Raw genomic sequence first — 144,179 nt, forward strand, 5'->3', positions numbered from 1 at the left:
CCAAAGAGGCTTGTTGCTGGGGTTTTTTTCCTGCACTGAGCCACGCAGTGATATCAACCCTATAACCGTATAAGCAGAATGGCACCTAACATTCAAACCAGATCCTCTAAATTGAGCACGAAGGACCATGTCACTCCGATACAAAAGAACAGTTCAAAAGTTACTCCTGCCCAAGTACCAGCACAACAGACTGCTATTGACAGAATGTTGCTCAAGGCCATTGGTGAAGTATCTAATGAGATTGAGCGCACAGAAAGACGGCTCTCACTAACTCCCCATTTGAGTCAACTTGTTTCGCCTGTTACTAATACCCCCCCGATCACCTTTGACTCGCCCCTGGAGGCCCTGCTGACTAATACTTCCCCGTTACAAATAACCCCTATTGGTGATACACGTGTCAATGGCAAAGGGGGAAAGATGCGAGCGACCAAGAAAAAGGGGAGTAGTAAGAGGCTATTTGGACCCAAAAAGCCTAGAACCCGTATGGCCTCCAGCTATCCAGACGCCCCAATCGGTGAAGCCATTCTTGACCAAGCACTGGACATACAGGCTCCCCCTGGGTGGGTGTCCCAGATTATTAACGATCTACAGTCACACTTTGAGCTACTGATTAACACTCAGATGAAACAAATCCTGAGCAGGCTGGATAAAATTGTCTCCCTAGTGAAGATAAGGGGTGGAGGGACAGGCAACACCTTATTACCTCTACTGAGCAATAATCCGGCCACTGAGTCATCGACCGCTCAAATAATTAAACCTGGAGTCAAAGATCAGCCTAATAAAAATATGCCTATCATCCCACCTGATAACACCGCAGCAGGGCCCTCTAATGTTACTACAAGATCCTCACTATTGCTAAACACGACTCATTTACAAACGGACAGGACACATACAGGCCTCTCTGCGAACACAGCCCACACGAACTCGGCACTGCCGCAAAACCTGCTTTAATTGCCACACCGCCCAGAATTACCCCCATTCAAACCTACTCCCATTGGGCCTTGTATACATTTTCCCCCCGGATGCAGCCCCGTATGTTATCATACTTACAGGGGTCCCAGAGTTAAAATCTGGGCACATAGAATCGCACGATGAGCTCAAGAATAAAGTCACACATTGGCTAAATAAGAACAGGCCATTGCCGAGGGACGCACAGGGGGAAATCCTACATGTAAGAAGGGTGAGATGGTTGGGGAATAGGCAAAAGAATGTAGTTGGTGATTGTGTGGTGGTGAATTTCAGGGATTATAGGATAGTTGATCACATATTAAGCTGGGGTCCGACGGCTCAAAGCAGTAACATAAGTTCCCTACCACTGGGGTTCTTTTACGCTACTGTCAGAAGCACATACCGCCGGAATGGGGCCAACTATGATAAAGATGAATGTTTGTGGGATGGCATGGATCACCACGAAACGAAGTCATATGGCCCTCCGGGGAGCCAAGGCAGAATTGCCTTAAGGAACAGATTCGATCCCCTTATGTCTCTGGAGGAGGTGGATTGACTGAACGGGGTTAAAGATTATGCTGAGCAAAAACCGGCATAACTAAATACTGTTCAAATTATTCCCGTCACTATGACCCCCTGCCACCCTAAGAGGAGCAAAATTTGCACTCATCATCTAACTAGAGGGAGGTCTCCAGAGAAAACTACTGTAAACAAACACATAACAGTTAATAGGTTGGATTGCCTAGGTCAAAGACAAGAGGAGGATGAGACTAATGAGGAACCAGCTCATGTGGCCTTACTCATACAGCACCCACAAGTTATCCAGACCTCACTAGTGCCTAACACAGATGGAAATTCAGGAGAGTCTGACCACAATACCCCCAATAAATCCGTCCTAATAGGGAGAAAATTGCAGGAGGGGACCGAAATGGTCTCATGGAATGTAGCTGGGCTGTCCTCCAAATTTCATAATCAGGAGTGGAGGCAATACATCTCCAGATTCCATATAATTTGCCTGCAAGAAACTTGGGTGGTGGATCATAATCCCTATCATTTAGCTGGATATAAATGCTTCGCTGTTCCTGCAAAAAAACTGGCCCCGGGAAGAGCAATGGGAGGGTTAATCACCTATGTGTACCTACAGTTAGAAGGATCATGGACTGATTTAAATTGGAACTCATCTAATATACAAGCTATCGGGTTCAAAGCAAGCAGGCTAAATGTTGTCCTGATTATTGTATACAATGCTATAGCAGGGAGTGGGAAGGGGCAAATAACACACGACCTGGATACCTACCTGACCCGTGAATTGAGCCAAAGGAAGATAGGTAGGGAGCCATGTGTGGTTTTAGCAGGAGACCTAAACTGTCATTTGTGTCCAAATCTAAGTCCATCGAAGGGTGCCTGGACCGGTTGCACACTGGCAAAAGGGGCGCACTTCGAGCACACACCGGGAGGGCGGGAGTTACAGAGGGTCCTGGAAAACCACATGTTGAGGCATATATTAGACCTGGTGGGCTTTAAAGATAGCTGTGAGGTCATACCTACATTCAAGGGAAGAGGGCAATGCTCCATCATAGACTACATAGTTGTCTCTCACCAATTTAGGGATTGGATAAATGAAGTAGGAATTGAATGGAGCATATTCAGTGATCACAACCCACTAGTACTGAATATTAAGAACTGGTTCGCCCGAAACGTGAAGAAAAGGACCGAGGTTATCAGCACAGTGAGGGCAACTGACCAAGGGAGACGCCTCAGATGGGCAAAAGTGGATGGGGAGGCCTTTTATAAATCCCTAATAGAGAAAGGCAAAGAGATGTTTGGGGTGTGTTTAGATCCATCACTTAAAGGTCCTGTTGTGGTCAAAGCGTTCGAGTCTATGGCACACCTTATAGATGGTTTACTTAAATCATCTTCGAACCCGGTAGTCAAGACTTTCCCTAGATGGTTTGACAAAAACTGTTCTCGGGCCCATAAAGAGCTAAAAGAATGTTTAAAAATAGTTCCAAAAAACAAGAGGGATATTGCACAGTGTAGGATTGCATATAAAAAGGCCATCAAACAAAGGAAATTGGCATTGCAAACACAGGTATGGGAAGACTTGCGGGATGCAGCTGATAGAAGAGATTCAAGTGCATTCTGGAAAATAATTAATAAACCCTGTTTCCAGGACACCGCTGCCCCAGTAATTGGCACATCTATTCTCCCAGAGCAAAGGTCCAAACACTTTGAACAACTGCACAATCACTCGAATGCGAACTCGAGGGGCGATGGAAATCATTGCCCATGGGCATCTAATATCGAATTTACATTGGAGGAAATAGTAGAGGGCATTGAAGGTCTTACAAAAAATAAAGCCCCTGGCCCGGATGGAATCCCTCCTGACCTCTATCTAAGTAGGGTTGAGCTCTGGGCCCCAATCCTCACAAGAGTAATAAATACAGGAATAGCAACCGGTTTGCCACGATCTTGGTCCGAGGCGAAAATAGTTCCAATTTTTAAAAAAGGGAAAAAGGACGACCCGCAGTGTTACCGGCCTATATCCCTAATTGATGTGACAGCTAAAGTCTTGGGGCGTGTAGTTTTGAATCGCCTATTAGACTGGGCCACTGAACATCAGATAATCACGGATTTGCAATATGGGTTCAGGAGCGGAAAATCAACAACAGACCAATGCCTGAACCTCTATTTAATAGTGGCCAAATATACTATTGCAAGTGATCAGGCGGTGTATCTGGGGTTTATGGACCTTTCAGCCGCTTTCGACCATGTTAACAGGGAAAAGCTCTGGGTTCTGATGATTAGATTAGGGGTAGAGCAGGGTCTAGTGGATATTCTAAGAGCACTTCACTGGAACACTTCTGCTAAAGTGCGTTTTAACTTGGAGGGTGATACGACAGCATCCTTCCCTTGTACAAGTGGGGTGAGACAGGGATGCATCTTGGCCCCGTTCTTGTTCTCGCTGTACATAAATGAGTTAGATCGGGCACTGTGTGAATTGAATGTGGACACCCCTAGACTAGGTTACCGACCAGTTCCCGTGCTATTGTATGCCGATGATACGGTACTTTTAGCCCGCACACCCAAAGGTCTTCAAAGCCTGTTAGATGGGTTTGTTAGCTTCATGGCCAGCTTAGATCTATCGGCCAACCTAACCAAGTCTTATGTGATGCTGGCTGGGTCCAAACCCTGGAAAAGATTTTCATATAAAATAGGCACACATAAAATGAAAAAGGTTGAAACCTTCTCTTATCTGGGTATACTTTTTGATGGGCTTTTAAATTTTAATCTTTTAACTGAAGAGCGGAGGTCAAAGTTAGCGATATCTACAGGGTCCATAATGAGTTATGGGCGCAGGCTGGGCAGGTGGTCCCCTGAGCAGGTTATGCACCTATATGGCTCAATCTGTTGCCCCAAAGCATTATACGGGGCAGAAGTGTGGGGTTTCGTAGGTACCCAGCAAATACAGATTGAGGAGAACAAATTTCTGAGAAAGATTCTCCAAACCTCACAAAGTACATCGGCCCATATTTGTCATGACGAATTGGGTAGAGCATATATGGAAGATCTGATCAAAATCAGACCTATTATGGCCTGGTTAAAAATTTGGACCAATCCAGAGGCGGGACTGAGTAGACAAATAGTCACTGACTGCATGGATAGGGATAAGGGAATGTGCATACCATGGCTGAATTATGTTAGGGTCACCCTGGAGAGTTTAGGGTGTAAGGGTCTTTTCTATAACCCACTAACAATAACTCCCGAGGACAAAATCAGAATTAAAAGAATGTTCTTCTCAAGAATTCCTGTCATACAAGGGAAACACGCCCTTATGTAAACAGGAGAGCTGTTACATAACTCAAGGGAAACACGCCCTTATGTAAACAGGAGAGCTGTTACATAACTCAAGAGAAACACGCCCTTATGTAAACAGGAGAGCTGTTACATAACTCAAGGGAAACACGCCCTTATGTAAACAGGAGAGCTGTTACATAACTCAAGGAAAACACGCCCTATAAAGGGAGGAACCGGGAGGTACAAGGCTGTCGGATATTGTGTTTACACCGACGTACCTGCTTCGTGAAGAGCAGTGTTCCGGAGTGGTGCTCCAGTAAGGCAAGAACGGAGGTAGGTCGAGTCGTTACTCCCTGGGCCGTGTCTTGCCCCATCGTCACCTGTGAAGGACCCGGAAGCTCTACCGGTCAACCATTGAGCTTCGCTTTTTGACTCGGCTGAGTCCAAGCGCAGTGGCGCTTTTGCTGGTTGGAGTCGTAACTCCCAGCCCGACCAGAGACACAGGGACTGCCAGCTGTAACGCACACCAGGAGGTGTTTGCCGCGTTACAGACTCGGAAGTCCACAGGATCGATCGAGCGGCTGCTCTCGGTTCAGTCTTCTTGCTTGTGATTGGGGTATCGGTGACGCATCACCAGGAGGTGACTCCGCGTCCCGGTGCAGTCTGAGGAAGAGGTTGAGCGGCTGCTCCCTTCAGGTAGAGACCCCGGCTGGGTGTTTCCCTGACTCCTCGATTCTCCCCAACACTCTTCGTGCCCCTCACAGCCTACCGATTGGCATTGTCGGCCATTTCATTTCTGCCCTCTGTTGGCATACGCCGGGATCGGCGTATATGCAGAGGACGGTTAGGACCATCCGTGCTGTGGGCTGGTAACGTACTTAGCCTGGAGGATTCCAGTGACTATAACTTTTGTTTGTTCTTTGTAATTTATTTGCCTTCATTAAAAGAACTAACCCTTCACAAGTGGTTGCGTCCTCATTGTCGTATCTGTTAAACGATCCTGAGACGTTCAGGGCGTTACAAAATATCCGACCTTAATAACACTAACTGTCTCCCGGTCGATAACAGACATGGCAACACTTGATGATGTGCTGGCTGCTTTAGCGGCCATGCAAGTTGAAGTGGCTGCCTCTAGGCAAGAAACAGCCGATGTAAAAGCCAGACTGGATGCTATCCAATTGGACCCGCTCACGCCCAGCACCTCCCTCACGAACCAGACCCCTGCGGTAGTAGTGGAAATGCCGGTAGCCATCCCCTTGGCAACACCAGAGAGGTACAGTGGGGATCCTAACACAGTGCAGGTATTCCTCACACAAGTGGCGCTACATTTATCCTGCAAACCAAAGGCGTTCCCCACGAGTCAGGCTCGTGTGGCTTTCCTTATATCCTATTTGGCTGGAAACGCGGCACAATGGGCCGTACCTCTGGTGAGCAGGGACGACCCCCTCTTATGTGATTGGGGTGCTTTTCGCGAGGAATTCCTGAAGGTATTCGACAGAAGGGCTGACTCGTACACGGCGGACCGTGAAATGCTTGAGTTGAGACAGGGATCCAACGACCTGGTGCAGTATCTCAACGCGTTCCGAAGGCTGGTTGCGGAAACCAAGTGGCCTGTTGCTAAACAGACGGCGCTCTTCCATCAAGGGCTGTGCGATGAGCTCAAGGACGCCGTGGCTCATATTGACCCTCAACCCAAGACATGTGAGGGCCTTATCAACCTGGTATTACGGCTGGAACATAGGCTAAGTGAAAGAAAGGGGGATCATGGGAGAAAAGGAAAATCCCTTCCATCCTATGTGACGGTGGGAAGTCCTGAAACTTCCACCGCATCCAAGGGAGAACCCATGGACATCAGTGCAATACGAGCGAGCCTCACAGCCACGGAGAAAGAGTCACGCCGTAAACAAGGATTGTGCCTATATTGTGGCAAAAAAGGCCACTACGTACGTGAATGCCCTGCCAAACCGAAGACGTCACATTATCGGGCCAACCGGTCGGTAACAGCCATGGTGGACATACCGGTGGAAAACTAGAGGACTCCAAGACCAGAGAAGGGGCATCTCGGAGTCACTCATCCATCCCTTCACTTTCCAACTCGGTCACTAAGGGACAACGACACCTGTTTATCACGGTGCACGTGGGAGTGCATGACCAGTGGATACCCGTTGTGGCCATGGTGGATTCAGGGGCCACTGGCATGTTTATGGACCACAACGAGGCATGCAGGCTAGGGCTAGTGCTTCTTCCCAAAGCAGTACCCGAAGACGTCTATGCGGTAGACGGAAGGCGATTGGTGACGGGGCCCATCGGACAGCACACGGGGGTCCTTCCGATGAGATATGGGAGGAACCATTTGGAACAAATCGATTTTAACATCATCCGAGCGCCCCAATATGGCGTCATATTGGGATTGCCGTGGCTACAGAAACACAACCCCTTTGTGGATTGGCCAACACATCGCATCGAAATGACGTCACCGTATTGCATCCTGCATTGTGGAATAAGAACGGAATCCCTTGACGCAGATGAGAGCGGGAGTCAGACGGTGGCTACAGCGGCAGAAAAAGATGTGGCTCTCCCCCAGGCTTATCACAGTTTTGAGGATGTATTTGATGAGGTGAAGGCGGAAGTGCTACCACCACATAGACAGTTTGACTGCCAGATCGACTTGGTGCCAGGGGCCAGCGTTCCCAGCGGCAGGCTGTATGCCCTGACGGAGCCTGAAAACGTGCATCTCCGGGGGTACCTGGATAAACTCCTCAAGCTAGGATTCATCCGCCCGTCCAAGTCTCCGGCCGCCTCGCCACTCTTCTTCATCCCGAAGGCTAATGGGGAGCTGAGAGCCTGTGTGGACTTTAGGGCATTGAATGCGATAACCGTAAAGAATCGGTACCCCTTGCCTCTCATCAGTGTACTTCTGGAACAGGTCAAGAAAGCTCGTATCTACACCAAGTTGGATTTGAAAGGGGCATACCATCTGGTGTGCATGAGGGACGGAGACGAGTGGAAGACCGCCTTTAAGACCAGGTTCGGCCTTTTTGAGTACCTCGTCATGCCGTTCGGTCTGTGCAACGCCCCGGCAGCCTTTCAGTACTTTTTGAATGAGGTATTCAGAGAGGAGTTGGATATCTACGTGGTCGTATATATCGACGACATCCTCATCTATTCGTCCAGTGTGGAGGAGCACGTACACCACGTCAAAGCTGTGCTCCAAAAGCTGAGGGAAAACATGCTGTTTTGTAAACTCAGCAAGTGTGACTTCCACGTCACATCCGTGGAATTCCTCGGAGTGATGCTGAGTCCAGAGGGACAGGAGATGGCAGAACGAAAGATCAAGGCGGTGAAAGAATGGCCGGTGCCCCAAAGCGTGAAGGACGTCCAGAGTTTCATTGGCTTCGCCAACTTTTACAGGCGGTTTATAGATGGATTTTCAGGAGTGGTGGCCCCAATCACACAGCTACTGAGGAAGTCCAAGGAGTTTGTCTGGTCCCCTGAAGCGAACAAAGCCTTTGAGGCCCTGAAAAGTGCCTTTGGTAAGGCGCCGGTGTTGGCTCACCCCGATCCGGATCTCCCCTACGAGGTGGAAGCGGACGCGTCAGATGTGGCGCTGGGAGCTATCTTGTCCCAACGCAACCACGACACAGGGGTGCTTCATCCCGTTGCGTACATGTCCCGCAAACTCAACGACGCCGAACGCAACTACCATATTGCGGAGAAGGAGCTTCTCGCAATCAAGGACGCCTTCACCGAATGGAGGCATTGGTTGATGGGGGCAAGACATGTGGTATCGGTGTACACGGACCATCGGAACCTACAGTTCATGACGGCCACTAGACACCTTTCTCCCAGGCAGCTGCGGTGGATGATCTTCTTTGCGGGGTTCAACTTCCGCATCACATATCGGCCGGGGACGGAAAACCGGAAGGCGGACGCCCTGTCCCGTCAATCTGCAGTTAAGGAACCATTGCCTGCAACCGAGCGTTCCATCATTTCCCCGAGGATGGTATTGGGGGTTATCCAACCGGATACTTTCCTGAGGGGAATAAAGAGAGGGATCAGGTCATTCGCATGGCGGAGGTGGCTCCTCAGTCACAGAGAATGGCAGCTGAAGGACGGGATACCCCTGAAGGGCAGGTGCCTATTGATACCCACGCCTAGGCTAAGGAAACAAGCATTCATCTGGTGCCATGACTCTCCATGCGCAGGTCATTTGGGCTTTGAAAAAACGGTGGCTAGCATGGGACGGCATTTCTGGTGGCCAACCATGAGAGTGGATGTCAGGAGGTGGGGACAGGAGTGTCCTACGTGTGCTACCATGAAGGCCGACCATGGCCGAACCCAAGGGCTCTTACATCCACTTCCGACCCCGGATAGACCATGGGATAGCATATCACTGGACTTCGTGGTGGGCCTACCGGTAGACCAGGGGATGACGGCAATACTGGTGGTGGTGGATTACTTGACGAAAATGGGGCACTTCATCCCCTGCAAGAGAGTCCCTACGGCCGGGGAATTGGCGTCACTACTCCTAAAGAATGTGGTACGACTGCATGGATTACCTGGGGTGATCGTGTCGGACCGGGGGTCGCAGTTTACTGCGCAATTCTGGAAGACTTGGTGCACTGCGCTGCATGTTAAGACCGCCCTGTCCACCAGCTACCACCCTCAAACGGACGGCCAAACCGAGCGCCTGAACCAAACGCTCAAACAGTATCTGCGATGTTTTGTGGACCAGGGCAGGGAAGAATGGGTCGACTTGCTATGGGTTGCGGAGATAGCCTATAACAACGCCACTCACAGCTCCACACAGTCATCTCCGTTCTATAGCAACTATGGCCAACATCCCAGGTTCTTGCCATTTCTACATCCGTTCAGAGAGGACAGGATTCCCGCCACAGCGGACAGGGTGGCACACATAAAAGACACGTTGATGCGCTCAAGGGCTGTCCTAATAGAGGCCAAGAGAAGATACAAGGCTGCGGCAGATAGGAAGAGAAGGCCCGGGCCACTGTACCGCACTGGAGACTACGTCTGGATATCCACAAGAAACATGAGGTTTCGAAAGAACAGTGTGTTCCATCCCAAGTACATGGGCCCCTATCGAATTACCAAGTGTATGGGTCCCGTGAACGTGAAGGTGTGCTTGCCCCAGTCATTGCGGATACACCCTGTCTTTCATGTATCATTGCTCAAACCAGCACCCTCCAAGCCGTCTGGGACACCTAGGCCGGTATGCGTGGAGTCGGAGGTGGAGTATGAAGTGTCGGGCATACGGGCGTCCAAATGGCGCAGGGGGAAGCTGTGGTACCTGGTTGCGTGGAAAGGCTATGGCCCGGAGGAGCATTCATGGGAACCGGCTGAAGGGGTTCATGCTCCGCGCTTGGTCTCCTTGTTCCATCGGCGTTTTCCTGCCAGCGCTGGACCCGTGGGGAGCCGCTGAGAGGGAGGATGTACTGTCAAGAATTCCTGTCATACAAGGGAAACACGCCCTTATGTAAACAGGAGAGCTGTTACATAACTCAAGGGAAACACGCCCTTATGTAAACAGGAGAGCTGTTACATAACTCAAGGGAAACACGCCCTTATGTAAACAGGAGAGCTGTTACATAACTCAAGGAAAACACGCCCTATAAAGGGAGGAACCGGGAGGTACAAGGCTGTCGGATATTGTGTTTACACCGACGTACCTGCTTCGTGAAGAGCAGTGTTCCGGAGTGGTGCTCCAGTAAGGCAAGAACGGAGGTAGGTCGAGTCGTTACTCCCTGGGCCGTGTCTTGCCCCATCGTCACCTGTGAAGGACCCGGAAGCTCTACCGGTCAACCATTGAGCTTCGCTTTTTGACTCGGCTGAGTCCAAGCGCAGTGGCGCTTTTGCTGGTTGGAGTCGTAACTCCCAGCCCGACCAGAGACACAGGGACTGCCAGCTGTAACGCACACCAGGAGGTGTTTGCCGCGTTACAGACTCGGAAGTCCACAGGATCGATCGAGCGGCTGCTCTCGGTTCAGTCTTCTTGCTTGTGATTGGGGTATCGGTGACGCATCACCAGGAGGTGACTCCGCGTCCCGGTGCAGTCTGAGGAAGAGGTTGAGCGGCTGCTCCCTTCAGGTAGAGACCCCGGCTGGGTGTTTCCCTGACTCCTCGATTCTCCCCAACACTCTTCGTGCCCCTCACAGCCTACCGATTGGCATTGTCGGCCATTTCATTTCTGCCCTCTGTTGGCATACGCCGGGATCGGCGTATATGCAGAGGACGGTTAGGACCATCCGTGCTGTGGGCTGGTAACGTACTTAGCCTGGAGGATTCCAGTGACTATAACTTTTGTTTGTTCTTTGTAATTTATTTGCCTTCATTAAAAGAACTAACCCTTCACAAGTGGTTGCGTCCTCATTGTCGTATCTGTTAAACGATCCTGAGACGTTCAGGGCGTTACAGTTCTTCGAAAAAGAGACTACACGAAGAGCGGTCCTTGAGGAAAGCAAGCCCACAGTCCGCGCCCATATAATGGTAAAGACAGTAGAAGGTATGGAACCATACCTTGCCCTCATACATAATGCACAGGATAGGTTCCTAATCACACGATTTAGGTTCAACCTTCTACATCACCTACTGGCTGACCCGCTTGGTTTTACTGTCACAGTCGAACAGAAGGGTACCTGCGGCTGCGACAATAGGTCTCCGCAGGATACCCTTCATTTCGTTTTACTATGCCCTTTTTATTTGATACCTAGACGTAAATACCTAGTAAGGATTCTTAAACAAATGAAGTTTAGACATGCTAAGGTCGCTCTTTTATATTTACAAAGATCGGAGAACCCACTAGCACTGGCTTGTACTTTAAATTTTATCAAAGTTGCAATAAGACTTAGGAACACCAGGGGACTTCCTTGAATGAACTGTGAATTTGGAACGAATTGATGTTAATGGTCTCTGTGCAGTTACTGGATTTGTAATGAACTGAATGTTGTTTTTTAATTGTATATTTGTACTTTTATGATATTTTTTTAAAATATCGAATAAAGGAATTGAAACAAACAAACAAAGACTTCTCTCTCAGAAATGACAATATGCTCTTCAAGGGACAATTTAAAGCAGAAACAGCACAGTATGAAAGTCAGGAGACTGAAGGTACTCACAGGAACTCAAGCGAGGAACCACTTTGTGACCATTGTAAAGTTGACCGACACTGACATGAAGTGCAATTAAACTGAAACACACATTTCGTATCTTTTTGCTGAGATCATCACTCTTCTGGTCTGAATGCTGATAGCATAGCTTGGCAGGAACGTGTCAGGGTAGCGCCTGCACTGCTTCCAGACGCTTTCATCTCTGAGCGAAGAGCATGCTCCTCCCCCTTACTCCAGATGAGTGCACATGTATGTGCATCAGAGAGCTCAAGGTTTTGAGATTCTTAGGCGCCAAAATAAACTATCCTATTGATGACCTCACAGGAAGTGATGTCACATAACATTTGACTTTGATAATGTCAGAGGAAGAGACATTAGTGAAATTATAGGAATGATGAGTACACATGTAACATCCAAATCATTAACACAGACATCCAAATTAACCTTACACCGAAAGTATAATCTGTGCAGCCGTCAAGGTGAAAGTGTGTTTGCTGAACTCTATGAAATAAATAGTATCTCTCTCTTTGGCTGTAGAAGGCTTCTCTGCACACAGTAGAAGTGCGGGCAAAGTCACATATGGAGCTCTAGCCCTCCCCCATCACAGAGTTACAAGATTCAGCTAGGTGTGAGTGAGACTGCTGCACCGTTCTCTAAATGTGTGAGTGTCACTCATGATGAGTGAGACTTGAATGCTCTGATGTTTGTGCATGTCGGATCTGCTGTCACTGCCAAGGCAAGAAAAGCAACTAGCCTGACAGTGCTACGAAGCCCTCCCGCACTCGCACATCGATGGTGTGCGTGGACGAGGAGTGTCTTATGATAGGAGAGAGGGTTACCACCCAGCCGGTCTTTTACCGGCATGACAAGTGTTTTAATGTCTAATCAGTGCGAACTTAAAATATCAAATATAAACAGAAATCACTTGACGTGTTCTAGAGCTGCCTTAATGAATCATGACTGATAGTTAAAGTAAACAAAGAGATCAAAGCCATGTTAAAAATTAATGCCAACAATTTTACACAAAGTCTTATTGAAGAATAATATCCGGGCCGTTGCAAAATCTTAAAACATGACCCAAAGGTGGTAACTCTAATAAGAGCCTGTATGAAGGAGTCCGACATTTGTTAGTGCTGGAATACCCCTCAGTCCTTCAGACCCAGAACCGTTCACTCGTTGCCATGGTACCCTCCACTGAGAGAGAAATCTGTGTGAGTCAAACCTGATTGTTCTGTCTTATGGATTTATTGAGACTGCAATCTACTTCTTTCTTTATTTTATAAGTGAAACTTTGAAGGGAGTGAGGTGGTGAACAATGCAGACAAATGCAGCTCTGCCAAGTAATACGCATCATGCGTTAGACTAATGCATTTCAGTGTGGTGGTACACGTCACTGCGCTAAAATGGAAAGTCACGCATTTTAAGCATAGCGCCTGCCCCGGCTGTCAAACCATACTAGTGCTGCTATGCTACTAAACCTAAGCAGGAGTGGCAGCGCGCCATGGCATGTGCGCTGCACCCCAGGCTGGGGCTGACTGAGCTAGCGTCGCTAACTGGCTCCAAATAACAAAGTATAAATAGGAAGGATTTCCACGGCTCAGCATAACTTGATTCTGACTGACGTCACAAGCAGCGCCCAATGGCTACTACCCAGACATCAGCCCGACTAAGGAGAGTGACACATTGACTTTAAAAGGCACTGCAGGATGTTGCGTCTTACTGCCGCAGGCTGTTTTGAAAGTTTGTAGGAGGCTAAGTTCAGCAGTAAATTAAAAACATGATGATCCCCACAACTCCTGACCCAGCCAACCCCACGGGGTTGTGGTGGTCGCTGGAGCCCAGAGTACACACTGTGCAGCTCGACTGAGTCAATCTGAATGGGGGCAGCGCATTTGTGAGGGAGTTCTTGCAGCAAGGTCAGTCTCAGAGTATGAGGAGGTGGCGGTCAGGTCAGTCTCAGAGTATGAGGAGGTGGCGGCCAGGTCAGCCTCAGAGTATGAGGAGGTGGCGGCCAGGTCTGACTCAGAGTATGAGGAGGTGGCGGTCAGGTCAGTATCAGAGTATAAGGAGGTGGCGGCCAGGTCAGCCACAGAGTATGAGGAGGTGGCGGCCAGGTCTGACTCAGAGTATGAGGAGGTGGCGGCCAGGTCTGACTCAGAGTATGAGGAGGTGGCGTTCAGGTCAGTCTCAGAGTATGAGGAGGTGGCAGCCAGGTCAGCCTCAGAGTATGAGGAGGTGGCGGCCAGGTCTGACTCAGAGTATGAGGAGGTGGCGGTCAGGTCAGTATCAGAGTATGAGGAGGTGGCGGCCAGGTCAGCCTCAGAGTATGAGGAGGTGGCGGCCAGGTCTGACTCAGAGTATGAGGAGGTGGCGGTCAGGTCAGTTTCAGAGTATGAGGAGGTGGCGGCCTGGCATAAACTGATTGCCATCACCTTGGCTCGCCTTGCAAAGTAAGTTAGGCTCACTTTGTTAATCTAGCTCCCAATGATACTTTTGCTTTTTGGCACTTAGTGCACAGTAAGCTACTCACTGAGGCTGCCTTGCCTGGTGCATGCTGCTGTCTGCTGCAGCGGCTGTCCGTCGAGTGAATCCACTAGTACAGTGTGTGTTGACTGACTCCTCCAACACTATACACCTCTTCTTTTTCTTTGCCACCGTGGTTAGTTTTTGCCATGAACACGATGCCAGGAACCCCCTCATAGCCAGTGCCCAGCAACACACAACAACAGGCATACATAATTTTCCTTTAACACAGGCACTTGACAAAAGCTAAAGAGAACTTCAGTAACGCAACGGACTTGGCACTGATATCTATAAAACATGCGAAACAATGAATAATTTAGCTGGGTGGTTCAGTCAGTGATCTGACGGGAACTAGCAGATCTCAATAGTAGCAGACATACATTAATTGAGACATCTAACCAGTTAGACCACAGGAACTCGACCACATGATGTGCGGGACAGGTAAGACTACCACCTGGGTTCGAAGTGCGAACAATGGTTATTTGTGGAGGATAGGTATAGAGGTAGGCTGAGAAGAGAATGGCAAAAACAGAGAAAGAAACAAGAGAAAAAGAGAAAGGGGAAAAGGCATACCACACTCTGTTACAGGCTTCCCTCCTTTTCGTATTGCAGGTTCCATCCTTTTTCTCCTGCAGCATTTACCTTGCTGCAAGTTTACATTCTGGTATACATTTCCATCCTTTCCCTAGCAGGTTTCCACACTCTTTCTGGTAGAGGTCTCAATCTGCAACCGGTTTCATTCCTACTCACCTGAGAACTTCAACTAAAGAAGTAAGTGCCTGAAAGAGTGTCACTGAGCCGGTATATGAATCGAAAGTAAACCCTTGTGCAATCAACCAGCAGATATAATAATCAAAGTCTTTGAATGTCACAAAATGCTTGTTTCCTGGCTGCGTATTTTTCTGGAGCATTGCAGCAGTTAATTTCTTAGAGTTTGTCGTTGCTCAAATAGAAATAATTTCTGATATTTATATGTTTCCCTCCTGTTCATTGCTTGATTTTGCTTATGAGAGAGTGCCCCTCAAAGTTGTTGAAATGTCATTCATAATTACACTGAAATTATGAAACTGTGACACATAAGCAATCTAAAACGTTGGCAGTTATGCAAAACTTAATTTGGGGCAAAGCGTCGGAATTACCCACAGAAACAGGAAAGTTAAAAAAACGCTGTCCAGTTTAATGCTAGCAATTTCTTACATTTTCATATATTGAATGAAATACAGGCTGTCATTTCCAATTCACTCTTAAAGGCTGGAGGCGGCAGTTCCATCAGCAGCCACCAGAGGGCGCTCCTCGCCTGCTGATGAAATCCAATGAGTTGCACATTTTATGAATGAAGAGTTTCCTTTTCCGGGTCAGCGGAGGCAGAGACAGCAGCAGCAGCGGATGCTGACATCACTTCCGGCCTCTCCTCATGTGTCACTGTCCAGCCTGTTGCAGAGGAGGAAGGACTCCTGTCTGGTGGGCAGTTACCTTCATCTTCAGACCCTCACAGACCCCCCTCAGACCCAGATCTGCCCCCGCCACCCCCCGCCCCAGGAGGAGGAGGGAGCCTGGACATGTCTGCACAGGTCTCTGCTCAGGTAGGAGATTGTCAGCACCTTCTGCTGTGTTTGTAGACTGAATAATCCTGGAGGGAATCTCTGCCAGGAGCTGGGCTGAGCCGGGCTCTTCTATCCAGGGGCCTCTGGGGGGCTTTCCTTCCGGCCCTGGGGGTGTTTGTTATCATCATGTGTGTTACAGAGGGGATCTGTGCACTGCACTGCAACTTACTGCGTTGTGAGGAATGTTCACACTACTCTGAATTTTACTGCGCTATGAGGAATCTGTATTTTCTGCACTGCATCTTACTGCTCTACGAGGAGTTTGCACATTGCACTGCATCTCACTGCACTATGAGCAGTCTGTGGCTGTGCGCAACACTGTATCTCACTTCTGTGTGAAAAATCTGTGCACGCTGCACTGCACCATACTGCTCTCTAAGGAATCTATGTCACTGCACTGCATCTTACTGCACCATGAGAAATCATTGCCAGGAGCTGGTTTAAGCTGGGCTATTCTATCCAGGGACCTCTGGGAGGGAAAGGGACTTTCCTTCCCGCCATGGTGGTCTTTGTGGTCATCATTTGTGTTTAAAGGGGAATCTGTGCAAACTACGCTGCATATTACGGCTCTATGGGGAATCTGTGCACACCACTGCAACTTACTGCACTATGAGAAACCTGTCTCACTGTACTGCTTTTTATTGCACTATGAAACATCTGTGCTCGCAGCACTGTATCTTACTGCACTATAAGGAAACCGTGCCACTGCACAGCATCTTACTGCACTATCTGCACACTGCACTGTTTCTTACTGCTCTCTAAGGAATTTGTGCACACTGCACTGCATTTTACTGCACAATGAGGAATCTGTGAACCCTGCCATGCATCGTATCTCACTATGAGGAAACTGTACACATTACACATCTTTTCACTATACTTTGTGGGACATTGACTGCAGAGGGTGTCTTTGAAAATGGCACTGCTTTTTGCTACTTTGTGAGAAATCTGGCTTCTTCTTTCTACTAATCTCTGTCAATCGTTTTCAGAGAAAATCTGAATATTGCATTGCTTTACCCTACTCTGAGGGCTGTTGACAGGAAAGCTAATGTGTGCACACCTCACTGCTTTCTACTACACTATGAGGGGGATTTAAAATAAAAGAGGAAATGTGTGCAGACTCCTCTGCCTTTGACTATTCTGTGAAGGGTGTTTAGTGCACATCTGTGGTCTGCAAACGGAATCACTTTTTACTACAGTTCGAGGGGTGTTTAAAAAGGAGAAAATCTGGGCACGCTCCACTGCTCTTTACTCTTTAGTGTGATAAATCTGTCAATTTTGCAGTGCTTTTTACCACACAGGGGCAGATTTATTAAAATATCACGCAGCGCAAGTCACCTTGCTGCGCTGCATGATGGGGAAAGGTCAGGAATGCGCCGTATCTAGCATTCTCTGGTGCATTCCAGTCTTTTCCCTGCACTGGTGCACAATGTGCTGCCCAGCTCCAAAGCAGACACCCCTGCACCATGGTGCAAGGGTGCCTGCTATGTAAACAGGAAAGAATACCTTCCTGCACAAAAACAATCCCCTGAGGCATTTTCCTATTCCTTTATGTGCTACAGAATCCAGCACAAGTAGAAAGACGAACTACCAAGGAGAAATAAAGATATTTCTCCTTGCTACGCCTCCCATGGGGATGCATAGCATATTGACGCATTCCAAGGTCTACCTGTGTTGGCTAATCTAGGAATGCACCAGAATCCATGGGTGGATGCATGGGAACAACCACACTCCACCCATGGAATGCCTCCCTGGGGCTGAGTCACGCAATGCAGCGATTTACGCTGCATATGACGCCATGCAGGGCCATGCAAGGTGGGCTTGCGTTTCTTGATAAATCTAACTTAAGAGTTGCGTTGCTCTTGCGCTTCATTGTGTGGCTCAAGGGCGACGCAACTCTTTGATATGCCCCTAAGTGTGGTATTTTCAGAAGAGATGATCTGTGCACGTTGCTTTGTTCTTTACTACACCACGAAGGGCGTTTACAGAGGAAATCTGAGCACTGCACTATTTTCTAACTGCACTAGAAGCAGTGTTAGGACTACAGGAGGAAATCTGTTTTACAACAGAATGAGGTTACAAAAGAGAAAATGTGTACATGCTGCACTGCTGTTTACTGATACTAAGATATTCCTTTACAGAGAGAATCTGTCAACACTGTACTGCTTTTACCTATACTGTGAGGGGCAGTAACAGGAGGAAATCTGTGTGCAGTGCATTGCTGTTTATTACACTAGCGGACATTTACAGATGAAAACTGAACACTGCACTGTCTTTTCCCAACACAATGACAAGTGTTTACAATAATGGAAATCTGCGTACAAAGTCCTGCTTTTTACTCACATTATAAGGGGCATTTACTAGGAGCCTTTTATAAACTGCACCTCTTATTACTGACACTGTGAGGGGTTTTAATTAAATAGGGGAATCTATGCACTTTTCTCTGCATTTACTCACACTGTAATGTCAGATACTGATTTATTCTGATATCTAGTCTTCCTGTTACACAGACCTACATCTCGTTATTACCAAACTGCTAGTTTCTGGAGATTGACTTTGTATATCTTTCTTCCATAAACACAAGGCTGGTTCACTATATTCCCACCAAAGGTTTCCAGAATCACCGGTGCTGAATGCATCACCCTGTGTGACTCAGAACCTCATTTATCTTGTGAACGTCTGAGGGGAAGAGTAAGTTGCATTAGTACCTACATTAGGGTCAGTCCCTGTATCCGTGGCCTGCTTCAGAAAGCAACCCCTGGTAGCTTCCTTACGGAACACCTTGTTATTTACTAGATGTCTGACATATGGCGTGGAATACGCATTCTGCCTCCTGTAGGCTGTTCCATCCCATTTGCGTCAGAGCAGGAAGCGTGGCAGAGGTTGGTTGGAGGCCGTTGAAAGGCAAATTCAAGAAAGATCCTCTGGTTTAGCTTATTGGTTTAGCTTATTGTAGACTCCTGCCTGTTGTACTGGGGTGACAGTGGAAGAAGGTGTGACAAACATAATTTCACAGAAGTGCTCAGATCGGAAATTCCAGTGCTTGGTATCCAAAGAACTCATTTAGGCCCTGAGCAGTGGCATCCTTTTTGACCTGTTTATGATATATCTGCCCATTGAACTAGTGCCATGTCTTGCCTTATACCCGTCACAATTGAGTCCGTAAGACCTACAGTCTATTGGAGCACAAAACTTGTTGGCTTAAACTATGGAAAGATACCATGACTTAGTTTGAATCTGTTTGTCAAAACCTAGGCACACATCCAGGTAAATCAACAGTATGTATGTTCACTACAAAAGTTCAACATAATCAAAACAATGATCCGTAAACATATAGGTGCGATGTTGCTTTATCTTTAATTCAGTTTTCATTAAGCCAAACAGAACCAGCCGGCACGTGTTTCGTCGCATGTGGAAATATGGCACTCACAAACACGTTTCATTTTTAGGCATTGATGTGACCCAACCCAACATAAGGGGTGGGAACAGAGAACTCAAACTTAGACGCACAGAAGCCCTTTTGATCATGCGCCTTCGTTCAGTAGAACATGGTCTCAACTGCGATCATGAAATGCAATATTTCCTAGGTGATGACGAATGAATGGATATACATATTTCCACATTGAATCAACGAGTCTGTCTCTGACATACCTAATCATGTGCAGTGTTGCTAGTACGGTGTAAAGGTGGCTTTATTGCCAATGATCAACACTGATCTCTATGTACAGTCTTTAAGCAATTAGACACCCTTCTCCAGCTACGTGCAATGTAACCAGCACTGTCTTTCACTATTGTCCATTCATAATAATGCTGAACCATATTAATGTTCTACCTAGAGGGCATCTAAGCTTTGGTCTTGACGAGCACTTTGTGATATGTGTGCTTGCAACATTACTAATGCAAATGTATATTTTAACTGTTCAGAGTAGAGACTTACTGTGACCAATACTGTCGTTCGATTTTGTGATATATTCAGTAAAGTCTCGTTCTGGGTTTTTTCTTCAAATACATTGGTATCAAATGATCACGTTTTTTGCTAATGAGCACCTGTCAAAAGAGTATTAGAAATGTGTTTTCCAACTATCTCTGGCTTGCCATTTTATTCTAAAATAATTTATGTGGACATCAGCATAACGACTCTGCAGGATGTGCTTCCCGACATGCAGCATTTGATCGAAACATAATGTGGCGTTTGTACATAGGATCTCAATTACCGGTTGTCGAGTGTGCTCCTGAGAACTTTACATATTTATCCCGCTAATTTGGTTTGTTTAACATATTCGATACGACTTAGCCTTAACGTACTGTTTATGCATTTATGTATCGTTTGTACGTAGGATTACAATTACTGTTTATCGATTGTAATCAGAAGAACTTTACATATATATTCCACAAATTTGGTTTCTGTAGCACACAACATACGACGTAGGCTTAACGTACTGTTTAGACATGTCAGTGCATTTGCCGGTCAGGATCACCATATGAGATATATATATATTTATGTAGAAAGCAGCTTTTAACGAGCTATGCTAGCATCTTCTGTTGATGTCTGAGACTCCCTACACATAGTAATGTTTATCTATATATTACCACCAGGGCTTAATGTATTTGCTTGACCTTTTTACTGTCCTCTCTATCTCTCCTTCTCGTCCTTTTACACACTTTTCTGTTATTTCACAAGGGGACTACGATCTTTAGAAATATTCACTGGCAGTTTTTATTATTTTGGCTTTGAGACGCAATACTGTCTGTATACATTGACTTTCTAGTTACACTCTATAAGACCACCAAACATTCCTCTTTCCACCATACAAGTTTTTGAGACATAATAATGTCATTACACATTGTCAATAAAGCTACACTTCAAACGCGCACTTGCCATCCCTCTAGCTCCACTGGAGCACACTCACTACCGTTCTGTTGCAGGGATTCTGCTTATGCACAGAACTATGCGCAGGAAACCAGGACCTCAGAGAATTGCGGTGTACCAGAAACTCCCCTCAGAACCAAGAACCTCATATCCGACTAGCTTAGTGTCCCATTCGTTAGCCTAGATCTAGCTAGGCGGTCCCAATGTATAGACAACCCAGAACATGCGACTTAGATATTTCTCAGGACTGGTGGGAATCCGAAATACCTGTTTGTACTTATTTAGCAGTCCACAACAGAATAATACAGACACGGTAAAGTTTAAAGAGTTTATTTTATAAACCTCGCGTCCTAAGATGCAGTACTTTGGCTAACACTAGCAGACAAATGGTTAAGATCAGAACCATCAGCATTGTTACAATACCATACCCAATGAAAGGAGCAATCATAATAATAATGACAGTGGTAAACAGCCACACTCCTTTCTCTAGTAACTAATAGGTTTATTATACTAATAGAAGGTCTCTTAGGCTAACAGGGGGAACCCCATACCGTATAGATCAGCTTAGTAGAATCACATCACAGGATCAGCTAGGCTCTCTCATGCATCAGCTCTTCTGTTCGAATGAATCTAAAACATTCTGTCCTGCAATATTAAAAGCACTTGTCCTTCAGATATTGGCAGCTGCATGTATGATATGTCTAAAAAGTGGTACGATCAATCTGAACACAACACTCTGCACCGTCTAGTGTCCTAGACTTGTTCTTTACATGATGTACAGACGAAGGTCGCAGCACACTGTTAAGAATGTTAAACAACAAACTGTTATCCTGTGAGGCAAAGTCGAGTAAGCAGTTCTAAAATGAATAACATATAACAACAGTGTCGCGTGCAAGGCAGCAGAAACGGCAAGCTGGCTTTCTAACAGTTGGCGCGGTTATGCTAACTTAGTGTTGTAAATAGGGAGTGGCTAACCCATCCTACACCCCCCCCCTTGATCGGACTACTAACCACTAGGGGCGCACTTATCAAGAACGCAGAGTTCAAGTGATATAGAACAGAACCAAGTGCATGAACTATAAGTCCATGTAAGGTAAGTGTAAAGTTCGATTAAAAAAAGAAGAAGAAAAAATTCGTGTAAAAAAGTAAAAACGATGTCCTAGAGAAAAAACCATTAAAAATTTTGATAAAAAAATTGACATCTATGGATGCATCCTGTCTTGACTACGTGAAACAGTCAATCCATCAAGGTATATGCACCGTAAGTTGCAACAGCTTCCAAGAGGAAATCATTGGAGCGTTCCGCAAAAGTATATGCCATCCAATTTAGCAAGGGAAAGGAACACACGTGTTCTTCAATTATCGGAGCATCCAGCACCATAACAGGACAACTGTCAGCATCCTCGAGATAACTTCGTTCAAGGAATTCAATAGCGGCCTCTCCGATATCCCAGTTACCAAGGACTCCTTGTGTAGCACCCAAAGCCATAAACCCAATTCCAGAACAGGCAAACTCATGATCCAGTAATGGACACATTAGTTCATCAAAATCCGGGTCAGGTGACACCAAGTTTGATAGACACAAGTCCAGAGCCCATTGGAAGGGACAATCTAGGCAATGAAAGACAGGCTGCACACAGGTAAAATAAGGAAACCGGAATGACAATCCATACTTGACGCTTAAGGTCGCCAGAGGTAAAGTGCCGTAGTAATCAAGCATCCGGCTACGAAGATGGAGCAGGCGGAGCATTCTGTCTTGTAACCCCAGGCGTGCAGCCATAACGAAATGCGCAGATCAACAAGAGGATCCCGGCCCCAAGAGCGAGGAGCAAGGGAAACCCTCCGAAGACACTTGAAAAAATAGAATGTAAAAACGCGGGGATCACACCAAAAATAGTTTGGAAAGATGTCACGAGGCCTGAGCCCACAATTTAAAAAAAATGAACAAGGCCAGTCGTAGACGAAGCATTAAAGATAGTCTGTATCAACGTTCCAAAATGAAGTGGGAGGTCAGTATTTAAAAAGAGCTTGTACTTTAGTGCGTGTGTTTGCTATGTGAAGAAGAAATGTTTCACGGGACGAAGTCAAAGAAACTTCTTGCTGAGACAAAAGAGCTCTTATTCTACTCAATCAATCAATCAATCAAAGTATGCTTTATTCGAAGGATATTCATAAAAGCAAAGTACAACATACATAACAATTCATTAAATACATTAAAAATACTATTAAATACAATACATTCCGATACTAGATACTTTGAGAAAATCTAGTTAATTACACCGTAGGGAGACATTAATTCATTTGGCGTGGGTACTATTCAAATCACATACGGGTTGACATGTCTGGAGCCCTGGATTGGACATTCCGTGATAATAACAGTGGATGCTACTATTAAAACAAAATCTCATCCTGTTGAACTCTGCGTTCAAGGTTGGAATCGCCGGCCAGATGGATATATCGAGCCTGCCGTGCGGGGGTGGGAAAAGGACATTATTACAGCAAATCACCCTTTGTGAAACGGTGACTATGTAAGGAATACCCACTAGCATCCCACAGCAAGCTTCATTATTTAAAAGCAAATAACTACCGTTGGCAAGCAGCTTAAAAGAAGACGTTATAACTGGCATTGGAATACCTTTTAGGACACAAGCTAAATTAGGAGCGTGTATATTGCAAGCGCCATGTAATTGTATATGTCTACAAACCACAGAATGATCAGGAGCGGAAGTGCATTCTTCACCTTTCAAGTAAACTTCCTTGCCATCCCTCACGCATCTATATGTGAAAGGAAGTGACCAAACTTCGTGCAGGAAGGCAGTACCAATCTGTTCATATCTGCCTATGGCATAATGCTTCATGCACGAACTGAACTTAAACCGAGAAAAAGGCAACGTGATCAATCCGTGTACAAGCCACACAGCCGAATTCAACTCAGCAATAGAAAAAGGTAAAGGTTCTAGTTTTTCAATGTGCAGTAATGCGTAAGTTGAGTCTTTCATGGACATGAACTGCTGTTTATCGGTCAAATTAAAAGGAAGGAATAACGAAGACGTATTCATGTAATCCCAAGGGACTTTCCCTGCTTTTAACGTTTGCAAGGTCCATGCAAACTGCATAATTGAACGCAACTGATTTTGACCATGATATAACACAGACACATCATCTTGCACAATGTCTACGACAGATGAAACAATATTATCTAATGTATAAATTCTAGAAGACAAGGTGTTAACACTATTATCTATAACAGCCAATACTTTCTCCATATTGGCCTGGTCAATAGCACGTAGCCTGGAAGCAGCTTCAAATTGCGATAACTTCCAAACTTGATTGTAAATAGCATAAACCCATCTCTTGGACCTGCCAGTCGCAGGACCATTAATAAAATCATTTAAATCTATTTTGTCATTTAACCGTGATAAATGAAGCTTAACTGAAGCTAATGTGGAATGTTGCAACCATGACTGGCATAACTTACTTGGAAAACGAGGGTCTACTCTAAGTTGTGTATACCCTGCTGTCAAATCCAGAAACCGACGTTGACAGGAATCTGAACCCGTCTGCCATACCAACCATCCTTCGGGATCTATTGCTGAAATATTGAAGGTGGTGTTGGAGACGAGGGACTGCAACATAGTAAGGGACAGATCTGTGTGATCGCCCAATTAGGATAAGCACCCAGATCCGGGATTGTGGGGGAATTCAATTTTTTAGATATAGCCAATCCAAAACAGGTGGTCTGAAAAATAGTTGAATTCAAAAATAACATATGATTTGGGATAAGACTGGCACGATGCAAAGCTTCTGTTCCTTGTACCTGCCACGGTTTAGTTCCCCAAACCGATTTAAGATCGACAGTAGCTTTCCATAGGTCATAGCCTCCAATAGCCAATTCATCCATGAAGGATTTGGAATATAATAATTTGGTGTGTGTCAGTCTAACCTTAGAAGCTGGTTCTACCGCCACCTTAAAATAAAAAGAGGCAGGGTGAGACACACTAAAATCCGAAAAGTATGTGAATTTTTTCACTAAAGTGGCAGAACTGCCAGGCATAGGGACCGGACAATGTTCCCACTGAGTGAAATTAACAAAATTCCGAAAGGTATTTGCCCTGTGTAGGAAATGTGTGCCATAATGTTGATAGCAAAACTGTTCATCGTAATTTGCATTATTTAAATACAAATCTTCAGCATCAAATGCAGCATAATATTTCAAATCAGAAAACAGTGCTTCTATCGCTTGCACATCCCAATCATCTGATCGGATGTTCTGTTTAACTACATCACCCATAGAAACACGAAAAACAGTTGGTACATTAATCACTTCGGTGGGACCATGAATTTGAAAGTTCACAGCATCCTAAGCAATTCCATCACGTACAGGCCAGGCGGTGATGTTCACAAAAGTCTGGTCCCTTTTCATGATGTGTGATGAGGAATGGGGGGCTAAAGTTCCATCAATTAATCGAATTGTAGATCGTTCATTCAGGTAATGTCCATTGATCAATTTAAAAAACACTACCACAAAGCCAATGGACATGAATAAAAAAATACTTATTAGCACCAGCCAGATGTAAGTCCAAGGTGCAACCAAAAAATGTCTCTTGAACCAGGCAAAAAATTTAGAAATTTTGGAAGGGGCAGTGGAAGTCAATGATTCAGTTTCAAAGGAAGAATGTGACTGGGCAATTGTTGTTGAATGTAATAGAGGCAAAGGTACTTCTGTTGGATAAGCATACTCAGGATCATCAGGTAAACCACCAGCATTAGATGGCATAGAAGGACCAGTAACTGCAAGCATCTCAATGAAAACTTCAGGCAAGATGTTAGAGGGTGGCACCACAACCGAGTTTCTCAGCATTGAAGGGCAAGAAACTGAAGGTGTCATACTATGGAGAATCGGCCACCGCTGTAGCTTGACATTGTCAATCGAGATGTACCTGTTATCCTTGCGACCAGGAAGTGGAGGTAAAACAACTGTACGCGTACCCAGGACTCCAAGCACCGGGACCGGTGCACGATAAGAGGGGCCGAACTCCTTCTTGTTCTCCACCTTCTCACGGACCAGGTCACCAACTCGAGGTAGCCAGCCGACTACCGGAATCTGTAGCGCAGCTTCGGATGTAGAGGGTACGTGTCCTTTCGCTAGAGTGTCTCTGGCTTCTTGTAGATTCTGCAATACAACACAGTGGTCATCTAGGTCAAAAGGGGCGGCTGCTGCCGCCATGTCTAGACCATCAAGGTCCGGGACAAACATTCTTACTCCAAAGAGCATCATGTACGGGGTCCTCCCACCCATAGACCTTCTAGGGAGATTATTAAGTGCACGTTGCACGTCATACAAGTGGGACAGCCAGTTCCGGCCTGTACCTAATACCCTCGCTGTCAAAGATTGCTTTAGGTCACGGTTCATCCGCTCCACAACACTACTGCCCTCAGGCCGGTATGGAGACGAAAATTTGACTTGGACCCCCAGTTCTCTCATGGCCTCCTTGTACGCCCTTGAGGCGAACGCAGGACCCTGATCAGAATGAAGGGTACCACATGCAAAACTCCCTATAAAGACACGCAAATCCTTGATGACAGTTCTGGCATCAGCACTCCTTTGTGGCCATACCCACAGGAAACGTGTGCACGAATCAACTGCAACCAAGATATATTTGTACGCAGTATCAGAGGTAATAGGACCGCAGTGATCTAAATAAACGCACGCAAGTGGTTGATTAGATATATGCAACTGTGTTTGTGGTGGACGCGCTGCAGAAGAAGGTTTAATCTGTTGGCAAATGTCACAATTAAGAACGTATGCCCGCGATTGTTTGTACAAACCGTACCACCAGTAATGTTGCTGCAAAAGAGATATAGTAGCCGACACTCCGGCATGCGCATACGCAACACCCTCGTGGGCAGCTGATATCAAAGATGGTCTGCAGTCCGCGTTGGGAATCAATCTGTCACCAACGTCATTAATCCTCACTAACGGGACGTTATCAGGACTTAAGCGATAATGGTAGCGAGAAGGAAAACCCTTCGGAAAGTTTTTCCCGGTCTCGGAAGCAGCAATAGCCGCCAAGATTTCATCATCGATCTTACTTTTTGATCTTGTAACTGCTGCTACTAGATATGTCGCCACTGCTGTTTTTGCTGCCTCGTCAGCCAAACTGTTACCGACAGCATGGACGCCAACTCGTTGGTGACCAAGAGTGTGAATTACACTCACGAGTGGCAGCAGTTCTTTAAGTGCTGCCACTCGAACCCAAAGCGTTTTATGCTTTATCGTGCTACCTTTGGAATCATGAAAATCATTCTGAATCCAAAAATGTAGATTGTCATTGTAAGATTGAACACAATAGAACGAGTCACACACCACGAGAGTGGGGACTCGAAGATCAGCAAACTCCAGTGCAAGCACTAGAGCACGAACTTCAGCCAACTGCGCGGTACAATCACCCAATGTCTGTGTATGCACAGCTTCAGATTGGAACTCTCCATTCACAAAAGTACCCACAACAATTGCGCAGGCAGCTGAATAGGCGTGCTTCGATCCAGTAGCGGGTTGCGCAGACCCATCAGTGTAAATGACACAACGGTACTCCTCAAGTGGGCGCAACGTCGAAGGAGTCGGATGAACGAATTCATAATCCAAGAACTCCTGAGACTGCAACGCCGCGTCAAAGATATATGTGACGTCTTGCGAAGCTAAGGAAGTTGCCCATTGTATCCACCTTGGATGCAAAGCCTTAGAATTTGGTACACTAGCTTTAGTGACTGCCTCGAGGGCAGGGTACGGTGTTACCACCAGCATGTGCTTTCCTTGTGATAGCGCTCGTTCTTTCAGGATCGCCATCTGAACTGCTGTCAGTACTTTTTCGACAGCGGAAAAGCGCAGCTCAGCTGAAGTGTACAGATGAGATTTGTAAGCAATGGGAACGGTGTCGCCCTCATTGAACGTTAAGTACGTGAAACCCACTGCGCCTGGTACAATTCTAATGACCAGGTTAGTGTGGTTATCACGAGTTTGTAAGTATTTTGAAGCAAGAAGATCAGATTGCAAAGTTTGCCATGCAGCTGTATGCTCTGGCAGCCAGCATGATTTGGTAAAAGTAGGTTGTACCAAGGCATAAAGCGTCTTGATACGCTGGGCATAATCAGGAATGTAGGTACGACCGAAATTCAGAAAACCCAGCAATGATTGCAATTTTTTCAGCGTTGTAGGAGTACAAAGGCGTGCGCACTTCTCAAGGAAGTGCGGAGCCAAGCCGCGACCCTCACTGTTGAGTTCGTACCCCAAGAACAACACTGTGAACTCTGCAATGTGGCACTTCGCAAAATTGAATTTGTAACCGAAGTCTGCAAACATAGTTATTATGTTATCCACGCGAGCAAGGTGTGGAAGCAACTCGTCGTCCGTTAGATAGATGTCATCAACATACGAGTATGCATCCGGGTCCATATATTCTAGGAGCAAGACCACTCGAGCAGCAAAGACCCCAGGGCTGTTCTTAAAGCCCATAGGTAGCCTTTTAAACTTTCTTTGTTTACCGCCCGAGGTAAAAGCCGTCCACTCACTACTCTGAGGGGACAGGTTCTGGCTGTAAAAGCCATTGGAAATGTCAAGTGTGGTTTTAAACCGTTTTCTCACAAGACTATCGACAAGAGCCGAACTGTGAGTATTCTGTACCGCGCAAGTCCGGCAGTGCGAGTTTAAATGCCGGTAATCCAAAACTAGGCGGTGTTGGAGCCGGCCTCGTGGCGTGGTCCTGTTCCCCCTCGCTAAGCCGCACGAGGTCCCATGCACCTCGGGGCTCCTCCATTTTGGATTATACGTCACTCCACGTGACCACCTACGTGACCCTGCTCTACCCGGCCTCGGTCCCAGCGAGGCCCGACATCGAGGCGCCAACCCCTGGCCCGGGGGATACCACGTGAGCCCTTCCCACTCCCGGCGGAGGGCAGTATCGATGGGACCCCCAACCGTCCTTCCACACCTAGGTGCGATCGCCCCACAGCTCTCTGGGGCCTGGCGCCCCTCGTGCTGGGCGTCTGGCCGCGCCCTACCCGGCCTCTCCGCCCTCCTGGGTGCAAGGGTCCGGACATCAAAGGGCTCCAGACCTATATCTGGGGCGACCCGGCAACAAGACGACAGTTGTATCCCGGAGTCAAGAGCCCTGCTGATCGGATCGCGGCTGACCCTACGAAGAAAGACTCTTCCTGAAACCTCACTCTGAGCCCTGCTGACGACGTCGCGGCTCCATCGTGCTTACAAGACCTTCACGAACCTTTGGGGCCCTGCTGACGCTGTCGCGGCCCGACCTTGCTGAAACGTACCAGCAGAGCCCAGCTGACCTCGTCGCGGCTCGACCGAAGCGGACCTACCACCGGAGCCCTGCTGACTGTGTCGCGGCTCGACCCTAGCGGAACTACCACCCGAGCCCTGCTGACACCGTCGCGGCTCTCCACGTCCGAGCCGCTCTGAGACCAGCACCCAAGGTCTGGCGCAGAGCCTTCCCGTACCTTGCTGGTACTAAGACTGTCCCGCTACCCTATCCCTCCAAGGACATTGAGACTCTTACTGGATCACTCGATCCCACTGTAAATATTGAACGTGCTCCTTTTTATATAAAGAACCAAGATAAGCAACTGATACGGAGTCCTGTGTGGTGGTGTTGCTAGGCCTAGTACGATCATAGGAGAAGGACCTCTCCTAGGAGGCTTCTCAGCGGCGCTCGGCTATAACTTTGCGGTAGGAAGGTGCCCCGGAGTAGTCCCCCCGACTCCCCGGTGGTCCTCCCTCCAACATTTGGTGGCCAGCGACGGGATCCGAGCCAGACGCAATCGTACAGGCAAGTAACGCACCCACTACCTAACCAGACGGAAAAAGAAAAAAGGGAACCATGGACGGCCAAGAAGCAACCGTGGCCGCAACCTTCCAGCTGGAAAAACTGGAAGAATACACCCACAAAGAACTAAAACAATTCTGCAAGGACAAAAGGGATCCCAACCACAGGATTGGGCACCAAGGAAGAAATGCAGAAAGCCCTGAAAGCCTGGGCAGAAGCCGAGGCCACTCCACCCCGCACCGAAGGGACCTCGGCCCGGGACGAAAACCTGCCGACCACAACCCCGACAGATGGGGGGCGAGGCATCCCCGAAGCCAGCCTATCCCACGAAGAAATACGAGAACGGGAGAGGGTCCGGGCACACGAAATGGACCTCGCACGACTCCGGCTGGACGGCGAGCTCCAACTGGCGGAGAAGAAAATAGCCTTGGAGCAACTACGGCTGCAAGAGGAGATCGAAGAAAAGAAACGGCATCGGGAACTCGAGGAGAGACGGCTAACCCTCGAGCACGAGAGGAGCCTCAAAGAACTCAAACTGAAATCCAAAACGGGGGAGACCAGCACCCCCGGGACCCGGGACGCTCTGCCACTGACCGAGCCAAAGGTTCATATCCCCAAGGATGTCGTCAAGGAATACTACAAGAACGACGACATCCAGCAGTGGTTCCGAGCCTACGAGGTAGCCATGACCTCCCATCGGGTACCCCGGAAGGATTGGGGTGCCGGCCTATGGGGGAGGTTCCTCAGCGAGGGCCGTGATACCTTGCTGCAACTCCCCGACGCAGTGATGACCTCCTACGACCACATGAAAGAAGCCCTACTCACCCGCTACGGACTATCAGCCGAGATGTACCGGCAGCGCTTCCGGGACTGCAAGAAGCTCCCCGGTACCACATGGGTCGAGTACGTGGACTTCTTCAGCCGGGCCTTTGAAGGGCGGATAAAACGGAGCAAGGTCACCTCTTACAATGAACTGTTCGACCTCATTGTCTGGGAGCACCTCGCCAACAACTGCTTTGTGGAACTAAGGCAACACCTCCTGGACAGTAAGCTGACCGAGCCCCGGAAGCTCGCCGCCGAAGCAGACCGATGGGTCAACACCCGGGTCCCCCAGAACCCCGTGGGGGACTACCAACGGAGTACCACAGGACCTCCTCGCCAGCGGGGCGGAGGAGGGGGGTCCCACCGCAGTCGAGAATTCCCGGCCGGACCACCCAGAAGCCCGCCACGAGGCCAAGCCGCCAATCACACGTCCCCGACCCTGGGCCGAAGGGGGACCCCCATCGCCCGGCCTGGACCCCGACCACCAGTGACCTGCTTCGGCTGCCAGCAGACCGGCCACTATGCGATTGACCCGGCCTGCCCCGTGAACCGACGGAACGGGACCGCTGGGCCCCCTCCCCGACAAATAGCCGCCGCAGCCCTGGGGGAAGGAGAGGACGGGGAGGAAGACCGCGACGACGAATCCCCCGAGTGGGAACCAGCTGCCATGTCGCTCGTATGCCTGGGCTCCCGAGAAATGGTGCCCCGAGCGGCCATCCCCAGCAACACCCAGAAGTACCAGCAGTGGGTCACCATCAATGGACGACGGGCCGAAGCCCTCCGGGACACTGGGGCCAGCGTGACCACTGTCCGCTGCCACCTAGTGACCCCCGAACAAATCCTGCCGCATGTCCTATGCCCTGTCCGGACCGCGGACAACACCGAAAGCATGTGCCGGATGGCCAGGATCCCCTTCGAGTGGAGAGGAGTGTCCGGCACCCTAAAAGTGACTGTCCCCGTGGACTGCCTCCTGGGGAATAACCTGGAGAGCTCCCCCTGGGCCCAGGTGGAGCGCCGAGAGCATCTGGGGATGCTAGGGCTGCCCGAGTGGGCCTGCGCCACTACCCGGTCCATGACCGCCCAACCAGCCGCTGCCGCGGCCACCGACAAGCCTACGGGCCCAGAACTATCACCCTCCTCCGGCACGGAGGAACCCGACGATGAGGCCGGGTCATCCGAACTTTCTCCCGACGAGGCCGCCTCCCTCAGCGAGATCCCCGAGCTGGCCCAGTGGCGCCACGATGGGGGCCCCACCCGCGAACAATTCCAGCAAGAACAGAAGTCCTGCCCGTCCCTCGAGGGGACCCGACAGCAAGCGGCCGCCCAGGCCTCGGAGGACCCCACGGGAACCCACTGGGTCTATTGGGACAATGACTTACTATATAGCGAGCAGAAAGTCGCCGAACTGGGAGCCGGCCGGGTGTTGGTGGTTCCCCTCCGGTTCCGGGAGTTCCTCCTGAACCTGGCACACGACGTGCCCCTCGCCGGACACCTCGGGCGGGACAAGACTTACAGCCACCTAGTGACCCATTTCTATTGGCCCCGAATGCGAAGAGACGTGGACCACCACTGCCGGTCCTGCCAGACCTGCCAGGCTAGCGGGAAGACTGGGGGTCGAGTTAAAGCCCCCCTCCAACCATTTCCAGCCGTCCACACCCCGTTCGAACGAGTGGGGATCGACATCGTGGGGCCCCTCGACCCCCGAACTGCCCTGGGACACCGCTTCATCCTGGTACTGGTCAACCACGCCACCCGATACCCCGAGGCCATCCCACTCCGCACTGTGACAGCTCCAGTGGTGGGCCGGGCCCTGATGGGCATCTTCTCCAGGGTGGGGTTCCCCCGAGAAGTGGTGAGCGACAGGGGTACGAACTTTATTTCAAAGTACATGAGATCCCTCTGGCAACAATGTGGGGTCACCTACAGATTCACCACCCCTTACCACCCCCAGGGGAACGGACTGGTCGAGCGGTTCAACAGAACCCTAAAAGGGATGATCAAGGGCCTGGAAGAGCCCCTGAGGAGGAGGTGGGATGTCCTGCTGCCCTGCCTCCCGTTCGCCTATCGAGAGGTACCACAGAAATACCTGGGCTTCAGCCCCTTCGAACTGTTGTATGGGCACCCCGTCCGAGGGCCCCTCAGCCTGGTCAAGGAGGGCTGGGAGGCGAACGTCCAAGATGCCCCCCCGACGTCTACCGGTACCTCCTGACCCTGCGGAACCAGACTCGGAAGTTCCGGGCCCTGGCAGAAGCCAACCTCGAAGCCAGCCAAGAAGACATGAAGCGCTGGTATGACGCAAATGCCTCGACCATCGAGTTCGAGCCGGGCCAGCAAGTCTGGGTCATGTCACCCGTGGACCCCTGCGCCCTGCAGGACAAGTGGACCGGGCCCTTCAAGGTGGTTGAGAGGAAGAGCCCCGTCACCTACCTGGTCGACATGGAGCTGATCGACCGCTTAGGGGCCGCCCGCTACCTAAGCACCTTTGATCTAACCGCTGGGTACTGGCAGATCAAGCTCACTCCCGGCGCCCAGGAACGATCCGCCTTTTCCACCCCCGATGGGCACTACCACTTTCGGGTGATGCCCTTCGGTATGAAGAACGCCCCAGCAACCTTTCAGAGGCTGGTGAACAAGGTCCTGGCCGGGCTAGAAGCCTTCAGCGCGGCCTACCTCGACGGCATTGCAGTCTTCAGCGACCATTGGGTCGCGCACCTAGGACACCTCGGAGAAGTCCTGGCCGCTCTCCAAAGGGCCGGGCTCACAATTAAGGCCAGCAAGTGCCAGATCGGTCAAGGATCTGTGACCTATCTGGGCCACCAGGTGGGGAGTGGCCAGGTAGCGCCCCTCCAGTTAAAGGTCGATGCCATCCAGGCGTGGGAGCCCCCCGCAACCCAAACCGCTGTCCGGGCCTTCTTAGGCCTCACAGGCTACTACCGGCGATTTATTAAAGATTATGGCAGCATCGTGGGCCCCCTTACGGAGCTCACTTCCAAGAAACAGCCCAAGGTGGTGCACTGGACGCCCCGCTGTCAGACCTCTTTTGAAGCCCTCAAGGCGGCCATGTGTGCTGCCCCGATGCTCCAGGCCCCTGACTACAGCAAGGGATTTGTGGTGCAGACCGACGCATCAGAGTACGGGGTTGGGCGGTCCTCTCCCAGATGGACGCCGAGGGCCTCGACCGACCTGTGGCCTTTATCAGCCGCCGGCTGCTGCACCGAGAACAGAGGTGGAGCACCATCGAGCGGGAGGCCTTCGCTGTGGTATGGGCTCTCAAGAAGCTCCGGCCCTACCTTTTCGGCACCCACTTCAGGGTCCAGACTGACCACCGGCCCTTGCGGTGGCTCATGCAAATGCGGGGCGAGAACCCCAAGTTGTTGCGATGGTCCATCTCGCTGCAAGGGATGGACTTCACCGTGGAACACCGGCCCGGCAACGACCACGCCAATGCTGACGGCCTGTCCAGATTCTTCCGCCTCGGCGAGGAGAACCCCCAAGGAGATGGGTGACTCGCCCTGCCTTCAGCTGGGGGGGACGCGTGTTGGAGCCGGCCTCGTGGCGTGGTCCTGTTCCCCCTCGCTAAGCCGCACGAGGTCCCATGCACCTCGGGGCTCCTCCATTTTGGATTATACGTCACTCCACGTGACCACCTACGTGACCCTGCTCTACCCGGCCTCGGTCCCAGCGAGGCCCGACATCGAGGCGCCAACCCCTGGCCCGGGGGATACCACGTGAGCCCTTCCCACTCCCGGCGGAGGGCAGTATCGATGGGACCCCCAACCGTCCTTCCACACCTAGGTGCGATCGCCCCACAGCTCTCTGGGGCCTGGCGCCTCTCCTGCTGGGCTCTGGCCGCGCCCTACCCGGCCTCTCCGCCTTCCTGGGCGCAAGGGTCCGGACATCAAAGGGCTCCAGACCTATATCTGGGGCGACCCGGCAACAAGACGACAGTTGTATCCCGGAGTCAAGAGCCCTGCTGATCGGATCGCGGCTGACCCTACGGAGAAAGACTCTTCCTGAAACCTCACTCTGAGCCCTGCTGACGACGTCGCGGCTCCATCGTGCTTACAAGACCTTCACGAACCTTTGGGGCCCTGCTGACGCTGTCGCGGCCCGACCTTGCTGAAACGTACCATCAGAGCCCAGCTGACCTCGTCGCGGCTCGACCGAAGCGGACCTACCACCGGAGCCCTGCTGACTGTGTCGCGGCTCGACCCTAGCGGAACTACCACCCGAGCCCTGCTGACACCGTCGCGGCTCTCCACGTCCGAGCCGCTCTGATACCTGCACCCAAGGTCTGGCGCAGAGCCTTCCCGTACCTTGCTGGTACTAAGACTGTCCCGCTACCCTATCCCTCCAAGGACATTGAGACTCTTACTGGATCACTCGATCCCACTGTAAATATTGAACGTGCTCCTTTTTATATAAAGAACCAAGATAAGCAACTGATACGGAGTCCTGTGTGGTGGTGTTGCTAGGCCTAGTACGATCATAGGAGAAGGACCTCTCCTAGGAGGCTTCTCAGCGGCGCTCGGCTATAACTTTGCGGTAGGAAGGTGCCCCGGAGTAGTCCCCCCGACTCCCCGTTGGTCCTCCCTCCAACAGGCGGTACGACCCGTCAGGCTTCGTCACAGTGAATAAAGGATTATTCATAGGTGACACACAAGTTTCAATTACTCCCTGATATTCCAATTGTTCAAGGATAGTCGCGACGTGAGATCTTGCCTCGCGACGCATGGGATGTTGAGGCTGGGGATCGGACCGCAACGGAATCGTATGGTCGGGAGAAATTTTATCCCAGCCCACTTGATTGCGATACAACGCAGGCGCTTGCACCTGCGCCCACTCCCCGGCCAACCTGTTAGAATGTTCCATCGGCACTGTGTGCCCAAAGGAGGGGAGGATCACCACCTCCCCTCTAGGAGCATCTAAAATGAAAGCCGGAGGCCAATCCTCCTCCGCTAACAGAATGTCATAAGTGGAAGACAAATTATCCCAAAAAATTACTCTAATTCTACGATGTATGTCACCCTCTATTTTAAGGATAATGTCAAACATCTGTTCAGGGGGAGCTACGCGAGTATCAGCAGTTTCAACACTCACATTTGTATCAGTTGCTGTCACCTCCAGATACGGACGCAGTGCTTGCCGCACTACTCGAACTTCCGCCGCGCTGTCTAACACCGTTAGAGCCCATGTCCGGTTCTGAAGCAGTGTCCGAACCATCTGAGGCATATCTCGCTGTTAGAGCAGCAACCTTCTTTTTCTGAAACGGAGGTCTTTGACGCGCAGAGTCGTCCTGCTTGCCTTTTACATCAGTCTGGCGGGGTTGCTCACGACCTTGGGCACCCCTTCCTCTTCCACGGTCTCGGTCTCCACCACCGGATTGTGAAGCCGATGTTTCCTGTGAAGAACGAGGAGAGCGTTCAGAAACCTGAAATCTATCAGGTGACTTAATATTCGAACGATCGCGCAAATCATATTTACGTTCAGTAGACGACTGAACTGGCGAAGCAGAACGCGACCTACGCTTCTGTTGCTTTTTCCCTTGTTTTTTGGTGCGCCAACTTTCCTTCGGAAACTTGGGCTTCTCGTCTTTTGTAGACGAACTCACCTTAGTCTGCTGTACTACATCAGGATTCTTAACGGTGGGTTTCACGCCTAGGGCGCTACGTCCCACCATTCTGTAGGCTTTTGCAATAATTTTTGCAAATTCCCTGGGCCTGTCGGCAGGATCCACAAGTTCCAGCATATTGCCTACTTGGAACTGCATGGCATCTCCTTTTAGGTTCCCCATCACCATGGAACCAACCACATCGAAGCTGTCGACAAGCCTCATTCCCAATTCAATGGCCGCCTCTGCACCATGATTTTCCTGAAATTTCTTGATGACAGAGGGTAGTACAGACATAGACGGAGTGCCATAGCACTTCGAATAGGTCGCAGCAAAGACCTTGCCCCAATTGTTACAATCGACAATATCAGGTACTAGATCTTTTGGCAAAGTAATGGTGAGTATCCTGTGTTTATCCACAGGAGAAGTGTTTGGAAACACGGCTTCCAGTTGATCAAACTTTTCAGCAAGCCAGTAAGGAAATTCATCCTTACTTTGGGGGCGCTTGCCTACAACCGCATTAACCATCACGGAACGAATGACCACGGCTCGGTGTTCATTCGTGTGACCCGCAACAGCAGGTACCCCCACCTGCATGTTGCGAGACACGTACTGTACTAAAGCCCTATGAACCGTAATCAGGGCAGTGTGTAGTACCCGTAAGTCTGCCACCCCAACCGTCAAGTAGTTGGGATGGGGTGTAAAACCGGCCAGCACCGGCCAATCAGCCCCTGCAATTGACAAAGGGCCCAGTCTTGGCGGTGCCACCGTATGGGGAAGGGCGCCATTAAACCAAATGGTATGCTGCCAGGCAGAAATAGGTATTTCTAGTGTCCTATACGGAGCATAAGCTGCAGGTACTTGTGTGGCAGTGTAGGTGTGGAACGTACCATCGTCCGCATTCACCTCTGGAAAAGTCACCCAAGAGTAAAACAACTCATAAGGGTGCGCTGCGTCAGCAGCTACCACAAAGACCACAGCCAGCCCGTCATCAGGTACCCCATACGTCCTCAAATGCTGACGTGGAGGAACCCGACTATGCGCGGCTATATCGACCGCCATTAGGACACACTAAAGAATAACAACAAGTTCTACAGTAGCACTTGGGTTCAGTAAAAACTAATCTTTTTAATTATCAAGCTTGAACGAACCTTTAGTCGAAACTTAGGTAGATTAAGCCGTCACTCCTGTTATCCGGAAACCAGAGTGAGGGCGTTGTGGACTAATAAAAGTACTAGTAAGGCGTATCAGATCATAACCACGTTGGGCGCCATGTTGCAGGGATTCTGCTTATGCACAGAACTATGCGCAGGAAACCAGGACCTCAGAGAATTGTGGTGTACCAGAAACTCCCCTCAGAACCAAGAACCCCATATCCGACTAGATTAGTGTCCCATTCGTTAGCCTAGATCTAGCTAGGCGGTCCCAATGTATAGACAACCCAGAACATGCAACTTAGATATTTCTCAGGAGTGGTGGGAATCCGAAATACCTGTTTGTACTTATTTAGCAGTCCACAACAGAATAATACAGACACGGTAAAGTTTAAAGAGTTTATTTTATAAACCTCGTGTCCTAAGATGCAGTACTTTGGCTAACACTAGCAGACAAATGGTTAAGATCAGAACCATCAGCATTGTTACAATACCATACACAATGAAAGGAGCAATCATAATAATAATGACAGTGGTAAACAGCCACACTCCTTTCTCTAGTAACTAATAGGTTTATTATACTAATAGAAGGTCTCTTAGGCTAACAGGGGGAACCCCATACCGTATCGATCAGCTTAGTAGAATCACATCACAGGATCAGCTAGGCTCTCTCATGCATCAGCTCTTCTGTTCGAATGAATCTAAAACATTCTGTCCTGCAATATTAAAAGCACTTGTCCTTCAGATATTGGCAGCTGCATGTATGATATGTCTAAAAAGTGGTACGATCAATCTGAACACAACACTCTGCACCGTCTAGTGTCCTAGACTTGTTCTTTACATGATGTACAGACGAAGGTCGCAGCACACTGTTAAGAATGTTAAACAACAAACTGTTATCCTGTGAGGCAAAGTCGAGTAAGCATTTCTAAAATGAATAACATATAACAACAGTGTCGCGTGCAAAGCAGCAAAAACGCAAGCTGGCTTTCTAACAGTTGGCGCGGTTATGCTAACTTAGTGTTGTAAATAGGGAGTGGCTAACCCATCCTACAGTTCTAGTCTTCCATCCTTCACATCAGTGGCTTTAAAACGGCTTCCGGCATCACGCATCACGTGTCCATACCTGTAACGCAGTGAACTGCCGCGAGGAGGTCCGTAGTACACACGCAGCAGGTGAGATCCCAACCGGACCCTTTCCCTTAGTTTTACGTATAGACCTCTTTCAGATCTGACGCTGATCACCCTCCCGGCGCCCTCATCAGGATTCCTAATCATTTACGCGGTAACTGTGACACGCAATACCTATTTATATTCTGTCCGACTATCCATCTAATATTTAGAGTAACACTCTCTCGTGCCTTTTATTGTTTATAGAAATGTTCGCATCTGGCGAGTCCTACACTTCAGGATCTCGCCTGGCCGACAGGAGATTATCTTCTCCATCAGCGCGGTAAGCACTTGTTCACTATTTGTCAGGTTTTGAGGTCACTTACCCCCATGTGATACCATTAATGGCGTCTTACACATCACCACATATATTATGGTATCATTCACTTGTGAATCTTTAATCAAAGGTACACTCCCAATATAATCGGTCATTTCTTGCCACAGGTCTCACTATCTCTTTTGTCCCATCAATCACGATACATTTAGCTTAACCTCGCTTTGCTGCCGAAAATCCTTTATTTATTCAGCAATATCCCTGTCCCTTTGACACAAGCCTTCTTTAAGACCCTCCGGACACTCCTCATCTCCATTGTGTGGGGAGGGGGACAAGCCCGTATCTCGTGGGAACTGTTGACGCTCCTGCTCTGCCAGGGGGGTGTGGGCGCTCCAGACATGCAGTTATACGCTTGGTGTCTGCAAGCCCAATTCCTCTACTACTAGGTGCACCTGACCCCTTTCCAGCCTCACGTGGCGGTGGAAACAGACGCGGCGGCTCCGTTCCCATTGTAAGTAGCCCTCTATCAACCATACAAGAGACCCAGGAATGGTATAGAGACTGTGGAAACCGTGCGGTGGGCCTGGAACAAATTAAGAAAAAGAGCAAGGGCCACCATGTTATATGCCCCCTCCATTCCATTTGCGCACAACCCCATGCTGCCCAATGTAGGTGATATAGGTAGGAGCATGGCACAGAAAATTAACCTGCTCACGTTTACAGACCTGTACCCTGAAAATACGTTCCGACCCTCCGCCCCCACCCCCCAGTAGCAGACGGGGACCAGCCAGTGCCCTTTACTGATCGGTTTTTATACCACAGATTGCGAGCTGCGTGCCGGTCTCTTCATGAGTCCTTCCTAGAGCCTCCACCGACAATATCTGTGCTGGAGAATATACTACACTCTAATTCGCCCCGCAGGCTTATAACGAGGATCTACAGGCACATACAGAGCTCAACACCCGTCACGGAGCCTCGGGCTTTCCAAGCATGGAACATGGAACTCGACTGTCCTCTTACACAATCACAATGGGCATACTGTTGCAGACAATTCTCAGCCCTCTCCCCAAGCTACAAACTCCGCCTGATACATTTAAAATGTTTACACAGGTTTTATAGGACACCGGTGGAGCTCCATCGCATGGGACTTAGGGAGGACGATGGTTGTTGGCGCTGTGGGTTCAGACCAGCCACATTCCTACACATGGCGTGGGATTGCCCACGTCTGGCAAATTTCTGGGCATCAAATAATAGGCACACTTGAGGATCCCTCTCCAATATTGGGTCTCCTGGGGTATGTTAAGGATACACCAGTTAAGACGCGCAAGCTCCACGCCATGCTATTGTTTGCTAAACGCAGGTGGCTGTACACTGGGGCAGAGGGAGGGCTCCATCGATAAAAGAGTGGTTTCATGACATAACCTATGGGCACGCACAATTGTCAACATTTTGGAAGTTAATGTCATCAACCTCGCGACCCGGAGACATATGGGAACCGTTCCTAAACTGGGCCCCCAAGAGGCGGGCGATGGAGGGTAATGATGTGGAGGCAACCGGGTAGAGAGTGATGGAGGAAGGAATACATGGCAGGGCGTGCCACCTTGTAGCAGACTAGGATGTGCAAGAACTGGGGAGGGGCGAATAATTGTACGTAATTGGACACACACTGTGGGAATGCACTCTCAATGTTCCTACTTGTTACTTAATTTGTGGACAACTCGGTAAGGAGTGGAGCGACAAAATCTGCAATGTAATAAATATGGGTTTTGTGGTGAGCTATGTGGAGCTGCATACTGGCGACTGGTTTTCAAATGTTTGTAGCATTGTTTTATTTTTATATGTTGTTGTGAAATGCCAATAAACAAAATAAAAAAAAATAACCTTGCTTTGCTGAACGGAGATCATCTTCACCTACAGCGCGATATGCACTTTTTCATTTTTTGTCGGGATTTGAAGTTACCTACCCCCATGTGACACCAGTAGTTGCGTCTCACATATCACCACACATATTGTGGTAACATTCACTGGTGAATCTTTTATTAAAAGTTCCACTCCCAATATAATCTGTCATTTGTTGCCAGGGGTTTCACCCTCAACTCTGTTCCAGTAGTCACTAAATATTCCGCTTAGGCGTGTACTTGTGATTCTCTTTTCGGATGGTAACCCATATTCACTCTTTTCATACCATAGATATTGCAGATTGAGTCCATTACTCAAGGACCACGTTGGGGCTAGCCGGTGAGCGCACTTTTTGTCATATTATGCGAGTTTAGATATTCCACCGCGCACTATGTTACACCGTTCTCTATACACGGTTGTGTATTTATTTATTGTTCTCATTTTATCCTCAGACGTTTTTTATTTACCAAGATTCCAACTACTCTCAGTAACTAGCCCAGCCGGGGTGGAATTATCACCGGCAGCGCGGTAAGCACTTCTTTTTTCTTCCGTCGCCTTTTTTCTCAACCAATATCTAACTACAAATATTTTCTATTGGCTCTAACGCTTTAGAGCCAGGATGCTCATGGTTCTTCCTTTTTCTCCTCCGTTTTCTCTCTTTTACTTACACTCTTTGGATTGCAAAGACGTTATCGTCACCATTCAGGTATCCAGCAATCTCTTCTCTGCTTTAAGGTTGTATTCTTGCGACTTGTACAGTACACTATATCATATATTAGCAAGTTGACTTTCATGTAGTGATAATTTGTAGAACATTTGTACATACATTGTATTACATAGGAACCATTCACTATGTCACTTTTAAGGGTCTGTGATCTCTAATGAAACACAGTTAATTGCAATTGTCAATCTTTGGGAAAAAAAAAACATTTTTGTAATGTTCTCGCACTCTCTCTCGGTGAGTAGGGTTTCCACTGGTAGCATAATGTCACAAACAAATGTGGACACGTCCGTTTATCTCTCTTGTACATCGCACTAGAAATATATATCATACATATCCTTTGTATCTTTCCCAGCCCTGAGGAAGTTGCGGAACTATTTCCACATGCGACGAAATACGTGTCGGCTGGTTCTGTTTGGCTTAATGAAAACTGAATTAAAGATAAAGCAACATCGCACTTATATGTTTATGGATCATTGTTTTGATTATGTTGAACTTTTGTAGTGAATATACATACTGTTAGTTTACCTGGATGTGTGCCCAGGTTTTGACAAACATTTAGTAAGTGTGAGGGCCTCTTCCCACACAACATTGAGGGCTTACAGGGCTTATCCCCTCTCCTAGTAGCACCATCTGATAGTTTTTGCAAAGCAATAATTTACGTTACACAGCTGAGCGCCTACAATCCCTGGCCGTTAAAAACCCTTCATTATAGATTCATTAGTTTGAATCTGTACCTATAATATTCAGAGCTAGCTTCTGCCCCTGAATTTACGTTGTTCGCGTCTGATCCTCCTAGTGCCTGGGCTGTGTTATTGCATTGTTTGCGTCAGAATCTCCTAGTACCTGGTCTGTGTTATTGCATTGTTGGCATCAGATTCTCCTGGTACATGGCCTGTGTCATTGCATTGTTTGCGTCAGATTAACCTAGGGCCTGACCTGTGTTATTGCATTGTTTGCGAAAGATTCTCCTAGTAGCTGGTTTGTTTTATTGCATTGTTTGCATCAGATTCTCCTAGTAGCTGGTCTGTTGTATTGCATTGTTTGCGTCAGATTCTCCTAGTGCCTGGCCTGTGTTATTGCATTGTTTGCATCTGATTGTCCCAGTGCCTGGTCTGTGTTATTGCATTGTTTGCATCAGAAACCGTACATAGCTCAGTAGGTATGATGGAAAACAAACTGGTGAGTGGGGTTTCAAATGAAGATACTGCTGTGAGAGACGGCAAAACATCCATGTGGAAACAACAGCAGTAAGACAATGGTACATGGAATGAGAGTGGTAGATTTATATACAGTTCTGTGCAGTGTGTGTCATTTATTGTTCTTTTCTTCCAGTCTCATGAGATGGGTTCACAAGGTAACTTTGAGCACACTGATTGTGGAGCATCAACGAATCTCAGAGACAGGCAGTTAAAAAACAGATGGTAACATAGAAGGTTGAAAGATTTGAGTCTGGTAGATGGTTTAAAAGATTGGTATCTGGATTGGACTACCAAATTCTGGTAGACGGATTGGTAATCCCTCGAGGGTTTGTAGTTAGTTTGTGTTTTGTCACAGCTGTTTAGGGGTTGTAAGAAAATGCAAGCAATTTGTAGAGGCCCTACTGTTGGGCTAAAACCACCCAGTTTCATGCAGTACGGACTTGAGTGCGTCTGGGCAGGAATCATTAAATTCTGGTAGCAAAATGGGGACCTTGTCCAAAGAGGATAGATGTTACCAAGGATTAACATCTTCAGTTACAACTGATAGGGAAAGTCAGTGTATCTCGATAGAAAGTCAATGTACCTCGAGGTTCTTGAATAACTTTCTGCACTGTGCGGGTACAGTCGGTAGGTTTTTTCACTCATTTCCATTTGCCAGGGGATGTTCAGATAGAGTAGCTGAATTAATTCTTGGAACTGTATTTCTGGCATCAGCTCTTGGAGTCTTGTAGTATGTGGTGGATACAGTAGAACTGTCTCAATTTTCCACGGAGCTCAGAAAATCCAGATTGCCCTTCATCTCACATCTTGAGCCCTGTGGGTTGACCAGTAGAATTGCAATAAAGGAGACCTAGACCAGTTGTACCTCACCCGACCTTTGAACTGATCATTGACGAAAGAAGCCCCTGCCTGGTAGAAAGATCTGCACAAGGCACAGCTGACAGAAGTCCTGCCTGGAAGTAAGATCCACACAAGGTTTTGCACAATTTCAGCGCTTCCAGGTGTCATGTGCAGATCGGGTGGCTCTAGTCAATGACAGTGTCACCAGAACTGCTGTGCATGGTGAGGAGTGCTGGAGGTGGCCGCAAAGAGCGACACGCTAGTGATGCAAGGGAGAGGATGACGATTCTTCAGTGGACGTCTCAGCAGATGCGCGCAGTGCACGGGAAGGGACACACACTGTGTGTCTCTCTTTCTTGTAACTTTACTCAACAACAGGGGTATCAATGGCATGGGTCGCAGTGTATTTCCATGTGCAGCACTTCCGGAACGGATTCCCTCCACGGAAGCAGTTGGTGGTAAAGTTTCAAGACCAAAGGATAGCTGCTACTTGCTGCCTGATTGGTTGACCTGTGTGTTAAGGCAAGGGAGAAACCGGTTCTTCTGATTTACGGCCCTCTACTCTTCAGTTATCTATAAGAGCATGGCGTGCAAATGGTATGACCTTGCCAAAAGGATTTGATTTGAATGGTAATGGTAATGGTAAAAGTATTTCTAAAGCGCTAACATTCATCCCAAAAGGATATCATGGCGCTAAAATTAAACAAACAATGGATGGATGCTTCTAGGATCCTCCTTTTGTCGAGCGGTGCGAGGAAGTTGCGGAATAGCCCCTGGACTTTAAGCAGATGCATGAATGAACGAGATGGAAAGCACAAACCGCCCCAAATCTGCAACCCCAGCAGCTGCCTCTTACCTCTCAGCACTTCCCTTGAAGGAATCGGCATTTGTCTCCAAGGAACACCTTATAGGTTCACTATTGGCAATCTCCGAACATCTTGTTATCAGTATCGCGCTTAGTGTACAGAAGTACAGTCCTATTCGACTTGCTGGAACCAAAGATGCGCAGCCATATTTAAGACGAAGATATGGTGACTCTGCTGTCCCTGCTGCTGCGAGGAGAGCTGGGGGTATTTTCATCGTATGCCTTTGCTCCACTCACACTTATTGTTCCTCTAACGGCTGTGCCTGCTAAGGCCAGCTCAATAATAGGAATTATATTTATTATGGAAAATGGAAGCCAAAGGAGTTTTTTAGACGGTTTATTTTCTTTCTTAGGTTGTGGCCTTGCGAGTGACTGGGACTTACCTGCTCATAACCTTCAGAGCAAATAGCCATCATGAAAAGATGGCAGGAGAAAGCATTGTCAAGCATTGCGCTAGTTGGCCTTTTCTTTTGTACATGTTGGTGGAGTTTGTCTTATGTTTCCTGCTCATGACTACAAAGAGAAGAATGCGTCCTTATTCTGCTTCTGGGGGCGTTAGGTTCTGTGTCAGCAGTGGCTGTCGCAGCGTTAGCTGGAATGATTATAGTTTCTATACAGGGAATCCTACAGCTGGGATTCCTCATCTTCTATATCATGTGTGTGAGCATGGTGGCCACAGCCGCGTTTCAAGCAACATTTTTGACTGAGGCGTCACAACTGCTTGATTCCTCCCTGATTGCTGTCTACGACGATTGCTGTTACAGCAGCAGCGCTCTTTCACATGGACGTCCAAGATGCAGAAGTTGTTCATAAATGTTTATTTGCGCTGGGGTACCTCATTGCTTATTTTCGTGTTTTCCCTATTACAAGAGTCAGGAAGAAGTCCAGAGCTTTCGAACCCCATGTTTCATTGGATACTGTGCCCAATGTTCCCCTATTACAAGAATCAGGAAGAAGTCCAGAGCTTTCGAACCCCATGTTTCATTGGATACTGTGCCCAATGTTCCCCTATTACAAGAATCAGGAAGAAGTCCAGAGCTTTCGAACCCCATGTTTCATTGGATACTGTGCCCAATGTTCCCCTATTCCAAGAGTCAGGAAGAAGTCCAGAGCTTTCAAACCCCATGTTTCATTGGATACTGTGCCCAATGTTCCCCTATTACAAGAATCAGGAAGAAGTCCAGAGCTTTCAAACCCCATGTTTCATTGGATACTGTGCCCAATGTTGCCCTATTACAAGAATCAGGAAGAAGTCCAGAGCTTTCGAACCCCATGTTTCATTGGATACTGTGCCCAATGTTCCCCTATTACAAGAATCAGGAAGAAGTCCAGAGCTTTCGAACCCCTTGTTTCATTGGATACTGTGCCCAATGTTCCCCTATTACAAGAATCAGGAAGAAGTCCAGAGCTTTCGAACCCCATGTTTCATTGGATACTGTGCCCAATGTTCCCCTATTCCAAGAGTCAGGAAGAAGTCCAGAGCTTTCGAACCCCATGTTTCATTGGATACTGTGCCCAATGTTCCCCTATTCCAAGAGTCAGGAAGAAGTCCAGAGCTTTCGAACCCCATGTTTCATTGGATACTGTGCCCAATGTTCCCCTATTACAAGAATCAGGAAGAAGTCCAGAGCTTTCGAACCCCATGTTTCATTGGATACTGTGCCCAATGTTCCCCTATTACAAGAATCAGGAAGAAGTCCAGAGCTTTCGAACCCCATGTTTCATTGGATACTGTGCCCAATGTTCCCCTATTACAAGAATCAGGAAGAAGTCCAGAGCTTTCGAACCCCATGTTTCATTGGATACTGTGCCCAATGTTCCCCTATTCCAAGAGTCAGGAAGAAGTCCAGAGCTTTCGAACCCCATGTTTCATTGGATACTGTGCCCAATGTTCCCCTATTCCAAGAGTCAGGAAGAAGTCCAGAGCTTTCGAACCCCATGTTTCATTGGATACTGTGCCCAATGTTCCCCTATTCCAAGAGTCAGGAAGAAGTCCAGAGCTTTCGAACCCCATGTTTCATTGGATACTGTGCCCTATGTTCCCCTATTACAAGAATCAGGAAGAAGTCCAGAGCTTTCGAACCCCATGTTTCATTGGATACTGTGCCCTATGTTCCCCTATTCCAAGAGTCAGGAAGAAGTCCAGAGCTTTCGAACCCCATGTTTCATTGGATACTGTGCCCAATGTTCCCCTATTACAAGAATCAGGAAGAAGTCCAGAGCTTTCGAACCCCATGTTTCATTGGATACTGTGCCCAATGTTCCCCTATTACAAGAATCAGGAAGAAGTCCAGAGCTTTCGAACCCCATGTTTCATTGGATACTGTGCCCAATGTTCCCCTATTACAAGAATCAGGAAGAAGTCCAGAGCTTTCGAACCCCATGTTTCATTGGATACTGTGCCCAATGTTCCCCTATTCCAAGAGTCAGGAAGAAGTCCAGAGCTTTCGAACCCCATGTTTCATTGGATACTGTGCCCAATGTTCCCCTATTACAAGAATCAGGAAGAAGTCCAGAGCTTTCGAACCCCATGTTTCATTGGATACTGTGCCCAATGTTCCCCTATTACAAGAATCAGGAAGAAGTCCAGAGCTTTCGAACCCCATGTTTCATTGGATACTGTGCCCAATGTTCCCCTATTCCAAGAGTCAGGAAGAAGTCCAGAGCTTTCGAACCCCATGTTTCATTGGATACTGTGCCCAATGTTCCCCTATTACAAGAATCAGGAAGAAGTCCAGAGCTTTCGAACCCCATGTTTCATTGGATACTGTGCCCAATGTTCCCCTATTCCAAGAGTCAGGAAGAAGTCCAGAGCTTTCGAACCCCATGTTTCATTGGATACTGTGCCCAATGTTCCCCTATTACAAGAATCAGGAAGAAGTCCAGAGCTTTCGAACCCCATGTTTCATTGGATACTGTGCCCAATGTTCCCCTATTCCAAGAGTCAGGAAGAAGTCCAGAGCTTTCGAACCCCATGTTTCATTGGATACTGTGCCCAATATTCCCCTATTACAAGAATCAGGAAGAAGTCCAGAGCTTTCGAACCCCATGTTTCATTGGATACTGTGCCCAATGTTCCCCTATTCCAAGAGTCAGGAAGAAGTCCAGAGCTTTCGAACCCCATGTTTCATTGGATACTGTGCCCAATGTTCCCCTATTGCAAGAATCAGGAAGAAGTCCAGAGCTTTCGAACCCCATGTTTCATTGGATACTGTGCCTAATGTTCCCCTATTCCAAGAGTCAGGAAGAAGTCCAGAGCTTTCGAACCCCATGTTTCATTGGATACTGTGCCCAATGTTCCCCTATTACAAGAATCAGGAAGAAGTCCAGAGCTTTCGAACCCCATGTTTCATTGGATACTGTGCCCAGTGTGAATAGTGTGCGCGGCACTGGGAGTGCATTCAGCCAGACCTCAGCGGCTACTTTTCCTACGGTGCCTTCCAAACAATGACAGTTTCTCTGAAATGTGCGCAATTGCTACACTGCCAGTCATGCAGGAGCAACACCATGCCACAGCACCTTCAGGCACTCTTCAGCATGACTTAAAGCATAATAAAAAGGAAACATACTGTATAGGAATTTACTTTTGTTATAAAAACTTATTGATTTGCAATTTTCCTTGCCATGTTTCTTTAATTAAACCAGGCGTTAAGTAATATATAGATTTGGCATAAAATACCAAAGCCTCTATACAAATGAATGTATTAAACAGTTGAGAGCATTTGTACCTCACCCGACCTTGGAACTGATCATTGACGAAAGAAGCCCCTGCCTGGAAGGAAGATCGGCACAAGGCACAGCTGACAGACATCCTGCCTGGAAGGAAGATCGGCACAAGGCGCAGCTGACAGACATCCTGCCTGGAAGGAAGATACGCACAAGGCGCAGCTGACAGACATCCTGCCTGGAAGGAAGATCGGCACAAGGCGCAGCTGACAGACATCCTGCCTGGAAGGAAGATACGCACAAGGCGCAGCTGACAGACATCCTGCCTGGAAGGAAGATCCGCACAAGGCACAGCTGACAGACATCCTGCCTGGAAGGAAGAGCGGCACAAGGTGCCACTGACAGAAGCCTCTGCCTGGAAGGAAGATCTTCACAAGGCACAGCTGACGAAGTCCTGCCTGGAAAAATGGTCTGCACGAGGCACAGCTGACAGAAGTCCTTGCTGGCGGTGGCCTCAAAGCAGTGAGTGGCCCACAAACCACAAGATCCTTCAAGCCCAGCTGGCCACAGTCACCAAAGCAACAACAAGCTTGATTCAGGGCCCTGGAGCTGTAGTAACACGTTACCAGCAGAGCGTACCTTTGCCACAGTGGTCATGGCCCTGGGGGACCAAGAATAGACTGAAAGAATTAAAACAGGCAGACAAAGTACAAGCTAACAGAACATCACATCAGCGGAATAAATATGTTGTCAAGTCGTTCCTGAAGCAACTATGACTTTAATGAGGGAAGGGTTGAGTCGAGGGACAAGAAATAGAACATTTAGTTTGTGATACTTGCACTCAGTCACGGAAGGTCCTCCACCCTCATCCAGCCCTCTGGAAGCGAGGAATAGGAGTTAGGACCCAGGCGATGGGTCGTAGAAGTCATGTAGGAGTAGTGTGCGGGCACTAACACATCAGGGCAGGAGGTTGGACCACTGCTGCCGGTTATCATGCTGCCCCTCGCGTTTGCTCTATACTGATTATACACTGCAATCTAAACCATCCGCTACTTGTGTCTGGAATTATACTCTGTGGTTGCACTACCGTTTTCGCCACCCAGATTTTGGAGTTATTATTTACACGTCGGGTTAATTATAGATTTAATTTCTGATGTGCTATTCATGCACACCCATCTGAGTATTACACAGAAGTCAATACTAGGATATTTTGGACTCCTTATATTTGTTGTTCCAATATTCTCCAAACCAAGTGACTCTGAGCCCTGAAGAAGTTCCTTTTGGCAATAAGCACATTTAGATCTGGGAAAAGAAAAAGTATAATTGATTATGTTTTATTGGCTTTAAAGGCCAAGGAAGCTGGTAATCAACATGACCATGGAACAAAGATTAGAGAAGGTTCATGAGCCACTCCAACTTGCAATGTTATTGACATTTCCTCGCTCACCTTACCAGGGAAATAAAATCCACCTGGATCTCAAATATAATTTGGACATGGAAGTCTCCAAAACCACTTAATCATTTATTAAACAAAGAGGGGAGGCATCTATATTCGACTCTCATAAACATTCAGGATACATTAGACAGAAGCGCGAAACACACTCTTGAAATGCTCCTTTAAACAACTTGCAGGCTCTGGCAGCTTCGCAAGGGCCAGAAATGCGTACGTAGGTCATTCTGGCTCGATTGGTTCGATTATAAATGTCTTAAGCTTAAATGAGCTCCTGCTTTGAAAAATAGAGTTCAATTCAGAAGGGGAAGAGTGCCTACTAAACCCGGAAAGGAATACAAGTGCTTAATCGGCTATAAAAAGGGACAACGATGACATAAAGCTAGAGAAACCCTTCAGGGACCGCAAAAAAGAAAAGAATGCTCAAATGTTTTGGGACTTGGTAAGGTGGGACTGTGAGGAGCCAGCCAACAATCCAGTGGCGTGGATACAGCATTGTTCTATTATGTACCAGGAGGCCCCTCAGTTAGACCTGATAGAGGAGTCTCCGTTGAATCAAGGCTCATACACCTAACCTTCACACTGCCTTCCATCTACAACTTCACAGTCGGGGACGACCGACCCTGGTCCCCAAGAATTTAATGAGGAGGAGGTCTACAAGGTAATGTATAACCGAAAAACCTTGAAAGCTCCAGGCCAGGGCAGGGTACCTTCAGGTGTTCACCAGGACAATTGCTCTCATTGGAAGCCAGCTCTAGCATTTGCAGTTAATGCAATTTGGGCTCATGAGGAAGTGCCTTTTTCATGGAGATCAGCCATCATTGTGCTCATACAGAAGAAAGGGCAAAGAAATGATCCTGCACCTACCGCCCAAATTCACTATTGGATAGAGGTGTAAAATCTTTTGGGAAATGGCTCTTAACATGGACGGAAACATGGAGGACACTGGCCAGATCCTAACACGTGCACAAGCAGGCGCCAGCAAAGGACAAAATACTATCGACCAGGTCATGAGGTTGCAGCTCCTCTGCTATAAATTCAACTTATTGACAAATACATCACTGCACATAATATTCATTGATCTGAAGACTGCTTTTGATTCTGTTGATAGATCAATCCTTTGGAGGACGTTGGAGAAGGATGGCTTACCAGAAAACTTGCTTAACATCTTGGTAAAACTCCACAGTGATAACAGAGCGAGGGCAAGAGGTGGCTCAAAAGGTGAATGAACACGTGACTTTGGCATAAATACTGGGCAAGACTGTGTACATGCTGCATCGTTGTTTATCTTATTTCCAAACGCAGTGAGCAAAACTGTCTTCTCTAAATTTGGGCGTTCCATCTCTTAGTGGAGACCAAATACCTATTTTATTATTTGCAGATTACGCGGTCTTACCTAGCAAGACAGACATTGCAATGCTCTGACAACTAAACAGCTGTGAAACATTTTGTAATTGAAAACGTTATCATTATTACTACCAAAACAAAGTTAATTATTTGCAAATTCTGGTCACGTTGAAATTACATTTACAATCTATGGTACCAGGATTGAGAGAGTCCTTTTTTATGATTACCAGGGAATACGACCGGATACCAATCTCGCATGGACTGAGCAAATAACTAAAAGTCATTTCATTTTAGGCCATTGTGCTGGAGCTGTACTCAACTTTTCGAACATATGCTGTAACAGACTAGTCGAACCAGCAGAAAACCTGGACGCTTCTTTTCTGTGTGCTTTGGGCGAGTCCACCCGGACCCATTCTCCTTCTTTGAACATTTGGTTTTTGACATGTTTGGTCTGGTCATATCTGACCTTGTATTTGACTTGATGTTCGTCAACTCTTCTTGAAATTTCACTGCGGTTTACCACATGTGTTATTCCTTAGCAATACTGGTGAGGAAAGTTTTGTTTATGGGATCCTCCCTTTGAGAGAGGTGAACGGGGAATAACCCCTCACACTATTGGGAGTGGTGCGATAAGCCCAAATTGTCTCCATTAAAGCTGAACTTGCTGGTGTGCCCATTACTTCTGCCCTCTGCAGACACTCTTTGAACATGCGGTTGATCCGCTCCACTAATTCTTTGGCACGGGAACAATACAAGGCAGATTTGTGATGAGTGATGCCCCTGTGAGAGAGAAACTCTTTCATACTGTCCGAATTGAACTGCACTCCGTTGTCTGTTATGAGGGTGTCGGGTATGCCCTCCTCAAAGAACACGCTTTCTAAGAACTGTGTGAGAACTCTTGTGTCTATTTGATGAACACATTTGTAAACTACCCATCGTGTGTGATAGTCCACTAGTACTAGAATAAAGCATTCATTCAATGTTTTCAGGTTGAGGGGACCTATTATGTCCAGGGCTAACTTTGACCATGGCCGATCAAGAACCTAAACAGGAGAAAGTGGGGGCTTCCGGGTGAATTTTGTCACTGCGGCTACAGTCTAAACTATTTTTCACTACATTCTCCGTCATAGCATCCATGCCTGGCCACCAGTAGTCCAATCGGATTTTGTTCTTAGTAAGGCTGCACCCTAAGTGTCCCATGTGTGCTAATTCAACAATTTTCTCTCTTAAGTTCTCTGGTGGAATCACTTTTTCCCCCCTGCAAACCAAGCCTTCTTGTATGTTTAATTCAAGTCTTATGTCCCAGAACTTACACAAGGTTGTTGGAACGTCACTTTTATTATCAGGCCAACCACTTATGATGAGTTCTTTGATGGAACTCATTTCTGCATCTGCTTGCATACTATTGTCCCATTCTTCCTTGTTCAAACAAGTAAGTTGCAGTATCACATCGTCACAATCACAAGAGACAGAACTGCTTTCCACCACAGATGGAGACCGTGATAAAAAATCTGCAACAGTGTTTTGAGAACCTGGCACATACTTTACGCTGAAATTGTACCCTTCAAGTCCCAAGATCCACCTGGCGATCCTGGGGGTGGTTTTATTTGCTCCTTAAGTGGTGAATACAGACATTAGTGGTTTGTGGTCAGTCTGTACCGTAAATGGAATGCCCCACAGAAAACAACGAAAGTGTTTGATTGCCCAAAAGCAAGCAAGTGCCTCTTTCTCTACCACTGAATAGTTGAATTCGGCACCCTTTAGAGCTCGGGAGGCAAATGCAACAATCTGTTCTTTTCCCTCTACAATTTGGGTGAGACTGGCTCCCAGACCTTTATTGCTGGCATCAGTGCAAAGGATCATAGGTTTGCTGGGGTCTAATCTACCCAGGGATGGGGCAGCAATGATACTTTCTTTTATCGTTTGAAAGGCATCCTGACAGTCATCAGACCACACAAAAGGAGTTTTGGATTTGAGCAAATTCCGTAGGGGTTCATCTTTGGAGGCATAATTTCTGACAAACTTGGAATAAGATTCAGATAGGCCCAAAAAGGATTTAAGATCTTGAACGCACTTAGGGGCCACAGTGTTGCGAATCGCCTCCACTGGGTCCAGTTTGGGTTTAATACCGTCTTGTGAAATGGTGTGCCCAAGGTACTCAACCGATCCCACTCCAATATGACATTTCTCCGTTTTGAGAGTGAGACCAGCTTTTCCCAAGTTGGTCAACACCATTCTGAGGTTGGTATTATGTTCCTCCAGAACATTCCCGTAGATGAGTATGTCATCTTGAAAACGGAGGGTTCTAGGAAGGTCTTCTAGAACATGCTGCATGATTCTCTGGAATGGAGCAGCAGCAGATGCCAACCCAAATGGCATGCAAAGGAATTGGAATGCTCCCAGAGGTGTCACAAATGAGGTGAGATGACGTGAGTTTGGGTGGAGCTCTACCTGGTGGTAGGCTGAGGATAGGTCAAGAACGCTGAAACAACTCGCACCTTTGATAAGGGTAAGGACCTCGTGAATGCGTGGAAGAGGGTGCCTGTCCACCCAGATGTTCTCATTGAGGTTCCTGAGGTCCACACATAGCCTGATATCTTTACTAGATGCTTTTGTGGTGAGAACGATGGGGGCCAGCCATTGTGAGCACTCAGAGGATTCAATCACCCCCAAAGACAGTAATTTGTCTAACTCCATGCTAAGGGGAGCATGCATCAAATGGTGTATGGGTCTAGCTTTGTGTGCCACCGGCTTAGCGTTAGGTTTTAACTTAATGAAGTGTTGGTCATCAGAAAATACTTTAGGGAAATCGTTGCACACCTCCATCCCCCCAATTGAGGGATCTACCAAAAGAACCTGATCTGGACTGTTTGGATCTAACTTGATTCCAAGTTCCCTTTGGTGTTTCCACCCTAGCAAATTGGATCCTTTCCGGGTGATGTAAATCTTGCCTACTGTATTCCTTCCTTTAAATTCTATCTCCTTGGTGGTCATGCCCAATAAGGGTATGGGATCCCCATTGTAACCACCAGGTTGAATGGCAGGGGGAAGTAAGTCATCTTGCCATAAGGGAAACAGTTGGGCAAATACTTTGGCGTCAACTAAGGTGAATGGCGAGCAGGAGTCGCCAATAACGGTTACAGGTTTATTGTCTAAGGTGATATTGCAAGAAGTAAATTTAGCGAAATCATCTAAATCTTTTAATTGGAAGATTAACTTTGTGTCAGAAGAGGATTCCTGCTCAATAGACAACACTGGTTTGGGACGCTGTTCCCTGCAAACCCTGGTCAAGTGTCCCCTTTTTCCGCATTTATAGCATGTGACTGAGCGGGCTTGGCACACAGGATTGTTAGCTAGATGGCTCGGGCTCCCACACCTATAACACTTAAGTTTGGTACCGGTAAAGGACGTATTGGGGGTTTTACTCTTGGTGTACTTTCCCACCTCTTGTTTGCTTATAACGTTTACCTCAGCGGATTTGTCACCCTCACATTTCACAGCCACCATGCAATCCGCGGTGTGCTCAAACACCACTGCTATGTCAATGGCTTCTTTCAGATTGGGATTTGCTAACAGCTATCTCTCCTGAATCTTAGGGTTGTTGGTGCATCCTAACCAACTGATCCCTGATGAGAGACTCTTGTAAAGACTCCAATTTGCATGTTTTCACTAACCCCTTTAAAGCCGCAATAAATGGTTTAACTTTTTCACTTTTCCCTTGTACCCTGGAAAAGAATTTATGCCTCTCTAACACCACATTAATTTTCTTTGAATTAGTGCAAGACTGTATACAGTAAAAACCAAATTACATGACAAACCCACCCAGCATAAAAACAACACTGTCCGCTCTGCAATTGTAGATGAACAGTACGGTGAAGTCAGAGAAATTGTGAAGAGCTGAGCCTGTCAGCGTGAAAAGACAGGCAGGAACTACGGTGAAACTAACTGTGCCCCTCAGTGTGACATTACTAATGTAAGGCTGTGCCCGTCAGCATGAAATGACAGGCAGGACTGTGGTGCCATCAGCTGTGCCCATCAGCGAAACCACAAAGATGAAAGGAAATAGTGAGACTCCCTTTGAGTGAAAAGCACACCGAACAGCTGTGCTCATCAGCATGAGGCGAGAAGCCTGAGGAGGGTTGAGGCAATAAAACTGGCAGGCTAAATAGATTAGAAGTGAAGGAAACCAGTTGGCAAGCTGTGCCTGTCAGCGTCAACGAGGTGAATAAAGCGGGCAGGCTGGGTTGATTAGCATTGAAGGAGACCATGCAGGAAGAATCATATGGAGTGCTTGTTTTACCATGGAAAGCTGTGCCTGTCCGCGTTAATGAAGGTTGGCAGGCAGGAAAGGAAACAACTTCTCCTTCAAGAAAAAGCTCCCAACTTAAGGTCTCACAATGAAAAGTACAGTCATAGATTTGTGTGCCATAGATCAATGTGCTTGAGTTCACTGAGGACGGAACGGTGCTAACAACACTTCTCACGCTTTAAGGGAGAGAAAATCAACGTACCAAATAGCTCAGCAACAGCTTAGGCCCAGGCAGTCGTCTGCTTCGTCGTGGCACCACAGATATCCGGCAGGCAGCTGGGATGGACAGGCTCGCTCCCCCGTCTGCGGATTTACGGCCGCGGGCCGCAGGCCTCCACAGCAGACCGGGACCCCTCCAAGAGAACTGCCGCTTCTTATACTCCGGGTGCCCCAGCCTCAAGGAGGTCCTCAACTTTGTGGCGGCGCCTCTGATAATTGGCAGGTCATTGGGGGAGACAGGCCCGCTCACCCGCCTGTCTCCGCATTCGCGGCAGCTCGGGACCCCTCCGTTGGGGGCAGGGGGGCTCGCCCGCCCACGGGAGCTCCTCTCCACCGCTCCCAGCTCCAGTGATCGCACTACAGACAGGACGACCCAGATACAGACGGGAGGACAGCTCACCCCTCCGTCGTTCATCTTCTAAGGCCCCCGATCTCTCAAAGCGCCGCAGCTCCGATCCGCCTCCTCCCCGGCGCCATCTTGGGTCCTTGGTCTCGGCGGCAGGTCTAGTCCGCGTCGCAGTCCACCGGGATCGTTGCAGGTCGGCTCCACCACATCAGTCTACTTCGGAGGTAAGGTGGTTCATATAGTTGAATTTATACGTTTTTTCCAGGTCCGCAGGTCGCCGGAATGTATGACCGATCTAGCTTTCAGCCGGAGCTCGGCGAAAGCACGACTTACTTGGCCATGCTGCTGGCCACGCCCCCCGGCAAATCTCAATGTTGATCAAAAGAGAATGTGCTATAGGTGTGGTAATGAGCGACATGCGGCTGAAGCTATGAATTGTCCTGCTGCAGAGAGCAGGTGTTTTAAATGAAAAAAAGGAGTAATTTCTCCAGAGTGCTCAAGATGATGGACAACGTGAAGTCCAGGAGTGCAATGAATATGGTGACTGGTCAAGAAGTACCAGGGAACGAGATGGATTTGGAATCCAGAGATGTCGGAGAGATTGAAGGGATGGTGGTGATTGAGAAGGAACCGCTACGCACGAGCAAGTCAAGGGAGACTGGTGAAGAGTATCGCCCGCCAAAGTGTGCAATCAAGATGAAGGGCAAAGAGGTACAAGTTAGGGCTGACTCGTGCTCACCATTTACCATCATTGATAAATGTATGTGGGAAAGATTAGATGCAGGGGATTTGTATTCCCTGGATGTTGAACCCAAAGGGTGTTGTGGGGACAAATTACCAGTTTTAGGACATTTCTGTGAGGAAGTGTAATTTCAGTACAGGAAGGCAAAGGTAAAGATTTATGTGGTAGAGAAGGGAAGATCTTTGTTGGGTTGGAAGGAGCAACAAACTTTTGTCATGATTTTGAATCCCAATCACCCTATTTTTTATTTTTATTTTATTTGTAGAGCGTGACACTCATCCCAGAGGATATCACGGCGCTATGTAGCGAGAAGTTGTGGATGGGCTGCCAGTCTGATCACATGATCTGTTGGGGGTTAGGCCTTAGGAAATAGTTGGGTCTTAAGTTTTTTCCTAAAAGCTAAATAGTCGTGAGGCGTAAGTCTTGGGGGAGTTTGTTCCATTTTATGGCTGCCAGATATGAGAATGAGCATCCACCCGCTCTCACTTTCTCTATGCGTTTCATCCTGGCCTGTGCTTTGAGTGACCGTAAGCTCCTTGTGGGGACGTAGAATTCAGTTCTATTCTGTAGAATTCTAGGGCCACGTTGATGCAGAGCTCTGTGTGTGTGACTGAGTAGTTTGAACACTGCTCTTTGTCGCATGGGTAGCCAGTGTAGATCTTTCATGCACTTAGATGCTGAGCTCAGTCTGCCTTTATTACACACCAGTTTGGCTGCAGCATTTCGAAGCACCTGCAGGCGTGTAAAGATGTATTCAGCCATACCAACGAATAGGGCATTTCCATAGTCGAGCTTCCTTATGAGTAAGGCCTGTGTGACAGTTATTCTGCAGTCCAATGGGATCCAGGGAAAGAGTCTCCCAAGTAATTTCAGAGAGTTGCAAAACCCCTTCCACAGAGGGCCGACACATGGTCCTTCATGGAAAGGGAGTCATCAATGAGAATGCCTAAGTTTTTTGCGCATCGCTTTGGAGCTGGGGCATCTCCCAGTGTTTGTGGCCACCAGGTAGCATCCCAGATTATGTTGGCTCCTCTGAATGGGCAGGATTTCAGATTTCCCTGCATTTAGCTTCAGACAATGGTCTGACATCCATTGTGCCATTTCTAAAAGGCAATTGTTCAGCTTTGCTTTGGTGGTATCAGGCCTTTCATCGAGAGCTACCATCAGCTGTGTGTCGTCCGCATAGGAGCAGACACCGAGGCCCCATTTCTTGCAGATTTTCGCCAAAGATGACACATATGTGTTAAATAATATGGGGCTCAGCGAAGCTCCCTGCGGGACACCACAGCCATTGGTGCTGGGTTTGGAAAGAAAATTACCCAGTTGTACCGTTAGGGTTCTATTACTCAAGAACGAGCTGAGCCAGTCTAGTGCTTTAGAATGGATTCCTTTTTCGTACAGGATTCCCAGCAGTCTGTTGTGTGAGACCGTGTCGAACGCTGCCGACAGGTCCAATAAGATCAGTGCTACAGCTCCTCCCTGGTTAGTCCTAGATCTGATATTGTCTAGGATAGCCAGCAGCGTTGCTTCAGTGCTATTGGCAGACCTAAAGCCGGTCTGCAAGGGGTCCAACAGTTCATTCGAGTCTAAGTAGTTAGATAATTGTCTATTTACCAGCCTCTCCAGAATATTGGAGAGGATGGCAGTTGGGAAATCGGCCGGTAGTTTTCAGGGTTGTGGACGTCTGTTCCTGCTTTCTTAAGGAGGGGTGGGGGGGTCACTACCGCCTGTTTCCAGATTTCGGGGAAGATGGCGGTGTTGATGGAGTTGTTAAAAAGCTGCATAACATGGGGGCAAAGCACAGCTGCAATTCACGCGAAGATGAAGTGGGGGCAGGGGTCTAAGGGGGAATCCTGATTTAACTTCCCCTATTGCTTTTAAGACATCGACTTCTAGAGGAGAGAAATTGCCCAGCCTGGATGGAGCCTCTGGATGTGGGGTCCGTTGCTCCCAATTGATTGCGTCTGTAATGGGGTTCGGGCTGAAAGAAGCATATATTTTGCCTATTTTGTCCAAGAAGAATTTACAATTTTTTTGCATGCTTCTTTTGAGGGGGCAGTATTTGGGACATACTCGCAAGTATACTGAGTTCCCTTACTATTTTGTACAGCTATTTGGTAGAGTTGCAGTTCTCATTGATTCGTTGCTCAAAATAGGTCTTTTTTGCCTTTCTAATGGCGTTAGTATAAATCCTAAGTTCAGATTTGTACTACAGTCTGTTTCCAGCTTAGACAGTCTCCATTGGTGTTCAGTCGTTTTACACTTTCTTTTAAGTGCACTGAGTTCGAGTGTGTACCACTTCAAATTGTTGGATCTTTGTGACTGCTTATGTTTTAGCTTGGGTACGTATAGATCTAGTGTTTTTGTAATTTCTGTTTCTAGATTTACTGCTCCCATGTTCACTGGGGGGCACTCAGGGTCTTCGAGTTATCGGGGTGAAATGGGACTTGAAGGATTCTTGGGTAACTAGCTTCCAGGCTCTCTTGGCCACCTGCGGGGGTTTTGTGGCTTTTGTTGGTTTTATTGGCAGGCTAAGTGAAAATAATATAAGTGAGTGATCAGTCCAGGGCACAGGTTTAATCTCCTGGATAGTTGTTGATTCTATAGTAGAGAATAATAAATCTAATGTGTGGCCTGCCGTGTGTGTAGGTCCCTTGACCCATTGCTTAAGTTGGAGAATTTGCATGTCATTTTCAAGTTGTGTTACAGCAGGGATGTTTGCTTTCTCAAAGTGAACGTTGAAATCCCCTATTACTATGTAGTTCTCATGTTTCAGGCATACCGGGAGGAGTTGGGTAAGTAAGCTAGTGCCGAGTTCAGCTTGGTGACCTGGGGGATTATAGATTACTGCTCCGGCAAGTAGTGAGTGGCCATCTTTAGATAGCTGAAATGAGAGTAGTTTGTGTTCTCCCGGTTATGCTACTTGGACCTGCGAGCAGGTCAGGCAGTCTTTGAACAAGATAGCCAACCCTCCTCCCTTCCGTCCGTGTCTGTCTTGTTTTATTATTTTGAAAATTTCCGGGAGGGCATTAAAAATGTCGGGGTGTTGTTTTCATCAAGCCAGGTTTCAGTTATTAAAACCAGGTCGGGGTTCCTGTCACTGAGGGCATCTCCGATATGGAGAGTGTTTCGGAACTGACCTAGCATTGAAATAAATGCAGGTCAGTTTACTCAGGTGCGATTCTGTATGCGGCTAGTCTTGTTGGGTTGTACTGCTCCATTGGCAACCACGACAGGAGAAAGGGCCCTCTGTGTGACCTAGGTGGGCTTTTGTACAGTGTGTTGCCATTAGCTACATTAGCCGGGAACTGTAGTTTGTGTCCGTGTCCGTGCCTATGAGCAGGTGAAGAGAGTGTTACCGCTCAATAAAGTGCAAAGTGCAGGATAGAGCACGGTGCAAAGATGCGCGTAAATCAAATAGTAAAAAGATTAAAAAGGTTAAAACACTTTAAAACGCTTAAAATGTTTATTACCCTGGGTTTAGTGCTAGGATGACTCTCGCAAGTTTAAATGATGTGCTGTGCACGGATAGTGCGATGTGGGACAAGCAGCCTTACCAGAGATCGCTGCGCGAACGCTGGCACATCGGGGTAAAGTAGGGGAATGCGCGGGAACGTTGCTCCGCCCTCTCCCGAACCGGAAGTGCCCTGCGAGTGGGCCAGCTGCCTCCAAACACGCCCTCCACTCAAACGGCACACAGCCGCAGTGGAGAGGAGGATAGCCAGGAACTGTAGTTTGTGTCCGTGCCTATGAGCAAGTGAGGAGACACTACACAGACCCTAAACAGGTGGATGAAAATTCCAAAGCGCCATTAGCTTTTCCTGAGTAAGTATGAGTGAATTTGGTGATGGGAATATGTAGTCCCTTTGACTGTGTGGGGAGGGGTGAGAGATATGCAGTAGAATGATGGATTGTTTCTCGCGATGGCCACAGGTGGCATTTATGAAAGTGGTAAAGGCGTCAAAGGTTATTGCTTTTTGCGAGGAGGTGTTCTGACGAGAAGGTTGTCTTGGCTCTAAACAAACCAATAATGGCTCCCAATAGGTTTCGGATGAGTTTGTCCTTTCTGGAAAGAAACGGATTTAAGCATTGTAGGACTGTGTTGTACTGTTCAAGGGGAAGAGAGTGATGGGGTGCTTTAAATGCACGTTGAGACAAAGCCTGCAAATGGGGGTGTCTAGTGAGGTTGATTGGAGGGGTCAGGTTAAACATCTGTTGTGGAAGTATAGGACCACTCCACTCTCAGTCAGGCGTGTCTCCGTTTCACATGCCTAGTGAAAGAGAGCCCTATGTTAATGGCGAACTGACCAGAGAGGGTGTGTCAAGCTGATGCAAGGTTGTGCTAACCGAGGAGAGTTGGGATATTGACCCCTTCTGTGCCACGCCCTTTCCCCATCCTGTGCCGGGCGTTACATTAGTGGGTGGGGTTCATGACGAGATAGTCTCGTCATGGGCACAGCGCAACCGTGCTCCATGATGAGACTATCTTGTCATGGGCACTGAAGAGATTAAGAGATGAACCGGTTGGGTGGAGAGCATGGCAGAGACCTATAAGGCGTAATGTGACAAAGGAATGCAACACCGGTGTGTCTGGGTGAAGTCTTAAATTGTTTGTTGAATTAATACTCACTGTTTCTGTAACCCTATCAAGATAATTAGGTTGAGTTTAACTGCTTTTCAAATTATATTAATGTATGAACATTTATAATTATACTGTAGTAGATATTAATATTTTAGTCATTGTATTAAAAGGGGGGATTTGTTGTATCCTGGCAACTGGAAGCTTCTACTGCTGGATTCTGGAGTGTTGGGTTCCAGGAGACTGGGAAGCTGCAGTTTCTGCAGAGCATGGATGTGACCAGGGTCTTTTTGTGCTGCCTGTTAAATTACTGAATCTACACCAGAAGCTGTGTCTGTCTGCCTTCTTAAAAGAGAGTCCATATGTCCACCTAACTTAGGAAATGGTCTTATGACTGCAAGCCACAGTAGTGGTGAGATAATACTGTGCCGTTAATAAAATGGATGCTTTCCAACACTGAAAAGACACTGGACACAATGTCCGCCAAGGGCCCGATTTACATTTAGGCGGATGGTTTATTCTATCATAAATGTGGCAGGTATCCCGTCCACCCTATTAAAAGTGCATTATATCCTGTGGCAATTGCAATAAAGCGGACGGGATCTGTCATGTTTGAGGCAAAAACCTGTCCGATAAACTCTAAATCAGGCCCCATGTCTGGAGCAGGTGTTGTAGAAGGAGCAAGAGCCAGCATTATAGGAAGAGGGCCTACAAGCAGATATAGTCCCCAAGTCACTGAAAAAGGGATCTGAGTTTGAGAGAGAGGACTGATAGCGAATGACCCTTCAGTCTCTTGTTGGAAGGCTTGAGAGTGTTTCATAGGATGCTTTTGTCTTCCTAGTTTCTGATACCTGAACCCACACATGGATCTCCCTCTCGAGGCAGACGGCCTCCAGGTGTTGTGCTTCCTGAGGCTCTGCTCCCCTCAACTAAAGGGTCAATGTGGTGACACCAACGCAGCAAGTGTCCATGTGAGGCCGTAGGAATAAGATCCAGTGGACACCAATACACCGCCTAGTACAGGTGGAAGCAGATGCAGAGGGGTACACCCACCTACCTGTGTTCCTCTTCTGTTTTTACCTCATAAGCACCTGCCTGTGCACCTCTGTCTATACTTCCTAAGCACCTATCTGTGCGCCACCTCTGTTTATACCTCATAATCACCTACCTGTGTTCCTCCTCTGTTTTTACCTCATAAGCACCTGCTGGTGCACCTCCTCTGTTTATACCTCCTATGTTTGTACATCACAAGTGCCTACATGTGCACCTCCTGTTTGTACCTCATAGGCACCTACCTGTTCACTTCCTCTGTTTATACCTCACATGCACCCACCTGACCACCTTCTCTGTTTATAGCTCATAGGTACCATCCTGTGCACCTCCTCAGTTTGTAACTCCCAGGTGAGCTTCTGAAATAAAGCTTGTGATCACTGTACTGCCAAGCATGGCCTCTTGACTATCAGACCATTATCTGACATCTGCTGTGTGCATGCTTCAAGTGTGTCCTCCTGCCTCAGCTAACAATGAACCCTGTAGAGTGAGTACACAGACCGGAGGGAGTAGGGACGCTGAAGGATATGGAATGAGGTAAACCTGGTTAAAAGAAATATGGGAATGGAGAAATGTGACTTCACCTGGGGACGACAGACATCTCCTCTCGTTCTACCAAAGCCCTGTTGAGTCACAAAGTAGCATCCTGGCCTTCAGACAGACAACAATCAGTCAAATATCATGGAAAACTAGAAAAGGGAAAACAATTATTAATATTCACACATCTGTTGGATGCTTGATATTTCAGGTAAAATATTGGTTGTGATGGATTCTCTATAAGGAATAAATGACTGATATCATTGAATAATAAATTACATGAGTTAATGTTTGTTTGCCTTATCTGTGAGCACAATATAAAGACAGGCCGTTGCAATTAACCCCTCATTCTGTTTTACAAAAAGCCCTGGAAGGAGCTGCAGATTGAATTACAACAGGATCTTAACTTTAATTAGTTTAGGAAGAACTAAAGTCTTACTTTTTTAAGTTGTCATTCAGTTCAGAATCAGGCACTAGTTTAAGGGAGAGGGATATATATTATGCCAATAGAAAATCCACTTAACTCCGGATAATGCTCCAGTCTTCCAGGTTAGAAGGATCCAGAAATGCTTGAACCAGAGGAGCTGTTGAAAGTGTCAGTGGTGACAATGAACAGCAAGGTAAAGGCAGGAGTTGGCATTTGAGCTGATTTAGTGTGAACAGGAAAGCATTGTGAAAAGGAGTGTCTGGGGTTATCTTTGTGATGTATGCTTTCTGAATAGTTACCTTTAGTAGATACTTCCTGAAACTGAAGTAACTTCAGCGCTTCTGGATTCCACTCTTTTTCCACAATCTGTTCTTTTTTTAAATGAACTCTTGTCCATATATATCTACCTAAAACTGTACCTGTAGCACAAGTGCTCTCTGGCTGCCCTTTCTTTAGTAAGTTAATATGTGAATAATGGTAAATCACTGCCTTTTCAGAAGTAAATAGGATGTGACATGTTCAACAAAACGTTTAGTGTACTATCCATGTATGGTGAAATATTCCTTCCTAAATTTCAAATATAGTAAAGAAGAGTTGTCTTCTTCAGACAGTTAAATATTGTGTATTCACATTCCATTACGTTTGTATTCAGTAATTTTACATTTCTCTACATCCAACAGAAAATAAGCCTTAAATGACTGAGTGATTATGAATAATGAAGATTACACAGCAAAACAATGCAATCCGAGACAGAGGACAGATCCAGGAAGAAACAGTCCAAGGCAATTCAGTGAATGTAAGAGTCTGAGCTCTGCACCTCCACACCACAAGACAAAGAAATGACCTCTACAAAACTAAGGCAAAAACATTGAAAAACCACCTCCTGTATAAACAAGCTTCCAACACCAGCTTTGATTACGAGGACGGTATGATGTGGCTAGAGCAGTGCTTTGCTTCCTAACATGACAATCGACCACCATTCAGTGCTCTAGGTGTATTGCAAACTCTTTCCCTAGCCATATCACAGGAACCAGGGAAAAGCACAACAGTCTGGAGCCTAACAACTGAAGACTAAAGGAAAGGAGAGTACTGCTCACTAAATCACAGAGTATTATCCCAATTTACACCGACCAGAAGGATGACAAATCTTTACCTGCAAGCACGCAAAGCCATTATCTAATCTAAAGATGCAATCACCCACAAGGAAGCCTTACGTATTGTATAAATTTGGCAGGTATTTAGTGAGTCTAGTATTTTATTGTTAAATCCGAAATAAAGTGTCCAAAATACCACACACATACAGGGAATATGAGAATAACCCAAGCCCCGACGAGGCAGAAGTGATGCTAATGCGCATCGTTGCATCTGTAAATTCCCCCATCCTAGTGGCACTACCCAGAGGTGTTTATCATCGAGCTGGATCTTGGTCACCACTGGTTGTGTAAATGACTCCCGGTTAGATGAATTGTATATAACAGAGGTGTTTATCATAGAGCTGGATCTTTGCTCACCCCCGGCTGTGTAAATGATTCGCGGTTGGATGAATTATCAACCATGTTGACCCTTCAAGAAACACGGTCATGTGATGTAGACATATATATATCCAAGCCAGAGACACTAACCAAGAAAAGAGAATCATACACATGCAGCGAGAGCTATAGCTTGTCACCACTGCTAAAGCACCATCAGCAAACACACACCGGAGAAAAATTGTGCAATTGCTCTGAATGTGTGAAGAGCTTCAGTCAGTTAGCAGACCTCCAAACACATCAGCAAACCCACACAGTTAAGAAACCATACCATTGCAATGAATGTGTAAAGAGCTTCAGTCAATTATCAAATCTTCGAAGACATCAGCAAACACACACAGGGGAAAAACCACACAAGTGCAGTGAATGTGTGAAGAGCTTCAGTCAGTTAGCAAGCCTCCAAAGACATCAGCAAACACACACAGGGGAAAAACCATACCAATGCAGTGAGTGTGTGAAGAGCTTCAGTCAGTTAGCAGACCTCCGAAGACATCAGCGAACACACACTGGGGAAAAACCATACAAGTGTAGTGAATGTGTAAGTAGTTTTAGGCAAATATCAAACCTACAAAGACATAAGCGAACACACACAGGGGAAAAGCCATTTAAGTGCAATGAATGTGGGAAGAGCTTTAGTCAATTATCAAATCTCCGAAAACATCAGCAACCAAGCTCAAGGGAAAAACCATGCAAGTGCAGTGAATGTGGAAGTAGTTTTAGACTATTATCAAACCTACAGAGACATCAGCGAACACACACAAGGGAAAAACCATACCATTGCACTGAATGTGGAAATAATTTTAGTGATTCCTCAAATCTCAGGCTTCATCAGCGAATACACACAGGGGAAAAACCATTCAAGTGCAGTGAATGTGCAAAGAGCTTTAGTCGATTATCACACCTGCAAAGACATCAGCGAACACATAATGAGGAAAAACCATATTATTGCAGTGTATGTGGCAGTGGTTTTGTTGAGTCTTCAGCATTAAGGATTCATCAGCTAACTCATACGGGGGCAAAGCCGTTCAAGTGCAGTGAATGTGTGAAGAGCTTTAGTCAATTATCAGACCTACAAAGACATCATCGGACTCACACAGGAGAAAAACCATACCACTGCAATGAATGTGGCAGTAGTTTTACTTACTCTTCGGCATTAAGGAATCATCAGCAAGCACACAAGGGGGAAAAACCTTTTAAATGCACTGAATGTATGAAAAGCTTTAGTCAATTATCAATCCTACACATCCATCATGGAACACACACAGGAGAAAAGCCATTCAAGTGCATTGAATGTGTAAAGAGTTTTAGTCAATTATCAAGCCTATATAGACATCAGCGTACACACACTGGGTAAAAAACCATACATCCGCAGTGAGTGTAGAAGTACCTTTAGTGCATCTTCCGCATTAAGGATTCACCAGTTAACACACACAGAGGAAAATACTTTCAGGTGCATTGAATGTGTGATTATCTTTTGTCCATTATTAAACCTACGAATACATCAACAAACACCCACAGAGGAAAAATGATATTGCAATGAATGTCAGAAGAAATGTTGTCAATTATCAGATCTCTAAAGTCATCAGCGAACACACAGGGGTAAAACCATACAAGTGCTCTGAAAATGTTACGAGCTTTTGTCAATTTTCGATCCTACATAACCCTCAGTGAACACACACCTTCCTTTTACTCACTTAGAAATAATCCTAGAGATGCAGTAAATCCGTAAAGAATTTAAGAGTATTAACAATAATATTGACCCATCTGAGGACATAGACAGGAGCAGAATAGCGCAGTTATTGTGAGAGGAAGGAATTACCGAAAAAGGTAAAACTACAATTATGTGGGACAATTAACTACCAGATGATAGAAGACTCGACTAGAAGGAAAGAAGAAAAACAAATAAGAAAAACAAATAGCGATATTTGTAAAATGATAAAAGTGTCTTTTTCCAGTGCTTGCTCACTTTTCTACACATAGCAAAACAACGTGATAAACCGGGAAACCCATTGGGAGACTAGCACAATGTGGAATAAAAGAAAAGAAACACTGGTGGTTTTTATTTGGTGAGGAAGAGTTAAAAAGAAAAACATCCAGGTGCTGTAAAAGCAGTATTATGAGCAATGCGTGGACTAAGAAGAGTATTTTCAGCTACCTTTAGGGATTAGTGATAAAACCTATAAACTCAACACACTCGGACTGAGTCCCTGCAAGAAGAGCTAATTTAACAAGCGCACGCTGGTGAATATTCACAGCTGATTGTGGTCTTTGGTTGTTTTCTACAACAGTGAGGATTCAGTGACAGCGGCCAGAGAACAGTGTCCAAAAGCACGAGAAGTGAAAGGAACAGAATGTGAGCTGCCGCTCTCAGGGTTAATGCTTGCAGTGCAGCACATTCACCACCTAAGCCGTGACGCAGAAGAAGAGAAAGGAGCAGAATATGAGCTGTAACTGTCAGGGTTAATGCTTGCAGTGCACGACATTTACACCCCAAACTCTTACGTGGAAGAAGTGATGCTAATGTCCATCATCACATCTGTACATGCACCCACCATAATGGCTCTTCCCAGAGGTGTTAACCATCAAACTGGATCTTGGTCACCGCTGGCTGTTGTAAACAAATCACAGTTAGATGAATTGTATATAACAGAGGTGTTTACCATCAAACTGGATCTTGGTCACAGCTGGCTGTGTAAATGGGTCGCAGTTAAATGAATTGGATATAACAGAGGTGTTTATCATCGAGCTGGATCTTGGTCACACCTGGCTGTGTAAATGGGTCGCAGTTAAATGAATTGGATATAACAGAGGTGTTTATCATCGAGCTGGATCTTGGTCACACCTGGCTGTGTAAATGGGTCGCAGTTAAATGAATTGGATATAACAGAGGTGTTTATCATCGAGCTGGATCTTGGTCACAGCTGGCTGTGTAAATGAGTCACGGTTAAATGAATTGTATATAACTGGTGTTATCATCGAGCTCGATCTTGGCTCACCGCTGGCTGTGTAATGAGTCACGGTTAGTTGAATTGTATATAACAGAGGTGTTTATCATCAAGCTGGATCTTGGCTCCCCGCTGACTATATTAATGACTCACAGTTAGATGAATTGTATATAACAGAGGTGTTTATCATCGAGCTGGATCTTGGTCACAGCTGGCTGTGTAAATGAGTCACGGTTAAATGAATTGTATATAACTGGTGTTATCATCGAGCTCGATCTTGGCTCACCGCTGGCTGTGTAATGAGTCACGGTTAGTTGAATTGTATATAACAGAGGTGTTTATCATCAAGCTGGATCTTGGCTCCCCGCTGACTATATTAATGACTCACAGTTAGATGAATTGTATATAACAGAGGTGTTTATCATCGAGCTCGATCTTGGCTCACCGCTGGCTGTGTAATGAGTCACGGTTAGTTGAATTGTATATAACAGAGGTGTTTATCATCAAGCTGGATCTTGGTCACACCTGGCTGTGTAAATGGGTCGCAGTTAAATGAATTGTATATAACAGAGGTGTTTATCATCGAGCTCGATCTTGGCTCACCGCTGGCTGTGTAAATGGGTCGCAGTTAAATGAATTGTATATAACAGAGGTGTTTATCATCGAGCTCGATCTTGGCTCACCGCTGGCTGTGTAAATGAGTCACTGTTGGATAAATTGTATAAATATATGGTATGAGTTTCTTACTAACAGAATCATTAAACCAAATCCTACCTTGTTATAGGACAAATTCAGTGCATGTCAGCGAAGTTATTGATGGGAATTATTGTGCAATGGAGAAGCCCAGTACACAGCACCATGAAAGGCTGAAGGGTGAGCAGTTATATGTGGTTTTGATTTTTGGTGAAACGCTCCTTTAGAGATCATATCCAGTATGTTGCTCTAAGTCTCAGAATAACTCTGCGTTTACGCTTTTTCTCATAATATGGGAGGCTGTTCCTCTGAGCCCCTGTAAGTACGCACAGTGCTAAAAGTCTAGCAAAGGCAATCTATGGAGCTACTCCACTGGTGTTACTGAGTAGGACCTGCTTTAGCTGTTGCCATTTGTTACTGTAAAAGAGAATTGTGTGGGTTTGACTGTGGGCTAGTAATTCCATAGTCCAATGGGTGCTTAACTAAAAACATTATACATATACCAAAGGTTACAAGGACATTATAGTTAAGTAATAAAAAATTTTAAAAACCTTAGAAATTCACTAAAAAAATCAAAGGTTACAGGGATGTTATAGTTAGGGTCAGATTTTACTCCTACAAAACCAGAGAAATTCAGATGTTATAGTTACCTGCGTTAACTATAACTCGGGCCCCCACAATGCACTGCATATAACCTCACATATATCACTCATGACATGGGCAGTGACATCACTGATGACATCTCAATTGACATCACTAATGACATCATCCAGTGACTGTGAATGTTTTTAAAAAGTTTGAGTGTTAAATATATATACCTAGGTGTATTGGTGAATCAGTGGGTGTATGAGTGACTGCATGGATGACTGACTGGGTGTGTGGCCGATTGTATGAGTGAGTGATTAGGTGTCTCAGTGAATGTATGGGTGAGTGACTAGTTGTGTGAATAGCACTCATGACATGGTCAGTGACATCACTGATGACATCTCAGTTGACATCACTGATGACATCATATAGTGACTGTGAGTGTTTTTAAAAGGTTTATGAGTGTTAAATATATATACCTAGGTGTATTGGTGAATCAGTAGGTGTATGAGTAACCGTATAGATGACGGAGTGGGTGCGTGGCTGATTGTATGAGTGCATGATTAGGTGTCTCAGTGAATGGATGGGTGAGTGACTGGTTGTGTGAATGTGTGTGTCTCAGTTGATTTCTAAGTGGCTGTATGACTGTGTTAGTGGGTACGTGAATGGCTATATGGGTGATTGATTGGTTGTCTGACTATCTCTGGTTATCTGGGTGTGTATATGTGGGTGAGAGGGTGTGTGACTGTCTCTATGTATCAGTGAGTGGGTGAGTCAGTGGCTGTATAGGGTAGTGAGTGTGTGTGTGAGAAGCTGTAGGTTGAGTGAGTGTCTGTATGGCTAGGTCAGTGATTGAGTGCATGTGTCAGTATCCGTGAGTAACTGGGTATGTGAAAGGCAGTATAGGTGAGTGACTGGGCATATGAGTGACTGTATGTGCTAGTGAGTGAATGTGAGAGCGGCTATATGGATGAGGGTATGCTTCTGTCAGTGACTGAATAGGAAAGTGACTACGTGTTACTATTTGTATGAGTAAGTAAGTGGGTATGTGTGTGCATATCTGTTCAGGTGAGTAAGTGGCTGTGTGATTGACTGTATGGGTGAGTGTCTAGGTGTGTGAGTAGATTTATGGGTGACTCCGTCAGTGTGTGAGCACCTGTATGGCTGTATGAGTGGATATGACAATGGCTGCATTAGTGAGTGGGTGTATGAGCTGCTGTATGGGTGAGCGATTGGATGTGTGTATAGATCTAGCAATCAGTGAATGGGTGTGTTAAGTACTAATATGGCTCAGTGAATGGCTTTGTGAATGGTTGTATGGGAGTGGCAGTGGATGTATAAAAGATTCTATAGGGGTGTGAGTAAGTGCGTCAGAGATGCTGTGGATGATGTCATCACTTATCAAGGATGTCATTTGAGATGTCATCAGTGATGTAATCAGCGATGTCACTGACCATGTCATGAGTGATCTAATATGTGAGGTCATAAGCAGTTCATTGCGGGGGCACGAGTTATTGTTAACTCGGGTAACTATAACGTCTGAATTTCTCTGGTTTTGTATGAATAAAATCTGACCCTAACTATAACGTCCCTGTAACCTTTAGTTTTTTTTGTGAATTTCTAAGGTTTTTTAAATGCTAATTCCTAACTATAATGTCCCTGTAACCTTTGTTTTTTAAGTGAATTTCTAAGGTTTTTTAACTAGAAATCACATTTGCGGAGTGGTGGAGAAAATGGGCTGGGCCTCTCAGGAATTCTGCTGCGTAGAACTTACAGTTGCGACCTGAAGGGCTTCTTAGCCCCTAAGGCCCCTCTGAAGCGAAGGAGACTTTATCCCCCAACTAGTAGTACGCCGGGAGGCACATTTGCAGGGTGGTGGAGAAAGGGGGCATAGCCTCTGACAACTTCTCTGAAATCCTGCTGTGTGGGACTTACTGGAGGTAACAGGAGGGGTAGTTGGCCCCCAAGGAGGGTAACTACCCCTCCTATTACCTCCAGTAAGTTCCATACAGCAGGATTGCTGAGATCTGATAGCAAGCCATGCCCCTTTCTCCACCACTCTGCAAACGCACCTCCTGATGCACTACTAGTAGGGGGTGGAGTCCCCTTGGCTCTAGAGGGCCCTTCGGGGCCAACTACCCCTCCTGTTACCTCCAGTAAGCCCCACACAGCTGGATTGCTGATGGTGGTCAGAGGCCATGCCCCCTTTCTCCAGCATGCAGCTCCCTGGGTCTAAAAAGCAAAGTGTGCTCCACTTTGAGCAAGCGAGAGCAAAATGCTCTCCCTTGTTCAAACCGGAGCACACTATTTGCTATAGGATGGCAGGAGCAGTACTCCTGCCATCCGATAGCAAACTGCAATGTCCTGGGGGTAGCCCAGGACATTGCTGGAGATGGCCCTGGGGGGTGGCGGTCCCCTGGGCAATTTACTGCTCCAGGAGGGGGGCTGCATGCCACCCTCCCATTTTGAAAATAGCCACGGGGAGGTGGTGGTCCCCGGGGGGACACATGCCCCCCGCACTTAAGTATAGTAGCTCCGGGGAGGTGGTGGTCCCCGGGGCTGCATGTGGGGGCCGGAGCCCCCATGCATCTTATTTATATCTAGCCCCGGGGAGGTGGTGGTTCCTGAGGCTACAGAGGGGGCTGCGTGGCCACCCCCACATTTCACAGTATAAGCCATGGGGAGGTGGTGGTCCCCAGGGCAGCGGGGGACAACATGGCCCCCCTGCGTTCAAGTAAGTCAGCCCCAGGGAGGTGGCGGTCCTCTTATTTTGTATTGCCTCCGTGACCTCATCCCCCGGTGGGCTAAATTAAATGAAGCGAGGGAGCCCGTGCTTCATTTAAAAAAAAAAATGTTGGGCCAGATTGTCGGATCCACTTCGAACCCTGCCGAAAAAAATGTTTTTTCTGTGGGACCCCCTGAACAGGCCTACGTGTCTGGGTGTTCCTACGCTGCCCCCTTTTCCTTTTATTTTATGTTTCTGCTTGTGACTCGGTTCAACCAAGGCACAAGATGGCTGCCAACACTACCTGGTTTGAAGTGTTGGCAGTCAATCAGATCTCAGGCACAAGATCAGGAGGGTTCGCGAATCCACCGCTGCCACAGTTGTATATCTGAGAAATCTTTGAATTTCTCTATAACTACTGAACAGATTTACACCGTTTAACAATAACAGTGCTTTCAGGTCCAAGAGCTAACCTTCTGCCAAATTTGATGTAATTCCGTTTAGCAGTTCGGGCTGTAGCCGCTTCAAACGTTTCCTATGGAAATTAACATGGAGAAAAAGTATTTTGGGACCCCCCCTTTTTCTCTGCCCCCGCTTGACAGATCACTCCAGAATTTTGATGACAGCAGCTGATGTGACTGACCCGTTAAATTTGAAAATTTCGTGAAGATTCGTCAAACAACTCCAAAGTTAGTCGCAAATCCAAAAACTATTTTCCTGTGGAATCTAGGTCCTAACTATAACTACCTACTGGCAAACGCCAGTAGGTAATGTATATATAGTCACTGAAAAAAACAAAGGTTGCAGGGACACTATAGTTAGAAAATAGAATTTAAAACAGCTTAGAAATTAACCACCCCCCAAAAATTGGTTACAGGGGCGTTCTAGTTAGGTTCACGATTTACACAAAAAACCATAGAAACCATTGAAATTCATCAGTTATAGAATTATCTCAAGAAACTATAACTCGTGCCCTAAGGTAACTATAACTCGCACCCCTGCCATGCACAGTTTTCTCATCAATAATTTCACTGCAAATGTTGCAGTGATATTGTCAATGATGTCATAGAAGAAGTCATGAGTGATGTAATATGTAGGGTCATTAGTAGTGCATGCTGTGGGTACCCCGTGGCATGACTGATCCTTTGGATTTATGGCAGAGCCCCACTGAATGGGGTCCCCGGGGCTGAAATTGGCCCCGGCCGGGGCAGCCGAGCAACCCTCCTCCCCATTATAATTGCAGCTGGGCCTAGGGGGTGGAGTTCTGGAGCTAGGAATGGCCCTGGAGGGGGGGCCACTTGCCCCCAGACCCTGTGGGGCTGTGGTTCCTGGGGCTGAAATCAGCCCCTCTGAAATGGCCGGGAAAGGGGTGCTGCGTGCTCTCTCCCCCATGTTTTCTACTTCATGCAGGCCCTGGGGCATGGGGTCACCATGGCTATAATTGGCCCCTCCCCTTCAGTTTGGGTGTCCGGGCCTGTGGGGTTGGTGGTCCCCGGGGCCAAAATTGGTTGAGGGAGGGGGGGGGGGCGCTCACAATTATGAAGCTAATTATTCCCCTGGAACCTGGCCCGCCTTGGGGGTGTTATAAAAAACAAGTGCATGAGTCCCCACTAGTGTTTTTATTTATTTTGCTGCATTAAAACTTTTTGGCCCATGTGGACCCAACCACTAGGCTTAGGGTCAGGGTATTTCAACCCTGCCACCTTCTTTTTTTTGGTGACAGCCAGTCAGATCTCATTTAGAGATCTCTGGGACCCGCAGACCCTCCGCGTCCCTAGAGATCTACATATCTTTTTCCTGTAATAACTCAAAAACTACTGAAAAGATTTACACCAAATTTTGAAAAGGGCTCTTTCTGGACCAAGAGCTAGCTTTCTGACAAATCTGACAAATCTGGTGTCATTTTAATGTCCCTGTAACCTTTTTGTTTTTTTTAGTGAATTATTTTTCCTAACTATAACGTCCCTGTAACCTTTGTGTTCTTTTGGCAATTCATATTTTTTTTAACTAGTAGTCTCTTCTGCAGAGTGGTGGAGAAAGGGGACGAGGCCTCCGACCAGCTCTCAGCAATTGCGCTATGTGGGACATACTGTAGATAACAGGAGGGGTTCTTGGCTCCTAAAGACCCTCAGCATCCAAGGGGTCTTGATCCTCCAACCATTAATGCGCCAGGAGGCGTGTCTGCAGAGTGGTGGAGAAAGGAGGCGGGGCTCCTAATTAATACTAATTTTAAGAATTGTGGTGTGTTCTAAGGTGATTTTACCCTGTGAAAAATGCTGACCTGCTGGTATTTCATGAATTGTTTTCAAGAAAACTGTTTTCATCTGATTTTTTCACACAGGTTATGGAAGGTGCTCGAGAAGCTTAAATGAGAGCATGTTTTCTTAAGAACAACTGGATCGCTAGCAATCTTACTTATGACAAAAGTGTGGCATACCTGAAGCCATCTTGGTTGAATCAAAGTGGTAAAACTTAAAACATTTAATTTAGAAAGGAACACAATGAGGGGGTTCAGTTTGTCATAGAAATTATGGTTAGTGTGTAGAAAGAAATATTAGGACACGTTTTAAGTGCGTTCTCAAATAACTTTCTCTTCTAATTCATTAAAACATTCTGATATGTGGACTGAAACATGCACTTTCGGCACCAGCAGCAGACTGCCAGTTAACTCCCTGGTGATGTGTGCACAGCTGAATGCCATCTTGATGGAATTGAAAACTGAAAGCATTTTCTACTGAGGATACTGCAGTAAATGAAACCTTTCTGAGCTAACAAGATGGAAAGTTTAAATTCTCTTAAGGAGACTCAGACGAGGATTATGCATATCTTTCTTCACTTTATTAACCCAGCAGCCTTCAAAGAGCATCTTAATAAAAAACAACATTAACAACATTTCCTATGAACCACCAGGTAAAGGGACCCCAGAGCAACCCTTGTCCAATCACATAACACTGCGTTGTATATATAAATGTGTGTCATTCCTTACTGTTCCTCTTCTTTTCTGGAGGAAGTTAACCCTTAATGCGCGCTGTACTCTGGTTTCTCATCGTTCATATGGAATAGAAAGGTCACCCTCTTTATCCAGTTCTTTACAAGACTTCACACACCAACAGTTAAATATTTGTATGGATTTATCCATTATCACTTTTGAACCAAACAACTATGAATGACAAACATTAGACCAAGGCGAACTTACGTTTCCAAAATCAATGAAACCATTAATCAGCATTACTTACTGTCAAACTAATCATCTTTGTGAGGGCAAGGAGATCTCTCCTTGATATCTCCGCTTGCGATAATCCTCACCTTCGTGTCCTTAATAGAATCAAAACTTTCCTTCTCATTTGCTCGGAAATATTTTTTTCTACAATAGGACTAGAGGCAAGGCACCAAAGCTGCGGCATCCGAAATAGGTTTGTAGTAAAAGTTGATTCTGATGACCAGGCCGCAGCTTTCATAATGTCTTCTAATCTACCACCTACTTGGATGGCCTTAGATGCCATGGCCCCACTCGTGGAGGGGGCCCCAAACCTTTGTACATCGATTCCGGCTTCCGCCTTGATCCACTTTACCCTCCTGGTAATGGTTGGAGAGGATACCACCTTGAAAGGTTTCTTCCGAGCAATCAGTAGATGTCTCTCACCTGCCGGTCTAATTTCGGTCATATCCTCGTATGCTTTAATGCATCTTACCACACACAGTTATGGATTGTCACTAAAAGCAGGGTAGGATACCAACCTGGTATTCATCTTTGTCCTCCTAGAGATGGTAAATGTAACACCCTCTAGTCTGAAGACCTTAGCTGAGAAATCCAGTTCCCTCACATCCGATATTCTCCTGCTAAAAATCAGGTATAACAAGGTACCAGCTTCTCAGAAAGTTCTTTTCTGTAAGGGTACTGGTTATCCTGCCAACTCATGAGAAGCCTCAGGACCAAATTCATATCCCATAGGCTGTCATATCTGGGATCGGGCGGTTTTGTGAGTCTAATCCCCTTCATTAGCTTGCATACCCGGGGATGTTCTCTCCCCCCATGGGGTCCAAATGTCTCTCCACACACTAATGAAACCATTGTCTTCATGCTGACCTGTACCTCTTGATGGTACCTGTAGCTCATCTTGTTGGAAGAAGTTTGCAGCATCTTCTGAAAGGGGGTTGTCTTTCCAGCATTCTCCAAGCCATGAGGTTGAGATGGCCCTGCAAAACTAGCAGGTGGTGGAAACCGTGGGGACTCTGGAGGATCGAAGAGAATAAGGGCAATTCTATCGGGGATACCATGTAAGTTTCATCAGTGTCTGGAACCATGCCTGCGGCTTCCAGATCAGTGTCACTAACACTGTGAAGATTTCTGTTGCCTGACCTGAGCCGTTACTCTGGGAATCATCATGAAAGGTGGGAAGGCATAGGCCGCTCAACCAGTCCTGGAGGAAAGCGTCCACCGCTTCAAGATCCGAACAGCATCTCATATACCGGGGTAACTAAAAATTAAATCTAGACACAAACAGATCCAAATCGTCATGGGTCCCATCTGTCCATGAAGACCAGGCAGGTTCTGCAATCCAGTTGCCAGTTGCTGCTGACCGTGAAGTATCTGGAGTTCCTGTCCACCTCAGAATTCTGTTGCCCTGGAAGGTACTCCGCCATCACCAAGATCTGCCTTTGCAGGCAGTAATGCCAGAAGTTCTTCGATTACTCCGACAGGGCCCGCGAGCGAGTGCCTCACAAATGGTTGATGTACTGGTCTGCTGACACATTGTCCATCCACAGCAGGATGCCGCAGGAGTTCTTGTCTCTGGTGAGGGATCTTATTGTGAATGATTCAGCCAGGAGTTCCGGGCAGTTGATTTGCAGCTTCAGTTCCTCCTTCACCCATCTGCCCTCCCACCCCCCATGGAGATGTCACTGCGTCTGACTCCCCAGCCCTGACTGCTGGCATCTGATTCTATGACCATGTCCATTGTGGCTCAAAATATCACTCTTCCATTCCAAGCCTCCATATGATCTATCCACTCCTGGAGTTCTGTCCTGGATCTGCTCCGAGTTTGTGAGGCCTTTCCTGAGGCGTGCTGCTTTCAGCCTCTGTAGCTCCCTGAAATGTAACAGGCCCGGGAAGACGGCCTGGATCGGCGATGATAGAAGACCCATAATCCTGGCCAACTGGTGGAGAGAGATTCTTTCCCACTTCAAGAATCTCATGAGTTCCTTCCTTATCTTAGAGATCATCTCTTCCAGTAGGGAAGCTGAGGTAATGTATATGGGAAACCCCAGGAAGGTCATCTTCTGGGATGGGTTCAACCCTAATTTCTGGTTGTTGATTACAAGGGCCAAATCCTGTGGGAGCACAAGAGTCCTGTTCCAATTTTGCATAAGTTGGGACTGTAATTGATCCACCAGAAATTTGTCATCCAAGTATAAGATCAGCCGGATGCCTCTCGTCCAAAGACCTCCTGTAGGATGGTGCCTCTTTTAGATATGGTAACCCGCACTTTTTGCCCATTGGTACTAATGCTCTTGATTGGAAGTGCGCGAGGGTCCGGCTAACCGGGCCCCAGTGCTAGTGCTCATTCCCTAAAATCGTTACCAATGTTAATTGTAATCCAGAACAACCGTCCCCTGCACATGCTAACAGTGTATCAATTATATCAATAACAGTGTGACAAAAGCTTGAGTCTTTGCTGGAACATGTACTTCAGTTTATTCACAACAGCCTTAGCCAACACGTGTTTCGTCGCGCTACGGTTGTGCACAGCGACTTCTCCAGGGCTAAGAAACAAACAATAGAACAGAATTGGGAATGAAAGGTATGCAACAATAGCATCCAATGTCAGTTTCCCTTTGTGACAGAGTATGACGGTGGAATTGCCCTACCAGACATCCGTAGTTACTATTGGGCAGGCCCACCTCTCAATCATAAACAAGTGGGTATATGGTGAGCAGCGGGACCCAGCATGCAGGATGGATAAATTGCTGATGGGCCGGGGAGGGTATAGAGAAGCTCTCTATACTAAGCTGAACAGACAGCAGCTCACTGGTCCTACGGCGCTAACAGTTGCTATATGGCATGCCGCCACTATAAAACTCGGATGGGCCAACAAACTGATGCGTATGATGCCCCTATGGCATGCAGAAAAACTAGGCAAACTCAGCAATTGTAGAGGCTTCGACAAATGGTGCACCATTGGTATATCACAGGTCGGAGATTCAATAAAAAAGGGCAAAATACTGACATTCACCAACTTACAAAAAGAATGTGAACTAGCGATTGGCGAGACCTTCCGGTACCTGCAGATACGACATGCCCTACTTGAGGCAACTAAAGATGTAGATGAGATCCCAGAGGAGATCCCAGAGGCTACCCCACTCGAAGACAGAGCTAGCAGATCCCATGGTCAGTAAATCATTTTCACTCACATATCGAAAACTAATCAACAATTCACCAGACCCATTGAAGAAACTACTCACGCGCTGACAGGCTGATATATAGGCGAATTAGAGGAGGAGGATTGGCGGGAGGCGCTGGCCTCTCCGAGGGAAGTGGCTGTTCTGTCACGATTACGCTTGGTCCAACTAAAAGTGCTTCATTGATCCTATATCACATGCACCACACTGGTTAAGATGGGCCGTGGTTGCTCAGCGGACTGCCGGCGGCAGTGTGGCGGGACGGGCACGTTTTATCACATACTTTGGGTGTGTCCCCTGATCCAGATGTATTGGGAGGTGATTAATGGGGTGGTTGTATGTGGGACTGCTATAGCACTATCTCCCAGAACATGCCTACTGAATATATGGGACACCACGGATCTTAATCGCATGGAGCAGCTCTGGGCTGCCACCGGCTTTATACTGGCCAAGCTTAATATTGCCCGCAGATGGGGGTTCTCGGAGCCACCAACGATAATCGAATGGGAATGAGATGTTGACTGGTGCATATTTGCTGAACGAGCGCTTTACGTAAACAGGGGCCCCCCCAAAAAGTAGGACAATATATGGGGGAAATGGAAAGTACATCGAGGCAATATCTGCACTTCCTCATCAATACAAGAACAACGAATGGAAACCCCAAGTTAGTTGATGTCCCTTAGACCTTGGATACATGAAGAGGTTGCGTGATGGAATGTAATCAATTATTCATGATCTCTTGTGATGTGTGGCCGTGTTGTTTATGTCATTCTAACAAATCGCAATAAAAATGTAAAAAAAAAAAAAAAAAAGATAGGCAGCCTCAGAATCTGGAGACTCCATTGGGAGTGACCTTCCACCCCACGGGCTGCAGATAACATTATATGAATTTCCTAGACCCAGACCTGACCCACGGTCGGTGTGCCACTGGATGACTTGATATGGGCCTCAAGATGGAAAGAGGAGGCCTATGTGATTGCCCCTACTGGGGCTTAAGTTATGGGACACCAAGGTTCCCAGGAGAGAAGCCGACTCGACGCAGAACTTTAGAAATAGACCCGGATGGAAAACTCGATTCTGCTCTAACTTGATTCCCTTCCCCCAGCAGAGTGTTCTGCCTGATATATTGGAAGGCAGCGTTCTAACCTAATGTATTGGTTTGTTTACAGGTTTGGCCGAGTAGCGTTTGCGCTTTTGCCCTTGGGTAGGGGAGTTGGGTTTAAGAACTTAAAGTTGAGCACTCAGAGGTTGAAATATAGTCCCACTCTGTCCAATGGACTAGATCGCACTCTTATAATTGCATTGCAGTTGCAAACACACACACTAGGGGGATAAAAGGCCTACCTTGGAACGTCAGGGGCATGGGATCTCCCACAAAATGCCACAACATACACAGTTATTTGCAGCGAAGGGGAGCACATATAGTGTTGCTTCAAGAAACACATCTTACTTCAGAAGAAGGCTTCCGCCTCTGCAGAAGATGGAGGGGGCAACTGTTTGCGACTTCCTACTCAGCGTACTCCCGGGGGTCCTAGTTTCGATATGTCCGGGTACCCCCTTCGAAGTGACACAGACATTTACTGACCCCGAGAGTTGCTAGGTGATTGTTAAAGGTAGGTTACTAGGCAAAGAGTTGACAGTGGGAAGTATTTACGCCCCTAACCATGACCAAATCCAATTCCAACACAGACTGTCTGAACCACTCGCGGGGGTTGCTGCAAACGACCTCCTACTGAGGGGAGATTATAACTGCGTGGGGGATATAGGCTTGGATAGGTCCACTCCTCCGCTGCATGGAACAGTGGCGAACACGACCGCGAAAGGCCTCCGCAATTGGATGGGACACTGGGGGTTGGTCGACATATGGCAGCTCCAACATGAACACACACGAGACTACTCATACTACTCTCCACTATATCACTTATGTTCCTCTGGTCGCCGCATCTGAGCTTGGCAGTGGCTAATACTGAGTACCTGGGGCGCACACTATCAGACCATAGTCCATTGATCCTGTTTCTGTCCCCGGCCATCCCGGTCTGGCGTCTGGACTCCTGCTTCCAGTACACTTTACGTTCATCTATTTCAGACTATTTCCAGGTGAATCAGGGCATTGTGAGCTCCTCCTCGATCGAATGGGAAGCATTTAAAACAGTAAAAGGCCAATGTAGGGGTCAGACAATAGGTGCAAGGAGGGAAATTGATAGTGAGCTCCATAAATTAGAAACCCAGATTCACTCCTTGGAAACAAGACCTGGGGAGCAGGAAGACACCCAGAGACAACTCTCTGAAGCCAAGAGCAAACATAACACAACACTGGGAAGATTGCGCTTATTTGACCTCAAGGCTTCCCAGAAAAGGCAACATATAGAAGGCAGGAAATCAGGAAAGCTATTGGCATGGCTGATTAGGCCAGAAAGCAGGGGCACCCCAATCACTCAGTTGCTGGTTAAAGACGGGACCACACTATACTCACCCAAAACTATTAATACCGCCTTCCTAGTCTACTACACAACATTATATGAGACACCAGTAGATTTGCCGGCCAAACATATTGACAGATATCTCGATGTACTGCACTTGAATAAGGTAGAACCTGATACTCCGAAAAGTCTGGGAGAAGCGATAAATAGATAGCGTACAGCGCTTGCTTGTTTATATTGTGTACTACCAGGACTGGGGAGGGAAAACTCATCTCATCACAGCCACCCCCAATAATCTGTATTTATGAGGTGGATTCCTGATAGACCAATGTCTGTACTGTATATTTAAAAAGCAGTGACTATTGCAAGAACCCTTCGCTTGTAGACCACAGTTGTCAATTGTAAGGCTGTGACAACCCCCACCGTGAAAATTAGTGGGAAAAGAAGAAAAGAAGGAAAAAATGTGCAGAGCAAGGAGGCACCTCACGTGCGCAACACCATAGCGGGCTGACACTGGTTAGATGATTACCAGTACTGCCACGTTTCTCATCATCGGTTGCCGCCTTGTTCAACAAAAATTGGAAACTGTACCAACAAAATGTAAAGAAAACATAACGGTGAAAAAAGGGAGTGATCAATTACACACCAAAGTCCTGACTTTAAAATTGAGAGCGGGCCATGACTACCACAACTTTATTCTCTGCTCATGGACCACTTCAACAGTAAAAAGTGCTGTAATTAAACAGACACGAAGTCAAACGCCAACATGTTTCATTGCCTTACTTGTACGGCAAATTCTTCAGGGCAACAGGACTTCATTCACCATATCAGCAAATTTCATGCTAGATTTATTTGTGACTGCAAGAAATAAAAACAGCAGAGGGTTCCTGCAATAACTCACTGAGTGATAGGGCACAATCACACACACTCTGTCATCTTCTAATAGAATGTATGAAAATGCATGAGCTTGTCATTACCCGTTGTCAGCCAAAGAGTCTCATACCGGCTCGACAGCGTCTTACTACGGGCTGTGATTCTAAATTTCATCAGCCTTGTTTTGGCCTCTGGGCATTCTGCAAGGCAATACCAAAAAACCTATATTATTATATCAGATATCGGTATTGTGTCAGTTTACCTGCTCAGAATCGAGTTTCAGCAATGTATGTCTGGTTAATGATTTTAACCCCTAGCTTTATTGTAACTTGAAAAGCCTCTATGCATGTACACCGTGTCGAGGCTCAAGGCATTGCACCCAGCTAAGATCGAGCACTCACACCTCCATATCCTTTAATGTCGGAGTAACAATTAGACACGGTTTGTTACACCGCATCAAAAATCGGTAGTGCACGCAAGGCTATCGACTCTTCCCCATAGCTTCACATACACTGTCGGAGACCAAAGTTACATGTGCTGCTGGGATTGGAAGCTCACCCCTCCTTGTGTCTAAATGTCAGACTCTAGGGGCCAACGGGGGAAGAAAATATAATAGCAAGCCACCGGGAGGACTAGTAACATGCCAACCTCACCCCACACTCATACGTCTCACCGTTTACAATGGCAACACGAGCTTCGTCTCAGCTGCTCCGAACGCTGCAACCCGGGTCTCTAATGAACCCAACACCAAGCGCGTGACGTCTACCAGCTGTTATCCATATCATGTGATAAGTCACGTAAATGGAAGCGCCATCTTGGAAAAGGCTGGAGTCCGACTTCCCCATCCAGCAGGGACATACATGGCATGCTAAACATTGAACCCCACACATTTATATGTCGCCAATCCCCTCAGACTCACATGGTGGTGACATGTCACGAATTGATACAAGAATTGAAAGGAGGGGGACTACAAGCGCCAGGTTTATGCACTACAGGTGGTTTCTTCTGTTTTTACAGGTTCGAAAACTCACTCCACCCCGATTTTTAATAATAGGGGCCTGTGTCTTTCTCTCTACACAATCGAACCACCCCTCTTTAAATATTACATCGTGTCGTGTGCCTCTTTTAGGAATAGTCACTTGCCCACTCCTACTCTCAAAAGTGGTAATTGTTATATACAAGGATGCGCTATTCTCTGGGGAAAGATGACTTGACACAATGTTTAAAAATATATAAGCCAAAGCTTATATATTTGCTTATGAAGTCGGACTCCAGCCTTTTCCAAGATGGCGCTTCCTTTTACGTGACTTATCACATGATATGGATAACAGCTGGTAGACGTCACGCGCTTGGTGTTAGGTTCATTAGAGACCCGGGTTGCAGCGTTCGGAGCGGCTGAGACAAAGCTCGTGTTGCCATTGTAAACGGTGAGACGTATGAGTGTGGGGTGAGGTTGGCGTGTTACTAGTCCCCCCGGTGGCTTGCTATTATATTTTCTTCCCCCGTTGGCCCCTAGAGTCTGACATTTAGACACAAGGAGGGGTGAGCTTCCAATCCCAGTGGCACATGTAACTTTGGTCTCCGACAATGTATGTGAAGCTATGGGGAAGAGTCGATAGCCTTGCGTGCCCTACCGATTTTTGATGCGGTGTAACAAACCGTGTCTAATTGTTACTCCGACATTAAAGGATATGGAGGTGTGAGTGCTCGATCTTAGCTGGGTGCAATGCCTTGAGCCTCGACACGGTGTACATGCATAGAGGCTTTTCAAGTTACAATAAAGCTAGGGGTTAAAATCATTAACCAGACATACATTGCTGAAACTCGATTCTGAGCAGGTAAACTGACACAATACCGATATCTGATATAATAATATAGGTGTTTTGGTATTGCCTTGCAGAATGCCCAGAGGCCAAAACAAGGCTGATGAAATTTAGAATCACAGCCCGTAGTAAGACGCTGTCGAGCCGGTATGAGACTCTTTGGCTGACAACGGGTAATGACAAGCTCATGCATTTTCATACATTCTATTAGAAGATGACAGAGTGTGTGTGATTGTGCCCTATCACTCAGTGAGTTATTGCAGGAACCCTCTGCTGTTTTTATTTCTTGCAGTCACAAATAAATCTAGCATGAAATTTGCTGATATGGTGAATGAAGTCCTGTTGCCCTGAAGAATTTGCCGTACAAGTAAGGCAATGAAACATGTTGGCGTTTGACTTCGTGTCTGTTTAATTACAGCACTTTTTACTGTCGAAGTGGTCAATGAGCAGAGAATAAAGTTGTGGTAGTCATGGCCCGCTCTCAATTTTAAAGTCAGGACTTTGGTGTGTAATTGATCACTCCCTTTTTTCACCGTTATGTTTTCTTTACATTTTGTTGGTACAGTTTCCAATTTTTGTTGAACAAGGCGGCAACCGATGATGAGAAACGTGGCAGTACTGGTAATCATCTAACCAGTGTCAGCCCGCTATTTTGTTGCGCACGTGAGGTGCCTCCTTGCTCTGCACATTTTTTCCTTCTTTTCTTCTTTTCCCACTAATTTTCACGGTGGGGGTTGTCACAGCCTTACAATTGACAACTGTGGTCTACAAGCGAAGGGTTCTTGCAATAGTCACTGCTTTTTAAATATACAGTACAGACATTGGTCTATCAGGAATCCACCTCATAAATACAGATTATTGTGGGTGGCTGTGACGAGATGAGTTTTCCCTCCCCAGTCCTGGTAGTACACAATATAAACAAGCAAGCGCTGTACGCTATCTAGTGGGTCTGGTGTGTTAGATAGTGGTTTGAGTGGGGGATGACCCACTAGTTTCTTCCCCTGGAGCTCCTTATTGTTGAGAAAGAAGCGATAAATACCCAGGAGATCCGAGCAGCCATTTGAAGACATAGCTAAGGGGAAGAACCTGGGCCCAGATGGGCTTCCCGTGGAATTCTACTCCACCTTCAGCCCCTATTAGCCCCCCGATTGGAGAAGATGTATGCCGACTCATTACAATCTGGTTGCCTGCCGGCCTCGACAAGGGAGGCTCTGGTGGTCCCACTTCCAAAAACCAAATCTGGGAGACTCAGTGCTTTCAATTTTCAGCCACTGTCCATGTTAAACATGGACTTCAAAATATTAAGTAAATTGTTGGCAACAAGACTACTCCCACACATGCGTGCTTTAGTCCACACTGACCAAAATGGACTAATTCCAACAAGATCGACATCGGGGAATCTTAGAAGGCTATATCACAAGCTGTGGTAGCAGGAGAAGACCTTTGTTTCCCTGCGGTGGGACTTCCTGATGCAGGTAATGCAAATGATGGGACTGGGAAAGGGGTGGTCCAAATGGGTAAGATTGCTCTATACCTGCCCTACAGCCAGAGTCCGAACAGGTGGGATACTCTCAGCACCATATAACATCCATAGAGGGAGTAGACAGGGTTGTCCACTGTCTCCCCTCCTTTTCGCTTTGGCTATTGAGCCTGTGGCAGAATGCTTCAGGCTAGAGGGAGTGAGACAAGGTCTGATACGGGATGGGAGGGAATGCACAATCTCCCTTTATGCAGATGACATACTCCTATACTTAAGAAGAGGCGTCCAAGGGATCACACGTGCAATGACCATACTGGGGGAATTCACTGATCTGACGGGACTGCGCGTAAACGTGTCTTTCCACTCATGCCTTCAACCCCTCGCACACTAATGTTTCCGAAGGACGTCGACTGGGCCCCCGCTCTTTTAAATACTTGGGTATACAAGGGTACCATGAACAAGTAGACCTTATCGAGGGTAATCTGGGGCAGGCAATGCGCTCCCTTAAATCAAACAGTTCATTATGGCGCTCCCTTAAACTTTCCCTTATGTCCAAGATGGCCTTATCCAAAAATAGTGGTTTTACCGAGACTATTATACTACTTTGTCAACCTCCCGGGGGTGATCCCAAAGAAATGGTTCAGAGACTTAGGCACATTGCTGAGAGAGCTGATCTGGGTTGGGGGACGCCACAGGGTATCATTGGCTACTATGCAGAGATCTCCAGCGAGACGGGGGCTTGGAGCGCCAGACTTCCAAGCTTATTACTTGGCAGCTCAACTCCAATGGCTCGCCCGATGGTTGGACGGGACGGGTTTGGAGATTTTAGATATCCCGGCATATACAGACCAAACGGGGAGACTACTTGTGAGACTACTATGTTCAAAAATACAGATTCAACCCCAGGGCAATCTATTTCAGATAGCGTTGAAATGTTGGAACAGAGGAACCCAGCGAGCAGCGGGGACCCCTCTGTATGCTCCTGACCTTCCCTTGGTGGGCCTCCCGCGCAGTGACACTTCCTTCTTCTTCACAGAGCATCAATTAAGAGAATGGACTATTGCGGGTATCCTAACAACCAGCGACTGTTATCAGAAGGGAGAACTGATCCCCCTTGGTGACCTTCCCACTAAATATGATCTCCCACCTGGCCAATTTTTTTTTTTAACTATCCTGGGTTATTGAAATCTTTTAGATCACTTTGAGGAGGTGGCAACCAAGAACCAGGTACACACACATTGCTGCAAGTGATAGTGACACTGGGGTCCACAAGACACCTTGTAAAATGGATATACAGAGCCCTCAGGGAGATGTCGGAAAGGCCGTTGACCTCATTGCAAAAGAAATGGGGAGACCTGATAGGTAGACACATGATGAAGGCAGAGTGGAACAACGTCCTGAGTATCCCAAAGAAGATTTCTAGAAACTCCAATTTTAAGTACACCCTGTTTAATCTCTTACATATGACCTACCTCACCCAACACAGACTCAACAAAATGCTAGGAACCACGGACAGGCCGTGCCCTAGATGTACGACTCCAGGCGTGAGGTTTGCACAAATGGTGTGGGACTGCCCAGCGCTGCTAGGATATTGGCGTCAGATCACTGTGATCCTACAGGAGGTATTGGCATGCACAATCCCCCTTACAGCAGAGGCCTGCATGCTGGGCCTGTTCCCAAGGCCATGAAAGTGGGCACTAGATTTGTAGATCTGACGCTGGTGTTGGCAAAGAGGCATATAGCCCTGCACTGTCTGACTTCGATAGGCCCCAAAATATCTGACTGGGAAAAAGATGTTACGGCCTGGACAAGGGCGGAAGAGCGAGCATTGATAGAAGAGGACAACTGAGGCATGAGACGCCGCCCAGTTGCAGATCTGTGGGCCGAGGTGTTGCAAGCCAGGGGAGTGGGCAGGGGAGGGGACCCTTCCACTGCCACGCATAATACTGAACCATCAACACTCACCACCAACTCCCCGCTAACAGGTCCCATGTGAGGAAACAGAAAACCCACTTGAAGAAGTACTTCATCCCCCCTGACCAGACACTAGACAAGGATGGACCCTCAACCACCGAATAGATAGTCCTCCGACACAGAGTGAACAGAATTCTCTTGCCAGAGTAGATAATCAACCTCTGAGTGCTCTCGTTGCTCAAAAGTTTAACATGTAACTTTGTTTTAAAATGTTCTATCATAACACATTGAAATATCGTTTTGATGAGACTGCGCAAGACTCCCATAAGACACTTGGTGACAACTGGGCTCAGAAGATACTTCTATATTCCTACTGCGATCTAACACAATGTCCCATCACATGTCCTTAGAATGAGAACATGTGGCTTGTGCTATACAGCATACCTATCGATGACATGGCTTAGTATCAAGATGCCTAATTGTAAATGCATATTCCGCAAAAGATAAAAAATTAATAAAAAGATATTTAAAAAATATAACGTTGGTGTCATTTGATGCATTTTCATGAAACTTTCCCCCCAAAATTCTCATCCACCTCAGAATACGAGTTTACCCTATGCAATTTTCCATAACAAAATTGAACAGCGATTCATAAAAAACAGCTGAACGGAATTACACCAAATTTCAGTGGCTGTCCCCCCATGGAGGGCGTAAGGGTGCCGACCCATCAACAAATGACGCAGTGCCCGAGGCCTGCCTCATTCCAACTGGCTGCTGACATGATGTTACACTTTCACAAGAAAATGATTATCTGCTTCCAAATTAAAGTGGAACATCATGCCAACAATTTAGGAGGCACTACTGTCCCTTTGGAAGTGCGCATGTTACAGGCGGCGGCTTCTACAGCCCACCTTGCACATAGATAGCCAACATGAAGCATGCTGTTTTCCCTCATATTACCACAAACATTGCCTGCAGCAAGCACGGATGCATGCAGTTCCCCATACCTTGCAGAGCACCTGGTTCACTAATAGAGGCCACTTTCATTCTTATGCCTGGCTTATATTTTGTCCCAGTCAGACTCTGCTCTACAAACTGTACATCGATTGGACACCTGGCCTTTAGCCTCCTCATTTGCTGCCTACTCACCACATGGACTCTCTGCCCTCCTCATGCGATGTCCGCTCACCACATGGACTCTCCGCCCTCCTCATGTGATGCACGCTCACCACATGGAATCTCTGCCCTCCTCATGCACTGCTCACTCACCACATGGACTCTCCACCCTCCTCATGTGCTGCCCACTCACACATGGACTCCACCCTCCTCATGCTCTGCCCACTCACCAGCTGGAATCTTGCTCTCCTCACATGCTGCCCACTCACCACATGGACTGTCTACTCTCCTCACAGGCTGCCCGCTCACCACATGTACTCTCCACCCTCCTCATGCACTGCTCGCTCACCACATGAACTCTCCACCCTCCTCATGCTCTGCCTGCTCATCACATGGACTCTCCATCATCCTCGTGCTGCCCACTCACACATGGACTCTCGACCCTCCTCATGCGATGCCGACTCACCACATGGAATCTCCACCCTCCTCATGCACTGCCCGCTCACCACATGGACTCTCCACCCTCCTCATGCACTGCCCGCTCACCACATGGACTCTCCATCATCCTCACATGCTGCCCACTCACCATATGGACTCTCCACCCTCCTCATGCGATGCCAGCTCACCACATGGACTCTGCCATCCTCACGTGCTGCCTGTGAGAAGTTGGCCTGGTATATGCTGTCCACTAATTATAGTGGGCTCCTTGTACCAGTCCAAACAACCCCTTATGGTAAATAGGTTAAAGACAACCTTTATTGAAAACTATCCTAGTGGTAGCTATAGAGAGCAGCCTTCAGGCTAAGTCTTGAAGGAATGTAAAGCAGCTTGTTTAACCAGTCTATAATCTTTTGAATGACCAAATGAAAGGACAACCACACCAAGTATATATTTAAAATATATGTATTTCAGATAAAACACACACTTCTAGTCTCTTTGAGACTGGAGTTCGAAGTACTTAAGTTACAAGTTAGCAATCAACAGTAATAGCACAAATACACGTTTGGGCCCTAGGGGCGTACCAAACCATATACCAATAAAGTGGTATACGAACCACGACTGAACTAGACACAAGGCCTAGAGCCTGTAGAACCGCTGGGACCCCAAGGAACCACCCAAGGCAGTGACACAGGTGACCCACGAGGGCTGTGTGCAGTGTGTGAACACAGCCGCGGCTTCCCGTTAGCTTCTATGGGCAATGTCGCGGTTGGAAATTTAAAGATTAGGGACGCTTAGAAATGAGTCAGGACCAAACCCTTTTGGACTTAGGAACTTCTAGGGCTAGCACCCATAGGAACACCGGAGTACTCGTGTTACCTCACCCAGGGAAGCCGGGTGCATACGTGTCTTTTGGTGTTGGGTCGCGTCGTCGATTTCAGTGGAAGCTGGCGAAGAAGTGCTGCTGCCGTGAAGAGGAGAAGGGTCCGAAGCGATCCAAGCCTGGATCTAGGATGGAAGGAACCTGAAAGCACTGGGGACAGAGTCTGGGTCACTTACCAGTGACCAAGGGCACGATAGACCAATGCCCACAGATGTCGGGTGCTTCAGGTGAGTTGACGGGTGTCTTGACTCTTCAGCCACGAGGTCCAGGAGGTGCCAATGACAACCAGAAGATGGATTCGAGCTGTCCCACGAAGTCTGTCCAGTGCTGCGGTGTCGGCGACCAGATTGGACCCAACAAGCCTTGACAACGGCAAGTCACTTGGAACCAGAGAAAGGGCAGCGGTGCAGACCAGCAAGGACTGGGGGACTCACCCAGTGAGGGTAAGTCGGGGCACGTCTGGAGCAACCAGGAAAGCCCAATCAGGAGAGGAGTTGCGTTTGTGGGGACCTACTAGCCAACGGGCTAGCGATCGCAAAGGAGCCTCGAGCAGTCGCACTGGAAACTGGCCCACGGGTCACTTGTGGAGTGGAGGCCAGAAATCTTCGGTGCAGAAGATGCTCAAGGCTGGGGCTACTCGGAGCCCAAAGCACAACTTTGAGGAAGACCAGGAAGATGATGTTGCTGCAAAAGTTCACGGTGTCCAGGGGTCACGGTTCAACGTCACCCACGATAGCCACAGGCCTCAGCTTTGCTGTGGATTCAGGGTAGCCTGGGGAAGTCTGGAAATCCACCTCTGGTGATGCAAAGACTTCGGCATCCGGCGGGAGCTTCAGCGATGCAGACCGGTCAATTGCTTCTTTGGTGCCTGCCAAGCAGTGGAGTCACTCCTTGACCCTAAGGGAGATTTCTTCAGTCTTCTAAGGAAAGTAGAACGTCGAAGGTTCAGGATATATATTGCAGTGTTTCGTCCAGGGTAATCTAAAGTCGCAAGGACTGGGTTCCCATACTTATACAAAGTTTTGGGTTTGGACATACTCTAGGGACCCACCTATGGGAGGGTTTGGAAAGACGGGGGGTTACACCCATTTCCTTTGTCCAGTTTCGCGCCAGAGCAGGGCCAGGTAGCCCCTGCAACCGGTTTGAACTGGACTATGCACAGGAACACCAAGTGTGCCCCCAGTGCAGGACTTCAAAGCACCAGAGAGTGCTCCCGCCCAGCCCCAATACACATCTGCCTGTCTGGGGAGGTGGTTACACCTCCCTGGGACAGGAAACCTATTATCCAGGCCTCCCCTGCCGGAGTTTCGGTCAGCCGCAGGAGGCCAGACCCGTGTCTGTGGCAGAGGCATCCATTTTGTGATGCCGGGGCTGTAGAAAGTCCTACCGGGTTAGACCAGTGTGAACATGTCTCTCCCTCTAGAAGGGTGGAATGCTACCCCCACTGCCAGAACTGGTGGGGGGGGGGGTAGTATTCCAAAGCATTTGACACCAAACATGACATGTTTCCGTGCAGCCATCCCAGAGTTAGCATTTACTGCGAGCTTATAATGCACTTAAGAGTATATGGTCAGGCTGCATCACAAACAGCATCAGAGGAGGTACTCCGAACGCTACAGAGGGGCTCTGCTCATGCAGGGGCACCCTCTCACATAAAAACCAAGCACTCTGCCTTCAGGATTGTTAAGGCCTGCCATAGGAGTGACTTATAGGTTTTATATGTGTGTGCAATAGTAATGATATAGGTAGCCTATACCATTGTAAGGGGTGCAAGCACCACCTTACCCAGGCTGCAGTAGAAGACCTGTGGTGCTATTTTGGAGTGCTTCCCAGGGGTGGCATAATACATGCTTCAGCCCCTGGTAGGCCTCTGAGGTACCTATACCATAGGTACATAGTATACCATACACTACGGGCTTATAAGGCACTCCAGAATCCAATTAGAAATGTACCTAATGTACATGCAAACCATTTTAGAGAGGAAGCAGCTAGGCTGGGGTCCTGATTAACAGGGCCACAGCCAGACTAAGGTCAAAAAACCGTAAAACACCAGCAAAACGTGGGGGTACCCATGTGAAGCAGATCCTACACTCCTACACTGCCCACTCAGCACATGGAATCTCCACCCTCCTCATGCTCTGCCAACTCACCGGCTGGACTCTCGCTCTCCTCATGTCCTGCCCACTCACCACATGGACTGTCTACCCTCCTCACAAGCTGCCTGCTCACCACATGGACTTTCCACCCTCCCCATGCGCTGCCTGCTTATCGCATGGACTCTCCACCATCCTCATGTGCTGCCCACTCACACGAACTCTCAACCCTCCTCATGTGGTGCCGACTCACCACATGGAATCTCCATCCTCCTCATGCACTGCCCGCTCACCACATGGACTCTCCACCCTCCTCATGCACTGCCCGCTCACCACATTGTGGAAATATGGATTTTTCTGGTCAGTTATGTCCCCTATCTTGGACCCCAACGGTTCTATGTGCATGTCGCAAGTACATGTATGCTCCCTCCAGTTCCAGTAATGATGACGCAAACACATGTGCGTCCACCGTCAACATGTCCTCTGTCAGATCCGCCATAAATGGGCTGGATATTCCATTCCTAAATATGAAAGGCCACCGGCTTTATATGGTTCACTTATGCCATTTTACAGTCCAGGCAAGTAGGCCCTGATTCTGTCATCGACCTCCTTTTGCCTTCTGCCTCTGAAAGCTCCAAGTTCAAGCCTGCATCTGTGACCATGAACTTTGTCTCATTCTCTGCGCGGCTCACGAAGCCTGACATCAGCCTATTCTCTGCCAAGAACTGTATTTCACCTTCGAATTATCTGCTTCCCCCTCAGCCGATGCATTCCTGCCTAGTAGCTTAAGTAAACATTCTTCCAGTTACCAAGCAAAAAGGCCCATCTTCTCTGTCCTCATGCAAGTAATTCATAGCCCTGTTACCATGGAATATTCCTACCCCCTCGCATTCAGTGTAGACACCTAGACGCTTGTACACGCACGCACAGTCAGTATAGAATAGATTCTGTCCGAGAGTCCTTCTTTTGTGGATAACATAGTTCTTTAAACATAGGATGTTAGATACGATTTGGGATTAGGTTGACTTGACCCCCCAGACTTCCTGTCTCCACACGTAGAGCTAAATGTCAAGTCCCCGTCACCCCCTAGTTACACGTCAATTACACGTCAGACTGCTGCGCGCGCATCAATGCCAAGTATTATCTTATAGATCCACCTATGTATTACATCATAGCCAATCATGTTCCTTTTTACTCATTATTACACCCATTTTCGGTTACGCAAACCAAACGTCAATGTCCTTATCAATTGTTACGCCTACTGTATTCACTTCATTATGATGTATGTATTATAAAAGTTACTGCTTGTCAATAAAGTATGTACTTCACTTCCTGAACTCCCGTGGTGATGGAACTTGAAGCATCCGATTATAATCGCTTATTGGAATAAAGCCCATTCTGAAACTCTAATATCACGGATTCTGCCTCTCATTTCATTGAGCTATTTTACTATGTTCCTGTATCAAATTCAGTCCCGGTAAAGGAGAAATATTTACCACATGATGGCGCCCGAACAGGGACACTTTCTCATCTCACGCGCCGGCGGTGCGTTGCAGGCCCGGTCTCCTGCCACAGCTGGACGGACAATAACGCGTACCAGCAGGATTTCCTGTATCTCCCTCCGGTCAAGCGGGGGCGACTGAGACTGCAATCAACACCCAGACGAGGCGGTGAGAAGTGCGAAGTATCCCGACCAGAGCCTAGCTGAGAGAGCAAGATCCGAGGTATACAGAGACCCACCAGTCCGACGTCAAGCCCAGTGTCCGACGAGTCGAGTCGAGTCCAGTCCAAATCCGAGTCAAGTTCAAGTTACTGAGGCCTTCCGTTTCCGAAGCTACCCGGTGAGTACCATTACTGGGGAGGCATTTCTGACGTGCACATAGGTTGTGCCGGTCAAGACGGGTTTGGGTACACAAATCCGGTCTGCACTGTTTTAGCAGTGTATCTGTACTGTTTAGCAGTATATCAAGTATTCCGAAGTGTCTAGTTATTATCTAGTTATTGTCGAGAATTAAGCTTGGTGATTAGTTATGCAGACGATCATCATTGTTGTTTCAGTTAAAGGTTTAATGTTTAATGTTTGAAGTGTTTAAGTATATCGTGGTATGAATGACTGTTCATTATCGTGTTTATTGTATTAAGTCTGTTCAAATTCAAGTATCAGGTCAAAAGTATCTTTATTCGGATATTAAAACATCCATACAAGAACAATGTATTTACACATTTCACATATAGTAATCTGAACATTTCATCTAAAAAAGTTAAAAAAGAAAACATATCTGATGGACCATTCCAGGATATCAGTTAGGCTCAGAATTAAGACTAAATTTCATGTTAAAAGTTATAAAGTGCAGTGCGAGGACATCTGTACAGGTAGGGAATACCAAACTTATGACAGTGAATAAAATACAGGATCGTAGTTCATATAAGATCAATCACATTAAAAATAAGCCGTAGCCTAATTAAAACAAACATCTTATAACGTCCCAGGTACTGTAAACATTACAGTTCATCCTTTGTGTAATCTCCATAAATCATCTCCTGTTCTGTGTACAATGTAAAACTATCGTGCGGGGGGCCTTTTAATCCGGATGCCTACAGCGCCCGGCAAATAAACTCACTTACATCTCCCCTCTAGATTTCCTCAGTTTCGCGGCTAGTCTTAAAAAATTTACGATACAGAACAGTGTGAAGGGTTCCACAGCCAGTTTTAAGTATAAAAGGGCTACTCTAACCTGGGTAAATTTATTCGCCCTTAGGATGGATTTTAAAAAAAGAGCCCGCGGATATTCATAAAAAGGGCAAAAGAATACAAAATGTAGGGTATCCTGTGGAGATCCTAGATCGCAGCCACAGGGACCCTTTGTACCAATTTCTTTCGTGTACCCCGCAGGAACTGCTAAAATGTGATGTAAAAGATCCAGTCTAAATCTGGTCATTAAAAATCTATCATTTTTGTTATGGATTAGTGCCAGGTAGGGTTCGAGACCTTCAACAGATTTAGTTAATATATGAGACCTCACTGACCCTTTCAGAATTTCGCTATCTTCCCTGGCACAGGCTATCCGCCTCATATATTCTGCCTTTAAAATGCCCTTTAACTGAGGTGTTAATGTTGACGGTTCCCTGAAATATTTTGCACATCCCAGCCACTCCAGTTTATCCTGAACATATTTAAGCCATGGAATTTTATGACCTTTTTCCCTGTTAATGCAGTCTGTTATTATTTCTCTGCTTAGGCTTGCTTCGGGGTTGGTCCAAATTTTGATCCAGCACAGTAACGGCCTAAAGCTTAATCTGTCAGAGATATACGGGATCCCTAGCTCCTCGTGAATAATATGGGCTGGTGTGCTTTGGGGAACCTGCAAGATCCTCCTAAGGAACTTGTTTTCCTCTAGTTGTATAGAGTCCACATTTCTAAATCCCCAGACCTCACTCCCATAAATAATTTTAGAACAACAAATTGAGTTATATAAGTTCAATATTTCCAGCACTGACCATCTACCTAGTCTTGTAGCACGATTCATGATTGAGCCCATGATGCTCGCGTGCTGTTTGCATTTATCAGTCGCTAGTGCTCTAAAATTAAGATGTTTGTCGAAGGTAATCCCTAAATAATTGAAAACCTCGACCTTCTCTAGTTTGTGTCCCCCAATTTTACAAATAAAATTCTTGGTTGGTCTTTTTCCTACTTCCATGATGTAGGATTTTGTGAGGTTAGGGGATAGATCTAAGTTTGCCATAAAATCGCAGAAGCCATCTATAAGAGATTGCAGACCCCTCCCTGTACGCGAGAGGAGTACTGCATCATCTGCGTACAATAAGACCGGGATACTTCTACTTGCGACTCTCGGGCAGTCCACTCCCAATGTGCACAGGGCCTTATCCAAACCATTTATGTATAATGTAAACAAGAAAGGCGCCAAGATGCAGCCTTGTCTCACGCCCCCTGTACAAGAAAAGTGGTCCGTTAGGTTCCCCTCGTTACTATACCGGACCTGAGCTGTGGTACTAAAGTGCAATGATTTTAAAATAAATAACAAGCTCGAATCTACCCCTAGCAACTCTAGAATCTCCCATAATTTCCCTCGATTAACCCGGTCGAAGGCTGCTGTTAAGTCCATAAAAGCTAAAAAGACTGTACCTTCGCCAGCAACCGTGTATTTAGCGACCAGATTATATAGATTGAGGCATTGGTCAGTAGTTGAGCGGCCCATTCTGAAGCCATACTGGGTGTCTGTGATGATATCTTTTTCCTCTGCCCAGTCCATGAGACGGTTTAATATCACCTTCCCTAACACTTTTGCAGACACATCAATTAAGGAAATCGGTCTATAACATTGTGGATTACTCTTATTTCCCTTTTTAAATATGGGGACGATATGGGCAGTTGACCAGGACCTTGGCAGTCCCTCTTCCACGGCTGTATTAAAAATTCTTACTAATATAGGTGCCCACAGCTCGACCTGCGATAAAAATAGATCTGGAGGAATCCCATCTGGCCCCGGGGCCTTATTTCTTGTCAGGGCACAAATTCCATTTTTGACTTCCTCCACTGTGAACTCTACCCATGAATTTGGCAGAGTCCCCACGTCTGTGGCTGATTGGGTTGAATCACTGGCATGATTGTATAGCTTGCTAAAATGAGAGACCCATTCATCTGGGAGGATATTACAGACCATCTTCTCACTATTTAATGTCTGGAAAATTGGGTCATTAATCACCTTCCAGAATTTAGACATGTCTCTCAACTCCCCTGCCTCCTTCAGATTCCCCCAAGCCTCAGATTGGATAGTTTGTTTCCTCCTTTTTATGGCCAGCTTGTATTGGGCCCTACATTCCGAGATCCTGCTTTTATCTTTCGGTACTTTTTTGAGTGCCCGTTTTAATTCTTTTTGGGCACTAGAGCAAGCTTTATCAAACCATTTCGGTTGACTGTTGGCCGTAGATGGTGCTTTAGCCCTGAGTAACTTATCGATTTCCTTTGCCATATTTATGAAGGCATTTATCAATTTTTTTCCTTTCACATCCGGGTCTAGACACGTCCAAATCCCACTATCGGGGGTTGCGATAAGATTTTTATAAAATACTTCCCCATCTAAATTCGACCAACGTATGCGCCTGCCTTGATCGATTGCATCTAGTTTGCCCCTTGTCATACTGGCCATTGCCTTAGCGGGTCCCTCCTCAACCCTTAATAACAGCACCAGGGGGTTATGGTCACTAAAAATACTGATTTGTATACTAAAATCTACAATCCTGTGTTTAAGATCATTTGATATAAAAATAAAATCTATGATGGTGTCCCTCCCTCTGCCTTTAAACGTCGGATTAATCACATTAGAGTGAGTAAGCTTAATTAACTCCATCGTGGGGATCAGATCATATGAGCCCAAGATGTTACCAAGTTTGCTACCTTCTAGTGTGTGTTCTAGGTGCCAGTCCTTGGTAGAGGGGCAACAATCCCATTTAGCCCCTTCCCATTTTAAGTGTGGGCATTGGTGACAATTAAAGTCGCCCGCCAGAATCAGGGTTGGGGGGTTGAATCCTCCAGCGTGTAAATCTGATAATCTATCCTCGAGCTCATTCAATCTATGCGTTGGTTGGGCTGCATTATAAAAATTTAATAAGACAAAACCTAAGCCCTTCCTGCGGTAAGAAATACCCTGTAGATGATCCGAACTCCAGCCCATAACCTCCCAGGATCCTTGTAGTTTGAGAGACACATAAATGATTAGTCCACCTTTCGCTCTTCCCATATTAGATTTCCGGGCCGGTACGAAAAACATTTTGTATCCCTCTAGATGTACGGTACTACTATCTGTCTCCCATGTCTCTTGCAAACAGATGATATGGAATTTCTGGCTGAAATCCAACCACTCCTTATTTTTTAACTTGGAAGATAATCCTGCGATGTTCCAAGAAACCACCCTAAGTTCCTCCTCCTCGTGATTTGTTGGCCTCCTTGCTAGGGTGAGCTGATTTAGGTCGAGGGACCCTGCAAGACGAGTCTCTCCTATAACCACGCTGGTAACTAAAGGAGTTGGTGAGGTTTCAATTCGCCTGAGGGATAGTTCTATAGTGTTTCCCGTATTATCCAAGCCTTCCCTGTACTCTAAATTGGCTAGGGGAGAAAGGGGCTCTAAAAGCTCTTCATGGGCCAGTCAGTCCAATTCATCCATCACTGTTCTCTCACATAATGGGGTGAACCGATTGGGGCCAGCCCACGGGCTATTAATTCTTGTGGTAGGCTTTTCCCTTCTTCTCCAGTTCGTTTGTCTTTGCTCAGCTCGGTAGTCCCTATAGAAAAAATTAAGTGGGAGCATTTTAATTGTCGACCCACCATCAAAGAACCCGCAACTAAAAGCCAGTAATTCTTTTGCCATTTGCGGGTCTCTGAAATTAACAACCACGCAATCTCCTGAAAAATTTTTCTCTGATGGTCCTACCCAAGCTACCCTTCTAGCCATAAGAATATGAGTGTTCCTTGTATTAACTCCCCTAACGTTATTCAGTAACCAGTGCTTAGTTTTGTTTATCAGGGAGTTTGTAGATTCTTCTCTGTCGGGGTTTTGGGCTGGAACTCCCGCTAGGATTATTGTGTATGGGCAGGAGGCTGGGGGCAAGTCCAATGTCTGAAGACCCGGGGTACTTTTGGTCTGTGCATCAGGAGGACTGTGAGCTGTTACCATCCCCCTATTCTTACCCTCCTGTTGTGATCTAGGGGTTGCAGTGATGGGGGGTGTAACTCTGTCCTTATTCACTATAGTGGCAGCTCTCGTGTTGCTCCCTGCCAGCCTACTATTGTTTAAGTCGGCGCTGTCTGGACGCAGATCCTTCCTCGGCCCTTCCTGACTTGCATTAATTCGGGCCACCGGCTGATCCCTATTTTGTGCGTCCAATAGTCTAATTATTTTCCCCTCTATTTTGTTAATATGATCTGCTAGGGGGGCCAAGTGTTTGACAAGAAGGGCTTCTATATTGGATTCTATTACTTTCATTGCTTCCGTTAACCATTCCTTTCTAACTACAGTTGAACAAGATTCACATTGTGTGCAAGTAAATTGCGATCTTGTGTCTTCGGTGGCTATGGACTCATTCCTAGGTATACCTTTTTTGGTTTTATTAACGTTTCTGGCTTTTTCGGTACCTTTACGGTGTACATTTGGCAGGGACTTGGTATTCGTAATAGGACCAGAGACTGGGATGGGGACTGTCCCTAATAATGTTTTTTTCGATCGGGTAATCACTTCACTTTCTCTCCCTAGTGGTCTGTCAGTATCTCTCTCTACCCCCGTGGCGTTCCCGGCTTGAACTTCGGCTCTATTTTCCCTGATGCCCGGGGCTGGTGACACCACCCTATTTGAACTTGATGGAGAAGTATGATGTTTACATGGGGGGGTTATAGACCCCTCCAAGCTTATTACCTCTTGTTCCCCCTCGACTACCGTTGGAGTATGAACTAATGCTGTAGTCACAAGCTGGATATTACTATTGCTATTAGCTAAGGTGTTCTGACCTTCAAGGGTGCCCCCCCCAGGTGTGACACATTCAGCGATTGCTCCCAGTGACGATCGTTTGTGGGCCAGGAGGGAATCAAGAGATAGCCTCCGCTCGGTCAATAATATTTCGTGTGAGAGTAAGGATTCTGCCCGTGTTATAAAAGCGTCAAGGGTTCCCCTTGCTCCTCCCCCTGGTCTACTCTGGGGTTTTTTCGGTTTTACCATAGTCCAATATTACCAGAAACAACAAGTTTTGTCCGCCAGAAATGTGTAGCCACGAAAATTGCCCCCTGCTACTTATCTCTCCTTGTCCTCTTGAGGGTATAACAGTGTTCTGGAAATGACTCAGGAACCAAGATTTGTGGCCCGGCCCGGCCTCGGACGGCCACAGACGGTCCCGCCCTTGTCCCGGGCTTCTCCCGGCGTCGCCCGCGCGCGTCCCGCGACGCGGAGGGAGCCTCAGCAATTTATGCGCCTCCGGGCGCGCAGCTCGTTTCCACCCGGAAGTGGTACCGGGAACTCTGGGAGCTGTAGTCTCCCCCCACAGCGGCCAGCGGTAGCGATGGCGGCGGGAGAGACCAGCAGCGTGAGCAGCCCAGGCGAGGTGCAGCAAGAAGTGACAGGGTGTCGGCGGCGTCAGGTGAGTGCAGTTTCAGGCCCCCACTCCACCGAGGGAGCCTCAGCAATTTATGCGCCTCCGGGCGCGCAGCTCGTTTCCACCCGGAAGTGGTACCGGGAACTCTGGGAGCTGTAGTCTCCCCCCACAGCGGCCAGCGGTAGCGATGGCGGCGGGAGAGACCAGCAGCGTGAGCAGCCCAGGCGAGGTGCAGCAAGAAGTGACAGGGTGTCGGCGGCGTCAGGTGAGTGCAGTTTCAGGTCAAAATCAAGTATAAGGTCAGTTCTCAATATGCCGTTCTTTTCGAAATTAAGACAGATCACTACCAGAAAAGGGGTTCTCGAAGAAGCCGTCCCTATTCCTCCTAGGGACACCCCAGGGCACTTTATGTATCACAAACATGGATTAGACGCTATATTATTTCTTGATTTATGGGTAGACTATACCAAGGGATTACCAGAAAGTCAGAGGTGGCCCACAGCAGGGACCTGGGATGCAGAGTGCATCATGAAAGTCGAGGAAGAGTTATGGAAAAGGAAAGTCAGACAGTCACAGAAAGACGCCGTTGAATTATGGCGTAAAGAATCACATAGACGAACAGAAAAAGCACGTAGACAGGAAGAGAAGAGTAAAGAGAATTCCAATAAAGTTCGAGAGAATCTATTAATTGAGGAATGTATCCGAGTGAAATCAGAACAAGTAGACAGACAAAGAAATGCCCTTATGAATGGTATGTATCCCCTTCTGGCCGAAGGATTACCTAAGGCTACTCCGGAAACGCCAAAAGACTTGCCAACCCCATTGTTCCCCATAAAGGTACATCCTAAGGGGCATCCTAGAACCGCAGAAGATGTTTTTCTTTCCTCATATTTAGATGACGCAGCTCCCGAGTATGCCAATTCCGCCCCACGTAGACCGCCTACCAGGGAGGTTCAACGCCAAGATCCAGTACCCGTATCCCTACAGCAACAAATCGAGTCACAAGTTCCGGCAAGCACATCGGTTTCTGTATCCGCTCCTACAGCTACTTCTATGGCTGTGTCCACACCTGTAGTTGCTGTGTCACGTTCAACGAATCCTTTTACACCCGACGCCCCAGATGGAGCCGCGGGAGGAGCTACCAATGTCTTTTCTACGCCACCCAGAATAAATAAGCTTACTTTTCAAGAGTCAGCGCATTCACGTACACCCAAACTCCTTAGTGCCCGTGCGCTTAAGGAACTTCTTATAGATTGTAGATATGACCCGGTGCCTGGAAAAGAGGACGAAATGACCCTAGCATCATTGCGTATCAGACGAGCCGCAGTGTATTTAGCGAAGTTACCAGGAATGACTGCGCATCTAGATAATATATATCATTTTGTCCAAACAGGGCGAGATCCAGAATGTATTTACAGAGCTATGGAATACCAGAAAGTAGAGATACAGGGGGAACTGTTACGTTTCCTCATAAACTGTGTGATCAGAAATCAAGACCGACCGGGGGTAGACCCGGAAGCCATGAGAATTCTTACAAGATGGAGCCAGAATATATCAGAAGGGAGACATGATAAACAAAATTGTATAATAGCCATGTGCCGAAAGATCCGTAAAGAAATAGAACGCCTACACGAAGAGAGATTAGAGACAGACGAGTTCGAACAAAACGAGGAAGAAGGGCCAGGACTGCCCACAGGACAGTCAGACACCATAGCCTATGTAGGTAGAGGAAGATCTTGTAATAGGAATCAGACTAGATATCATACTGACTCAATACATCCGACGTGTCCAGATAATAACAGGAATTTTCAAATACCTATAATTAATATAAGGTCTAACGAGCATTCGTTCCAAACCGCCGACAAACTACTCCGAGAACGAAGGGGTTATCATTTCCTCGATTCTATGGATGAACAAGATTTAGCCAGGGCAGCTGTCCATTGGGTGGACAGTCCCGGAAAATATAGTGATGATACAGTAGTACGCACATTTTTGAATCTTACCCCAGATGAACAAAGGTTAGCTGGGATTTATATGATCCAACAACTCATTATACTATATCGGAGTCAGCATTCGGACCCTGGTCCCTTGCCTGACATACTGACTGAATTACTTATGAATAAATGGAGAGGTCCAGGTACTGAATTAATTAAAGAAATTCTAGAATCAAGAAAGCAGTATATTCTTTTCGTATGTTCAGAACATGTTCCATTGTCCGTCAAGGAAAGAACTACGTATCACATAGATAGACAGAATCCCTTACGAGAAGTGCACCCAATAAAGGGTGAGGACAATGAGTTTAAACGCGTATTTGTATATACGCCTATATCGAAAATAGAATTATTAGAAATGAAGAAAGTAGTACCCAGTCATGACAAGGACCCAGCGGGGTTTCACCGAGAAATTAAAGACATGTTACTCATGGGAGAGTATACCTACCCCGACATTATGACAATATTAAAGGTGTTGATGCCTGCTGGCATTTATGAGAAACTCAAAGAAAAAGAGTGGGAGGTAGGTGATCAAAAGATAGAATGGTCAGCATTAGAAGCAGAAGAAAGGGCCCGAGGTCCAGGTTCGGGGCTTGGGGACAAAACTAAGGCATTACCAGGACTACTAGTACAGGTACTGCCACGTTTATTAACTACGAAAAAGGAAGATTGGGGTACAATTTCAGCCTGTAAACAGAAGCAAGATGAAGACACTAGTGATTACTATGCCCGTTTTGAAAAATGTTTTGGTATAAATAGTGGCATAAAAGCAAGTAGCGAATCATACCCACATCTGTTTGTAACAAAATTAGTAGAAAATGCTCTGCCTCCAGTAAAGAATAGAGTATTAAAATTCGAAAGTACCTGGCAAGGTAACACTCCAACACAAATGTTACAAATGTTACAGTACCACCACAATAGAATTAAAGAGGAACAAGAACATGAACACAGACGCATGAAAGACACAAAAATGAAAATGCTAGTTTCCCAGACAGTTCCAGCTGAAGGACATAAAAAGGGTATGACACATTCCGATTCAGCAGGACCTGTAAAAGGGACATGCAATTATTGTAAAAAGCCAGGCCATTACGTACACGATTGTCCAGTTTTAAAACATAATATCGCCATAGGTAAAACACAAGAAAGATCACGGCCACTCAGACAAGACCAGAATGAACAAGGAGCTATACAGCATGTCCAGGCAATGCCAGCCGCACAACAGCCAATACAGTTTGTGCCAGCTGCACCCCCATTGCCTGTTGCTGCCACACAAACAACAACACGACAAATGTATCAGACCGCACAGTATGAATATCCCGAGTATCAGCGTTACGCATGAACTAGCCTAGAGAGGGAAGTTGACTTACCCCTTATCGAGATTCCTGTAGATCAAGAAGGACCTTATGTACATAGTAAATTATTAGGTCAAGATAGAAAATTTTTACTCGATACAGGGGCAAGTCGAACAACTATAAAACGTAGTGAAGTTCCAGGGGCACCCCTCTCAGGCTCACAGAATATTTCCCTTGGTTTTTCAGGCAAACCTATTGTTAATGAAGTGTCACAGCCTCTTCCACTCACGATAGGACCTCTGACCCGAACTACAGATTTACTGCTTACTAAATCATGTCCAGAAAATTTATTAGGAATAAAAACGTTAAAAGCTCTAGGAGCCATAATATGTTGTTCTCCGGAAGGAGTAAGATTGTTTTTACGTGATTTTAAAGGTCACTATGTATCTAGAGACATGGATCCCCGACTACAGACTTTACCTACACATCTATGGGCACAAGGCCCTACTGATGTTGGTTGCATGAATATTACACCATATCGAGTCACACTAAAGGCAGGAGTGGTGCTACCACGAATGCGACAATACAAGTTACCACCAGATGCTGTAGTGGCTTTACTACAAATCATTGACGAGCTCATTGCCCAAGGAGTAGTTGTGGAAACAGACTCCAATATATGTAATTCACCGATAATACCGATTCTTAAACGAACAGATCCGAAGGCCCCGCCAGTATATCGATTGGTTATTGATCTGCGCGAGTTAAACAAATGCATTGTGCCACAATTCCCTGTGGTCCCAGATATCTCGTCATTACTGACAGCTATTGATTCCGAAGCGACATTCTTCACTGTAATCGATCTCAAGAATGCCTTTTTCAGTGTCCCAATAGATCCGGAAAGCCAATATTTGTTCGGATTTAGTTTAAATGGACGTAGCTTTAAATTCTCACGCGCACCTCAAGGATTTACAGAAAGCCCCAGCATCTATAGCCAAGCATTGAAACGAGAACTTGACAGTATCCACATGCCAGTTAACACGGCTCTGTTTCAATACGTCGATGATCTGCTGATCACCGCAAGAAGTGAACCTGAATGTGAGAAAGCATCACTGACAGTTTTACAATTTCTAGCCGAAAAAGGGCACAAGGTGTCCCCTTCTAAGCTGCAATTCTGTGTCCAGCGAGTTGTTTATCTTGGACACTCGCTGGACAAGGAGGGAAGGCAGCTTACACCCGACCGCATTCAGTTGATAGCTAACATGCCAATACCCAAGACACAAAAGGAGGTGCGGGCTTTCATAGGCCTCACTTCATATTGTAGACAGTGGATCCCGCAATATGCATTCCTAGCAAAACCACTCATTCAGTTGACAACCCAGGAGGCAGCCACATCGACTGTTCTCCCTTGGACTCAGGAACACACACAAGCTTTTGAAAAACTAAAGAAAGCTTTATGTCAAGCACCAGTTTTAGCAACACCATGTTACAGAAAACAGTTTACACTCTTTGTTACAGAACGCGAAGGTACTGCTTTGTCAGTACTCACACAGGAACAAGCAGGAGCACACAAACCATGTGCTTATTTTTCTAGTACATTAGATCCCGTAGCTCAGGCTTTGCCTGCATGTCTGAAATCAGTGGCAGCAACAGCCTTAGCAATCAGACAAAGCGATGCCATAGTGTTAGGACATCCATTAACAGTTCAAGTACCACACGCAGTAGAGGTTCTTGTAAATAGAACACAAACACAACACTTGACCGTAGCACGACTTACAGGGTATGAACTTACATTGTTTCAGCCACATATAGAAATAAGACGCTGTAACACATTGAATCCTGCCACACTTTTGCCAGTAATCGGAACAGACCCACTAGCCCATGACTGTATTGAAGTTATTACTGTAACGACAAAACCCAGACAAGACTTGACCGATGTTCCATTGTCAGATCCAGACCTGACATTTTATGTCGATGGTTCATGCATGAGAACAAGTACAGGAGAGTTAGTAGCCGCTTATGCAGTCACAACAGATACTGAAGTCATTGAAACTAATCGTATAAATACTTTGTCAGCTCAAGCCGCAGAGCTCATCGCTCTGACACAAGCCTGTATTCAAGCCACGAATAAAAAAGTCAACATATACACTGATTCACGTTATGCATTCGGAGTTGTACATGACTTCGGCGTGCTGTGGCGAGAGAGAGGTTATTTAACTTCCCACGGTGCCCACATTCAACACGGACCCCTCATTCATGCATTATTAGATGCAATACATCTACCCACTGCAATATCAATTATGAAATGTAAAGCCCATACAAAGGTTACTGATACCATTTCCCAAGGCAATGATCTAGCCGACAGAACAGCTAAACTGACTGCTCAAACTCAAACCCCCGATATGACAAAGACAATAGTCCCGACACCGACACATTGTATGACAGTTAAAGCTCCTACTCTTGACGTAATTGACATACAGACACATGCTACACCGGACGAAATAAAGAAATGGACTGAATTAGGAGGGATCCAAACGGACCAAGGATGGATGATGAAGGAAAGGTCTGTATGGTTCCTCCCTGATTCAATGGTCCAAGTCATAATTAACACTATACATAGTCCAGCACATCTAGGAGAAAAAGCTATGCTAGATAGCATTCAACACATTTGGTTTAATAAGCATTTACGAGCAGCAGCCAAACAAAAGGTCCGTACCTGTATGATCTGTTGCCAGTTCAACCCAGGAAAAAGTGTTCCCGTAGAACAGGGTGGATTTCAGCCTCCTGATCACCCTTTTGAAGTCCTACAGATGGATTATATCCAGATGGAACGATGTCGAGGATTCAAATATGTTCTCGTAGTTGTCTGCGCTCTGTCCCGTTGGACAGAGGCGTATCCGGTTTCAGATTACACTGCCCCGACTACTGCCAAACAGTTGGTTCGAGAATTCTTCCCACGATACGGTTTACCACGTGTTGTCTACTCAGATAACGGCCAGCCGTTCTCATCCGAATTAATGAAACACGTTTCACTTCTGTTAGGTTATCAGTGGAAATTCCACTGTGTCCGACATCCCGAGGCAGCAGGTCTCGTAGAAAGACATAACCAGATACTGAAAATCAGACTGTCCAAAATATGCAGAGAGAAAGGGGTCGACTGGATAGTAGCATTACCAGTTGCACTCTTTTACATGAGAATGGTAGCACACTCTAGAACAGGGCTATCCCCGTATGAGGTGATCTTCGGTAGACCACCGAATATGTGGGGGACGCCCATACCACGCAAAATAACTGATATTGACTGTAATATGCTGACAGATTACTTGGCTTCCTTGATGTCTGCACTACAATCTTCTCGTTCACAGGTAGCTGCAGCCTTTCCCGACAACACTGAGGTGAAACCCCATGACGTTGTTCCGGGTAATCTTGTCTTTGTGAGAAATTTCGACAGAAAGACTCAACTGGAGCCCAGGTGGAAAGCACCCAAGTTGGTCCTGTTGACCACAAGAACAGCCGTGAAGATCGAGGGCCGCAAGGGCTGGGTTCATTCAAGCCACATAAAAAAATTTCATGGACTACCTTCGGATATAGACATTGTACCCTGCACTCCCTCCCAGACTGATACAAAACTCCCTTTTGTTGAACCTAACAAATCTGAAAATTACAAACTAAAGCTTAGGCCCACCAAGTCGAGCAATTTGATTGTTTAAGTCCTCTCCAAGGTGAAGCGGTTGAATTGTCTCTGACATGTATCCCCTGGACCTAAGTAGAGGAAATACCGGAAAAATGTTGAAACGACAGGCGTATTGTAAATCACTGCGTAGCCACTGCATAGTGACATTATTAATTTTGTTTTTATTGAGTCTTTTAATAATTATTACAAGTATGTTGTTGCACATATATTACCCTATTTCTAGACATGTTTATAATGTTGCTGCTGAACATTCTTTTAGTGACTTACCTCCGCATGAATTGTCTTATAGACTTGCGCTGCGCAATAACACTTTCATTAGTATGTTACATCATTCCCATCAGACTAGTAACGCCACCAATTGTTGGGTGTGTGGCCGACTCCCTCCCTATCAGAATTATGAAGGAGTCCTGCCTTTCTTTCCGCATCCATTTACACATAATGGCTCCTGTGGGGCATGGTTTAGTTTAATTAATTCCATAGACTCAGACACAGCAGTTTACCAAGACCATTGGATATGGGGAAACCTGAACCTAGTTTTACTCAAAGTCTGCTACCCTGACAAGGAGGGTCGCCCCAAAAGAACAGGAACTGATCTAGAAAATGAAGTATATGGATTAGGTAATTTTACACCTAATCTCATGATTCTAAATGTCGTATCCGAAGTTGAGCTAGTCTTACCCACCATGTCAGTATTCCCAGCAAAAGGTGAATTGTGTGTAAGAAAGGTTGGTTCTATACATATGGGCCATAGTAAATGCACTACTACAGTAGAATTCAGTGATCAAGGCAAATCTTCATTCAGAGCTTCTCGCCACTCCTACTTTATATGTGGTCAGACTGCATATATGCGTCTACCTCTAGATTGGGATGGTACCTGCTACATAGCATTCCTTTTGCCACCTGTTTTCCTAGCTCCTCCTGATTATTACAGAAATATTCATTTAGTACACAACAGAGAACGGAGAGATCTCCCCATTGTCGATTACACTGAGACGGCATGGGACAAGTATGTAGATTTTAATAAAGGCATCTTTCCCTATATAGGTACTGTTACTAATAGTAAGCTAATACGTAGATTAACTAGAACCCTTGAAGCAGTAGTGAATGAAACTATTTCCGCCTTAGGCAATTTAACAGAAGAACAGTCTGCTATGCGGATTGTTGTGCTTCAAAATCGTCTTGTCCTTGACGTCATCCTGGCTGATAGAGGCGGAGCTTGTAGGGTCATCGGATCAAGCTGCTGCGTATTCATACCAGAAAATTCGCCATCCGTATATAAAGCCATCACTCGCCTTCATAAGATAGTAAGCCAGATACACCAGAACCCAGGCACTTGGACTTGGTCCAGTTGGTTTTGGAATACGGTATCAGCCTGGGGATGGAGAGTTTTATCCTTCCTAGGTATTGGCCTTCTCATACTATTCAGTTGCTGTCTATGTCTGCAATGTGGACCAGCAATTTGTGGTCTATGTGCCACATCGTGCATTCCACATCAAGATTTTCATTCAAGATCCCGGAAGAAGAAAGAAGAACAAATGATGCTATATGAACAGATCAATGGATTGATGAAGATTGATATCTCTTGAAGGGCAAGAAGGGGACAAGGAGGGAATGTGGAAATATGGATTTTTCTGGTCAGTTATGTCCCCTATCTTGGACCCCAACGGTTCTATGTGCATGTCGCAAGTACATGTATGCTCCCTCCAGTTCCAGTAATGATGACGCAAACACATGTGCGTCCACCGTCAACATGTCCTCTGTCAGATCCGCCATAAATGGGCTGGATATTCCATTCCTAAATATGAAAGGCCACCGGCTTTATATGGTTCACTTATGCCATTTTACAGTCCAGGCAAGTAGGCCCTGATTCTGTCATCGACCTCCTTTTGCCTTCTGCCTCTGAAAGCTCCAAGTTCAAGCCTGCATCTGTGACCATGAACTTTGTCTCATTCTCTGCGCGGCTCACGAAGCCTGACATCAGCCTATTCTCTGCCAAGAACTGTATTTCACCTTCGAATTATCTGCTTCCCCCTCAGCCGATGCATTCCTGCCTAGTAGCTTAAGTAAACATTCTTCCAGTTACCAAGCAAAAAGGCCCATCTTCTCTGTCCTCATGCAAGTAATTCATAGCCCTGTTACCATGGAATATTCCTACCCCCTCGCATTCAGTGTAGACACCTAGACGCTTGTACACGCACGCACAGTCAGTATAGAATAGATTCTGTCCGAGAGTCCTTCTTTTGTGGATAACATAGTTCTTTAAACATAGGATGTTAGATACGATTTGGGATTAGGTTGACTTGACCCCCCAGACTTCCTGTCTCCACACGTAGAGCTAAATGTCAAGTCCCCGTCACCCCCTAGTTACACGTCAATTACACGTCAGACTGCTGCGCGCGCATCAATGCCAAGTATTATCTTATAGATCCACCTATGTATTACATCATAGCCAATCATGTTCCTTTTTACTCATTATTACACCCATTTTCGGTTACGCAAACCAAACGTCAATGTCCTTATCAATTGTTACGCCTACTGTATTCACTTCATTATGATGTATGTATTATAAAAGTTACTGCTTGTCAATAAAGTATGTACTTCACTTCCTGAACTCCCGTGGTGATGGAACTTGAAGCATCCGATTATAATCGCTTATTGGAATAAAGCCCATTCTGAAACTCTAATATCACGGATTCTGCCTCTCATTTCATTGAGCTATTTTACTATGTTCCTGTATCAAATTCAGTCCCGGTAAAGGAGAAATATTTACCACAACATGGACACTCCGCCCTTCTCACATGCTGCCCGCTCACCACATGAACTCCCCACCCTCCTCATGCGCTGCCCACTCACCACATGGACTCTCCCCCTCCTCATGCTCTGCCTGATCATCAAATGAACTCTCTACCCTCCTCATGCGCAGCCTGCTCATCACATGTACTCTGCACCATCCTCATGCGATGCCCGCTCACCACATAGACTGCCCTCCTCATGAACTGCCCGCTCACCACATGGACTCTCCACCCTCCTCATGCGCTGCCCCCTCACCACATGGGCTCTCCAACCTTCTCATGCACTGCCCACTCACCACATGGAGTCTCCGCCCTCCTCACATGATGCCCCCTCACCACATGGACTCTTCACCCTCCTCATGCGCTGCCTGCTCACCACATGGACTCTCCACCCTCCTCATGCACTAGCTGCTCACCACATGGACTCTCCACCCTCCTCATGCGCTGCCCGCTCACCACATGGACTCTCCACCCTCCTCGCGGCCTGCCTGTTCATCACATGGGCTCTCAACCCTCCTCATGCACTACCCACTTACGATATGGACTCTCCACCCTCCTCATGTGCTGCCCACTCTCCACATGGACTCTCCACCCTCCTCATGCACTGCCCATTCACCATATGGACTCTCCACCCTCCTCATGCACTGCCTGCTCACCACATGGACTCTCCACCCATCTCATGCGCTGCCCGCTCACCACATGGACTTTCCGCCCTCCTCATGCGATGCCCGGTCACCATGTGGACTCTCCAACCTCCTCATGCCCTGCCCACTCATCACATGGACTATCCACCCTCCTCATGCACTGCCCACTAACCACATGGACTCTCCACCCTCCTTACATGATGCTGTTCACCACATGGACTCTCCACCCTCCTCATGCACTGCCTACTCACTGCATGGACTCCACCCTCCTCACGCGATGCCTGCTCACCACTTGGACTCTCCCCCCTTATGTGCTGCCCACTCACACATGGACTCTCCACCCTCCTCATGCTCTGCTCACTCACCAGCTGGATGCTCCACCCTCCTCATGCACTGCCTGCTCGCCATATGGACTCTCCACCCTCCTCATGTGCTGCCCACTCACACATGGGCTCTCGACCCTCCTCATGTGCTGCCCACTCACCAGATGGGCTCTCCACCCTCCTCATATGATGCCTCCTCACCACAGGGACTCTCCACCCTCCTCATGCACTGCCTTCTCACCACATGGACTCTCTACCCTCCTATGCATTGCCCACTCACCACATGGACTCTCCACCCTCCTCACTCGATGCCCGCTCACCACATGGACTCTCCATCCTTCTCATGCGTTGCCCACTCACCCAGTGGACTTTCCACCCTCCTCATGCACTGCCCACTAACCACATGGACTCTCCACCCTCCTTACATGATGCTGTTCACCACATGGACTCTCCACCCTCCTCATGCACTGCCTACTCACTGCATGGACTCCACCCTCCTCACGCGATGCCTGCTCACCACTTGGACTCTCCCCCCTTATGTGCTGCCCACTCACACATGGACTCTCCACCCTCCTCATGCTCTGCTCACTCACCAGCTGGATGCTCCACCCTCCTCATGCACTGCCTGCTCGCCATATGGACTCTCCACCCTCCTCATGTGCTGCCCACTCACACATGGGCTCTCGACCCTCCTCATGTGCTGCCCACTCACCAGATGGGCTCTCCACCCTCCTCATATGATGCCTCCTCACCACAGGGACTCTCCACCCTCCTCATGCACTGCCTTCTCACCACATGGACTCTCTACCCTCCTATGCATTGCCCACTCACCACATGGACTCTCCACCCTCCTCACTCGATGCCCGCTCACCACATGGACTCTCCATCCTTCTCATGCGTTGCCCACTCACCCAGTGGACTTTCCACCCTCCTCATGCACTGCTCACTCACCACATGGACTCTGCCCTCCTCACTCGATACCCACTCATCACATGGACTCTACACCCTCCTCATGCACTGCCCGTTCACTGTATGGACTCTCCACCCTCCTCATGCACTGCCCGCTCACCACATGGACTCTCCACCCTCCTCATGAACTGCCCGCTCACCACATGGACTCTCCACCCTCCTCATGCACTGCCCGTTCACCACATGGACTCTCCACCCTCCGCATGTGCTGCCTGCTCACCACATGGATTCTCCACCCTCCTCATGCACTGCCCGTTCACCGCATGGACTCTCCACCCTCCTCATGCACTGCCTGCTCACCACATGGACTCTCCACTCTCCTCATGCGCTGCCCACTCACCACATGGACTCTGCCCTCCTCACGTGCTGCCCACTCACCACATGGAATCTCCACCCTCCTCATGTTCTGCCCCATCATCACATGCACTCTCCACCCTCTTGCGCTGCCTGTTCATCACATGAACTCTCCACCCTCTTCATGCACTGCCTGCTCACCACATGGACTCTGCATTCTACTCATGTGATGCCCGCTCACCACATGGATTCCCCGCCCTCCTCATGCGCTGCCCCCTCACCACATGGACTCTCCAACCTCCACATACACTGCCCGCTCACCACATGGACTCTCCACCCTCCTCATGCGCTGCCCGCTCACCCCATGGACTCTCCACCCTCCGCCTGCACTGCCTGCTTACCACATGGACTCTCCACCCTCCTCACATGCTGCCCACTCAACACATGGACTCTTCACCCTCCTCGTGCGCTTCCCAATCACCACATGGACTAGGACTATCCACCCTCATCATGTGCTACCTGCTCACCACGGGACTCTCCACCCTCCTCATGCACTGTCCACTCACCACATGGAATCTCTGCCCTCCTCATGCTCTGCCCACTAACCAACTGGACTCTCCACCCTCCTCATGGACTGCCCGCTCACCACATGCACTCTCCACCCTCCTCATGCGATGCAGACTCACCACATGGACTCTCCACCCTCTTCATGCGCTGCCTGCTCACCACATGGACTCTCCATCCTCCTCATGCGCTGCCTGCTCATCACATGGACTCTCCACCCTCTTCATGCACTGCTTGCTCACCACATGGACTCTGCATCCTCCTCGTGATGCCCGCTCACCACATGGACTCTCCACCCTCCCCATGCGCTGCCTGCTCACCACATGGACTCTCCATCCTCCTCATGTGCTGCCTGCTCATCACATGGACTCTCCACCCTCTTCATGCACTGCTTGCTCACCACATGGACTCTGCATCCTCCTCGTGATGCCCGCTCACCACATGGATTCTCTGCCCTCCTCATGTGCTGGCCCCTCACCACATGGACTCTCCACCCTCCTCATCTGCTGCCCGCTCACCCCATGGACTTTACACCCTCCTCATGCACTGCCCACTTACCACATGGACTCTCCACCTTCCTCATGTGCTACCTGCTCACCACAGGACTCTCCACCCTCTTCATGCACTGCCCGCTCACCATATGGAATCTCCACCCTCCTCACGTGATGCCCACTCACCACATGGACTCTCCGCCCTCCTCATGTGCTGCCCGCTCACCATATGGACTTTCCACCATCCTCATGCGCTGCCCGCTCACCACAGGACTCTCCACCCTCCTCATGCCCTGCCCACTCACCACATGGAATCTCCACCCTCGTCATGCTCTGCCCACTCACCACATGGACTATCAACCCTCCTCATGCACTGCCTGCTCATCACATGGACTCTCCACCCACCTCACGCACTGCCCACTCACCACATGGACTCTCCACCCTCCTTGTGCACTGCCTACTCATAACAAGGACTCTCGGCTCTCCTCACATGCTGCCCGCTCACCACATGGACTCTCCACCCTCCTCACACTCTGTGCACTCACCACATGGACTCTCCACCCTCCTCATGTGATGCCGACTCACCACATGGAATCTCGACCCTCCTAATGCACTTCCCACTCACCACATGGACTCTCCACCTTCCTCATGTGCTACCCCCTGACAACATGGGCACTTTACCTTCCTCATGCACTACCCACTCACCACATGGGCTCTCCACCATCCTCACATGATGCCCACTCTCCACCTTCCTCGTTCGCTGCCCACTCATCACATGGACTCTTGTTAGATGGCGACCTCAGAGGAGCCCGGAAAGGGGGTCCTGGCTACCCTGAGACCCACCCTCAAAGTATCGTAGCCGGGCACTGGCGGGAGACTCCTCAGGAGGAGGAATCCCGTATCGAGGATCGTACTTCTGGCACCACACGACACAGAAACACCACACCGTGCGTTCTTAGGAATCACTCTTTATCAAACAGGTTAGCACTGCAAATATGTACAAGGAGAGCGCGGGCTCAATGAGTCTCGGAAGGGATAGGGGGTAGCGGGACAGTCTCTGGTAAGGTTCAAGGCAAGGACGTACCCGGCGCACAGCTCACAATCCTCGAGCTGGGGGGTAGGCGTGTTGTCGTTGGGGTCCGGCGGGGCCAGTGGAGTCGGTGGGAGCCGCGAGTCACTCAGCGGGCTCAGGTACAGTTCGGAGGCCTTACGATCTTCAGGGAGCCGCGAGTCACTCAGCAGGGCTCAAGTACAAGTTCGGAGGTCTTACGATCTTCAGGGAGCCGCGAGTCACTCAGCAGGGCTCAGGTACAGTTCGGAGGTCTTACGATCTTCAGGGAGCCGCGAGTCACTCAGCAGGGCTCAGGTACAGTTCGGAGGTCTTACGATCTTCAGGGAGCCGCGAGTCACTCAGCAGGGCTCAGGGGGTTCTAAGTTCCAGGAGCCGCGACTGCGTCAGCAGGCTCTCGTTGTTCCAGCGTCGAATCTGCCGGACAGTCTCAGAGCACCCCTTGTTATAGGTCGACCCCTCTTTGATGTCCGGAGTGTGTGCAGGCAGGGGTCTTGTCACCTGGGGGTCGCTTGTCGGGGTTTCCTGCCATTGTCTTTTGATCCTCTCAGGGCCGGGTCGGGAGGAGTCCCAGACACCCAGCAGGCGTGGAGCCAGCTCTCAGGGAGGCCGGAGGGCCGATCGAAACTCATCGTCCCAGGGGAGTTCAGAGGTGCGATAGAACTGCTCCTCCCTCTCTCATCCCCTGGCAAGCGTGGTGTCCTCCAGCCGGAGTGGCGCCGCTAGGCCCGGGTCGCGCTGGGGCCGGGCGGCCATCTTGGTGCATGAAGTGGGCACGCGGGCCCGGGGTGGCCGAGGGGAGAGAGGCCATGGACGAGGATGTCCGGGTCGGGTGCGTGTGTTCTGGTGGAAAGGATCGGCTAGGCCGTGGGCTCGGGGCTGCAGGTACCAGGTTAGGTGGTGCGGGGACAAGTAGAGCCATGCTACGAGGCCGGGTCCAACACGCGTCCCCCCCAGCTGAAAGCCGGAGAGAACTGCCCATCATCTTGGGGGGTTCTCTTCGCTGAGGCGGAAGAACCGGGAGAGGCCGTCAGCGTTGGCGTGGTCCGTACCAGGGCGATGTTCTACGGTGAAATCCATCCCCTGGAGGGAGATTGACTACCGCAGTAGCTTGGGGTTTTCTCCTCGCATCTGCATGAGCCATAGCAAGGGCCGATGGTCGGTTTGGACTTTGAAATGGGTGCCGAACAGGTAGGGGCGTAGTTTCTTGAGTGCCCAGACCACGGCAAAGGCTTCGCGCTCAATGGTGCTCCATCTCTGTTCTCTGGGCAACAGCCGCCGGCTGAGGAAGGCGATGGGCTGGTCTAGGCCTTGGTCATTCACCTGGGACAGGACGGCCCCAATGCCATGCTCGGAGGCATCGGTTTGGACTACAAACTCCTTGGAGTAGTCGGGAGCCTGGAGGACGGGGGCAGTACACATGGCCTTCTTTAGGGCATCGAACGCCTCCTGGCAGGCAGTCGTCCACTGCACCTTCTTTGGCTGTTTTTTGGATGTGAGTTCTGTGAGGGGGCCGACAAGACTGCCATACCCCCGGATGAATCTTCGGTAGTAGCCAGTGAGGCCCAGAAAGGCTCGGACCTCCGTTTGGGTGGTGGGGGGTTCCCAGGCCAAGATGGCGTCGATCTTCGGCTGTAGAGGGGCGACCTGGCCACTCCCGACCTGGTGCCCCAGGTAGACTACTGATCCTTGCCCAATTTGGCACTTGATGGCTTTTACTGTGAGGCCTGCCTGGCGCAGGGCGGTTAGCACCCTCCGGAGGTGCTGGAGGTGCTCACTCCATTCGGAACTGAAAACGGCGATGTCGTCTAGATAGGCCGCGCTGAACTGTTCCAGCCCGGCCAGGACTCTATTCACCAGTCGCTGGAAGGTGGCCGGGGCATTTTTCATTCCGAAGGGCATTACGCGGAAGCGGTAATGCCCATCTGGGGTGGAGAAGGCGGACCGCTCCTTGGCTCCCTCGGTGAGCGCAATCTGCCAGTATCCGCAGGTGAGGTCGAATGTGCTGAGGAACCGGGCTGCCCCGAGTCGGTCAATGAGCTCGTCGGCCCGTGGAATGGGGTGGGCATCGGCTCGGGTGACGTCATTGAGCCCCCGGTAGTCCACACAGAATCGGAGCTCGGGGGCGACACCGGGGGCCGCTGCCTTCGGGACCAGGACCACGGGGCTGGCCCAGGGACTGTCAGATGGCTCGATTACCCCCATGGTCAACATCTTCGAGACTTCAGCTTGAATGCAGGACCGGACCCGGTCAGGGAACCGGTATGCTCGGTGTCGCACCGGCGGGCTGTCCCCGGTGTCCACGTCATGGACACACCAGTCGGTGACTCGGGGGATCAGGGAGAAGAGGTCGGCAAATTGTCCTAGGAGCTGGCGGCAGTCCTCTTGTTGCTGGGCAGTGAGAGCTGGGGAGAGGTTCACTCCTTCCACGGAGCCATCCTGCTCCTTGACACACAGGAGGTCCGGGAGGGGATCGGACTCATCTTCGGCCCCGTCATCGGTGGCCAGCAGGAGGCTCAGTTCTGTCCGCACGAAGTGAGGCTTGAGGCGGTTCACGTGAAGGACCCGAAGGGGATCCCGAGGCGACTGGACGTCCACCAAGTATGTGACTTGACTCTTCCGCTCAATCACTTTGTAGGGCCCGGTCCACCTGTCCTGGAGGGCGCCTGGCTTCACGGGGGCCATGACCCATACTTGTTGGCCCGGCTGGAACTCGACCAGAGTGGCATTCTGGTCGTACCAGCGCTTCATCTCTTCTTGGCTTGCCTCTAGGTTGGCCTCGGCCAGTGCTCGGAACTTCCTGGTCTGGTTCCGGAGGGTCAGAACATATTGGAACACATCTCGTGGGGTGGTCTGGGGTGCCGCCTCCCACCCTTCCTTAACCAAACTGAGGGGACCTCGGACGGGGTGTCCATAGAGCAACTCAAACGGGCTGAACCCTAGGGACTTCTGGGGGACTTCTCGGTAAGCGAACAAGAGGCAGGGGAGCAGGACGTCCCACTTACGCCGGAGGGGCTCTTCTAGGCCGGTGATCATCCCTTTCAGAGTCCTGTTAAACCTCTCTACTAGGCCGTTCCCTTGGGGATGGTACGGGGTGGTGAACTTATAGGACACTCCACATTGTTGCCACAGGGACGTCATGTACTTCGAGATAAAATTAGTGCCGCGATCGCTCACGACCTCGCGGGGAAAACCCACCCGGGAAAAGATCCCCATCAGGGCCCGGCCCACCACGGGGGCCGTGACGGTGCGTAGGGGGATAGCCTCAGGGTATCGGGTGGCGTGATCCACTAGGACCAGGATGAAACGGTGACCTTGGGAGGTGGGGGAGTCCAGGGGCCCCACGATGTCGATCCCGACTCGTTCGAAGGGGGTACTGACGACCGGGAAGGGTTGGAGGGGAGCCTTGCGCTTCCCCCCACTCTTCCCACTAGCTTGGCACGTGGGACAGGACTTGCAGTGGGCTTCTACAGCTGCTCTCATTCTAGGCCAGTAAAAATGGGTCACGAGACGGCTGTAGGTCTTGTCTTGACCCAGGTGGCCGGCGAGGGGGACGTCGTGGGCTAAGCCCAGGAGGAAGTCTCGGAAGCGGAGGGGTACCACCAGCACCCGTCCGGATCCCAGCTACACCGACTTCTGCTCACTGTACAAAATGTTATTTTCCCAATAAATTCGGTGCGTTCCAGTTTGGTCGCCTGCGGCTTGGCCCTCGGCCTGGCGCCGCAGTCCGACCAGGGAAGGACAAGTGGCTTGCTCCCGGCAAAATTCCTCCCGGGTGGGCCCGCCCTCGTGGCGCCATTGGGCCAATTCGGGTAGATCGCCTAACTCGGGGACCGGGGCGGTGTCGGACGGTGAGGGTTCGTCGCTGGCGACTGGCCCTTCCGATGGGGGGACGGGAGGACCCTCGGGGGTTACTGTTCTGACTTCTTCGGTCGGGGCGTCTTCGACTTCTCCCAGGGGGGGAAGTCGAGCTGACATAGATCGGGTGGTGGCGCACACCCACTCGGGGAGCCCCATCATTCCTAGGTGGGCCTTGCGCTCGACGTGCTTCCAGGGAGAACTCTCCAGGTCGTTCCCTAAGAGGCAGTCGACCGGCTGGGAGGTTCTTACGGCAACCCTCAGTTTACCTGTCACCCCACCCCACTCAAACGGCACCAGGGCTACCTGACACATACTCTCTCTATTATCTGCGGAAATTACCGGGCAAAAGACGTTGGGGAGGATCTGCTCCTCGGGGACTAAGTGCCTGAGGACACCGGTGATGCTGGCCCCGGTGTCCCGCAGCGCCTCTATTTGGTGGCCATTGATCTTGACGAGCTGCCCGTATTTCTTCGTGTTGGAGGGCAGGAGGCTACCAGGGACCATCTCTCTATCTCCCAGGGATACTAGGGCCATAGCTGCGGGTTCCCACTCCCCGGTTTCCTCAACCTCCTCCCCCAGAGCTATGTTGGCTATCTGTCTTGCAGGGGTGATTTGGGTGGCCATGGGGCACTCTGGGTCATTGGCGTAGTGCCCGGGCTTCTGGCAACGAAAGCAAGTGACGGTTACCCGGTGTCCCCGTCTCCCGGGGGGTCCTGTTACTGGTGGGGGGGGCGCTGGAAAAGGTGGAGGTTGGGTCTTCGGGGGGCTAGGCTGGGACTCTCGCTGCCCTCCCTGGTTCCCTCCTCCTCTCTGGCGGGGTGGTCCCTGACTGGCTCGGGGTATTCTCCTACCATGCCCCGGGGGACCCGGGTGTTGGTCCAGCGGTCTGCTTCCACCGCCAGCTTCCTGGGATCGGTGAGTTTGCTGTCAAGCAGATGCTGGCGTAGTTCCACAAAGCAGTTCGCAGCCAGGTGTTCCCACAACATGAGGTTGGTGAGTTCCTCAAGGGTGGTGACTTTGCTGCCCTTGATCCACCCATCGAAGGCCCGACTGAAAAAGTTTACATATTCCACCCAGGTGGTGCCCGGGATTTTCCTGCAGTCCCGGAATCGCTGACGGTACATCTCGGGGGTGAGACCGTACCTTGTGAGTAGAGCCTCTTTCATGTGGCTGTAGGAGGTCTGCAGAGAGATGGGTAGGTCGAGCAGGGTGTCTCTTCCTTCGCTCAGAAACCGTCCCCACAACCCCGCCCCCCAGTCCTTCTGCGGGACCCGATGGGAGGTCATGGCGACCTCGTAGGCCCTGAACCATTGTTGAATGTCATCGTTTTTATAATATTCTTTGACCACGTCCTTGGGGATGTGGACCTTCTGCTCCGCTGGGGAGGCCGCCTCTCGGTTTCCCGGGGGCCTCCCTTCCTCGCTTCTGGCCTTGAGCTCGATTTCCTTCAAGCTGCGTTCGTGCTCTAGTTGGAGCTTCCTTCCTTCGTGTTCCCGTTGGAGCTTCTTCTCTTCTAGCTCGCCTTGCACGCGCATTTGCTCTACTGCTAGCTTTTTTTCCGCTAACTTTAATTCGCCTTCGATTTTGAGTTTGGCTAACTCGAGTTCGTGATTGCGGCTTCTCTCTCTGTCCGCGAGTTATTCCGTGGGATAGGCCCCCGTCTGGTACGATGCCTCGCACCTGATTGCTGCTGCTTTCGCCTTGGGGGGGTTCGGCTTCGTCGGGCGCTCCCCCGTGCCTTCCGGGCGGGAGGCCCCGGCATCCACCCAAGCTTTCAGTGCTTTCTGCAAATCTTCTTTGGTGTTGAGACCGGTGGTAGCGATTTTAAGTTCTTTGCAGAATTGCTTTAGTTCTTTGTGCGTGTATTCTTCTAGTTGTTCCACCTGGAACACCCTGTTGGCGTTGGTTTCTGCGGGGATCATGACGTTTCCTTCTGCCATCTTTGTCGGTAGTGCGTCCGTCGTTCACGGTACGATTTCTAGGTGATGGGCCCGAATCCCGTCGCTTGCCACCAATGTTAGACGGCGACCTCAGAGGAGCCCGGAAAGGGGGTCCTGGCTACCCTGAGACCCACCCTCAAAGTATCGTAGCCGGGCACTGGCGGGAGACTCCTCAGGAGGAGGAATCCCGTATCGAGGATCGTACTTCTGGCACCACACGACACAGAAACACCACACCGTGCGGTCTTAGGAATCACTCTTTATCAAACAGGTTAGCACTGCAAATATGTACTAGGAGAGCGCGGGCTCAATGAGTCTCGGAAGGGATAGGGGGTAGCGGGACAGTCTCTGGTAAGGTTCAAGGCAAGGACGTACCCGGCGCACAGCTCACAATCCTCGAGCTGGGGGGTAGGCTTGTTGTCGTTGGGGTCCGGCGGGGCAAGTGGAGTCGGTGGGAGCCGCGAGTCACTCAGCGGGCTCAGGTACAGTTTGGAGGTCTTACGATCTTCAGGGAGCCGCGAGTCACTCAGCAGGGCTCAAGTACAAGTTCGGAGGTCTTACGATCTTCAGGGAGCCGCGAGTCACTCAGCAGGGCTCAGGTACAGTTCGGAGGTCTTACGATCTTCAGGGAGCCGCGAGTCACTCAGCAGGGCTCAGGTACAGTTCGGAGGTCTTACGATCTTCAGGGAGCCGCGAGTCACTCAGCAGGGCTCAGGGGGTTCTAAGTTCCAGGAGCCGCGACCGCGTCAGCAGGCTCTCGTTGTTCCAGCGTCGAATCTGCCGGACAGTCTCAGAGCACCCCTTGTTATAGGTCGACCCCTCTTTGATGTCCGGAGTGTGTGCAGGCAGGGGTCTTGTCACCTGGGGGTCGCTTGTCGGGGTTTCCTGCCATTGTCTTTTGATCCTCTCAGAGCCGGGTCGGGAGGAGTCCCAGACACCCAGCAGGCGTGGAGCCAGCTCTCAGGGAGGCCGGAGGGCCGATCGAAACTCATCGTCCCAGGGGAGTTCAGAGGTGCGATAGAACTGCTCCTCCCTCTCTCATCCCCTGGCAAGCGTGGTGTCCTCCAGCCGGAGTGGCGCCGCTAGGCCCGGGTCGCGCTGGGGCCGGGCGGCCATCTTGGTGCATGAAGTGGGCACGCGGGCCCGGGGTGGCCGAGGGGAGAGAGACCATGGACGAGGATGTCCGGGTCGGGTGCGTGTGTTCTGGTGGAAAGGATCGGCTAGGCTGTGGGCTCGGGCTGCAGGTACCAGGTTAGGTGGTGCGGGGACAAGTAGAGCCATGCTACGAGGCCGGGTCCAACAACTCTCCACCCTCCTCATGTACTACTTGCTCACCACATGGACTCTCCACCCTCCTCATGTGCTACCTGCTCACCACAGGACTCTCCACCCTCCTCATGTGCTGCCCGCTCACCACATGGACTCTCCAGCCTCCTCATGCGCTGCCCGCTCACCCCATGGACTCTCCACCCTCCTTCTGCACTGCCCGCTTACCACATGGACTCTCCACCCTCCTCACATGCTGCCCACTCAACACATGGACTCTTCACCCTCCTCATGCGCTGCCCAATCACCACATGGACTCTCCACCATCATCATGTGCTACCTGCTCACCACATGGAATCTCTGCCCTCCTCATGCTCTGCCCACTAACCACATGGACTCTTCACCCTCCTCATGGACTGCCCGCTCACCACATGCACTTTCCACCCTCCTCATGCGATGCAGACTCACCACATGGAATCTCCACCCTCCTCATGCACTGCCTGCTCACCACATGGATTCCCCGTCCTCCTCATGCAGTGCCTGCTCACAACATGGACTCTCCACCCTCCTCACACAATGCCCACTACCCACATGGACTCTCCACCATCCTCACACGACGCCCACTTTCCACCCTCCTCCTGCACTGCCCACTCACCATATGGAGTTTCCACCCTCCTCACGTGCTGCCCACTCACCACATAGACTGTCTACACTCCTCACAAGCTGCCCGCTCACCACATGGACTCTCCACTCTCCTCATGCGCTGCCCACTCACCACATGAACTCTCCACCCTCCTCATGCGCTGCCAGCTCATCACATGGACTCTCCACCATCCTCATGTGCTGCCCACTCACACGGACTCTCAACCCTCCTCATGCGATGCCGACTCACCACATGGAATCTGCACCCTCATGCACTGCCTGCTCACCACATGGACTCTCCACCCTCCTCATGCACTGCCCGCTCACCACATAGACTCTCCACCCTCCTCACATGCTGCCTGCTCACCATATGGACTCTCCACCCTCCCCATGCGATGCCAGCTCACCACATGGACTCTGCCCTCCTCATGCACTGCCCGCTCAACACATGGAATCTCCACCCTCCTCATGTGATGCAGACTCACCACATGGAATCTCCACCCTCCTCATGCGCTGCCCTCTCACCACATGGATTCCCCATCCTCCTCATGCAGTGCCTGCTCACAACATGGACTCTCCACCCTCCTCACGCAATGCCCGCTACCCGCATGGACTCTCCACCCCCTCACGTGATGCCCGCTCACTACATGGACTCTCCACCCTCCTCACATGATGCCCGCTCACCACATGGGCCCTCCACCCTCCTCATGCGCTGCCCACTCACCACATGGACTCTCCACCCTCCTCATGCGCTACCCACTAACCACATGGACTCTGCACCCTCCTCATGCACTGCCCACTCACCACATGGAATCTCCACTCTCCTCACGTGATGCCCAGTCACCACATGGACTCTCCGCCCTCCTCAGGTGCTGCCTGCTCACCCTATGGACTCTCCGCCCTTCTCATGCGCTGCCCATTCACTACAGGACTCTCCACCCTCCTCATGCACTGCCCATTCACCACATGTTATCTCCGCCCTCCTCATGCTCTGCACACTCACCAAATGGACCCTCAACCCTCCTCATGCACTGCTCGCTCATCACATGGACTCTTCGTCCACCTCACGCTCTGCCCACTCACCATATTGACTCTCTGCCCTCCTCATGCACTGCCCGCTCACCACATGGACTATCCAACCTCCTCGTGTGCTGCCTACTCATCACAAGGAATCTCGGCCATCCTTACATGATGCCCACTCACCACATGGACTCTCCACCCTCCTCACACACTATGCACTCACCACATAGACTCTCCACCCTCTTCATGCGCTGCCCGCTCACCACATGGACTCTCCACCCTCCTCATGGGATGCCGACTCACCACATGGAATTCGACCCTTCTCATGCACTGCCCGCTCAGCACATGGACTCTTCACACTGCTCATGTGCTGCCCGCTCACCACATGGACTCTCCACCCTCCTCATGCACTGCCTACTCAGCACATGGGCTCTCCACCCTCCTCATGCACTACAGCTCACCACATAAGCTCTCCACCCTCCTCATGCACTGGCCACTCACCCTCCTCAGGCACTGCCCACTCACCACATGGACTCTCAACCCTCCTCATGCGCTGCCTGCTCATCAGATGGACTCTACACCCTCCTCGTGGCCTGCCCACTCATCACATGGGCTCTCCACCCTCCTCACGTGATGCACACTCTCCACCCTCCTCATGCGCTGCCCTCTCACCACATGGACACTCCACCCTCCTCATGTGCTACCCACTCACCACATGGGCTGTCCATCAGCCTCACACGATGCCCATTTTCCACTCTCCTCCTGCTCTGCCCACTCATCCCATGGAGTTCCCAACATCCTCATGTGCTGCCCACTCACCACATGGACTCTCCACCCTCCTCATGCGGTGCCTGTTCACCACATGGACTCTCCACCCTCCTCATGCGGTGCCCGCTCACCCCCATGGACTCTCCATCCTCCTGACTCACTGCTCACTCACCACATGGACTCGTCACCCTGGTCATGAGCTGCCCACTCACCACATGGACACTCCACCCTTCTCATGTGATGCCTACTCACCATATGGACTCTTCACCCTCCTCATGCACTGCCTGCTCACCACATGGACTCTCCACCCTCCTCATGCTCTGCCTGCTTGTTAAAAGGCGACCTCAGAGGAGCCCGGAGGGGGCCCTGGCTATCCTGAGACCAACCCTCGAGGTATCGTAGCCGGGCACTGGCGGGAGACTCCTCAGGGGAGGAATCTCGTATCTAGGATCGTACACTCGGCACCACACGACAAAGAGACACCACACCGGGAGTTCTTAAGAGCAAATCTTTATCAGATCGGAGTTGTAGGATCTTTATGATCAGCAAGGCAGATCTATACAAGTGGAGCGCGGGCTCACAGAGTCTTGGAGGGGGGTAGGAGGTAGCGGGACAGTCTTTGGGGATATGGATCAAATGCAGGAGCGTACCCGGCGCACAGCTCACAATCCTCGAGCTGGGGGATACGCTGGTCGTCGTCGGGGTCCGGCGGGACCAAGAGAGTCTGTGGGAGCCGCGAGTCACTCAGCAGGGCTCAAGCACCAGTCGGAGGTCTTACGATCTTTCGGGGAGCCGCGAGTCACTCAGCAGGGCTCAAGCACAAGTTCGGAGGTCTTACGATCTTCAGGGAGCCGCGAGTCACTCAGCAGGGCTCAAGCACAGGTTCGGGGGTCTTACGATCTTCAGGGAGCCGCGAGTCACTCAGCAGGGCTCAGGTGTTTCCAAAGGCGAATCTGCCGGCTAGTCCCAGAGCACCCCTTGTTATAGGACGACTCCTCTTTGATGTCCGGAGTCTGTGCAGGCAGGGGTCTTGTCACCTGGGGGTCGCTTGTCGGGGTTTCCTGCTATTGTCTTTTGATCCTTTCAGGGCCGGGTCGGGAGGAGTCCCAGACACCCAGCAGGCGTGGAGCCAGCCCTCGGGGAGGCCGGAGGGCCGATCGAAACCCACCTTCCCAGGGGAGCTCAGAGGTGCGATGGAAACTGCTCCTCCCTCTCTCATCCCAATGGGAGCGTGATGTCCTCCAGCCGGAGTGGCGCCTCTAGGCCAGGGTCGCGCTGGGGCCGGGCGGCCATCATGGTGCAGGGAGTGGGCACGCGGCCCCTTTGTGGCCGAAGGGAGGAAGGCCACGGACGGGGAAGTCCGGTTCGGGTGTGTGTGTGTTCTGGTGGGAAGGATCGGCTAGGCCGTGGGCTCGGGGGCTGCGTGAGGTGCAGGAGTCAGGTTATGTGGTGCGAGGACAGGGATGGCTATGTTACGAGGGCCGGGTCTAACACGCGTCCCCCCCCAGCTGAAAGCCGGAGAGAACTACCCATCCTCTTGGGGGTTCTCTTCGCTGAGGCGGAAGAACCGGGAGAGGCCATCGGCGTTGGCGTGGTCAGTACCAGGGCGATGCTCCACGGTGAAATCCATCCCCTGGAGGGAGATTGACCACCGCAGTAGCTTGGGGTTTTCTCCTCGCATCTGCATGAGCCATCGCAAGGGGCGATGGTCGGTTTGGACCTTGAAATGGGTGCCGAACAGGTAAGGGCGTAACTTCTTGAGGGCCCAGACTACGGCGAACGCCTCGCGCTCAATGGTGCTCCATCTCTGTTCTCTGGGCAACAGCCTTCGGCTGAGGAAGGCTACGGGCTGGTCTAGGCCTTGGTCATTCACCTGGGACAGGACGGCCCCAATTCCATGCTCGGAGGCGTCCGTTTGGACCACAAACTCCTTGGAGTAGTCGGGGGCCTGGAGGACGGGGGCAGTGCACATGGCCGCTTTCAGGGCATCGAACGCCTCTTGGCAGGCAGGGGTCCACTGCACTTTCTTGGGCTGTTTCTTGGACGTGAGTCCCGTGAGGGGGCCGACGAGGCTGCCGTACCCCCGGATGAATCTCCGGTAGTAGCCCGTGAGGCCCAGAAAGGCTCGGACCTCCGTTTGGGTAGTGGGGGGTTCCCAGGCTAGGATGGCGTCGATTTTGGGCTGTAGAGGGGCGACCTGGCCGCTTCCGACCTGGTGCCCCAGGTAGGTTACCGAACCTTGCCCAATCTGGCACTTGCTGGCTTTCACGGTGAGGCCTGCCTGGCGCAGAGCGGTTAGCACCCTCCGGAGGTGCTGGAGGGGCTCACTCCATTCGGAACTAAAAACTGCGATATCGTCTAGTTAGGCAGCGCTGAATTTTTCCAGCCCGGCCAGGACTCTATTTACCAGTCGCTGGAAGGTGGCCGGGGCATTTTTCATCCCGAAGGGCATCACGCGAAAGCGATAGTGCCCATCCGGGGTGGAGAAGGCGGACCGCTCCTTGGCTCCTTCTGTGAGCACAATTTGCCAGTAGCCGCAGGTGAGATCGAAGGTGCTGAGGAACCGAGCAGCCCCAAGTCGGTCAATGAGCTCGTCGGCTCGGGGAATGGGGTGGGCATCGGCTCGGGTGACTTCATTGAGTCCCCGGTAGTCCACGCAGAAGCGGAGTTCTGGGGCGACACCGGGGGCGGCTGCTTTCGGGACCAGAACCACGGGGCTGGCCCAGGAACTGTCTGAGGGTTCGATCACTCCTAAGGTCAACATCTTCGAGACCTCGGCTTGAATGCAGGACCGGACCCGATCAGGGACTCGGTAGGCTCGGTGTTTCACCGGCAGGCTGTCTCCGGTGTCCACGTCATGGACACACCAGTCGGTGACTTTGGGGACCAGGGAGAAGAGGTCGGAAAACTGCCCTAGGAGCTGGCGGCAATCCTCGCGTTGCTGGGAAGTGAGGGATGGGGAGAGGTTCACTCCCTCTATGGAGCCGTCCTTCTCTTTGGTGCACAGGAAATCAGGGAGGGGATCCGACTCCTCCTCGGACCCGTCATCAGTGGCCAGCAGGAGGCTCAGCTCCGTCCGCACAAAGTGGGGCTTGAGGCGGTTCACGTGGAGGACCCGGAGGGGGTCCCGTGGGGACTGGACGTCCACCAAGTACGTGACCTGGCTCTTCCGCTCAACCACTTTGAAGGGCCTGGTCCATTTATCCTGGAGGGCGCAGGGTTTCACGGGGGCCATGACCCATACCTGCTGGCCCGGCTGAAACTCGACCAGAGTGGCATTCTGGTCGTACCAGCGCTTCATCTCTTCCTGGCTCGCCTCCAGGTTGGCCTCGGCCATCTCTCGGAACTTCCTAGTCTGGTTTCGGAGAGTCAGGACGTATCGGAACACATCTCGGGGGTGGCCTCGGGGCGCCGCCTCCCACCCTTCCTTGACCAGGCTGAGGGGCCCCCGGACGGGGTGCCCGTAGAGTAACTCAAAGGGGCTGAACCCCAAGGATTTCTGGGGAACTTCTCGGTAGGCGAACAGGAGGCAGGGGAGCAGGACGTCCCACTTACGCTGGAGGGGCTCTTCCAGGCCCGCGATCATCCCCTTCAGAGTCCGGTTAAACCGCTCCACCAGGCCGTTTCCTTGGGGGTGGTACGGGGTGGTGAATTTATAGGACACTCCGCATTGTTGCCACAAGGACGTCATGTATCTGGAGATGAAGTTTGTACCGCGATCGCTCACGACCTCGCGGGGAAAACCCATACGGGAGAAGATTCCCATCAACGCCCGGCCCACCACGGGGGCTGTGACGGTGCGCAGGGGTATGGCTTCCGGGTATCGGGTGGCATGATCCACCAGGACGAGGATAAAGCGGTGCCCTTGGGAGGTTGGGGGGTCCAGAGGCCCCACGATGTCGATCCCGACCCACTCAAAAGGGGTACTGACAACAGGGAAGGGTTGGAGGGGAGCCTTGCGCTTCCCTCCGCTCTTCCCACTGGCCTGGCACGTGGGACAGGACTTGCAGTGGGCTTCTACATCTGCTTTCATTCTGGGCCAGTAGAAGCGAGTCACGAGGCGACTGTAGGTTTTGTCCTGGCCCAAGTGGCCTGCGAGGGGAACGTCGTGGGCCAAGCCCAGGAGGAGGTCTCGGAAGCGTAGGGGTACCACCAGCACCCGGCCGGATCCCTGCTCCACTGACTTCTGCTCGCTGTACTAAAGGTCATTCTCCCAATACACCCGGTGCGTTCCAGATTGGTCGCCCGCGGCCTGGGCCTCTGCCTGTTGCCGGGGCCCGACCAGGGAAGGACAGGTAGCCTGCTCTCAGCAGAACTCCTCTCGGGACGGGCCCCCCTCGTGGCACCACTGGGCCAATTCAGGCAGATCGCCTAACTCGGTGACCTGTGCGGAGTCGGAAGGTTGGGGTTCGTCACTGGCGACCGACCCTTCCTGTGGGGGGATGTGGGGACCCTCGGCGGGGACCATCCTATCTTCAGTGGTCGGGGCGTCATCAACTTCCCCCAGGGGGGTCAGTCGGGCCGCCATGGATCGGGTGGTGGCGCACACCCACTCAGGGAGACCCATCATCCCTATGTGGGTCTTGCGCTCGACTTGTTTCCAGGGTGAACTTTCCAGGTCGTTCCCCAGGAAACAGTCGACTGGCTGGGAGGTTCTCACTGCGACTTTCAGTTTACCGACCACCCCTCCCCATTCAAAAGGCACCAGGGCTACTTTACACAGACTTTCCGTGTTGTCAGCGGAAATGACCGGGCAAAAGACATTGGGGAGGACCTGGTCTTCGTTGACCAGATGACTGAGGACACCGGTGATGCTGGCCCCGGTGTCACGGAGGGCTTCTACTTGGTGGCCATTAATCGTTACGAGCTGCCCATATTTCTTCGCGTTGGAGGGCAGGAGGCTTCCAGGGACCATTTCTCTATCTCCTAAGGATACTAGGGCCATGGCTGCGGGTTCCCACTCTACGGTCTCCTCAACCTCCTCCCCCAGTGCTACATTGGCTGTCTAGCGGGGGTGCTGCCTGGGTGGTGTGTGGGGCCATGGGGCATTCAGGGTCATTGGCGTAATGCCCGGGCTTCTGACAATGGAAACAAGTGATGGTCACCCGGTGCCCCCGTCTCAGGGGGGGGCCGGATACAGCTGGTGGGGGTGCCGGGAAAGGCGGAGGTTGGGTCTTCGGGGGACTGGACTGGGACTCTCTCTGCCCTCCCTGGTTCCCCCCCCCACTCTGGTGGGGTGGTCCCTGACTGGCTCGGGGGTATTCTCCTACAGGGCCCCGGGAGACCCGGGTGTTGGTCCAGCGATCCGCCTCGACAGCCAGCTTTCTCGGATCCGTGAGCTTGCTGTCTAGCAGATGCTGGCGCAGTTCCACAAAGCAGTTCGCAGCCAGGTGTTCCCACAACATGAGGTCGGTTAGTTCTGCTAGGGTGGTTACCTTGCTGCCCTTGATCCACCCATCGAATGCGCGGCTGAAGAAGTTTACATACTCCACCCAGGTGGTGCCCGGGATCTTCCTGCAGTCCCGGAACCGCTGGCGGTACATCTCCGGGGTGAAGCCGTACCTTGTGAGGAGGGCCTCTTTCATGTGGTCGTAGGAGGTCTGCATGGAGGTTGGTAGGTCTTGCAGGGTGTCTCTCCCTTCGCTCAGGAATCGTCCCCACAACCCGGCCCCCCAATCCTTCTGCGGAACCCGATGGGAGGTCATGGCGACCTCGTAGGCCCTGAACCACTGTTGAATGTCATCGTTTTTGTAATATTCTTTGACCACATCCTTGGGGATGTGGACCTTCTGCTCCGCCGGGAGGCCGCCTCTCGGTTCCCCGGGGGCCGCGCTTCTTCGCTTTTTGCTTTTAGCTCCATTTCCTTCAAGCTGCGTTCGTGCTCCAGTTGAAGTCTTCTTCCTTCGTGTTCCCGTTGGAGTTTCTTCTCTTCTAGTTCTCCTTGCACCCGCATCTGTTCCACTGCTAGCTTTTTCTCGGCTAATTTCAACTCGCCCCCGATTTTGAGTTTGGCTAATTCGAGTTCGTGATGGCGATTTCTTTCTCTGTCTGCGAGTTCCTCCGGGGATAGGCCCCCGTCTGGTACGAAGCTTCGCACCTGGTTGCTGCTGCGTTCTCCTTGGGAGGGTCCAGCTTCGTCGTGGAGCTCCACCGCTCCTTCTGGGCGGGGGGCTCCAGAATCCACCCAAGCTTTTAGTGCCTTCTGCATATCTTCTTTGGTGTTGAGACCAGTGGTAGCGATTTTGAGTTCTTTGCAGAATTGCTTCAATTCTCTGTGTGTGTACTCCTCCAGTTGTCCCGCCTGGAACACGGTACTGGAGTCGTTTTCTGTGAGAACCACGGCTTTTCCTTCTGCCATCTTTGTCGGTAGTGCGTCAGCCGTTTACGGTACTATCTCTAGATTATCGGCCCGAATCCCGTCGCTTGCCACCAATGTTAGAAGGCGACCTCAGAGGAGCCCGGAAGGGGCCCTGGCTATCCTGAGACCAACCCTCGAGGTATCGTAGCCGGGCACTGGCGGGAGACTCCTCAGGGGAGGAATCTCGTATCTAGGATCGTACACTCGGCACCACACGACAAAGAGACACCACACCGGGAGTTCTTAAGAGCAAATCTTTATCAGATCGGAGTTGTAGGATCTTTATGATCAGCAAGGCAGATATATACAAGTGGAGCGCGGGCTCACAGAGTCTTGGAGGGGGGTAGGAGGTAGCGGGACAGTCTTTGGGGATATGGATCAAATGCAGGAGCGTACCCGGCGCACAGCTCACAATCCTCGAGCTGGGGGATACGCTGGTCGTCGTCGGGGTCCGGCGGGACCAAAAGAGTCTGTGGGAGCCGCGAGTCACTCAGCAGGGCTCAAGCACCAGTCGGAGGTCTTACGATCTTTCGGGGAGACGCGAGTCACTCAGCAGGGCTCAAGCACAAGTTCGGAGGTCTTACGATCTTCAGGGAGCCGCGAGTCACTCAGCAGGGCTCAAGCACAGGTACGGGGGTCTTACGATCTTCAGGGAGCCGCGAGTCACTCAGCAGGGCTCAGGTGTTTCCAAAGGCGAATCTGCCGGCTAGTCCCAGAGCACCCCTTGTTATAGGACGACTCCTCTTTGATGTCCGGAGTCTGTGCGGGCAGGGGTCTTGTCACCTGGGGGTCGCTTGTCGGGGTTTCCTGCTATTGTCTTTTGATCCTTTCAGGGCCGGGTCGGGAGGAGTCCCAGACACCCAGCAGGCGTGGAGCCAGCCCTCGGGGAGGCCAGAGGGCCGATCGAAACCCACCTTCCCAGGGGAGCTCAGAGGTGCGATGGAAACTGCTCCTCCCTCTCTCATCCCAATGGGAGTGCGATGTCCTCCAGCCGGAGTGGCGCCTCTAGGCCAGGGTCGCGCTGGGGCCAGGCGGCCATCATGGTGCAGGGAGTAGGCACGCGGGCCCGGTGTGGCCGAAGGGAGGAAGGCCACGGATGGGGAAGTCCGGGTCGGGTGTGTGTGTGTTCTGGTGGGAAGGATCGGCTAGGCCGTGGGCTCGGGGGCTGCGTGAGGTGCAGGAGTCAGGTTATGTGGTGCGAGGACAGGGATGGCTATGTTACGAGGGCCGGGTCTAACACTGCTCACCACAGGACTCTCCACCCTCCTCATGCTCTGCCCACTCACCACATAGACTCTCCACCCTCCTCGTGCACTGCCCGCTCACGACATGGACTCTCCACCCTCCTCATGCGATGCGGACTCACCACATGGAATCTCCACCCTCATGCACTGCCTGCTCACCACATGGATTCCCCGTCCTCCTCATGCACTGCCTGCTCACAACATGGGCTCTCCACCCTCCTCACATGATGCCCGCTACCCCCATAGACTCTCCACCCTGCTCATGTGATGCCCGCTCACCACATGGACTCTCCGCCCTCCTTGCGGCCTACCCGTTCATCACATAGTCTCTCCACCATCCTAATGCGCTGCCCACTCACCACATGAACTCTCCACCCTCCTCATGCGCTGCCCGCTCACCACATGGACTCTCCACCCTCCTTATGTGCTGCTCACTCACCACATGGACTCTCCGCCCTCCTCATGCGCTACTTGCTCACCACATGGACTCTCCACCCTCCTCACACACTATGCACTCACCACATAGACTCTCCACCCTCTTCATGCGCTGCCCGCTCACCACATGGACTCTCCACCCTCCTCATGGGATGCCGACTCACCACATGGAATTCGACCCTTCTCATGCACTGCCCGCTCAGCACATGGACTCTTCACACTGCTCATGTGCTGCCCGCTCACCACATGGACTCTCCACCCTCCTCATGCACTGCCTACTCATCACATGGGCTCTCCACCCTCCTCATGCACTACAGCTCACCACATGAGCTCTCCACTCTCCTCATGCACTGGCCACTCACCCTCCTCATGCACTGCCCACTCACCACATGGACTCTCAACCCTCCTCATGTGCTGCCTGCTCATCAGATGGACTCTACACCCTCTTCGCGGCCTGCCCACTCATGACATGGGCTCTCCACCCTCCTCACGTGATGCACACTCTCCACCCTCCTCATGCGCTGCCCACTCACCACATGGGCACTCCACCCTCCTCATGTGCTACCCACTCACCACATGGGCTGTCCACCAGCCTCACACGATGCCCATTTTCCACCCTCCTCCTGCGCTGCCCACTCATCCCATAGAGTTTCCAACATCCTCATGTGCTGCCCACTCACCACATGGACTCTCCACCCTCCTCATGCGGTGCCTGCTCACCACATGGACTCTCCACCCTCCTCATGCGGTGCCCGCTCACCCACACGGACTCTCCATCCTCCTGACTCACTGCTCACTCACCACATGGACTCGTCACCCTGGTCATGAGCTGCCCACTCACCACATGGACACTCCACCCTTCTCATGTGATGCCTACTCACCATATGGACTCTTCACCCTCCTCATGCACTGCCTGCTCACCACATGGACTCTCCACCCTCCTCATGCACTGCCCGCTCACCACATGGACTCTCCACCCTCCTCATGCGATGCGGACTCACCACATGGAATCTCCACCCTCATGCACTGCCTGCTCACCACATGGATTCCCCATCCTCCTCATGCACTGCCTGCTCACAACATGGGCTCTCCACCCTCCTCACATGATGCCCGCTACCCCCATAGACTCTCCACCCTGCTCATGTGATGCCCGCTCACCACATGGACTCTCCGCCCTCCTTGCGGCCTACCCGTTCATCACATGGTCTCTCCACCATCCTCATGCGCTGGCCACTCACCACATGAACTCTCCACCCTCCTCATGCGCTGCCCGCTCACCACATGGACTCTCCACCCTCCTTATGTGCTGCTCACTCACCACATGGACTCTCCGCCCTCCTCATGCGCTACTTGCTCACCACATGGACTCTCCACCCTCTTCATGCACTGCCCGCTCACCATATGGAATCTCCACCCTCCTCACGTGATGCCCACTCACCACATGGACTCTCCGCCCTCCTCACGTGCTGCCCGCTCACCATATGGACTTTCCACCATCCTCATGCGCTGCCCGCTCACCACAGGACTCTCCACCCTCCTCGTGTGATGCCGACTCACCACATGAAATCTCGACCCTCCTCATGCACTGCCCACTCACCACATGGGCTCTCCACCTTCCTCATGCACTACCCACTCACCACATGGGCTCTCCACCATCCTCACATGATGCCCACTCTCCACCTTCCTCGTTCGCTGCCCACTCATCACATGGACTCTCCACCCTCCTCATGTACTACTTGCTCACCACGTGGACTCTCCCCCTCCTCATGCATTGCCCACTCACCACATGGACTCTCCACCCTCCTCATGTGGTGTCCGCTCACCCACATGGACTCTCCACCCTCCTCACTCGCTGCCCATTCACCACATGGACTCTCCACCCTGGTCACATGCTGCCCACTCACCGTCCTCACACAATGCCCACTCTCCACCCTCCTCATGCCCTGCCCACTCATCACATGGACTATCCACCCTCCTCATGCACTGCCCACTCACCACATGGACTCTCCACCCTCCTTACATGATGCTGTTCACCACATGGACTCTCCACCCTCCTCATGCACTGCCTACTCACTGCATGGACTCTCCACCCTCCTCACGCGATGCCCGCTCACACATGGACTCTCCACCCTCATGTACTGCCCACTCACCACATGGGCTCTCCACCATCCTCACATGATGCCCACTCTCCACCCTCCTCGTTCGCTGCCCACTCATCACATGGACTCTCCACCCTCCTCATGTACTACTTGCTCACCACATGGACTCTCCCCCCTCCTCATGCATTGCCCACTCACCACATGGACTCTCCACCCTCCTCATGCGGTGCCCGCTAACCCACATGGACTCTCCACCCTCCTCACTCGCTGCCCACTCACCACATGGACTCTCCACCCTGGTCACATGCTGCCCACTCACCACATGGATGCTCCACCCTTCTCATGCGATGCTCACTCACCACATGGACTTTCCACCCCCTCATGCACTGCTCTCTCACCACATGGACTCTCCACCCTCCTCATGCTCTGCCCGCTCACCACATGAACTCTCCACCCTCCTCATGCGCTGCCCACTCACCACATGGACTCTCCCCCTCCTCATGCTCTGCCTGATCATCAAATGAACTCTCTACCATCCTCATGCGCAGCCTGCTCATCACATGTACTCTGCACCATCCTCATGCGATGCCCGCTCACCACATAGACTCTGCCCTCCTCATGCACTGCCCGCTCACCACATGGACTCTCCACCCTCCTCATGCGCTGCCCCCTCACCACATGGGCTCTCCAACCTCCTCATGCACTGCCCACTCACCACATGGAGTCTCCGCCCTCCTCACATGATGCCCCCTCACCACATGGACTCTTCACCCTCCTCATGCGCTGCCTGCTCACCACATGGACTCTCCACCCTCCTCATGCACTGCCTGCTCACCACATGGACTCTCCACCCTCCTCATGCGCTGCCCGCTCACCACATGGACTCTCCACCCTCCTCGCGGCCTGCCTGTTCATCACATGGGCTCTCAACCCTCCTCATGCACTACCCACTTACCACATGGACTCTCCACCCTCCTCATGTGCTGCCCACTCTCCACTTGGACTCTCCACCCTCCTCATGCACTGCCCATTCACCGCATGGACTCTCCACCCTCCTCATGCACTGCCTGCTCACCACATGGACTCTCCACCCATCTCATGCGCTGCCCGCTCACCACATGGACTTTCCGCCCTCCTCATGCGATGCCCGCTCACCATGTGGACTCTCCAACCTCCTCATGCCCTGCCCACTCCTCACATGGACTATCCACCCTCCTCATGCACTGCCCACTCACCACATGGACTCTCCACCCTCCTTACATGATGCTGTTCACCACATGGACTCTCCACCCTCCTCATGCACTGCCTACTCACTGCATGGACTCTCCACCCTCCTCACGCGATGCCCGCTCACACATGGACTCTCCACCCTCATGTACTGCCCACTCACACATGGACTCTCCACCCTCCTCATGCTCTGCCCACTCACCAGCTGGACGCTCCACCCTCCTCATGCACTGCCTGCTCACCATATGGACTCTCCACCCTCCTCATGTGCTGCCCACTCACACATGGGCTCTCGACCCTCCTCATGTGCTGCCCACTCACCAGATGGGCTCTCCACCCTCCTCATATGATGCCTCCTCACCACAGGGACTCTCCACCCTCCTCATGCACTGCCTTCTCACCACATGGACTCTCCACCCTCCTATGCATTGCCCACTCACCACATGGACTCTCAACCCTCCTCACTCGATGCCCGCTCACCACATGGACTCTCCATCCTTCTCATGCGATGCCCACTCACCCAGTGGACTTTCCACCCTCCTCATGCACTGCTCACTCACCACATGGACTCTGCCCTCCTCACTCGATGCCCACTCATCACATGCACTCTCCACCCTCCTCATGCGCTGCCTGTTCATCACATGAACTCTCCACCCTCCTGATGCACTGCCCGCTCACCACATGGACTCTCCACCCTCCTCATGTGCTACCTGCTCACCACAGGACTCTCCACCCTCTTCATGCACTGCCCGCTCACCATATGGAATCTCCACCCTCCTCACGTGATGCCCACTCACCACATGGACTCTCCGCTGTCCTCATGTGCTGCCCGCTCACCGTATGGACTTTCCACCATCCTCATGCGCTGTCCGCTCACCATGTGGACTCTCCAACCTCCTCATGCCCTGCCCACTCATCACATGGACTATCCACCCTCCTCATGCACTGCCCGCTCACCACATGGATTCTCCGCCCTCCTCATGTGCTGCCCCCTCACCACATGGACTCTCCAACCTCCACATGCACTGCCCGCTCACCACATGGACTCTCCACCCTCCTCATGCGCTGCCCGCTCACCCCATGGACTCTCCACCCTCCTCATGCACTGCCCGCTTACCACATGAACTCTCCACCCTCCTCACATGCTGCCCACTCAACACATGGACTCTTCACCCTCCTCATGCGCTGCCCAATCACCACATGGACTCTCCACCCTCCTCATGTGCTACCCACTCACCACATGGGCTGTCCACCAGCCTCACACGAAGCCCATTTTCCACCCTCCTCCTGCGCTGCCCACTCATCCCATGGAGTTTCCAACATCCTCATGTGCTTCCCACTCACCACATGGACTCTCCACCCTCCTCATGCGGTGCCTGCTCACCACATGGACTCTCCACCCTCGTCATGCGGTGCCCGCTCACCCACATGGACTCTCCATCCTCCTGACTCACTGCTCACTCACCACATGGACTCGTCACCCTGGTCATGAGCTGCCCACTCACCACATGGACACTCCACCCTTCTCATGTGATGCCTACTCACCATATGGACTCTTCACCCTCCTCATGCACTGCCTGCTCACCACATGGACTCTCCACCCTCCTCATGCACTGCCCGCTCACCACATGGACTCTCCACCCTCCTCATGCGATGCGGACTCACCACATGGAATCTCCACCCTCATGCACTGCCTGCTCACCACATGTATTCCCCATCCTCCTCATGCACTGCCTGCTCACAACATGGGCTCTCCACCCTCCTCACATGATGCCCGCTACCCCCATAGACTCTCCACCCTGCTCATGTGATGCCCGCTCACCACATGGACTCTCCGCCCTCCTTGCGGCCTACCCGTTCATCACATGGTCTCTCCACCATTCTCATGCGCTGCCCACTCACCACATGAACTCTCCACCCTCCTCATGCGCTGCCCGCTCACCACATGGACTCTCCACCCTCCTTATGTGCTGCTCACTCACCACATGGACTCTCTGCCCTCCTCATGCGCTACTTGCTCACCACATGGACTCTCCACCCTCTTCATGCACTGCCCGCTCACCATATGGAATCTCCACCCTCCTCACGTGATGCCCACTCACCACATGGACTCTCCGCCCTCCTCACGTGCTGCCCGCTCACCATATGGACTTTCCACCATCCTCATGTGCTGCCCGCTCACCACAGGACTCTCCACCCTCCTCGTGTGATGCCAACTCACCACATGAAATCATGCACTGCCCACTCACCACATGGACTCTCTACCTTCCTCATGTGCTACCCACTCACCACATGGGCACTCTACCTTCCTCATGCACTACCCACTCACCACATGGGCTCTTCACCATCCTCACATGATGCCCACTCTCCACCTTCCTCGTTCGCTGCCCACTCATCACATGGACTCTCCACCCTCCTCATGTACTACTTGCTCACCACGTGGACTCTCCCCCTCCTCATGCATTGCCCACTCGCCACATGGACTCTCCACCCTCCTCATGTGGTGTCCGCTCACCCACATGGACTCTCCACCCTCCTCACTCGCTGCCCATTCACCACATGGACTCTCCACCCTGGTCACATGCTGCCCACTCACCGTCCTCACACAATGCCCACTCTCCACCCTCCTTGTGCACTGCCTACTCACCACATGAGCACTCTACCTTCCTCATGCACTACCCACTCACCACATGGCCTCTCCACCATCCTCACATGATGCCCACTCTCCACCCTGCTCGTTCGCTGCCCACTCATCACATGGACTCTCCACCCTCCTCATGTACTACTTGCTCACCACATGGACTCTCCCCCCTCCTCATGCATTGCCCACTCACCACATGGACTCTCCACCCTCCTCATGCGGTGCCCGCTCACCCACATGGACTCTCCACCCTCCTCACTCGCTGCCCACTCACCACATGGACTCTCCACCCTGGTCACATGCTGCCCACTCACCACATGGATGCTTCACCCTTCTCATGCGATGCCCACTCACCACATGGACTTTCCACCCCCTCATGCACTGCTCTCTCACCACATGGACACTCCACCCTCCTCACGCTCTGCCCGCTCACCACATGAACTCTCCACCCTCCTCATGCGCTGCCCACTCACCACATGGACTCTCCCCCTCCTCATGCTCTGCCCGCTCACCACATGGACTCTCCACCCTCCTCATGCGCTGCCCGCTCACCCCATGGACTCTCCACCCTCCTCATGCACTGCCCGCTTACCACATGAACTCTCCACCCTCCTCACATGCTGCCCACTCAACACATGGACTCTTCACCCTCCTCATGCGCTGCCCAATCACCACATGGACTCTCCACCCTCCTCATGTGCTACCCACTCACCACATGGGCTGTCCACCAGCCTCACACGAAGCCCATTTTCCACCCTCCTCCTGCGCTGCCCACTCATCCCATGGAGTTTCCAACATCCTCATGTGCTTCCCACTCACCACATGGACTCTCCACCCTCCTCATGCGGTGCCTGCTCACCACATGGACTCTCCACCCTCGTCATGCGGTGCCCGCTCACCCACATGGACTCTCCATCCTCCTGACTCACTGCTCACTCACCACATGGACTCGTCACCCTGGTCATGAGCTGCCCACTCACCACATGGACACTCCACCCTTCTCATGTGATGCCTACTCACCATATGGACTCTTCACCCTCCTCATGCACTGCCTGCTCACCACATGGACTCTCCACCCTCCTCATGCACTGCCCGCTCACCACATGGACTCTCCACCCTCCTCATGCGATGCGGACTCACCACATGGAATCTCCACCCTCATGCACTGCCTGCTCACCACATGTATTCCCCATCCTCCTCATGCACTGCCTGCTCACAACATGGGCTCTCCACCCTCCTCACATGATGCCCGCTACCCCCATAGACTCTCCACCCTGCTCATGTGATGCCCGCTCACCACATGGACTCTCCGCCCTCCTTGCGGCCTACCCGTTCATCACATGGTCTCTCCACCATTCTCATGCGCTGCCCACTCACCACATGAACTCTCCACCCTCCTCATGCGCTGCCCGCTCACCACATGGACTCTCCACCCTCCTTATGTGCTGCTCACTCACCACATGGACTCTCTGCCCTCCTCATGCGCTACTTGCTCACCACATGGACTCTCCACCCTCTTCATGCACTGCCCGCTCACCATATGGAATCTCCACCCTCCTCACGTGATGCCCACTCACCACATGGACTCTCCGCCCTCCTCACATGCTGCCCGCTCACCATATGGACTTTCCACCATCCTCATGTGCTGCCCGCTCACCACAGGACTCTCCACCCTCCTCGTGTGATGCCAACTCACCACATGAAATCATGCACTGCCCACTCACCACATGGACTCTCTACCTTCCTCATGTGCTACCCACTCACCACATGGGCACTCTACCTTCCTCATGCACTACCCACTCACCACATGGGCTCTTCACCATCCTCACATGATGCCCACTCTCCACCTTCCTCGTTCGCTGCCCACTCATCACATGGACTCTCCACCCTCCTCATGTACTACTTGCTCACCACGTGGACTCTCCCCCTCCTCATGCATTGCCCACTCGCCACATGGACTCTCCACCCTCCTCATGTGGTGTACGCTCACCCACATGGACTCTCCACCCTCCTCACTCGCTGCCCATTCTCCACATGGACTCTCCACCCTGGTCACATGCTGCCCACTCACCGTCCTCACACAATGCCCACTCTCCACCCTCCTTGTGCACTGCCTACTCACCACATGAGCACTCTACCTTCCTCATGCACTACCCACTCACCACATGGCCTCTCCACCATCCTCACATGATGCCCACTCTCCACCCTGCTCGTTCGCTGCCCACTCATCACATGGACTCTCCACCCTCCTCATGTACTACTTGCTCACCACATGGACTCTCCCCCCTCCTCATGCATTGCCCACTCACCACATGGACTCTCCACCCTCCTCATGCGGTGCCCGCTCACCCACATGGACTCTCCACCCTCCTCACTCGCTGCCCACTCACCACATGGACTCTCCACCCTGGTCACATGCTGCCCACTCACCACATGGATGCTTCACCCTTCTCATGCGATGCCCACTCACCACATGGACTTTCCACCCCCTCATGCACTGCTCTCTCACCACATGGACACTCCACCCTCCTCACGCTCTGCCCGCTCACCACATGAACTCTCCACCCTCCTCATGCGCTGCCCACTCACCACATGGACTCTCCCCCTCCTCATGCTCTGCCTGATCATCAAATGAACTCTCTACCCTCCTCATGCGCAGCCTGCTCATCACATGTACTCTGCACCATCCTCATGCGATGCCCGCTCACCACATAGACTCTGCCCTCCTCATGCACTGCCCGCTCACCACATGGACTCTCCACCCTCCTCATGCGCTGCCCCCTCACCACATGGACTCTCCACCCTCCTCATGCACTGCCCACTCACCACATGGAGTCTCCGCCCTCCTCACATGATGCCCCCTCACCACATGGACTCTTCACCCTCCTCATGCGCTGCCTGCTCACCACATGGACTCTCCACCCTCCTCATGCACTGCCTGCTCACCACATGGACTCTCCACCCTCCTCATGCGCTGCCCGCTCACCTGGGGGTCGCTTGTCGGGGTTTCCTGCTATTGTCTTTTGATCCTTTCAGGGCCGGGTCGGGAGGAGTCCCAGACACCCAGCAGGCGTGGAGCCAGCCCTCGGGGAGGCCGGCGGCCGATCGAAACCCACCTTCCCAGGGGAGCTCAGAGGTGCGATGGAAACTGCTCCTCCCTCTCTCATCCCAATGGGAGCGCGATGTCTCCCAGCCGGTGTGGCGCCTCTAGGCCAGGGTCGCGCTGGGGCCGGGCGACCATCTTGGTGCATGAAGTGGGCACGCGGGCCCGGTGTGGCCGAAAGGAGGAAGGCCACGGATGGGAAAGTCCGGGTCGGGTATGTGTGGGTTCTAGTGGGAAGGATCGGCTAGGCCGTGGGCTCGGGGGCTACGTGAGGTGCATGGGTCAGTGTTGGACCCGGCCTTGTGGCATGGTCCTTACCCCCGTGGATTGTGCCCGTTCCCCGGCCTTCACGGGCCACCCTTCTGAACTGCACCGAGGCCCTTCATCCGGAGCTGCACGAGGTCGCATACCCCTCGTGGCTCCGCCATCTTGTTGGCACCCACGTGACTCTGTGCACCAGCCAGCGCAACCCCGCTCAACCCGGCCTCGACCCCAGCGAAGCCCCGACATCGAGGCACCACGAACTGGCCAGGGGGGGGCCGCAGGAACCATTCATCGCCCCCGGCGGAGGACAGTATCGATGGGACCCCCAACTGTCCGCCCCTCTCGAGGTGTGATCGCCCTGCAACTCCCCTGGGCCTGGCGCCTCTCCTGCTGGGCGTCTGGCCACCTCCACCCGGCCTCTCCGCCCCCACCGGGCGCCTGGGTCCGGACATCAAAGGGCTCCAGACCTATATCTGGGGCAACCCCGCCACAGATCGGCAGTTGTATCCCGGAGTCGAGAGCCCTGCTGATTGAATCGCGGCTGACCCTACGGAGAAGAACTCTTGTCGGAACCCTCACGAGCCCTGCTGACTGCGTCGCGGCTCCGTCTTGTGACCACTTTGAAGCCACCTGGAACATCGGAGCCCTGCTGACGCTGTCGCGGCCCAACCTCGCTGAACCCTCCCTCGGAGCCCTGCTGACGACGTCGCGGCTCGAGCTGAGCAGAAACCATCTTGAGAGCCCTGCTGATTGGATCGCGGCTCTCCACGAACTGTACGCCAGAGCCCTGCTGACGCCATCGCGGCTCGACCCCTCCGAGATCCGGAGGTCCTCCAGCTTGAGGATAAGAACTGGGCCCCAGGTACCCTCGTACCGCACTCCTGCCAAAGACTGTCCCGCTACCCCTACCCTTCCAAAGAGACACTGAGACTTTTGGTGGATCCCGCGATCCCTTTGTGTAAATATTGACCTCGTAACCTATTTATTGCTGATAAAGAATTGCTTGTCTTGAGACAACCTCCTTGAGTCCTGTGTGGTGGTGTTACTGGGCTAGTACGTGATAGGGGAAGGATCTCTCAGGAGACTTCTCGGCAGCGCTCGGCTACTTCGTACCGTGGGAGGGCCCCCCTCGGTGGTCTCGCCGACACCTCGGGGTCCGCCTTCCAACAGTCAGGTTATGTGGTGCGGGGACAGGGATGGCTATGCTACGAGGCCGGGTCTAACACGCGTCCCCCCCAGCTGAAAGCCGGAGAGAACTACCCATCCTCTTGGGGGTTCTCTTCGCTGAGGCGACAGAACCGGGAGAGGCCATCGGCGTTGGCGTGGTCAGTACCAGGGCGATGTTCCACGGTGAAATCCATTCCCTGGAGGGAGATTGACCACCGCAGTAGTTTGGGGTTTTCTCCTCGCATCTGCATGAGCCATCGCAAGGGGCGATGGTCGGTTTGGACCTTGAAATGGGTGCCGAACAGATAGGGGCGTAAGTTCTTGAGGGCCCAGACTACGGCGAACGCCTCGTGCTCGATGGTGCTCCATCTCTGTTCTCTGGGCAACAGCCTTCGGCTGAGGAAGGCTACGGGCTGGTCTAGGCCTTGGTCATTCACCTGGGACAGGACGGCCCCAATTCCATGCTCGGAGGCGTCCGTTTGTACCACAAACTCCTTGGAGTAGTCGGGAGCCTGAAGGACGGGGGCTGTGCACATGGCCGTTTTTAGGGCATCGAACGCCTCTGGGCAGGCAGGGGTCCACTGCACTTTCTTGGGCTGTTTCTTGGACGTGAGTCCCGTGAGGGGGCCGACTAAGCTGCCGTACCCCCGGATGAATCTCCGGTAGTAGCCTGTGAGGCCCAGAAAGGCTCGGACCTCCGTTTGGGTAGTGGGGGGTTCCCAGGCTAGGATGGCATCGATCTTGGGCTGTAGCGGGGCGACCTGGCCGCTTCCGACCTGGTGCCCCAGGTAGACTACCGAACCTTGCCCAATCTGGCACTTGCTGGCTTTCACGGTGAGGCCTGCCTGGCGCAGGGCGGTTAGCACCCTCCGGAGGTGCTGGAGGTGCTCACTCCATTCGGAACTAAAAACTGCGATATCGTCTAGATAGGCAGCGCTGAACTTTTCCAGCCCGGCCAGGACTCTATTTACCAGTCGCTGGAAGGTGGCCGGGGCATTTTTCATCCCGAAGGGCATCACGCGAAAGCGATAGTGCCCATCCGGGGTGGAGAAGGCGGACCGCTCCTTGGCTCCTTCTGTGAGCGCAATTTGCCAGTAGCCGCAGGTGAGATCGAAGGTGCTGAGGAACCGAGCAGCCCCAAGTCGGTCAATGAGCTCGTCGGCTCGGGGAATGGGGTGGGCATCGGCTCGGGTGACTTCATTGAGTCCCCGGTAGTCCACGCAGAAGCGGAGTTCTGGGGCGACACCGGGGGCAGCTGCTTTCGGGACCAAGACCACGGGGCTGGCCCAGGGACTGTCTGAGGGTTCGATCACTCATAAGGTCAACATCTTTGAGACTTCGGCTTGAATGCAGGACCGGACCCGATCAGGGACTCGGTAGGCTCTGTGTTTCACCGGCGGGCTGTCTCCGGTGTCCACGTCATGGACACACCAGTCGGTGACTTGGGGGACCAGGGAGAAGAGGTCGGAAAACTGCCCTAGGAGCTGGCGGCAATCCTCACGTTGCTGGGAAGTGAGGGATGGGGAGAGGTTCACTCCCTCTACGGAGCCGTCCTTCTCTTTGGTGCACAGGAGATCAGGGAGGGGATCCGACTCCTCCTCGGCCCCATCATCGGTGGCCAGCAGGAGGCCCAGCTCTGTCCGCACAAAGTGGGGCTTGAGGCGGTTCACGTGGAGGACCCAGAGGGGGTCCCGTGGTGACTGGACGTCCACCAAGTACGTGACCTGGCTCTTCCGCTCAATCACTTTGAAGGGCCCGGTCCATTTATCCTGGAGGGCGCAGGGTTTCACGGGGGCCATGACCCATACCTGCTGGCCCGGCTGGAACTCGACCAGAGTGGCGTTCTGGTCGTACCAGCGCTTCATCTCTTCCTGGCTCGCCTCCAGGTTGGCCTCGGCCAGCTCTCGGAACTTCCTAGTCTGGTTTCGGAGGGTCAGGACGTATTGGAACACATCGCGGGGGTGGCCTCGGTGCGCCGCCTCCCACCCTTCCTTGACCAGGCTGAGGGGCCCCCGGACGGGGTGCCCGTAGAGTAACTCAAAGGGGCTGAACCCCAAGGATTTCTGGGGAACTTCTCGGTAGGCGAACAGGAGGCAGGGGAGCAGGACGTCCCACTTACGCCAGAGGGGCTCTTCCAGGCCCGCGATCATTCCTTTCAGAGTCTTGTTAAACCGCTCTACCACGCCGTTTCCTTGGGGGTGGTACGGGGTGGTGAACTTATAGGACACTCCGCATTGTTGCCACAAGGACGTCATGTATCTGGAGATGAAGTTTGTACCGCGATCGCTCACGACCTCGCGGGGAAAACCCATACGGGAAAAGATTCCCATCAACGCCCGGCCCACCACGGGGGCTGTGACGGTGCGCAGGGGTATGACTTCAGGGTATCGGGTGGCATGATCCACCAGGACGAGGATAAAGCGGTGCCCTTGGGAGGTTGGGGGGTCCAGAGGCCCCACGATGTCGATCCCAACCCGTTCAAAAGGGGTACTGATGACAGGGAAGGGTTGGAGGGGAGCCTTGCACTTTCCTCCGCTCTTCCCACTGGCCTGGCACGTGGGACAGGACTTGCAGTGGGCTTCTACATCTGCTTTCATTCTGGGCCAGTAGAAGTGAGTCACGAGGCGACTGTAGGTTTTGTCCTGGCCTAAGTGGCCTGCGAGGGGAACGTCGTGGGCCAAGCCCAGGAGGAGGTCTCGGAAGCTTAGGGGTACCACCAGCACCCGGGCGGATCCTAGCTCCACCGACTTCTGCTCGCTGTACAAAAGGTCATTCTCCCAATACACCCGGTGCGTTCCAGTTTGGTCGCCCGACCAGGGAAGGACAGGTAGCCTGCTCTCGGCAGAACTCCTCTCGGGAGGGGCCCCCCTCGTGGCGCCACTGGGCCAACTCGGGCAGATGGCCTAACTCGGTGACCTGTGCGGAGTCGAAAGGTGGGGGTTCGTCACTGGTGACCGACCCTCCTTGTGGGGGTTCGTGGGGTCCCTCGGCGGGGACCATCCTGTCTTCAGTGGTCGGGGCGTCGTCGACTTCCCCAAGGGGGGTCAGTCGGGCCGCCATGGATCGGGTGGTGGCGC

General features: G+C 50.0%; 1 protein-coding gene across 2 annotated transcripts; it reads left to right on the forward strand.

Annotated features, from left to right (window-relative positions):
* The first annotated feature begins 15,759 nt into the window (after window positions 1-15,759).
* Window positions 15,760-66,512, forward strand: LOC146839069 (uncharacterized). Of its 2 annotated transcripts, XM_085603074.1 has the most exons (4): window positions 15,760-15,976; window positions 40,926-40,973; window positions 41,087-41,162; window positions 63,615-66,512. In XM_085603074.1, the coding sequence occupies exon 4, from the start codon at window positions 64,489-64,491 to the stop codon at window positions 65,815-65,817; it is 1,329 nt and encodes a 442-aa protein (XP_085459200.1). In that variant the 5' UTR covers window positions 15,760-15,976; window positions 40,926-40,973; window positions 41,087-41,162; window positions 63,615-64,488; the 3' UTR covers window positions 65,818-66,512. The 2 variants fall into 2 exon arrangements, with proteins under 2 accessions (XP_085459200.1, XP_085459199.1); XM_085603073.1 differs by lacking the exons at window positions 40,926-40,973; window positions 41,087-41,162.
* The last annotated feature ends 77,667 nt before the right edge of the window (window positions 66,513-144,179 follow it).

The sequence above is a fragment of the Triturus cristatus genome, chromosome 4_2, assembly GCF_964204655.1.
Source record: "Triturus cristatus chromosome 4_2, aTriCri1.1, whole genome shotgun sequence".
NCBI classification, from domain to species: domain Eukaryota; kingdom Metazoa; phylum Chordata; class Amphibia; order Caudata; family Salamandridae; genus Triturus; species Triturus cristatus.

Excerpts from the sequence above, each read along its gene's own strand:
- LOC146839069 (XM_085603074.1), top strand. The coding sequence starts at position 64,489 with ATGTTGACCCTTCAAGAAACACGGTCATGTGATGTAGACATATATATA.